The 143,089-nt window shown below is 41.8% G+C and overlaps 9 protein-coding genes and 2 long non-coding RNA genes across 23 annotated transcripts in view; 4 read left to right on the top strand and 7 right to left on the bottom strand.

The window, feature by feature from the left end:
* LOC119490313 overlaps positions 1 to 1,443 on the top strand; it is an 8,771-nt gene extending 7,328 nt beyond the window's left edge. For all 5 annotated transcript variants that reach the window (XR_005207372.1, XR_005207373.1, XR_005207374.1 and 2 more), the window contains exon 4: positions 851 to 1,443. This is a non-coding gene — a long non-coding RNA (uncharacterized LOC119490313). The remainder of the gene's footprint in view (positions 1 to 850) is intronic.
* Positions 1,300 to 3,188, bottom strand: LOC119490295 (adenosine receptor A1-like). Its single transcript, XM_037773593.1, has 3 exons — positions 2,698 to 3,188; positions 2,119 to 2,591; positions 1,300 to 1,992 (listed from the first exon to the last, which is right to left on the bottom strand). The coding sequence occupies exons 1-3, from the start codon at positions 3,033 to 3,035 to the stop codon at positions 1,781 to 1,783; spliced, it is 1,023 nt and encodes a 340-aa protein (XP_037629521.1). The 5' UTR covers positions 3,036 to 3,188; the 3' UTR covers positions 1,300 to 1,780.
* Positions 3,189 to 4,891: 1,703 nt separating this feature from the next.
* Positions 4,892 to 10,021, bottom strand: LOC119490300 (transcription factor Spi-B). 2 transcript variants are annotated; one of them, XM_037773602.1, is made up of 6 exons: positions 7,708 to 10,020; positions 7,512 to 7,540; positions 6,539 to 6,746; positions 6,337 to 6,455; positions 6,054 to 6,201; positions 4,892 to 5,883 (listed from the first exon to the last, which is right to left on the bottom strand). In XM_037773602.1, exons 2-6 carry the CDS (start codon positions 7,530 to 7,532, stop codon positions 5,576 to 5,578), a joined length of 804 nt encoding a protein of 267 aa, XP_037629530.1. In that variant the 5' UTR covers positions 7,533 to 7,540; positions 7,708 to 10,020; the 3' UTR covers positions 4,892 to 5,575. The 2 variants fall into 2 exon arrangements, with proteins under 2 accessions (XP_037629530.1, XP_037629532.1); XM_037773604.1 differs by having other exon boundaries at positions 7,512 to 10,021.
* Positions 10,022 to 22,771: 12,750 nt separating this feature from the next.
* Positions 22,772 to 30,350, bottom strand: LOC119490314. Its single transcript, XR_005207375.1, has 3 exons — positions 30,229 to 30,350; positions 23,405 to 23,578; positions 22,772 to 23,022 (listed from the first exon to the last, which is right to left on the bottom strand). It is a non-coding gene; the product is annotated as an uncharacterized LOC119490314 (long non-coding RNA).
* Positions 27,556 to 69,501, top strand: LOC119490274 (leucine-rich repeat-containing G-protein coupled receptor 6). Its single transcript, XM_037773557.1, has 18 exons — positions 27,556 to 28,826; positions 42,345 to 42,416; positions 48,470 to 48,541; positions 51,017 to 51,088; positions 56,207 to 56,422; positions 56,602 to 56,673; positions 59,126 to 59,194; positions 59,657 to 59,728; positions 59,872 to 59,943; positions 60,322 to 60,390; positions 60,726 to 60,797; positions 61,078 to 61,143; positions 61,253 to 61,324; positions 62,307 to 62,378; positions 62,950 to 63,075; positions 65,270 to 65,424; positions 66,992 to 67,072; positions 67,191 to 69,501. The coding sequence occupies exons 1-18, from the start codon at positions 28,606 to 28,608 to the stop codon at positions 68,435 to 68,437; spliced, it is 2,898 nt and encodes a 965-aa protein (XP_037629485.1). The 5' UTR covers positions 27,556 to 28,605; the 3' UTR covers positions 68,438 to 69,501.
* Positions 69,502 to 69,584: 83 nt separating this feature from the next.
* Positions 69,585 to 74,006, bottom strand: ube2t (ubiquitin-conjugating enzyme E2T (putative)). 3 transcript variants are annotated; one of them, XM_037773614.1, is made up of 7 exons: positions 73,822 to 74,006; positions 72,234 to 72,343; positions 72,064 to 72,133; positions 71,865 to 71,970; positions 71,662 to 71,760; positions 70,217 to 70,300; positions 69,585 to 69,889 (listed from the first exon to the last, which is right to left on the bottom strand). In XM_037773614.1, exons 2-7 carry the CDS (start codon positions 72,340 to 72,342, stop codon positions 69,773 to 69,775), a joined length of 585 nt encoding a protein of 194 aa, XP_037629542.1. In that variant the 5' UTR covers position 72,343; positions 73,822 to 74,006; the 3' UTR covers positions 69,585 to 69,772. The 3 variants fall into 3 exon arrangements, with proteins under 3 accessions (XP_037629542.1, XP_037629543.1, XP_037629541.1); XM_037773615.1 differs by having other exon boundaries at positions 72,234 to 72,346; positions 73,826 to 74,006; XM_037773613.1 differs by having other exon boundaries at positions 73,826 to 74,003.
* A 2,162-nt stretch (positions 74,007 to 76,168) lies between these two features.
* zgc:194242 (uncharacterized protein LOC100005854 homolog) lies at positions 76,169 to 79,367 on the bottom strand. Of its 3 annotated transcripts, none has more exons than XM_037773609.1 (4): positions 79,162 to 79,367; positions 77,715 to 77,971; positions 77,323 to 77,503; positions 76,169 to 76,495 (listed from the first exon to the last, which is right to left on the bottom strand). In XM_037773609.1, the coding sequence occupies exons 2-4, from the start codon at positions 77,967 to 77,969 to the stop codon at positions 76,299 to 76,301; spliced, it is 633 nt and encodes a 210-aa protein (XP_037629537.1). In that variant the 5' UTR covers positions 77,970 to 77,971; positions 79,162 to 79,367; the 3' UTR covers positions 76,169 to 76,298. The 3 variants fall into 3 exon arrangements, with proteins under 3 accessions (XP_037629537.1, XP_037629538.1, XP_037629536.1); XM_037773610.1 differs by lacking the exon at positions 79,162 to 79,367 and adding an exon at positions 78,964 to 78,988; XM_037773608.1 differs by lacking the exon at positions 79,162 to 79,367 and adding an exon at positions 78,949 to 78,976.
* A 214-nt stretch (positions 79,368 to 79,581) lies between these two features.
* Positions 79,582 to 87,186, top strand: etv7 (ETS variant transcription factor 7). The gene is made up of 9 exons (XM_037773585.1): positions 79,582 to 79,828; positions 80,086 to 80,218; positions 80,997 to 81,161; positions 81,251 to 81,424; positions 83,220 to 83,345; positions 83,455 to 83,598; positions 84,457 to 84,599; positions 84,745 to 84,845; positions 86,448 to 87,186. Exons 1-9 carry the CDS (start codon positions 79,796 to 79,798, stop codon positions 86,617 to 86,619), a joined length of 1,191 nt encoding a protein of 396 aa, XP_037629513.1. The 5' UTR covers positions 79,582 to 79,795; the 3' UTR covers positions 86,620 to 87,186.
* Positions 87,187 to 87,900: 714 nt separating this feature from the next.
* Positions 87,901 to 94,773, top strand: LOC119490286 (patatin-like phospholipase domain-containing protein 1). The gene is made up of 9 exons (XM_037773580.1): positions 87,901 to 88,237; positions 88,320 to 88,552; positions 90,087 to 90,152; positions 90,230 to 90,442; positions 91,450 to 91,510; positions 91,749 to 91,973; positions 92,080 to 92,197; positions 93,598 to 93,720; positions 93,902 to 94,773. The coding sequence occupies exons 1-9, from the start codon at positions 88,030 to 88,032 to the stop codon at positions 93,981 to 93,983; spliced, it is 1,329 nt and encodes a 442-aa protein (XP_037629508.1). The 5' UTR covers positions 87,901 to 88,029; the 3' UTR covers positions 93,984 to 94,773.
* A 14,130-nt stretch (positions 94,774 to 108,903) lies between these two features.
* On the bottom strand, positions 108,904 to 119,799 carry LOC119490280 (potassium voltage-gated channel subfamily A member 10). 2 transcript variants are annotated; one of them, XM_037773569.1, is made up of 2 exons: positions 119,293 to 119,799; positions 108,904 to 111,452 (listed from the first exon to the last, which is right to left on the bottom strand). In XM_037773569.1, exon 2 carries the CDS (start codon positions 111,265 to 111,267, stop codon positions 109,537 to 109,539), a length of 1,731 nt encoding a protein of 576 aa, XP_037629497.1. In that variant the 5' UTR covers positions 111,268 to 111,452; positions 119,293 to 119,799; the 3' UTR covers positions 108,904 to 109,536. The 2 variants fall into 2 exon arrangements, with proteins under 2 accessions (XP_037629497.1, XP_037629498.1); XM_037773570.1 differs by lacking the exon at positions 119,293 to 119,799 and adding an exon at positions 118,986 to 119,261.
* Positions 119,800 to 137,260: 17,461 nt separating this feature from the next.
* kcna2b (potassium voltage-gated channel, shaker-related subfamily, member 2b) lies at positions 137,261 to 142,364 on the bottom strand. 3 transcript variants are annotated; one of them, XM_037773577.1, is made up of 3 exons: positions 141,995 to 142,364; positions 141,045 to 141,175; positions 137,261 to 140,245 (listed from the first exon to the last, which is right to left on the bottom strand). In XM_037773577.1, the coding sequence occupies exon 3, from the start codon at positions 140,126 to 140,128 to the stop codon at positions 138,626 to 138,628; it is 1,503 nt and encodes a 500-aa protein (XP_037629505.1). In that variant the 5' UTR covers positions 140,129 to 140,245; positions 141,045 to 141,175; positions 141,995 to 142,364; the 3' UTR covers positions 137,261 to 138,625. The 3 variants fall into 3 exon arrangements, with proteins under 3 accessions (XP_037629505.1, XP_037629504.1, XP_037629506.1); XM_037773576.1 differs by having other exon boundaries at positions 141,045 to 142,364; XM_037773578.1 differs by lacking the exon at positions 141,045 to 141,175.
* Positions 142,365 to 143,089: the final 725 nt, after the last annotated feature.

Here is a 143,089-nt window from a genome sequence, read left to right as displayed (position 1 = left end):
CTCTTTCTTCCTCGCGAGGCAGACAAAACCCCGAAAGGTAGACCTTATAGTGTTTTTAAGCAGACCTAAAATGGCCGATGTGCGAGACGCCATTTTGTGCTTCCTCGTTGTGTTTTGGGGGGCAGAATCCCAGCCTTGTATTCAATCAGAGGCAGCTGGTGGAAGCCATATTTGCAGGCATCTGTGTGTGTACCTCCGTCTGAGAAGCAGCAGCCAGCCTACACAGGGATAGCCCGCTGGAATGAGCTCAGTTTTTGGCAAAAACGGAAACGAATTCCTGGCACAGAGTCGAGCAGCTCCTTTTTTTTTTCTCTCTCTCTCTCTCTCTCTCTTTTCGATCACATGCCAGAGAAGCCAGTGAGTTGTTTGTTGGGCTTTCACACATTAGTGCTCTCACTTTCCGATGTCTGCTTACCGTTAAATTATTTGTCTTTGATTTATTTTAATGGAGCGGATTTCTTAAAAGACATTCAGCTCCGCATCGAAAAGAAAGAAAGAAGCTGGGTTGATCGATGAGGATGTGCCAATATGCAAAATCTTATTTTGTTAAGAAGTGATAGACGATTCTCCAAATGTTGTCCGTTTTAAGGCTTGTTGTTATGACGCAGTTTTTCAGCCACAAGTCGTGATTTTTGAACCATTTCCATGAACAAAAACAAAAAGATAAAACTGAAGATACGATTACACTCCTTTGTGCTGGGATTTGAACACATCAGTCGAAAATGTAAACGTAAATATACACTTAAAAAATGACAGTCCTACCCTATTTTGCATGTATTTAACAGAGAAATAGTCATAAATAGTTAATTAAGATAACCCTCTCTGTGTTTTTTTCTTTGTACCATTGCAGGACAGTTACCTTTGTGGATCTTTGAAGCGGAAGCAACATGGATGCTGTCCTTGGGGCTGAGGTAGTAGATTGAATAGTTGTGGGGTTGTGTAACCTCTTTTTGAGATAACTATACAATCTACTGTCTTTCCCAAGGAGACAGCCAGGTCAGCCACTCGCCGACTGTCACCTCCAGATGGGCGAACATGCCGTCCAATCAAAACGCACGCTTGCAAGCAGCAATCAACACAATGCACTATGTCGAGCATTGTTTTTTTGTTTGTTGCTAGAGCAGGTTAATTAGGTCTACCAGGACGTGAAGGTGTGGTGTGTCTGATTTGGGTTCTGTCAGGGTGAGGTAGTAGGTTGTATAGTTTGGTGGACGGGATTGCACCCTGCTCAGGTGATAACTATACAGTCTATTGCCTTCCTTGAGGAGCTCACTGAACACTCATCAATGCTCAACACACTCTCATGATGGTATCACGTTTATTTGTAGATTTCAGAAAGAAAGGAGCGAGTAGATATGTGCTGCAAAAAGGAAAGGGATGAATTGACTGAAATGACAAAAAATATGTACATCTCAATAAAGTCATATGTGCCTCAAAAACTCAGTGAATGAGATCTTGAAATTGTTTTGTTTGTCACCTACTGCAACTTTGATGGTTTCATGGTTTGTGTACAACAGCAGCTAGTGAGTTCGTTAGTCGACAGCACCCTCCGGTGGAGATTCGGGAGATAGCTGTGACTTAAATAAAGTTTGCAGATAAAGGTGTAGGTGGATTAAGTTTCATTCAAACGAAACACTGCGCACAAATTCGCTCACTGGATTCTTGTATTTCCTCAGTTGGTGTTATGTGTAATAAATGATTGTTGGATGCAGTAATTGTCAGATTTTCTTGTGTGAGTGAGTGAAAAACCTCCTGACACATGCTGGATTTAAAATGACTGTTAAGGCGTGGTCATCCCTCCTGATCCACACGTCTCTGTGTGATTGGCTCGGCTGCCTTTTATCGATCGGCGAGCTCGCTTGTCCCCATGGCAACAGTTCAGCCTCACGATGAAGCGCCTCCATATTTGACTGTAGGCCTGTTGGATCTTTGGGATGCGACAAGCGTAGACCACAGGGTTGACTGCCGAGTTGGCATGAGACAGCAGAATACCTGGGGGAAAAAAATGGATTTGTTACTGCTGGTAAGTAGTTATCTGTAAATATGTGATATTTAAAGCCTCTGGGGGAGCTTTTTCAAACAAATCTTGCAGACTGCGAGTACAAGACTGTCACCTGCCTGTATAGAGCGTCCCCCGTGTGACAGCTTGAGGACCGTGAAACAGCAACAGACAGTTCATCAGGTGCAGAGGAATCCAGCAGCTGGCAAACAAAATGAGAACCAGAGCCAGGGAGCAGGCCAGCCTCTTCTCCCTGAGCAGAGAGGCCTGGGCCTGGGGACAGCTCTCCTTCAGACGGCCCTGCAGGCTCCAGAAGATTCGAGTGTAGAGGAGGGTCATGACCAGCAGGGGTGCCATGACACAGCCCAGGAAGTTGAAGTAAACCATGAAGGGGAGGGAGATAACTGAGAGGAAGGTGCAGGGCGGAGAGATGAAGGAAGAGGAGGAGGATGTATTGGTGGAATCAGATGATAGAGAGGAGGAGGTGTGGTTGCGCCAGCCAAACAGAGGGGTGAACCCCAGCAGGCAGGAAAGAGTCCAACACACAGACACGGCAATACATGTACGCCTCTGTGTGGCCAGGGCTTTGTATCTGACAATGAGGGATAAAACAAAAAGAGGGGGATTATTTCTACAAATCAACAAGCAAGTATCCATATAGGTTTTCTAGCAGTGTTTCAGAGTGCGTATAATCTCACCTGAGCGGTGTGTGTAACCGGAGGTATCTATCCACGGCGATAGCAAGCAGTGACAGCACAGACGCCTGAGTCAGCACGAGCACGACACAGCTGAGAAGTAGGCAGAGGTCAGGGGTCACGCTCACCCAGCCGTCCAACAGTACAGCCAGGGGCACGGCGGCCACGCCCACCAGGAAGTCAGCCACAGCCAGGGAGACGAGGAAGCAGAAGGTGGGCTCTCGGAGGGAATCCCGGATACCAATACACACCGCACACACCACCAACACATTGCCAAGGCAACAGGCCACAGCGATAAGCACTTCTAGTACTGTGTAGGCCACCCAACTCCAATCAGCCATCACTGAAGATGGAGACCAGGGAGGACAGAGAAACTGTTAAGTGTCCTTGAAGGCTGTGGACAGGTGGGATGAATTCCACAGGAAAGTTAAATCCAACATAATCCTATGGTTGTTGTTCAGATAGCGTGTTCCTTCCTGCTTTCAGCTCTCGGCTTCAAATGACCAGAATTACATTGAGCAGATGCTTTTTATACGCAAACATGCATGCGCCTCTGTGTGTGCACACACAACAACAGGCGAGGAGTGCACTCCATGGAGACGCCATCTGTATTTCATCAGTGAGTGAAAATCCTCTGATAAATGTGCTTCAGTAGCCATAAAAGGAGAGGACCTCCGAATGAACCATGTCACGTTTTTCACACAACAGGTGTGTACTCTGATCTTTTACGATGTACGTCGAAGTAGTAATACTACAATATAGAAATACTGAACTACAAGTAAAGCAAAATGTATTTAAAATATCAAAGTTTCCAGTTTCAGATTGTCATGTTTTGATATGTGTTATATTATTAAATAAACTGCGTTTTAATGTAACTGTTTGATCAGTCTGAACTACTCTATATTTTCTAATCTTCCTGGGGTCTACACCACGTAAAAGCAATAAGTACATAAAAACACATTAAGATACAAATACAAACACAATCCAATCCAACGATCCAATCCTAGCTGACATTGGGCGAAGGCGGGGTACACCCTGGACAGGTCGCCAGACTATCACAGGGCTGACACATAGAGACAGATAACCATTCACGCTCACATTCACACCTACGGGCAATTTAGAGTCAACAATTAACCTAACCTGCATGTCTTTGGACTGTAGAGGAAACCGGAGACCCCGGAGGAAACCCACGCTAACAAGAGGAGAACATGCAAACTCCACACAGACGGGCCCCAAGCCGGCCTCGAACCTGCAACCCTCTTACTGTGAGGCGTAGAAATAACTAATTACAAGTAAAACTTACAAATAGGACACCTGAGATAGCATAGTGATGGGGCAGTTTGATCGATCACAATGCATCACATTTTAAAAGTTGATCATATGTTTTATATGTAAAATCTAAATCTGAAAAGTAACCAAAGCTGTTAAATAAATGTATCGGAGTAAAAGGTAAAGAACAAGTAAGTACAGTACTAGTATTAGTAATTAGGTACTTTTCAGCAATCATGACTGTAAATATGTCAGAACAAGTACTTGAACAAAAGAAATCTGCTCTGCAGTAGCTACAGTCTATCCTGCATGACAGATGTGTGTTGAATATTAAGTCATTTCCCCCCCTGTCACCTGGTTTTTAGCATGCGTGTGTGGCTGAATCATTTGACTATGAAATTTTAATTGCTCTACTTTGTCAACTTCAAAGAAAGTGACATCTCTAATGTGTGTCTGTGTGTCCTGCTACTCTGTAGGGCTTTTCACGCTATTGCACTTCGCCCCAGGCTAACTGAGCTGTAAGCTTGGGGCTAAGAAAGCATGTTCCGACCAACGGACGTTTAACCCAGGGATAGTAGAAGTGCAGTGTGAATCGTATAGCCCTGGGCTTAGGTTAACCCTGAGTTAATAATGGGTGTGTGAAAAGGGGTTAAATTATCCCAGGGTCAACTCTTAGCTCAGGGTTGGGCTGAGAGCTGAACATGTAAAAAAGCCAGTGTGTCAGGGGACTTTGTAGATGTTACTGATTAACTGGTCTGTTATTAAAGCCGCTATTTCAACGCATGCTTACTTTGCATACAGTTTTGGCTACGGGTGTGTGTTTGTGTTTTATAAGGGCATCTGTGTTTGCTTGGCTGATGTGCACCACATAGTAGTAGCCTACGTCTTTGTTCAGATAGATAGATAGATAGACAAAATGTATCAGGTGTTCTGAAAATATTTTAATTTATTTCATCTTGACACAAACAGATCATGTTTACACAATTTTTGCTAACAAGTCTATAAAGTGATCTTATATCTGCTGAATATCTGCAATACAGAATCACGAAAAAAAACAGAAAAACACACTTTTTTATTTTAAGAACGATTTAAGTTCTACTTATAAAGTAGATATTAAGTGATAACCTTTTAGATTTACATTATTTTTAATGCCAGTCTCACCTACAGTGGTTCATCTTCTGGCTTCTCAAATACTCAGTACTCATTTGTTTCTACATGCCATAGAATTAGAATGAACAGAAAGGACATTGAAGAGGTTCCGCACACTTTCAAAAATGCTTTTTTGAGCTGTAATATGACTGTACTGTGATGAAACACACCAATGCTGGTGTTAATATTGACATTACTTATCAAATTTAGAAAAATTGGCATTTCATGGGTTGGAAAAAAACGCCATCTATTGTTTTAAATCAGCCCTGAACCTTTCAAGGCCAATGCTGATATAGAGTCGACCAATTGGGACTTATCTATGTCATGAAATTTTTATTTCAAAATAATGTTAACGCCCTCCAATCAGAGCAGTGGCTTGAGTTACTCTTTAATGGTACAACCCTCTGAATATCCATTGTGCTTAGTCTATTTCTATGCTTATATACACTCTCCATAATGCCTCCTACACTGTATTAGAGTTTCCTTGTAGGCCTCTCAGCGTCTTCTCATCGAACCTGTAGGTGAGCTTCCGCTTCACCTTCTTTATCTCGCCTGTGCTTCTGTAGTTCCTCAGCGCCCGCGCCATCTTCTGGTAGGTCATGGTCTTGCGGTTACCTTTTCGCCGGCCCCACAGCTGCGCCAGGCGCTCCTTGTTTTGGGAGGAGAACTGGAACGTGCCAGCCGAGGACTGGACCCACCAGATGCAGCTCCGCATCGATGGAGTCTGGAGCATCTCGAACAGGAACTGGAACAAACGCTCCTTCCTCTTTCCTGTTTAGGAGAAAGGGGATGTAAATACAAATATGAGGTGACAATGACTCATACATGATGCGTGTGAATAAGCAACCCAACAGAGGGCTTTACGCTAAATGTTTGGTGTGTAGATATGTTGACGTTTTGAGAGTTTTAGTGCTCATGTGGGGATGGATTTGTGTGTATACCTGAAAGTGGGACAAGAGGCAGGGGGTTTCTGTCCGTCCTGTCTCCCCTGTCAGACGATGGTGACGGGGAATCTCGGTATTCCTGGTACTGGGAGCTGCTGGACAGCGAGTCTGAGTCAATGCATGCCGGTGCCATGTAGGTGTACGCCTGAAAACATATTAATAATTCACAAATGTAACCATTCTCATATATCATGACTAGAGTCAATCAAAAAGTCTAATTTCTCACATTTAGCTATGAAAAAACTTGAATTTACTAAAAGGCTGAGGTCCTTGAACTCACCCATTGGTTGTCATGGGGACTAAGCCAGGCTGGAGGCAGGGCTTGCTCTTCATATTCCTCGTTAGGCGTGTGAGAGCCGAGGTGCCATTGATACGGATGCTGACCTGACCAGCTATTTTCTACGGAGAAAACATACAGTCAGATAAAAAGATACAGAAATACACAAGAGACACCTCCATCATCACGTCATCATCACACTAACCTATGATCCTGGTGCCCTGGTGGGAGTGTGTTTGCTGCCCCATGGTGGTCGGAGGTGAAGCGGGCATGTGTGCAGGCTGAACCTCCAGCGAGTGCTCCTGCAGGTACTCCTCGATGACCTCCAGGTCAACCTCGGGGCAGGAGGAGGGAGCCACTCTGCTCCAGGCCCCCCGACCTCCGCTCAGCCTGATCTCAGCCACATAAGCCATCTGACGGGAAACACAGCAGAACAGAGGCGTTCAGAAATAATACACACTTTTACGTGAGAGAGTTTGTCGAGTGATGCTGACGGAGAGAAAACACTTTGCATGACGGGTGGCATTTATCTCACATCAGTCGTAGCCTGAGGTGTTGTTATATTACCACACCTGCTGTTTTCTTTTGTTTCCATGAAAGCCCATTGTTGTGATGCACTTTTGTGCATCACACAGTGAATAATTTTACTCTGAGATCTGAAGATCGGGGATGCACTCATTCATCAATTTTAAATGAGCTGTGACTCATCCATTTTCTACTCGACATTCAGTGATCATTCTTGTATTATTATCATTTTTTTTTCTCCATCTAGCATAGATTTGTCAAAACAAATGACAAATGACAAAATGACACACGCTAATGACATTCACATGCAGCAGTGAATTGTGTAGTTCACCTGAGCTGTGTGTTTGTTGTGTTGGAAATGAGCCAGGCAACAACACTGTGACCGTGTGTATTTTAGTTTGACTGGCAAATTTATGCAAGTTTTTGTGCTTTCACCAGCACAGGTAACAGTGATGTGTGGCTGATAGTAGCTGCCATTCTTACAAATAACCTTTTACGCTCAACCAACCCACATCAGTTAACAAGATATTTTAGAGCACACTATTACAGAAACATACATTTATGTAAAATATAAATTATTTATCTTTGGCATTCATGGGCTAACTTAAAAAACAGAACACACACTAATTAAAATAAAATAAAATCAGCCTCACCGTTTCCATTCCTGCCAGCATACTTTACTCTGGAAAGAGAAAACACACATGTGAGACAGAATCAAAATTGAAGTGAGAAGTGAAAGCAGCAGTCACACATACTTCTCTAACATATCTGACCAGACAGTCATATGACAGCAAAAGACAAATAGATCAAGTCTGAATGAATGAGCACAACAATGGGGACTATCTTTACCTAGTTGAGGCAGAGAGGTGTGTGCTCCTGCGTCTGGTACGGCAAAGTTAGTAGTATCCTCAGGCGGTAGAGGGTGGAGACATGAGAATCCGAATGCTTCACCTGTGTGATGCTCCACCTGGACGTCACCTCTCTTATATTCTTTGCACACTTTTGGCCAAGCCCCTTTGGCGTGTAGAGTGTTGATAGAGTGGGAGTGGTTTACAAAATAAAAAGTTTTTTTTTCCCTTGCAGATTGTTTGGCGATGCTTGATATTCAGTGAGTGGTTTTAGCTTGTGAAGTTTTACTTCATGGAATTAAAATTTGTGGTGCATCTGTGGTCATTCTGCGGTTGTTCTTATCATTCTATTCACAACAGAGGTACCACGAAAGATAATATATGTTTGGCTTTGCAGAAAGGCTGAACAATGACGTGATAATTGAATCTGGGAGGTGGGGATGATCAGCAGAGAGGGAAGTCAATGAGATTATAGGACAAATGTACGTATGTTCTGAAGAAAGATGGATGTAACATCTGTGATGTATACTGAAAAACTCCACACACTTCCTCATATATTTGCATTACAATCTATTGTAAAGTACAACGTATTTACCCATACATACACCACACATGGGAAATGTTTATGAGGGTAGCCAGTTGACAGTACTCTCAAGCTTTTTTTCAATTTTAAGTTAAAGTATTTGAGTCTAAATGTATTTATGTTGACTGAACCCTATTAAATAAATGTCCACAAGACTAAATGAGGATCATGTTTGCAACAAGGTGGTAACAATTTACTTTAACCCCCCATATTTATAATCTATAAGCACTATATGAACTTCTTTATAGTGGGTAGAGCGGGTCGTCCTTTAACCTCAAGGTTGGTGGTTTGATCCCCAGCTCCTACTGTCTGCATGTCGAAGTGTCCTTGAGCGAGACAGTGAACTGCAAGTTGCTCCCCGGGCGCTTCACAGCAGCCCACTGCTCCTAAATGCTCAGGAGGGGTTAAATGCAGAGGTCAAATTTCAAGTACAGTATGTACCTGCATGTACAGACGAATACAATAAAGTTCATTATCTGTTTATATAACATCATCCAGTTGTGAATGCTTCACAGAAGGAGTTAATGACAACAACATTGTTAACACAACCTGATATCTGCTTACAGCTTCATTACAGTGTGTTATAAACCATTTATGAAACATTCATATGCTGATTTTGATTGCTAAATATGGGGGTTAAACTAAAGTGTTACCCTTAAGCCTCCTGCATCAGTAAGTGGTAACATTTTTCTGGCTATAATGGCATGCTCATTCATCATCAACTCTGCTCAGCACGCCATAGCCAAATACTCATCTGACTCATAGATCATCCAAAACCATTCTCCAAATAATATATCTAGAATATTGCTTTGGAGAATGGTTTAACTAACTGATTAGTTACTGAGTAAAAGTCAGATACGGAAACTAATTTCTGTGAACATTACTGCAACTCTGACATGTACCGGTACTATTTTTTAAAATGAACTTGCTAAGGCTTGTGCAGAAAAGTGACGATATCCTGAATGAACCATTGAGGGGAAGCAAACAGCCACAGGAATTGCATCACACCCATGTTAGGAACACAAAATGCCATTCATAGTTCATCGAGCATGTTCCTTTTTGTTTTTGCTACGTGTCTAATTCGTTCAGACGTGGATTCCAGTATACACTACTGACGCTGCAACATCTTTTTTTCACAGGGTCTGTGTCGCAGAGGGATTTCCCTAAAACATTCTGGGTCTGAGACATACGCCAACTATAACACAACACACCCGATAGACGCAAAGAGCCTGCTGTACAAACAGAGGCACCTGAGGACAACCTCACGTACAGTATAACAACCAACATATGCTGGGGGTTTTGAGTTAAATGAGACATCAATTCAGTTCCTCAGTGCTCAAAGTAAGGATGGTGATGCAATCATAAAAATATGACTGGATTGGAATCAAAGCCCCGAGGCGAAGCTTTGGCAGAATTTATTTCCATTGAACCGCCACACCTTTCAGTTTCCTGTACACTGGTCCAAAGACATGTAAATCATGTCAACTGCAAACTCTAATTGTTCATTGGTATGTCAGGTGCTCTCTGTATCAATGTGTTAACCCTTTGATGGACTCGTGTCACGTTTAAGGTGTTTCTTTTGCAATGCATGCTGGGTTGAAGCATGTAAATGTTGACCGATATATATTTAATCTCAAGAAATAAAACAAAACAGCAATGAAAAGTTAAAAAAATATCTTTGACACAGGTATTTATGGCCTGATAAGCCGTGTCATAATAAATCCAAATGCAGCGCCGCTAGCCTGCGACCTCCTTGGACTGATGATATATATATGACACGTATGTCATGGGTGAGGCAGCAGGTATTCACCCCCTGTGTTTTATTCCTGGGTTATCATCTCAACATGATAAAAACTCAAACTGTGCTTACAGGAACGGCTCAGTAACTTTATGACTTGTCAAGTTTTGTGGAGAAATTCATCACAGTGAAATATTACCACAGGTAGGGGACACTGTAAACCTATCAGAGTACACAAAGAAATGACATCGGGTCATGGAAGGTCAATATGGCAAAGTTTATCAGAACTTACTTGGTTGGTTTCCAGACTTTGGGAAGTCTGGAAAGGATAAGAAGACTTTAGGAATTATATTTTCCCAAAAAAAACACTTAAATATTACATTTCTTTTAGGGCTGTCAAAGTTAACGTGATAATAACGCGTTTGTTTTAATGCCACTAATTTCTTTAACGCATTAATGCAACTTGTGATTTTTAAGGTTGTAGTGGGCTCAGTTTTAAAGTTAGTATATTGGCATCATATGAAACTAGGAAACTTAAGGAATCTATTGGTACCAACCATGTCATACTAGCTTGTCACGAAGGAGGGTAAATAACATTTTGGCAAGGAAAAACTGTCATGGCCATTTTCAAAGGGGTCCCTTGATATCTGACCTCAAGATATGTGAATGAAAATGGGTTATATAGGTAACTAAGAGTCTCCCCTTTACAGACATGCCCACTTTATGATAATCACATACAGTTTTGGGCAAGTCATAGTCAAGTCAGCACACTGACAAACTGACAGCTGTTGTTGCCTGTTGGGCTGCAGTTAGCTACGTTATGATTTGAGCATATTTTTTATGCTAAATGCAGTAGCTGTGAGGGTTTCTGGACAATATTTGTCATTGTTTTTTGTTGTTAATTAATTTCCAATATGGGCTGCACAGTGGTGCATCCAGCCCCCCCGCGACCCTGAATAGAATAAATGGTTACAGATAGTGAATGAATGAAGTACAGTATATACATACATTTACATGAAGCAAGCATATTTGCCCAATCCCAGGTTGATAAGAGTATTAAACATTTGACAAATCTCCCTTTAAGGTACATTTTGAACAGATAAAAATGTGCCGATTAATTTGCAATTAATTGTGATTAACTATGGACAATCATGCGATTAATCGTGATTAAATATTTTAATCGACTGACAGCCCTAACTTCTTTCTTTATGGTTCTGGACTGTACCTATAAAAATTGTGTACACATACACATGTACATGTGCATGTATCAATCATACATGCTTTTTTGTAAAACTCTCAGAAAATTGATTGAAACAGGGCAGCAGCTGAGCCAATAGTGCCAGTGATTTCCCACCAGTGACAGGTTGACCATCTGGAATATTGCAGTCTTTATGAACCTCTCTCTCTCTCTCTCTCTCTCTCTCTCTCTCTCTCACACACACACACTCATGCATAAACTGCCATGCACTGTTAAATATTACTGTTCTTCTTGTATGCACATAGCACAGCTTTGTTTACAAGGTGCATGTTTGCTCATGTGCAGGTACAAACAATTAGAACCCACTGTACACAAATATTTTGATTCTGGTGTGACTGATAAATCCGATCATGTATTGATTCTTTTACAGTAGTTGTTTGTCTATGAGATTTTACAGTGCCGAGGCAGTCGGGAAACCTGTTCAACAAGTTGGAGAAATAGCTTCCTCGAAAGATCGGGAGTGTTTCCCGTACCTGAAGCTCGTGATGTCATCCGCCCTTTTTAACCCTCAGGATGCTAACTGTATATGTAAAACAGATGAAAGCACATCCATAAGTCACAAATCAAACTGCAGAGTAGGCCATAATCTTTATGATGTGGTAAGACATCTGATGTTTGCATAGACTGCAAAAGTTATGAATATAATTCCCATCAAGCTAGATATAACCACCCTACACCCACAATACGCATCATAATTGTCTTTTATTACCCTTCACTGTCAGTGACGCAAACACAACATTCATTACAGATTTTTTTGGTATGAAATTGATATCATCCCAAATACATGGTTGTAGGTGTAACTTGTTGTGACATGCAGGTATGTACACAAAATACAAGCCAATACTTTTGTCATTCAATAACTTGCCTGCGAAGCTTGGGCAACATTTTTAGCAACTTTTATGCTTGTCAAAACATCTTTTATTTTGAAATTTGTATGTCTTTGTCTTGACCATATTATAGCAAAATAATATCAGTGCTTATAACAATACAAGTCCAATCCAGTATATCAAAACCATCATCGTCAACCGCTACACTTCTGTGATGACACCGCTGGTCAAGACGGCGTTATCAGCTCTAACTGCCGTGTGAGGGCAGTGCAAAGCAGCGTCCGTGAGCTAGCCAGTGGGGCACGCTCGCATGCACAAACATGCACTAAAAGCACGCACAGCCGGCTCGGCTATGTCAACAAAGCACAGAGAAGCTCGGATTAAAACATACACAGAGGGAGAGCAACTTCATCCTCTGCTCAGGTAGACATTACTCCACTATATCTTTACATAGCAAATAGTTGTCTGCTGCTTTATTAATGCTCTGAATATCGTATAGAGCAGCTTTTTAACTTGTGAGCTATGACACTCACCTATACAAGGCCTGTTATGCTCGGGCATTTTGTCTACAATTCTGGATTGAAGACTTGCCATGGCTAAATTTAGGTATGAAGCTAAAACACATATGTTTACATTAAGATTACAAATAAGTGAGATTAGGTGAGGATTTGTGTGGTTAAAGGAATCGTTTGATATTTTGGAGAATATGCTTATTTGCTTTCGATCGACAGCATGTGTGATGTGATGATAGCAGTGTGGGAGGGCATCGCATTTGCATCCATAACAATGCATAGAGGTAATAATACGGTGGCAGCAGTGGTTGTAGTGGAAGTCAGAGGCAGAAGTTACCAATAAACAAAGATAGGCAACTTCCCAAAGTTTTATCCCCAGTATCAGTATACTATAATAGTAGTTACAGTAACACTTTGTAGGAGTGGTGGTGTTAGTAGTAGAAATAGACGTTGCAGTATAGTGACAGTAGTAGTTGAAGGAGCCGCAGTTGACATTATTTGCAGTCAAATCATAAAGACACTTCTCAAGAGCTTTATATAAAGACTTGATAAACGTGTTCGGAAAAACCCTGAGCGCTGAGTGAAAAGGGCGACGGTTAGGATTTCTATAACTCAGCTTGCACCTGGAGGACTTAGACAAGGTGATAAGACCAGAGAGACATTGGACCCTTGCAGTCAGAAACACACAGCGTGAGGCAGGTAAAACCTGAGAACTGTCGCTTTATTAGGACTCGTGGGTACTGCCCTTATCTGATTTGTGTTTCTGGAAATGCATTAAAAGTGTTGTCAATCATGTTTCTTTTAAGAATGAGCGGGGAAATCCGGGCTAAAAATAAGAGTTTGCATCTAAAAATAAAGTCAGGCTTCTGAAGGAATTTAGTCTTTAGTAATTTGATTTCAAGAAATGTGCAGCCATGGGCAAAACAAAAGACATAAGATCACTTCCTTTCTTTCATACATGAAGCACTACTACTATCATTGGAGTGACATAACAACCACTGCATAGTACATATTACATTATTTCAGTATATTCATCTCTTGACAGAAATCAGATTGCATTATCGGACTGCGATTGTCTACAGGCCATAAAGAAGTGACCACTGTCATTCTGTGGCAAATACTGTCAATTTGAATGACATATTTCTTATGTTACTGAGCCTGTGTGTGAGGTGTGTGTGTGTATTTGAGAGATTTGATGGCCTGTCTGTCTGTATTGCGTCTGAGTCCCTTGTGATGTTTAACGGTCACAGAATGGCAGGTGAATTGGAAAACTGACTTGTGAATGCACATATAAACCCACACACATACAAACACTGTTGACCATTAGTGAAGCATTTAAGGTTTGTACAGGGCTTATCAACACGGTCATCGGTTCCTGATGAGTAAGGGGCCATGTGTGTGTGTGTTTGTGTGTGTGTGTGTCCAGGTGTAGTGGGTTTACAGTTATAGCCAAACCCCCTAGATTAGTGAACGTACGCAAATCACCTGTACACATGCGGGTTACTGGGAATTCCCCTCACGCCTAGAGAAAAAGGCGTGAACGTTTGTGTGTGTGTGTGTGTGTGTGTGTGTGTGTGTGTGCAAGTTTGTGTGTCAAGTGTTTTTTTGTTTTTTTTTTATATTTCCCATTCAGATTAAAAAGCACACCCTGCTTTATGGTCTATTTGACTCTAAATGGGACCATAGTTTACTAAATTAACATCATGCTGTATTGAAGAAGACGTGAAACTAGCGATTAAGACCATAAACTCATTTTTACAATGTTTACTGAGGTAATAAATCAATTTTCTCATAGACCTCTATACAATCAGATATATACTGTATATATATATTGCAACCAGAGGAGTCACCCCCTGCTGGAAAATAGAAAGAATGCAAGCTCAAGGCACTTCCGCATTGGCTTCACTTTTCAGACCCGCAGGTTGCCCATTGAGCTCACACCAAGATGCAAAAACTTTAAAAGCACTTTCACCAAAAATGGTGCAAGTTTGAGGAGTGATGTACATAATTTGTCGACATGACCAAAAGGTGCAGCTACTGATAGTTTTAAGAGTCGGTAGAGAACATATATAAGGAGGCAGTTTGTGTAATATGACCTTATAAAGAAGAGATAAAGCCATAATCCCCCACAAACAAACACCAACATGTACTCCATACGGTTGAACAACTGAACTGAGCAATATGTTGAATATTCAGCAGCCAACACTGCACACATTTTTGATTGAATAGTATTAAATTTAGGGGCATGACTTCAAAGGTAATTTCTTTATTACATGTTATGTATTTGTACTGACGGTAGGCCTGATGAAGATTTTAATGATTTGTGATGAGCAACAGTTTTTGAAAATCAGTTTGATGTTTACACGCATGGGCAGGGCCCCAGTGGAGGCCAGGTGAGTCAGGTGAACGATCTGGCAGGTGAGGAGGCAGTTGGACATGGCGTGGCACCGGCATACGTACCGTGTATCAGAAACACTAGTAAGTATGCAAAACCTGAGGTTGACCCCCCAACATCACACCTCGCTATCGCTCTCACAGACTTCTGTCGCTTTCTTTTTCTGCATTTTCCCGCTGTCGTGCTCTTCTTTGAACTCAATGCCAAAATGTTTTTTTTTTACTGATTTAATATTTTTGGTTCCGAGTTGTAATTTTCTCATTTTTTATACCATTACCTAAGTGTTATATTTGTTATGCATTTGCAAGTTGCAATTTATTTATTTTTTAATTTGCAATACTTTCTACAGCTTATTTTTCAAAATGTATTTAACTAATCTTAAAAAAACTGCAGTGTGCACATAAATACATGTCATTTATGTTTACTAGCAGTGCAGCGGTCAAGTGGTCCCAGTTAAGGAGGATAATATACATCCCTCATATGGGAATGCTGGAGATAAGGAATGGGATTGGGAACTGGTGGGAATTTGCATTCCCACGGATTGTTTTTGTCCTCCAGTAGGCAGTCCTACAATCTGCGGTCTCAATAAACAGTCATAAAGGACACAGACACAGACACGCATACAAACCTACCGTCCTTATCGGAATAACACATAAACTCGAGTGCGAAGACTGTACATAAATCATCTGTTTTCACAGCGAGATAAGCACCAGACAAAGAGAGCCAGAGCCGAGAGAGTGAAATTTAATTTGAGCTCCGAGGATAAAATAAAACATCTCCATGAGATTTTTCCATCTTGCTCCCAAACAGTACAAAAAAATTGCCTGAGGGTCTTTAATGAGCTATTTTGAAATCAGTCCCTGTTGCACAGAGGAAAGCCCACACACGCCACACTCAGGGAAGCCATGCATATTTGTCTGTGAGCACAACTTGACCAAATCATAGTGTATTCTCCTGCTGAAGGCCCACACCTCCACTCCACAGCTGTTAGCATGAAGGGAGGGTAGATGAAAACAATAGCTGTCTTTTCTATCAACCTCCCACATCTGAACTCGTCACCTCAATAGCAACAAACTCACACGTAACATCTGTCTGTTGTCCCGATTTACGTTGTATATGATGAATCTTTCAGAGGGTGATAGTGCTTGATCTTGTTATGATGCTAACGTTACAGAACTGTTTGCCACCCTTTGCTGTAGTAAATTATACCTAATACTGTAACAAGACAAAAGAATACCATGGTCTGCTGTTGGTTTCACTACTGTAATGCATGATAGCCTTGATAGAGAAACAGGCATGGAATAAAAAACAAAAACTATTGTGCAGTTACACATGAAATCTGATTGATCTTGAATTTAAAGGTCCTATATTATAAAAAAGTGAGATTTTCATGTTTTTTTATTATAAAGCAGGCTTAAGTCCCTATATAAATACTGTAAAAGTATCGAAACACTCAATCCACAGGGAAATACACACAGCCCGTATTAAAAAACTCTGCATTTGAAACAAGCTGTCAGGATTTCTGTCCATTTATGATGTCACAAATATACAATATTTAGACCCTTGACCCAATTTTAAACATAAACATTCTAAATGTTTCCCAGTTTATTCCTGGTTGCAGTGAATGTGAATGTCATCAGCTGACAGGAAGTACACATGGACCCAAGCTGTTGCCTAGTAACGCAATTCTGTTGCAATTCTGTTGCAATTCTGTTGCAATTCCGTCAAAATGCTCTAAAACGGAGCGTTTCAGACAGAGGGTAAATACAGGCATATTCAGGCTGACAGCATGAGGAAAATAAAGCTTTTTTTTTAACATTACAGCATGTAAACATGTTCTAGTAGAAACACAAAATACAAGTATGAACCTGAAAATGAGCATGATATGGGACCTTTAAAGGTTCACAGAGCCTCCACACGCTTCTCAACATGGAGACGGCTGAGCCGGCAGCTAGCAGCTAACGATGCTAAAAGCATGAACAGTGAAAACAACAGCAACAGTGCTGACAGAGCTAACGTGTCAGCATCCTAACATGCTCACAGTGATAATGCTAACATATTAATGTTTAGCAGGTACTGTATAATGTTTACCATGTTCACCATCTTAGTGCAAAGTGTTGCATGCTAATTAGCATTAAACCCAACGTGCAGCTGAGGCTGATGAGAATGTCATAAACCAAAGTATTGGCCAAATTATAATTTTGACTTGATGATGGTGCTAAATAAGAAAAATTAAGGGGATTGCAATTCATCCTGTGGAGAGCATGAAATGTATAGCCTACCAAATGTCGTTAAAATCCATCAAATAGTTGTCAAGACATTGCACTCAAACCCCAAATTTGAACCTCATGGTGGCACTAGAGAAAAAGTCAGGGGATCATTAAAGTCAGTAAGATTCATGCTCTGGGTGCCATGAATGTATATACAAAATGTTATGGCAATTCATTTAATAATTGTTGAGATATTACTGTCTGAACCAAAGTGGTGGACCGCTGGCATGCTTAAGAAATCAAGTCGTAGCCTACAATCACATGGAGGAATTCAACTGATTCCCAAGGGAAATAAATTGTTTTATGCAAAGGGAATCAATCCAAACTATCATCCTACGATCAATAACTCTTTTACCCGTGGCATCTAAAAGAACTCCTCCTATCATAAAGCTACAATACCTTTAAAAGAGCACTAAAACAGAGTCACGCAAGTAACGTGTTATTGTGCAATTAAAGTCAAGTTGAGTTGCAATTGTCAACAGTGTTTTATGTCCACATCTCTGCTGTATGCTGGCCTCAGGAGAAGAAAAGCATAAAATAAATCTCACGAAACAATATTCAGAAAGGGACAGAGAAATTCCAAAATTGACATTTCAATGCACTTCAGAGTTTTTATCTGATTGATGTTGAATGCTAGGAAACTACATCTAGTTGGGTTTTTTTCTTCTGTGATTTCTGCACCTTTAGGAGTGTCCGACAGAGTCAGGACAACAGTGTCAACATGCGTGTATACTGCACTTTATGGTTAACCTGACTGCTATAGAAGGGTTTGTGATATTATTATGGCAGAGGGGGTAGAGGCTTCCTCTTTCCACATAAGACAACGTCATTGTCTGGGCGACTATTGTATATTCATCACTTCTGCTTTGCTGAAATCCTCAAAGGCCAGAGTGTGGTCAGCCGAATGAATGACAGTAACAGTTTGTGTTGCGTTCCTGTGGTTTGAGTCCTTGTGCTGAAAGTGCAGGAAAAGAATCATAGTTTTAAAACTAGAAGAGTAACTACAGTGCTTATGAAAAGTATCAACCCCCCCTTAGTCTTCCTTATGTTTTATTGTTTTACAACACTGAATCACAGTGGATGTAATGTTATTTAATGTATGATTATTGATTAGGATGAAAAACTCAATGTCGAAGAGAATTCTTTTATCAGCAAGTTTTTATGCAAAGTATGCTTGAAGCTCGACTGTCACAATTTCACAACACCATGTAACCTGATAGACTGGAACTTGGAAAGGGGCTCTCCGGCTGCACAATAGACTATATCAACTTCTGTCTACAATGCTTCCGAAGGAAAGACCCTGATCACACGGCACATTAAAATGCCTCCTCAGCAGAAAGAGACTCAGGCCACAGATGAACACGGACTAAAGGAAATAGAGAGAAAAGGCACAATCTTTGTGAAGAAGGCGTGGACTCTGATGTGTTGCAATAGGCAGTTGATAGAAGAAGTGGATATGAAGACCAGCTCTCTCTATTGTCTAACTTGTCATGGTGGTAAATATTTTTGTTTTACAATACAGTATATACACTGAAGTTATGTATTTTTTCACATAAATACATCAACATTTTTGATGAAGATCCCTCAATTTCTTAAAGAATTGTGACCAAGATATGTAGCCTATGTATGAGTGGTTTGAAAAATACACTTGTGAGTTATTTTTGTTGAACAAACTATGTAAACGTGACACAGTTCCAAACTTTTATTTGGTACTTCTGTACTGCAACGTCATTTTAAGGTAATTATTGTTCAGGCTCTAATTAGTACTGATTTACTGTAAATTAGGCTGACAGTCTAACAATAACGTGTACCTAACAATAGATCTAATCTGAGTGGAACGAGAACTAGTCATACAGTTTCCACGTCATTGTTTAGAGCTCACTATTAATAGTGAACTTTAATTAGTTGTGATTTATCTACGACTACAGTGGAGTCAGTGCAGCCAGAACCACATGGAGTTCAACGCTCTGAAGACAGTGGAGATGGCAGTGGACTTCAGGAGAAACTCAGCCCCGCTCCCCCCCATCATCCTGCGCGGCTCCCCAGTTAACACGGTGGAGTCGTTCCGTTTCCTGGGCACGACCATCGCCCAGGACCTCAAGTGGGAGCTAAACATCAGCTCCCTCACCAGTAAGGCCCAGCAGAGGATGTACTTCCTGCGGCAGCTGAAAAAATTCAACCTGCCACAGACCATGATGGTGCACTTCTACTCGGCCATCATCGAGTCCATCCTCACCTCCTCCATCACCGTCTGGTTCGCTGCTGCCACCGCCAGGGACAAGGCCAGGCTGCAGCGGGTCATCCGTGCTGCAGAGAAGGCGATCGGCTGCAATCTTCCCTCCCTCCAGGACCTGTACACATCCAGGACCTTAAGGAGGGCATGGGAAGATTGTGGCCGACCCCTCCCATCCCGGACACCATCTATTTCAGACTCTGCCATCTGGCAGGAGGTTAAGGTCCATCAGGACCAAAACCTCACGCCACAAAAACAGTTTTTTCCCCATGGCAGTGGGGCTCTCCAACAGCCCCTCCGCCCCCCTGTGACTGTCTCTCCCTCACACACACACTACCCCCCCCCCTTCAACAGTACATTTATTTGCAAACATTCATAAAGAGCACTAATCTCAGCTTCTGCCATTGTATATCTAAAACGCAAATGGGAGTTTTAGTTTATGAATAATGTTGCAGACTGTGAGGCCAGAGGGTTGTCGCCATCAGCTGGTTGTCCAGCTCTTGACCTGCTGCTGTTCTGACTTTTGGCTGCAGATGGCGCCATTTCATCATCTAACTCAAAGGTCTACGCTTAGAGCCCATAAAGAGCAGTTCCTACAAAATAATGGTATGATTTAATAAGATTATTATAATCATGCTTTCATTGATGATATGTTTCATTCTTCCCATGGGTGCCTAATTTCTGTTTTTATAGCTGCAATCTGTCAGCTGCTGCTATGCACTTGGGTCTAGTGTGAACCCTACAATAATACGGCTCCTCTCTTCATCTCTCACTACATTGTGTTGAGTCTCCTGCCGGTCCTATCTGGGTTCTGCATGAATGGGACTCTATGGAGGCAGTCCAATACTTTCAGTCACTGTTAACATTCCACATCAGTCTCCTTCCACACTGACAACGGCTGATACCATCAAGCAGAACTGGGCACGACGGCACAAACATTCATCACTCACACACACATGCACGCACAAGTGAGTGCACACGAACACACATCCAAACATGAACTCACACACACACATACAGAGGCACGATTGCTTTGCCACGGTGATTTATTTCCAGATCAATCAGCTTTTTATAGATAGTATTTACAGGTGTTAACAGTCACACAGACAAACACCTACAAACTCACTCACAAACACACCCTCTGATTGCAGCGCCACTGGCGTCTCTCAGAATAGCATCAAACGGAGTGGAGTGTCTCTCATTTGGCAGCGTACAGGTGCAGACCTGTCTGCTGCAGTCAGCCTATTTCATCATATTAATCCTCGTATATCACACTGTCACCGCAGAGAAAACAAGCAGAGTGGAGATCAAAACACAAGAAAGCTTTGTCTTATGACAGAGACATCTTAATGTAAGGGGAAAGTGTTTGTGTGTCGCACATTTAAAGTTAACTACCCTCTTAAGATCATTTTTTGGGGATATTTAGCCAACAAGGGCATGTTTACATAGTACACTCTGGATTGAATCAATTATTTATCTTCATACACAGATATATTGTTTGATGTGTTTTCATGGTATGATACTATCTTGGTGCACAGTATTATCTTAATAATAAATGAAATAAGATGAAACTCTTTCAATAATGTCGAAACATACTGAAGGTGTGTTCTCCTATGCTGCTTTTGGCCGTGAAATAAGTTATGTTAATACTTTACTTTCTCCACCTGAATGTATCTGCTCCAGCGTGTGAGGGGCTCCCTCTTATGTCTATTGTTAGTTATTGCACCAATGAGAGTAAAAAATTGAAGCATCAATATAACATATTGTATTTCACTGAGATGTTTAGTTATATTGTTATTGTCGCAATTCTTTAGTGGCATATTTATTTACTTTTTTTGATCGACTTTTTTCTGTGTCAGAAGGTGATGCTACTAATACTGCTTCTATTTTACACCCGTATAATACTGATATCATGTGTTATGCAAATATTTTCATATTAAACTATTACAAATATAAAACTATGTTGGAATAAAAATACTCGTTTGAGCTGTCAGAATTTAATAATATATTCATTGTTGTGTCTTGCGTATACAATTGTGTGAAAAGTCTCTTAAAAGCTACTCAACTCTGAGACCGTTGACAGTTTTTATTAGCCATGCTATCGATGTGGCTCTATGGATGGCAACGTCTATCGGTCAGTCGGCTGATGGAAATATCTCAAAAGCTATTGGATTGATTACCATGACATTTTGTAAAAACATTCATGGTCCCCAGAGGATAAATCCTGCTGACTTTGGTGATCCCCTGACTTTTTTCTCTAGCACCGTCATGAGGTTCAAATTTATGGTTTTTGAGTGAAATGTCATGTCAACTATTGGATGGACTGTCATCACATGTGGTACACATTTATGTTCTCTAGCACCATCCTCAGGTCAAAATGTTAAATTGTCCAACACTTTGGTTTATGACCAAATTCCTGCAGGTGCTCAATACAGAATTCAAAGCATATCTATTGCCTCCACACGGCTCTCAACATGGAGACGGCAGATAATGGTGCAAACAACGGAAACAATGCTGACAGAGCCAACAGTGTTTACCTGAGGGGGAACCGTAGGGATGGTGCTATGCTTCCGTGCCACCGCGGGTCGACAGTAACTGTCATATGAGCGCAGTGCAGAGCCACGGCCATTAGCTGGCCGCTTACATGCACAAAAAGGCACAAGCGGCCGGCCCGGCTATGTCAACAAAGCACAGAGAAGCTCGGATTACAACACACACGGAGGGAGAGTGACTTCATTCTCTGTTCAGGTAGACATTACTCCTCTATACCTTTACATTGCAAATAGTTGTGTGCTGCTCTATTAATGCTCTGAATCCTGTATATAGAACCTTTAAACCTTGAGTTTATCTGGATTATTATAAAGGAAATAATGCTGCTGACATGCTTATGAAATCTTGATAAAATGCAACAGTTGTAGTGTATAACCAAATTACTGAGTTTTTTTTTTTTTTACTAATTTAATTTGAAATAATGCATCAAAATACAAATGCTGTTTCAATAACAGTCCTGGACGTGAGACACAAACCTCCGTTCCTCCAGATGAGGTGAAGCGCTCTTAGTCAGTGATGGATTGCTTTGCTGAACTCCATGACTAACCACATCTCCCCCGGGCTTACTATTGTCCCACACAAACTACAAACACACAGAAAAAAATACCTCCACCCGTTTTGCCCACTCGCCAACACCACCCAGCCCCAGCCCCTCCTCTCCACCCACACTGCCCCACCCTTGCATCCTCATCCCCTTACCTCATCCCCCTTCCGCCGCTGCTCCCTTTCTTTCATTCATTTCTTTTCCTTTGTACTGTGAGATGCAGAGAGGAAGAGAGAGGGACGGGGGGGGAGGGATGGAGGGATGGAGGGAAGGAGAGGGACCTTTTGTTGGCTTTCAGGTGGTTTCACATGAAAAGCCAGAGTACACACCTAGGCTGCCGCCACTGACGAGTCACGGCGTCTCACTTGCTTCCGCTTAGTATACCTGAGTTGGCCTTCAATTGCCTCTGCACAAATACAGACAGGCACATTTGTGATTGTGAGCACATGCATCTACACATGCAAGTGTGCACAAATAGACACACACTTGTGTTGATTTTTATAATCTGTCTTAGATTTGGAGAGGTACTGGAAGGTGTTGGATGTGCAGGGGTAGGGTGGGGAAGTGGTTTTGTGAGGGGGTGTGGCAGGGGATGTGGGTGAGGAGGTGAGGTGGGATGGAGTGTGTGTGTTGGGGGGGTTGTGGGGGGGGTTGATTGCACGGCTACTTTCTCTGTTCTCTCCTTGAATGGACTCTTCTTGCTGCAAGGAGCTCAGGTAGCCCTATGTGTGTGTGTGTGTGTGTTTGTGTGTGTGTGTGTGTGTGTGTGTGTGTGTGTGTTTTCTTACCAGGTAGACCACGGTGAGTGCTCTAAAGTTAGTGTCAGGTGTCAGGTAGCTACTTGTCTTTGTGTCTTCAAGGCTGCCGTTGCTTGGATAGTGTTTACAGCCCAGAGATGGAGGGAGGGAGGGAGGATGGGGGGAGGAGAAGGGAGGAAGCTTCTGGCTTTGATCTGATGCAGACTGTTTGAAAGCGTGTGTGTGAGCGAGGGAGTGGGTGTGAGAAAGAAGGAGAGAGAGAGAGAGAGGGAGAATATGAGCGCACGCATAGTTTTTCAGCGGCATGTGCAAATGTCTGCACACATGCTAACAACTGTGTGTGTGTGTGTGTGTGTGTGTTTGAGCCATTATTCAACCCAGGGCCGGACCAAGCCTTTCTGGAGCCCTGAGAAGAATTTGATTAGACCCCGCATATCTAAACAATGTGTGATATGAACATTATTGATTGACACACAGTGCTCATTGATCTAAGAGCGCTTTCACAAGCAATAGTTAATTTGGCTAGTCCGAATCAGAGTGAAAGTGATACTTTTGGTTCGTTTTCTACTTAGTCTGGTTCGGATTTATCTTTTTCATCTCGAGTGCTGCTACTTCTATGTAGAAAATCGCAGACTTTTAAATATTGCTGTCAAAGTTTTATCACTTTGAGTCAACACTGATCTGCTGTGCGCACGAATCCCTTCTCCTCCAGTTTGTCTCGAGCGACTTTATAAATGTGACTATTTTTTTGTTGACTTTATTGCGCATATTCTGTGTGTTCTCTTCGGCTCAGATGTCAAGCAAACATCGGACTTTTGCAGAATTCCAGGTCAGTTCTCTCCCACTCATGTTAACCTGTCGTTTACGTGTGTCCATCTCAAGACCACCGCTCGGAAGCGGTCTTGGTTAGATTGTTTTGGTCCGCACCGGAGTACAATTACTGCATCACAACCGCCGAAACGAACCGCACCAGGAGTTGAACCGCACCGGTTTGAGTTGATTTTTGATTAAAACGGACTAAATGTGATGCTGAAAGAATCACTAAAGTGCAATGCACACATCATGGAATGTCACGTCATTCACTTTTTTCACCTTACACACTATCAGGCAAACTTGTAGATGCTATTTTTATGTCTCTGTGTGAAGTTAGAAAGCATACTGAATGCTAGCCTAGCTGAGTTAAAATTACTGATGCTAAGGGATCAGTAGCAGCTCTGCTCACAAATACACTGCCACTGCTGGGGTTCTTTAATACTAAATTGTTTCCACATATACATAAAAATGTATGTATTAGCCCTGTGTCTTAGAATACGCGTCTGGATTCCTACAAACTGCTTTATAAAACAAATTTTTTAAATGTTCTAATTGTGAGATTGGAAGCATTTCTATTGCCTCTCAACGGCTCTCAACATGGCGACGGCAAGCCTCGGCTCACAGCTAACGCTGCTAACAGCACTAAACAGTGCAAACAATGGCGAAAGTGCTGACAGAGATAACAGTGTTAATCCTAAAGGGGGACCGGAGGGTGGGCGCTACGCTTCCATGACGACGCCGTTGGTCAGGATGGCGTTATCAGCTGCAACCGCCTTATGAGAGCAGTGCAAAGCAGCGGCCGTGAGCTAGCCAGTGGGGCACGCTAACATGCACGAACATGCACTAAAAGCAGGCACAGCCGGCTCGGCTATGTCAACAAAGCACAGAGAAGCTCTGATTACAACACACACATAGAGGGAGAGCGACTTCATTCTCTGCTCAGGTTGACACTACTCTGCTATATCTCTACATAGCAAATAGTTGTTTACAACTATAATAACGCTCTGGATGTTAAATTTAGCACATTTAAAGACTCTTTTCACCTCTTTGTTTGAAAATGAAGTGAAATCAGGTGCTGTAGTGTTAGACCGATACGAGAAGTCGCCCGTAGGAGCAAACTGGATCACTCTGACTCACATTTAACCTTTCACACATCCATCAGAACCGTCAGAACAGGTGCAATATGAACAAATACGTGACTGGCTTTTCTAACAGTAAGCAGCGCCATGTGTGGTTTTCTGCATATTTGAGACTGCAGGGAAGAAGGATAAGAAATGAGAAGAAGATAGAGAGACCAATAAGAGAGAGAGAGAGAGAGACAGGCAGCAGACCAGACATGCAGCTTTTTACAGTATACGTGTGTTTTAGGGCTCCCCTAGGGCCAGACAATTAAAGAGCATTTAAAAAGATGACAGAGCTCGGCGCGCAAGAGGGGGAAAGGGTGGAGGGAGCCCAGGGAGTGGAAGAGTTTGCAGGTGTATGAAGAGCATGTGCATGTTTTTGTATATGTGCCCGTGGGAATGTACGTGGGTGTACTGTAAGATCACGCAAGGTGCTAAAGAGTCTGTACATCTTGCACAAAGAAACATATACCATAAAACATCGGTTGAATCACGCAACATTTTGAAACCGACAATAGACAGAGAGAGCAACAACGCACATTCCACTACAAAGAGGGAGAAAAGAGAGCAGAGAGAGAGAGGGAGAGACTCTGTGAAGAACAGCTCTGAAAGAGTTTTTGTGGGGACATAACAAAGGCCCCTCAGAAAACACAGTGGCATAGGAATGTTAATTAATTAATGAGAAACTATTCAGCCTACAGAGAATGGTGGAGAAAGAAAGACAGAAGAGAGAGACGGACAGACCAGCCCGAGGGGTAGACAAACTCAAACTGGCTGCAAAGACATTTATATATATATTTATATTTATAGCATAGTGTGCACTGATTCTAGGCCCAGTGTCTATGCAATTTTCAAGGCTTGTTTATGGGAATTTGCACGTCATAAATTCACATGTTTCATCTTTGTTCTTTGTTCTGTCTATTGAAAGCCTCGGTTCCTCAAGGCTCAACGTTCCAGGAACTAAGAGAACAACCTTGTTTTCTACATTGACAACCATGCATTTTTGAGTTAATCCAGCGGGGTTTGAAAAGATTTCATGAGCCGCAGCGGTTGTCAGATTTTATCAACTCATGGAAGACCATATAATCCCTGTCGTAAAACACGGCAATCATCAAAACTTGAGTTATGAGGTGTAATTTAACGCTATAACCCCATTAAGGATTTCCACTAAATTTCTCAAATGCATCTGAATCATCAATCGGCGCAGTGTTTTTGTTGTAGTATTCTCTTTTATTGGGCAAATGAATTATCTCCCCTCCCTATACTGCAGCTTTGGGACATGCCGCTGGGAGAATCGAACAAAAGGATGGAATAAAGTAGGCTCTGCTTTGAATTGCAAGCCAGTTTTTCTTTCTTTGATTTGTTATAATTATAGAATGCATTCAATAGGCGGTTGTGCAACATCCTGTGCTTAAAGGTGCACAGCATGTAAAGCTTAAAGTTGTGTAACATATGAAGCAGAGAGTCTAATCTTATGGCGTTCTTGTCCGGCTGTATGTCAGCCCAGTCGCACAGCGGTTTGTGAAATAGTCACGAAATTGAATGTATTGATTCGTGTACATAGACACAAATTTAATTTTTTTTTTGTGATAGTCAGCACGAAATCAGTTTGTATGTAATCCACGTAATTGTGAAACATGAAGTGAGAAGAGCAGCGAACACCGCGTAGGGAGGAGTAGGGTAGAAGAGTGGGTCAAAAAACACAGGACTTTCGCCCAGGACACCGGCGTTCGTGTCCCGTGTGAAACCGGAAGTCAAAGTTGATTTAGTTGCCACGTAACGTCTGTACAGCACTTCCAGAGTAATTTTAACCCAAACCACAATCGTTTTCTAAAGCTAACTAAGTAGCTTTTGTCACGGAACTTCCGTACTGAAGTGACGGCACTTCCAAGTCAATCTATTCCTAAACCTAACTAAGTAGTTTTATTTTGACAACACCCGAGTGGAAATTGACGTGCGTCAAATGTTGTTGTGCAGAGCGTCACAATTTTTTTTTTATCTATGTACACAAATCAAATAGATTCAATTTCGTGACTATTTCACGAACTGCCGTGAGATTGTGTAGTGTATATAGCCCTCCTCAGTGTATCGGGGAAAGCACAGACCTAAATTTTAATATAAAATCTATGCCGGCAAGAATTATGTGTTGTAATAAAAGAAAGGGAGGTCGGGTGAGATTATTTTCAAGAATCTGTGGAAAAACTGCACCGACTGTGAAATACAGATAGGCTTTAGCCCCGAGGCAGCTGACACTTCTTCACAAATCCACACTCTTCTCTCTGTAGACCGGAGTGTGTGTGTGTGTATGTGAAATGGATATGCGAGCTCCTTTGCGCCGGTCACTCATAATCTGTTATTTTCTATGGGTGTCCCATGTGCGTGTGTGCATGCAAGCGCGTGCACGTGTGCGATCGCGACATTCCAGCAGGCGGAAACCTGAGAAGGTGTGACTTACGAGACACTGGATTTGGCTCTTTCTGGGGGACTGAGGGGTGCTGAAGTGTCAGAATTCCAATTTCCTCCAAACAGTCACTCCCAGTCACACACTCTGACCCTCTGCATCTCTCTCACACACAGCCAAACACACTCTTTCATCCTCTCTCTCTTAATTCAGCTATAAACACTCTCTCTCATTATCTTGTCTCCCACCACTGTACCTCCTCCTCTTTTCCATTCCTCAAATTAAACACACACTCTTCTTTTTCTTCACATTGAGCTTCCAGGCAAAAGTAAAACAAGGGGGAAAAGGAAGAGAGGGAGAAAGAGAGGGAAGAGTTTTGAGAATTGCGGGCCCCTCCTACTTTCCGGAGATGCTCCAGCCCATCCCTAAATTGTGGGCCAATGAGGGTGGCTCATTCACAACTCATGCGCTCCTTCTACAATAGGTAAGGAGAGAGAGACAGAGAGAGCAAGAGATATATACAAGGAGTGAGAGAGAGAGGGAGAGAGAGAGAGAGAGAGAGAGAGAGGGAGAAAGAGGGACTAAGCTTGGGGGAGAAAGACGGTGAGAAAGGAGAGGGCAGAGTGAGAGGCAAGAGGGGCAAGAAGCTAGAACAAAGTTAACCCCTGGGGATGAAGTGGTGACTGAGAGAGAAATAGAGAGATGCTGAGATTGAGCTTGTGACAGGGACAGATTTACAGTGTGGACAACCTGCACAGGAGGAAAAGACAGTTAAACAGAGCCAGGAGGACTATTTGGAAAAGAAAGCTTGATCAAAGCTGCCTCTTCAAATACCAAGAGAGGACGAAGACAGAAATCTCTACAGGTGTAGTTGCAGGACAGGTGGACAGTCAGACATGCTGCCCTTGCTTCTGTTTCTCTGCGTGGCCGGAGGAGTTTGGGGGTCCGCCCCCGGAGTGTGGGGGTACGGACGGATCCAGGACAGACAGGGGCCGGCGGCACCGCTGTGCCCGTCTCCGTGCCAGTGCGAAGAAGACGGGATCTTCGTCATGGTGGACTGCTCGGAGTTGGGACTATCGTCTGTGCCGGCCAACCTCAGCCCTCTCACCACTTATTTGTGAGTACCACATGTTACTGTTATAACACTTCCTGGGTGTGTTATCTTTCACTTTAACTTTCCACCTCCAGGCCTTTCACTTTGTCCTAACCCCAATCATCCTTTCCTTGTGTTTCCATTTTTGTATCTCACCCCTAAGTCATTCTCCTTGATCCCCAACTTCCCCTTCTCATTCATCATGATTTTAGTGCCAATTTGTTTCCTATGCAAAATAAAAGCGTGCCCGCCAATCGGGAGTCCCGACTGCAACTTTTGATCATTCATTTGTAATTGAAAAAAAAAAAAAGCTAGTCAAGCTGGGATACCTCTTTTAAAAATAGTCACTTAGATGTGTGACCATGAGGAAACAGCAGCAGAATCCGCACGTACATAAAAACGGACAGGGCCAAGAGGGAACATGTGTGTGTTGGTGTGTGTTGACCACTATGGCAAAATTACTGGACCACTTCTTTCAGGATCAGGTTTCTGAGCACCAACTGGAGACCCAGCGTGAGAGTGTGTGCATGTGTGTGCCTTTGTGCACATGTATGCAGAGTGTGTTTGTGTGTCTGTGTGCAAGCTGACACAAGCATGTGTTTGTGTGTGTGTGTATGTGAAAGAGGAAGTGTTTGAACACAGATGTCAGTTGTATGTCACTAATCTGTATCTCACGGCTGTTTGATACCAAAACTAAAAAAAAATAATTGAATTCTCTATTTTCTTTTTACTTTCTTTCACTCCTTTGACTGATTTTTTTGAATTAGGATTTGTGAGTATGTGTTCAGAAGTGCCACACACTGTAAATACAATAAGAAACACGATTTTTATCAACAGTTTTTGCATTAATAAGCTGCAGGAATTAAGCCCACTTCACCCACAACAGAGATTTTTACAAGCAATAAGAGAATCTTTAGACTTATATCATGTAAAAGACAGCAGATCTGAGCGGTTTCTTACGCCACCCTGCTGTGGCTTAAAGCCAGATCTTTCAAATTGCTTCACTGCGTAAAAAGCCTCTGAGGACAGATTAGAGACACTTTGTGATAACTGATATTGAAGTGATAGAAGTCAAATCCAGGAAACAGGGTGTGATAGAGCAGTTGCTCACTAGGGGCTCTACAAGTATTACATGAGTGGAGGGACAGAGTTTAGAGGGGAGGGGAGGAAAAGATCAACAGTTTATGTAGCAAACGTCTCTAAAAGAGACACATATAAGACTGCTTGAGTGATGCCCGGCTCTTCGGCTGTCATGGGAGCCCGCGACGGCCAGATTTCACTGCGTTCGTTTGAGAGTTAAAACACATGTAGAGTTTATGGAGGTGAAATACAGCCTCTTACTCCATCCAGGAATCACTCTACCTATGAGAACATCAGATGGTTGGCCCAACACTGGGGCATGTCACACAGTTAAGCCAGCACATACACACACGAGAAGGGATGAATCTGAGACGGAGAGTGTTGTTGAGCCTCTCAGTCTTCCTCTAAAAAAACAAAAAAACAGTGATGACCCGAGACTCCCTCTGTGAAAGTCTACACTGCACACACACACATATATACACACACAAACATTCTCATTCCCTACAAACACAAGAGTAATTGCTCATTTCCCCTCGTTACCTAACAGTGGAACTGGACCAATTAGTGAGTTTGAGGGCTGATTTAGAATAAGATAAATAAACTCAGAGACCAACCGCACATGCCCACACACACAGTGACACACATACATATACACATTATACTGCAGAGGGGAGAAGAAGAAGGAGCAGCAGGAGAGATGCCGCAACATATTAAGATAAGAGAATCATAGATTTCTCTTATGGCTCACTGATAAAAATCATCAAACACAAACAAAACAACCTCCCCTTCCTATCCCTGCCCACATGCTCACACACACACACACACAACTCAGAAGAACTCAGCACGGCAGGCTACAGTTTCTCATTTCGTCCTGGAGTATAAAAGGTTACAACAGCGGAGAGCCGGTCCAAACCCCACCAGGATCTTTCGAACTGTCCAGCACGCCCCGCTGCGCTGCAGAGGCTGGATTAGCCTCCCGGCACATACTGTAGGCTGCCGAGGTCACAGGGATTTGCTTGGGAACAGTCCACATTACAAACCACATCCACACAACGCTGTGAAAGTATATGACATCATTCACCCGTGTCATCGGAGAGCTCTTCAAAGTGAGCACAACTGTTCATGCTATAGTGGCCGAGAGGGCAATCCAGGCTATGCATGATTCACTCTTACTTTCTAGTGTTTTTTTTGCACATTTGGACGACCCCACTGCACTGCTATAGGCCGATACATAATGGAATACTAATCAAGCTATTGTATTACAACACTGAGGCCAATACAGGTTGACTCTGCAAAGGAATTTAACTATTCGGAGGCGATAGGTGCCCCGAGCAACCCCCGAGCAGCAGCAGAGTGGGTAGAGATTTATGACAAAAATCGTTTCCGTGGGCAACACATGAAATGAGCTGTCATGTGAGACGCTTTGAAAGACCTTCTCTTTGATATCAGATTAGAGAGGAAAGACAGTGCCCAAGGGCCTGTGTCTGTGCAAGTGTGTGTTGACTTTGAGAACGCTGCGTACAGTATGTACATCGGGGATCGCTGCTGTTTTATGTGTAGCTGCAAGCGAGGGAACTTGTCATAAGATGTGTCTTCAAGTGACACAATAAATACCCGTCTGTCACGAATGTTAGCCCCTTGATAGACGTAGGCTATACATCAAATATTCAATCATGTTGGGAAATCATTGACATGTCGATGATGTACTGTACATAGGCTGTTGCTAAGGTTGTCAGGTGCTTGTGTTCAAACATCTCGCACTTCCTTCAGTGGTCATCATCGTGTCTGTGTAAGAGGAAAAGAGTGTGTGTGTCCGCGGCTGGTCTGTGACTGTAGTTGAGCAGCGATTAGGTGATGCTTTGTGGTAGCGGTGAGTGCGGCGAACTTCTAACGGTGTTTTGGCTGAGGCCAGGAAACCACAGCTAGCGCATTACCAGACAGAGGGAAACCAAGGAGTGTGTGTGTGCGTGCGTGTGCGAAGACCACCCAGACTGCTGAGGTTTTTTTATTTTTATTTTCTAGCAAGTGGAGTGGTGAAGCAAAGAGTGTAAGAAAAATTGGAGAGAGGGAAGATGAAGAAAAAGGAGTGACGAGGGAGGAAGGTGAGGATTAGAAATTGGTGAAGATTTGGAAAACACACACACACTGTGCATACACATGCGGTTGACAACATCCTGCCCCTGTGTGGTGGCCGTGACTGTGCCAGTCGTGTGCGTGTCATTTAGCCATTATGTTGCTGGAATGATTCCTATCACGAGCGACCGGGGGTCACACTGTAAACATCGTGTCTGAGAGAGAGAGAGAGAGAGAGAGAGAGAGAGAGAGAATGTAAGGGATGAAGGGGGAGGAGGATTTGAGAGGAAAAATGAATAAGAGAATTGCAGAGAAAAGACAACAGTGTGTGTGTGTGTGTGTGTACTATCATTGGAGGGTTCTCTATACAGCAGCTATCAGCTCCAGCATCAGTGTCCTGGCTCCAGACGTCTATGGCAGCCCCCCGCCTCAACTACGCTGCCCTCCCTCTCTTTCTTTCTTTCTCTCTATCTATCCTTCCTCCCCCCCACCTATTCTCCTTTCCTCACCTGCTTCCTCTGGCCTTTAGATAGAACAATCCATACATGTGCTTGTGTATGCGTGTGTGTGTGTCTTCAAAGCAGGTGTTGAAGCTGCTCATGTAGCACTAAGTGTAAGATCACCGATGTGCAATGTGCCTCTTATAAAATCTAAATGAATGCGTATAGCTCAGGGCAGCGGATAAAAGTGAAGGGTGTGTACCCAAGCCAAATGGTAAATGTTTTCAAGGTGTGTGTGTGTATGTGTGTGTGTGTGTGTGTGTGTTGGGGGAGGAGGTGCTTTGGCTACAAGCCAACTAACTAGCAGCTGTGATCAGAGTTGGGGAAGAGAGTTACAGGCATTCTACAGAGGGAGAAAACAGTTGACATACTGTATGTCATCTGCTTAAAAGTTGCATTTTCTGCACATTTTTCCTCTCCTTACTCCTTTGTTTCCTTCCTGCAATTTTGAAGTGTTTGCCTCACAGTGGTCAATTCCTCATCTCTCCCCGGAGGCCCAGTGGTGAACACCAGCAGAAAAAAGCCACTTCGGCCTGCTACTAAAGTGATATTCATGTGTGTTTATGTGTTTAGGTGTTGGAGAGAAGGGATAGGCAGTTAGCGTTGGATAGTGCAGCGGTTTGTGGTTTCCTGAGAGCAACCTGGGAGGCTTTTAAATGTCGCTCAGGGACAGACGGCAGGTAGGCAGGTAGAGGACGACAATGGAAACAATGACAATTCCCTTGGGAGCGGCGGGCAGAGAAGACACAGAGGCCATAGTGTGCTCTGCCGCTCCATATCCTGTCCTTTAGAAAACAGGAGAAAGCAATCACGACACAAGATCTTAAAGGGAACTAGGGTGGAGGAGGAGGTGGAGATCAGGAAAGTAAAGTGGAGAATGTGGAGTGCATATGCCTGCATGTGGACCGAACATAACTGTGGTTGGTATTTGGTGGGGTCAGACCTGTGCCAATCGACTGAATATGTAAATCTGTATGTTTCGTGTGATGGCTGCGTGACGCAAGTATGACACGGGGCCGAGGAATGTGCTCCGTGTGGTTGAGGGGTGAAGGGCCGCTTCTGACTGAGAGGATTCAGAAAGCCTGCGTGGCCCAGATTCCTATTCAGCCCCTTTCCAACCCTGGGAATCCATGGGAATGTTTGTGTGTGTGAGTGTGTGTGCATGAATCTGTGCAAGTGCACTAGCCCTCTCGTTTCCAACTACAGAGAAGGCATTGTCTAATCCTGGGCCAGGCCACGACAAATGTCCCGAACTGCTCGAGTGCGTGCATATAAACATGTGCATCCACGACCTGTGACTTTATGAGCTGTCATTTCTGTCAGTGTACGTGCCGTAGGTTGGATAACACATACTTGAGACAAAATCAATTTTCAAATGTTTGTCTTAAAAGGAGCAGATTGGTTTATACCAAATTTAGGATTTGATGTCTCCACACATCCAAAAGTTGTTTTGGTTTCTGGATGCAAGAAGACAGAATTTACTGCAGTTTGCTGCAAACTAGATTCTCTATTGATGTTGTTGCTTATCGAATTTTAGATCCCAAAGAGAAACCCAATCAGTGCAAAAATGATTAATCAATAAACTGAATATCTTTGAGTTGTGAACAAAACAAGACATTTGAAGACGCCACCTTGGGCTTTGGGAAACATCAATATTTCCCCCCATTTTCTGGCATTTTATAGACCAAACAACTAATCGATTAATCGAGAAAACTAATCGTTAATAAAAGTAAAGGGTAAAATGACAAAGTTAGTGAGCTCTAGACATAAAGGAGAATGTTTACACAAGTTTTGATAGCAGTGTGTGTAGGACATTGCTCTCTGAGTTCCCCCTGTACCTCAACATGGGTCTGTCTGTCTCTGTCTGCCTATCTGTGTGATCGCTGGCCAGGCCTGCCGACTAAAGTGGCTCATGTGGGGCTGGCAGTGTGTGCAGGTGATGACTAGTAAGAGCTAATGATACTTAATGCCCTTTCCAACAATGTACACACACACACACACATGCACGTATACCCACAAGACCCCCATGTGCACATTACACAAACACGTTGCACAAGCATGGATGTATGTACACACTCACATGCACATACTGACTTAATGATGGTTAATGCCCTATCCAATCCCCCTGCACAGCATCAAAGCATCCCACAGAGCAGCGCTGATACAGCGATGCTCGCAGGGATTAGGTCGGGAGAATGGACCACTGGGACGGGAGTTAGCTAAAGGGAACAAAGAAGCAATCACAGACACACTTAAATGTCGCACACGTGCACACACACGGCTCAGGGCACACACATACTGTACATAGCAACTGCACAGGAATGCCCAGAGAGTGGAGGAGTGGATGTATAAAACAGAAGGTGGAGAGATGAATGAAGTAGGGAGAGAAAGAGATGATGACTCTTCAGGATTTAGTTAGGTGAACTGCTCTGAATGCAGAAACAGCAGTCAGGTCAATAGTATAATTCTTGCTAAGACCGGGCTTCACAGGTGTATTTTCCATCTGCCGTAAAGGGAGGCTGGAGGGAATTCTGCCGCTGCAGAGCCTCTGCAACTGCAGCCAGACGTGCTCGCGTCTCTATTACATGTCTGAGAAGGAGCAAAAGAGGAAATCTGGACTTTTTACATGCATGGCGAGAGGCCAAACTAAATCTCTTTAAACCAACAGCAGCCACATGTCCTCATCGGTATGGGGTACGATTTCATCAAGTGCTGATCTAAGTTCAGGTCGAGATGTTATCCGCGGGTACTGTTAAATATACGGAGCAGATGAGCTGATCATAGATCTGTGAGTGCGGCAGTAAAAGGAGGAGCGAGCCAGGAGTGGATTTGAGCGGTCTTCTAACTAGATCCAGTGTCCTCCTGTTTCTGCCATTCAACCAAATGAAGTCATAATAGAGCCTGACACTAATACTCATCGGGTTTCATTCACTGTTGTATCCACCGCTGAGAATCTGCCTCGAATTGGCGTGCCGGAAAAGACACCTCTGTAAAGAGATACCTTTTCAGGATGTGTGGAAAAGTGGTGAAATTTGTAACCCCTTTTCCACACATCTTTGCCATCATTTCAACAGATTTCTTGCGGCGAGCGGTTGTCTTATACGCTCATGAAACGTTTCCTTCATGTGGCATAAACTGTCAGCTTCGATTCGGGGAAGAAACAAAATACGCAGACCGGCACATGTCATGTAACAAACATATATGAAAGCCAGGCAAAATATTCACGCCAAAACAACAGATTAGTGGACTATGGGGCGGGGCTACGAATGCCTTTCTGCCTTCCAAAGCTAGGTCCTACCCACAACAGCTGCCTGTCAGTCCTGTCCACATGTTGGAGGCAGTTGCATGTTGTGTAGTGCCGACTGTTCCAACACTTCCTGTTCCATTACTGAAGTGCTTGACCTTTCACCCCACCGCCCCCCTCTGTCTCATGACAGGGTGTGTGTGTGTGTGTGGGAGGACAGGGAGCGGACATAGAGTGTGTACGTGCACGTGTGTATGTGCGGTATACCAGGGTATGAATAAGTCCCAGAGGGCATGAATATGTTTCCCATGACATGGCCTCAGACTAAACAGCCGCTCTCTCCACCCAGACATCCGCCTGTCATTCTCCCCAAAACCGCAGCGAGCGGAAAAGAGCACAAAACATGGGAACACAAAAACACAGACGCATCTCCCCTTTTTCTGTCTCGTTATCTCCTCTTTTTCTCCTCCCTCCCTCCCCTTTCTCTGTCTGTTCCTCTGCTCTTTTGTAGCCCGAGTCCTCCCCGTGGCCCTCCTTGTCCAGGTGAAAGACTTCTCCTCGCCCTCTCCCTCGCTCTTTGTGCGAATGAGAGAAAGAGAGAATAAGAGAGGGAAAGATAAAGAGAGAGTGCCTTCGGACACAAAGGGCAGTGTACCCCTCCCAGGAAGTCTGGGAGAGAGAGAGAGAGAGAGAGAGAGAGAGAGAGAGAGAGAGAGAAAAAAACACACACATCTTTAGAGGAAGGAGGAGGGGAGGACAGCATTGTGCCCTCCTTCCTGACTCTTTGTGTGTGCGTGTGCATGCCTGTGAGTGTGTGTGTGCAAGCTCATGTGTGACCACGAGAGAAACTGAATGCCAAAGCAGTCAGTCTATTCAGATAGAAAACACACTTAGACCTCACCCTCACACATTCACACACACACACACACACACTAATGCACACAACCATTTAGGCCCTCTTTAAGGCGGCGCCCAAGCATTGACTACCAGTGGCATTGTGCGGAATAAAAAGATCCTCTTTCATCGTGGCCTTAACTGTTTCAAAGCACTAAGCGGAGAGGATCAGACTGGCTGAATCCGACTGAAGACATTACTGTCATAGTTACTGTAAAAAAAAAAAAGAGACAGCCAAGGTGTGGCTCCTGCACCGCTCATGCAGAACTCCTGCCTTCAGGGCAAGGCTCTCTCTGGTTGTTGATTTCCACTAAAGATCTATTACTCTAATGTTCCTCAAGGGTAAGCCGCCTTCAAAGGTGCAGAGCTTACTGCCATTATGTGCTGTTTGTTTGGTGAGAGTCTCCACCTGAGCGAGTGAGAAAGGGATTGGCAGCGAGGCAAGAAGAAAGAGACGGGGAGCAAAGGGAGGAAGTGAGAGGGAAGACCTCGGGGTATGGATCTTGAAGTGAAGTGATTCTGTGTGAGAGTCATGAAAAACATCCTTCTCAAGGGCAAACGATGCAAGCCCGTTTGTTTACATGCTTTTGCTGCATTTGTTATGCGCCGTACCTGCATGTGATTTTATGCTTGAGCAACATGCCAGAAACTTTTTCCATACTCTTTCCTTTAACTTTTTAGACAATGGAAATTCTCCCCCCTCCACGAACGGCTTTGTCCGACTGACACATTTCACCTTTCATGATAGAAACAGACACCTGACTGACTGCTGATCGCATCTGTCCTGTTTCTGAGGGCACATTCAGCCACCAGGGTGGTCCGTCATCCAGCCCACAAAAGCCACCCGGAGCCTGGAGTGTGTACGAGTGCCTGTGGATGTGTGTGTGTGTGTGTGTGTCTCTGAACATAAACAGGGCTGTTTTTTTCGTATGATGTGGTCATGTTGTTTTGAGCTAAATCAACCAACTCTTGTCAGAAATGCTTCCAGTTTGAAATTGGCTACAACGGAGCTAGGGGCACATTCACACCCACCCACACCCACCCACACACACCGCCTTTGATCACACAGCCGATAACATACTTCAGTAGTTCTGTTGACGGCGAAAAAGGGAAATATGATAAATCACATTATTGTAACTACCGGACTGTGTAACCCCATGCTCCAGTTGAAATCTGAAACAGAGATGGGGAGAGAGTGTGAGCCATAGAGTGGCATAAGAGAGAGATAGAGAGAGAGAGAGAGAGAGGGAGAGAAAAGGGCCAAGGCTGATGAATGGAAATGTACCTCTGTTTCTTCATGCTTCCGTTCCCCCCTTAAGACAAGCTCCCTGCCTTGGTTACTCTATCAATCACAGCATAAAGCAGTCAAATATCCAGCGCTTTACCTTTCTTCCCATGCCAAACCTTCCTCTCTTACATTCACATGCACACAAGCGTACACACACTTTGGAGAGGAAAGAATAAACGATCTATCAGAGCACATTGTGTATCTGCAAATCACGGAACGACGGAGGGAATAGGAATGGAAAAAAATCTCCTCCAATTTGCCGCAATATTAGCCACAATTTTCACACACGCTACTGTGTTTAAACACACAAAAATTACATGCAGGCACATGAAAATGTAATTCCTCTCCGGGGAAACAGAAAGAGATCACTGGGGGCTTTGTCAGTCATTCTGCGGGCTCGGAGCGGAGCGGAGGGGTGGGGGGGGGGGATAAAAAGAACAGTTAAGAGGCACATTTGGGAGTGTGTTTGTTGAGGGATGAGCATGGGTCTCCATGTCTGCATCCTCCGCTCCCTAATGCTGCTCGGGAGTCTTTAGTTCGTCATTCAGCGGCAGACGGAGATCTGAGGGGAGGAGATGGCCTCTGTCTGGTTGAGAGATGTGTTGTCCTGCGAGGCTGCTTTCTTGACGCCGTGATGGCCAAGATAGGGCAGGACGCTTCCCTACTGAATACTCACATGAAAAATAAAGAAAAGAAACCACATGGACTTCCATTCTGTCACACACACACACACACACACACAGACAGCAATCTGTTTCCATGCCCCGGCAGTTCATGTATGATGTGGTGAAAGCGCGACCAGGGACTGTACCCACCACATCTGCAGGCTAACTGGAAAACAATAGGGGTGTGAAAATGAGCGACAGACATCTTACCACACACACCGCAGTCACCTCAGAATGGAAAAAATATTGCACACACATACCTGCACTCAAGTCTCTCACACACACACACACACATTAGAGTTGCCTAATAAAATGGGGACACAGAAAACCCTCCAATTCTAATTGTGAAATGCTGCGGAGCCTGCAAAAATCCTTAAGCGCTCTCTTTTTTCTCATTTCTTTTCGCGGCCGTTTATTTGCGCTGAAAATATCTGCACGTCACAGCGCCAGCCGACACAATGCACATGTGGTAGTCATCAATCATAATTATCATGGTTTAAAAAAGCCACAGCTGTTATTTGATTTTAAAAACAAGCCATAGCGCAGCGCCTTCCAACGATACGTCAAGTTGTCAGCGGAGGCCTTGGCCTGCGCAGCAGAAAATGTCTCTCTCTCTCTCCGGCTTCCCAATGAGCTTGTTGGAGAGCACAGCAGAGAGCTGAGCTGCATTCAACCTTTTTCCCCATGACTCACCACTGTGTGTCTTTATTTTTAAACATTTTCTCTCTCTCCGTTGCTGCGTGTTTATTCTGTCTGAGTGAGGCCGCTGTTATGGACTTCACACAACGTTTGTTTATGGCTTATTTAATCAGGACCAGATAATGGAGAGTTGTCTCCATTCCGTGGGCGCATCCCCAGAAGCTGGGTGATGTGTGTGTGTGTTGCTATGCTTAAATGATCCCCCCAGGATGATCCAATAAATACCTTTCTCAGAAGAATATTAGTTCACTGAGACAATGAATAGAATTTAAGGTGTGTATTGTTCCCATGAGGTGATGGTGTGCTTCCTGTGTTATTACGTGATGTCACCCAGTCTTGATTATGTCAACTGGTTTGCCGTTACTGCTGGCTGTGTCATCTCCATGGCAACTTTGTTATCACTTCTATTTACCCCTGACTTTAATCAGGCAGTAGTGCACAACACTTGTTGCATTTATTACCAAATTACTGCCTGTAGCCTGAACAGATTGAGCCCAAAAAATGGGAAAACATGACGTCTATTATTCACATGACATCACCGCAGTGCCTTTGTTGAGAGGGAGCCCTGAGGTCAGCAACGGTGTTAGGAAAAATGATTTATTACGAATTATTCTACTCGTTGCGTATCAATAAAAGTACAGTAATTAGTTAGGCTACATTACATTTTGAGGAGTTGTTGTGCACTTAAAAGGACGTTTCAAATGTGTCTTTCATTTGTAAGCGATATTTTCAATAGAAACTAATAAGATGATGAAGATTTTATGGACACATAATGAGGCTCCCTGTGGAGTCTTTATTGTAAACAAACACGGCTACATCAAATGTTTCACACCAAACAGCAATGTGCGTATCCTCAAAAGCCCTCTGCCTCAACATTTGCAAAGCCTTTACTGAATGTTTGTACACCTGCATCAAATACTCTGGCTTGCACTCTCGTTCTTCTCCTCTTTTATTGGCCCATTGCTACCTTTTATAGTGCATTACCACCAGCAGCTGTCAATATGGATTAGCACTCTCGGCAGCATAAAGTAAAAATGTGTATAATGCCACTCCTGTGCTTGTGGTGGCCTCTCAGAACACAAGATGCAGACAACACAGGGACATTAGTTGTCTCTCTTTCCAAACACAGGGACATGCTCATCAAATCATCAAATCATCAATCTACTGTGTATGTGATGGTGAGTAGCAGTAACGTTATGGCTGTGAATGTAGCAGTGCGTTGTGTGTAAGTTACAGTTTGTTGGTGATTACATTCTACAGCTACTCAAGACCCAAACCACGTTCCTGTGTCTTGTTTGCTACCTGCTGGTCAAAGTGAAGGGGGTTAGCTCCGAAGTAATCAACAACTTCAGCTCAGGCTCACTTAAAGTGGCCTGACCTTTAAGGTGGACCAGCTATTCTCATCTTAATGACAAGCCGCTCACCAGCATTGGCCAGCAACCAGACCTCCAACAACAGAAGGTCTATTTTTATGCTTTTTATTAAAAAAAAACCCAGAATGTTTTTCATTTAAATGTCTGCAAGAGCCCAGAAATATCAACCCTGAATTGGATCTAATTGAAATCGTAGAGTGGTAGACTTTGCGATATCGGCAAATATGGCATTGGTCTCCAAAGAATCTATATAATATAATATCGTGATCATATTTACACCCCTACCATTTCGTTCAGTTACAGACAAAAGCAATGTCATTAGAGAGAATCAACCATTTTCCCCTCAACGCTGATCGAAAGCGTCCATTCTGCCTATGTATCCCTGAGTGACACCCTGAACCCCTCTCTCTGCAGTCAGACCTCCCAGGTGGGGGCATGTGTAACAGGAAATTCCCATGCAGGGAAACAAACATACCAAAAATTATGCTTTCACAAGGAAAATATTCAATGTCAGCAGAGGCTGTAAAAAGTTTACATACTGCAATTATCTGACCTACAAAGTCTCATAGCGGAAGGACACGTTGCAAGCTCATCACATGGTGGGAAGAACACAGCTCTTCCTCACCCAAAGTGACAGTGGGAGTCCACATCCTGACCGCCTGATGTTAAATATTATCCTTGACAGGCTCCCAAACTGTTGGCATACTGAATTTGTCACAACTGCTAAATGAGGCTACTCAACATACCCAGATTGGTTAACCATGCAGTGTTTTTTTCCAAGCTGAATACAGATCATGCCTGCCTGCGGATAGATTCATCCAGCCCCCCCGTCAGCTTGGCTCTCTTGACAAACAAACAGCCAGCGTGTCAAAACTCCCAACTGCAAAGGGCTTCTGAGAGCACAGTTTACACTTGCTAGCCCGGTGGTCTGGCTTTATGAGCAATGGTTAGTGTCATACACACACGCACACATACAAGCCTCTCGCTCCTGAAGACTCATGCAAGACCCCAAGGGCGGTGAAAGCAAAGAAGGGGTGACGTAGCACCTTCTTGCTTTCATTGTGTTTATCAAAGAGATGACCTTACATGACTGGGGCCACAAGGTTATGTATGTTTTCTACCAGAGGCTGACACCTAAGTTGTCCTCATACTATCCCAAGTGTTTAAAAAAAAGTAGGTTCCGTGTGTGTGTGTGTGCATGCATGTATTCGAGCATCCTGCGCCTCTCCCTCTTTGACCGCAACGCAGCTGCGTCAACACTCGCCCCCCAACACACCCTCTCGCGTCAGAGTGTGTGTCAGAGAAATGGAGTGCGTCTACGTTACAGCCAGGAACAAAAGGGGGTTAGGAGGTGGTCTCCTGAGAAACCTGAGGAGGAAAAAAAAAAAGAAGAGATAGATATGGAGGGAGACTGAGGGGTCAGATCTGAGAGAAGGTAGAGTGAGACATCTGGAAAAGAGAAAGAGTCACTGGGACGAGGAGGAAATTACAGCTGCCCAACAATGATTCATTGGGGAAAATTTCTCCTCTACATCTCCCTCTCCTCCCTCAACCTCTCTACCTAACCCTCTAACCTCTCTCTGCGCACCACTCCCCACTCTCTGTGATTGCTCGCCATGTGAAAACTTGTAATTTTTACACGCCCTGAGCACTTTCAATGTACGCCTTGATAAGGCGTACATTGATTGATACTTTGATACTGATGCTCCCCCTTTTCTCTCTCTAGGGATCTGAGCATGAACAACATCAGTGAGATCCAGCCCAGAGCCTTCCACCGACTGCACCTGTTGTCAGAGCTGTGAGTACAAAATCAATTAATAAAACTCCATCATTACAACTCACACACGACGAGAAACAGCCATTCCCCCGCGAGCCGCCGATACGCACAGTGATGGGGATTGATGACTCTGGCCCGCCTCTGATCTCGCCTACCAAGAAACTGCCTGCAGCAATACACCAGTAGATCCTGGGATGGCTGCACAAAGGAGGGGGGCAAATAGAACCCGATACTCACTCAGAGAGTGAATATATGGTCTTTAAAGTGTTTAGAGAGCAGGTTCTGTGCTCAGCATCCAAGCCGCTTGACTTTGTTTCAGCTGGACAGCTCAGCAGGAGCAGCACACACGTAGACACAAGCCTCGAGCCAAGACAAACAACACATTATAGGAGAATTTCAGGACAGAATTGGGGAAAATGAAAAGAGCAAAGACTTATGTTTTTCTTAGCGACGGTTAGGTATCATTAGAAATGTTTTGATATCGGTGCCAACACATTAAATGAGTTTAATGCCGAAACAGAGATGATTCCTTATACTTTTCTTGGCTGGTAACAAATTAAACAATATGTTAAAATAAAAAAACATTCCTTGACTTCTATACTCAGTGCTACAGGCACAATTAAGGTATTGGTTTCACTCTCTGATGAAAGCACACACGCCGTAACAAAACTTTTTGCACATTTTTTTCGGTCGACTGGGCCGGGATCTGATTTGACCACTCAGCAGAACTCTGCTAAGTCTCGGTTTGACAAAAGGCTGCCTACAGACATGCCCTGAGGGTGTGAATGTGTGTGTGTGTCAGCCTTCACCTGACTTCTGAAGCCTGCAGTGTGTGTGTGTGTGTGTGTCTGCATGGGGTGTTTGAACAGTCCGCTGTTTTCTTTGCTAATTCTTGCAGGTGCAGCCTGTGAGGCGTGAGCTAATGATGGTGAACGTAGTAAAAGGTTAGCCGGATGAAGCGTTCAAGAGCAGAACGAAGCCGAGCAATGAAGTTATGTGACACCTTGCAATTCGAGAATTTAAATTCAAGTCTTCAAGTGTGATTTATTGCTATGTATTGAATTGCTGATCTCAACTTTTTGCCGTCGTAAAAAAAATGGAAAGGTCAAATATTGCTGATGGCATAATAATCAGAACCACACAGCGCAGAGTGATGCTGAACATCGATGCTGACATTTGCCTGCATTGGGGGAGAAAGAGGGATGGGGGGTTGGGGATCTTTGGATGCGGCTCCATCTGCAGTGTTTGTCCAGAGACAATCCTCCCACTGTTTTACAGCCCCGTTGATCTTGCTTCCTCTGTATCGCTCTCTTGTTCTGACACTTTATGGAGACGTTCTGCTGCTTTGTAACTCTTCCAAGGAGGATGTTCCCTGCCCTAAAGCCAAACTTTTGTAGCCTGCTGACCATTTCTGGAAACATGCTGAGACGATGATGATGTTCCAAGGCAGAGGGGAGAGAAGCACATTTTCTGACATCCACTCCCCTCTAGGAGGTTTAGCGAGATGAAGCGAAGCGGGGTTATGGTAAACACATTATAATTATAACAAGTTATAGCGCTTAGAAAAACAAACCGAGGCGCTAAACACAAACACGGTCGGGTTTGTGAGCGAGAGCGTTTGATGTGGGTCCACAGCACTTGTTGGTAGCGCCGGGAGAGGCGAGGGCCAGGCGTGTTGTGACTGGTCGTGATAAATTGTTTGATGTTGGGCTCTACCCTCCCTCACTCTATCTACCTCCTTTCCAATTCATTTCTACAGCCCCCCATCTCCATTTGACTGCAGGCTATTGCAAGCTGCAGTCACTGCTTTTGATAGCTTTTCTCCTTTTTGGCCCTCTCCACGTTCTTACAAAACCAAAACAGAAAGAACTCCAGCTTTCATCCTGTTTTACACTTTGGGGAGGAGAAGGAATAAAATCTTATGAGCCACGTACAGACGGCGTCCCTCTGAAGCACCGCTCATAAACAGTATCATGCTGGCTCTTATCTCCCTCCGCCCCAGCTCTCACCTCTACAGTATCAAAGTGCGCGCAGCTAATCCCTTTGAATTGAGGTGATTAAATTAATTCACAAAGCACGCACTTTGATTCCTCGCAGCATTGATATTGATAATAAGAGGTGTAATCGTCCCTCCCTCCAGCCCTTTTCTCTACCCATAACTCCTAACGTCTAAATCTTATTCTATTGATCTCTGACACCTTTCAGACGCCTCTAATTGAGCTGTAATTTCACGCTTTGATCAGCGAATCTGCTCTTAATTCCAACGCGCAAAACCGGCACGCAACTGTCAGTCAGACGGTGCACGAAGAGAGGCGGCTGAGAGGCAGACTGCATGTCTATGGATTAATGAGAGGGCAGCAATGCCCTATATTCAGGTACACACTCTGAGATGGGTTACTCATCTACCTGACATATCAAAGACATCCCCCTCGCTTCAAATGTTCTGCTCTAATATCAAACATGAGGTCTATTAGGGATCTAATTGCAACTTGGAGCTATCAGAGAGTGTTTTAGGGGAAGCTGTCGCCCTTCCAGAAAACCACTTCCGAAGGCGTCCACCTATCATCAGTATCAAAGTCCACGCTGCTCGTACCTCCGGTGATCACATTTCAATCTACCTTTTTCCTCTGGCTACTGTCATAATCAGCCGTCTGGGTTGAATGTCTCACGCTCATCTTATCATTATCTGTAGTCACCTCCTAAATACAGAGGTGAAATCAACCCTTTCTAAGTGGCCTGACAGAAAAAACAATCTAACTGGATTTTTTTTTTTTTTTTAAACCCTCGATCACTCTGGGCTGTGCCTCTTTTGATGCACAGTATCACCAGTTTTAGTGCAAGTGCGTCTAATATGGTGCTATCAGCTCATGACTGAGACTCCGGGATATCCACCCAGCCCTGTGAGAGGTGCTATCACACAAATGAAATCCAAATGTGAGAGGAGAGAAGCGGCGAGCGGAGGCCAGCGCAGCCCTGCTTTGTCTTCCTCCTGGTGATAAGATTGTCTGCCGATAGGCCGGGAGTATAACGTAGGTGAGGGTTTAAATTATTGGCTGACGCTGATCCTCCAGGTGCACCACACAGCTGGGACTATCTAGGTCAATTAAAACTTTTCCTTTTAGTGTTGCCAACAGTGTTTTTTTGTGTGCTTGTCTCTTTCTCTTCCACATACAGACACACACACACACTGTTTTCCACACGTCTATATTTTACTCCAGTAATTTCAGAGGTTAACGCCAGGTTAAGTGGTTGACCCTCAGGCTGGACCTCTGAACAGAAGGAGGGATAACGTTTCTATTGATGGACCACGGGTGAAAAAGGTCATATATGTACTTTCAGACACACCCACACACACGCCAGCCTCTCTCCGATAAGCCCTGTTTTAACCTCGCTGCCTTCTTTCATCATCGACTCCTATCAGCCGTCCTGGTCACGCTGCCGCTATGGTGTCCTATCACTACCTGAGATAGTATCCCAAAATATGATGCTGTCTCTGCCGTCTAGGCCTTTTATTCTGTCTTTTTGTTTGTTATTTTGAGGCAATAGGACTTGGTGATGCGTAGGATAATCAGCCCTCTCTGATCAGCTCAGATAGCAGGGGTGGCCTCACCTTTGTTACCACCTCGAGTTGTTCCGATACCGATACCAGTATCAGAAATGCGTCCGATAGAGCCCAAAATTCGGGATTGGTTTTCGGTGAGTACGCCAGTCTATGCACCAAAAGATAGTAATCATATCACATCCACACATGGTCAGTAAAAGCTATTAAATAATAATAATAACAACTATATATATTTTTTTTATTACGCTGACGTCAGATCAGTAATCGGTATTGGCCAACATCTCTATTACCACCCCTCCCACTTCTCTCCCATGCCTTTGAACTACACTCTGTTATTTTATCTATGAATCACGTCATAAAGCTGAATTATGCTGAGGTGGAATTTTTATCAACTCAGTCCAAGGGGCCAAGAAAAATCCTAACCATCCCCAAATCAAATTAAAAGAAAAAACTGAGTTGGAGCTACGTTTTGACAAGAGCAAGGCGCCTTTCATTAGGATGAGATTGATGTGGAACGACTAGGAGGCTAAGTGCGGAACAGTCACGATCATTTACACACACGTACACACATAAATACACACACTGATATCATGGAAACAGTTGGTCAATGGCAACTGCCGGTGTTCTGTTGATGTCTATCAAGAACGCCTGAACATTTCTTTCCTTCTTCAATATCCATCTTCACTTTCGACATAATTATCCATTTGACAAATGAAGTCGGCAAAAAAAAAAAAGCATGATTCCATTCTAATGCTGTTTTGGCTCCAATGGTGCGGCTAATAGAGACAGGCTGGTTGGCAGTAGGACATGCACATCATACCATGGCCTTAACTACAATGTTTGTTTTCTAAAACTCTAAATTACCGGCCCTCCTCGTCCCCCCCCCACTGAAAAGACATTTATTTTTCTTCGGTGCTACCTATATCTTTTTTCCCGTCCAATGCGTCTGTAACTAATCACTGTGTTTGAACAGGAACCAAAAGAAGGCACTTAAGGGGTCTTTGCAGAAATGGGCTTAGATCTATTTCACTGGTGTCAGGACCTCAGCGAGGCCTATTGAAACAGTTACCTCTGGAAAAGTAGCTATTGAAACGGTCCCCGGTGACCAGCTTGTGCAATAGCGGAAACTGAAATGGTATTGAAGTAGCAGACTGCTGAGGGACTACAAATGGGCAGTATACGGGTTTCTTTATGAGTTAAAATCAGATCCGACTGCAAAATTATCTTGAAATAAGAATGAATATTGGAATTTGTAAGAGCTGCAGTCACCGCGGATCAACTCTGTGTCTTCCGTGTCTGCGAAATCTATGTCGAGACCATCGTGTGACGCAGTCAAAGTCTGTTTGAATGAGTTTTGACTGTGGTTTGAGAGGCATGACTAAATGGCACCACAATAGCCTGGATAACCATCAGCCCATTTTTGTATTCTAGTATGCCGATGTGGGTGTGCATCTACGTGTATGTGCGCTGATGTTGATAAATAGGAGCTCTACGAGAGTTCTAAACTGGGCTGAGTGTGAGACTTGGCAGGCGCGGGTGGGGTTGTGCGGTTTGCCACTGCACAGTAATAAGACCGAGACATGTTGACATGAGTATCAGATGTCAGAGGGAGTTTGCTGGGAGCTCTCCTCCATTACCATCTGGATGATAGCGGCTTGGAAAGGCAGGCGGAGCGCTTTTATCAATATTTCAATATCCTGCCACTGATGGAACAACTCTAGGCTGCTTAGCATAAAGTCTGAAATGTCAGGCAAATGTCACCTGCAGAGCAACGGTGTGAGCAGCGGGAGGATGCCAATGAGTAACTTTTAACTTGTGTGTGTGTGTGTGTTTAATAAAAGTGGGTGGTCTCGAGCTGTGAGGACCAAATATGTGTTTAAACTGCGCTTCCAGCTCGTGACCTTGAGACTTAACTCTGTTGGACTGAATGTTATTTATTTGGACATCTTATACACACTCACAAATGACCATTAGGTGCCGTGTTTGATAAACAAACTGATTGGATTGCTTGTGTGAATGTGTGTGGTTTCTCTCCCTCGCTGTCCTCAAGGCCCCCTCAGAACGGGCCCAATTTACCTCAAGGACATGGAAAATAGCACACGCATGCACACACATATGCGCACATGTGTGCATATACACCTTACTATATACACACACATAAACACATTCATACACGCACAAGCAAATATACTTCTCAGGCTGCACTTGTTGACCCAGTCTCTGTCTCATTCAGTTCAGTCTTTACTCACTCATCAGAGCTCCCAGGATTGGTTAAGGTTTCAGGGTGTGCTTTGGGCCAATAGCAACCACATTGAAGGGAATCGAATATTGTTATTTGCATACTGCCCCAGCAGTAACCCCAGAGCAGGAACTCGACGGATGAAGTCATCCAGCTCAATCCAAGAAAACGTAGAATAAAGCAAAAGGCAAAACTTCTCTTATGAGACTTGTAAATGTGCTTATATTTCATTTTTCACTTTTTATATTTTGTTTTTCCGTGTTTCTCTCCTAGGCGTATCTCAGGGAACCAGCTGAGGTATATCTCAGGCCACGCTCTCCAGGGTCTCCACAACCTCAAAGTTCTGTAAGTAAACTCCTCCACCCTCTCCCTCCCTATCGCACTCTTTGTGGTTCGGTCCTCATCCCAGGTGGGTTGTTCCATTCTAGCGTCCTGGGGAGGATACAGTTGTGCTCCCGCCTTGAATAAAACACACCGGCCACGCATCATTAAATGTAGTTAAAGTTTATGGGCTGGTTCCTTCATTCTCAAACAAGCGCTGTTTCAGTTGCAAGCATGCACACACACACACATATACACACACACACACACACACACACAGGTGTACTGCAGGGACCTCCCAGTCACACCACCCACCGAGATTACAGCAAGTGACAAAAAAAAAATCACTTAAAAACGTGATTCAAAGCTGTTTTCTCAACACCCCATTTCTCATAGTGTGTTCGTAGCCTTATGATCCATGGCCACCAACTGTTAGCGCTGCAGTGAAGTATTAAATCACACAAAAAAGTGCAGAGCAGCCATAAAAACCGGGGCATTTTCTGACTTGTGACCGCGGCATCTAATGAGTTGCTGCCATATTTCTACTGGGTGCGAGACAAGGGTATTAAGGAGGTTTTCATGAGCCTTGGCAACCGACTCGATTCCTCTTAGACCCTCGCTGAGAAAAGGTTTGAGGAGCCCTGCCACAGAATATAAACTTAGCTAAAGAATTGTGGTTTGTAATTTGAGGGAATCTGGGGGATTACCAGGCGCACAAGTTGATCTTCTTTCCCCCGTTGTGTTGTGAAACTCACCGAGACAGAGTGAGTGAACCAGCCATGAATCCTGGGCTATTATGTCATTACTGCAGAAGGACACACATATCCTGGATTGGTACACGTCTGCAAGCATTCATGCTTCACACTATAACACCCGAGCAAACTTTGGACGGTCTCTTTGACCTCAGAGCAGCTGAGCTGTTGGTTTCCTTCCTCAATATATTAGTTAAAGTCAGGCCGTGTCAAAACACAAATGGACCGCTGACCTTGTGTAGGGTAACCGCAGGCTGACTCTCTCTCACACACACACACACTCACACAGAGAAGGTTATGAACCCAGAGTGGAGTACAGCGAAGCTCCCCGTAGGGAATTCTTTAAAACAGGAAAAGACTCAATTTGATGTATTTATCATGGCATCATCGTCCCCGTGGAAACATTCCCCTGATCCTCTCAAAACCTGAGCAGCATTGTTTCTACATTAAAGCGATCGCTGTATCTTACACAGGAAATACACTACACTATGAAAGCATGCGACAAATTGAGCTATGCAAATAAATATATTGCAAAATATGCCCCCTTACATCTTGAAACACCGAGGATAGACTCTAACTTACAGTATAACTAAATAAATGAATAGATAATAAATAATTCAGATTAAAAATCGTCTCGTACTTTGCAAAAGAGGCTTCAAGGTTATTTCATACTTACGAAGAAAAGATACTAGATTGTTATACGTCGGGATGTCACGAGAACCGATGACTTCATCGATGCCAAAATTCTGAAAATGTGGTGATACTCATTTTTCTAAGGATCAGGGCTGAAGACTAACGGCATCCCGTCGTCCCGGGACGATGGGAAATTTCCCTGATAATGCTACATTGTGAAAAACAAATCCGTGTTGAAATCGGAAAGCTGTTTACAGCCGGCAGGCAGCACAGTCCTGCCTGGCTAAATGATGGAGCTAACCGCTAACATACTGAGGATGTACATTATGATGCATTCAAGCTATATTCAGTAAAAATAGGCGAAGGTAAATTACAACACTATCATTATGTGTTCTTGTAAAATTTAGTTTTTGGCGAGACAATTGAGGCGGATCATCAGGGATTAATAATATATATGTATATGCAAACAGTAATAAAGGAGTGAATGGGATATATTGTTTTGTTTTTGTTTTTTACCGTGGTATCAAATTGGTGGTGGTATCGAGAATTGTGGAATTTCACTGGCATTGGTATAATGTCTGCTCTCTTGAAATCTATAGATGTACAATAATAACTTTACTGTAAGCTAACAGTTGTGACGCAACAGGCCGTACACATTACATAGACCTACAAACACTGCCTATTGAGGCACCATGATGCCACAATAAAAGCATAACGCCGTTGCCGTGAGCAACACACTGGAGACTATACGCCTCGTGCGCTAACGTCAGACGACTGGTCACGATAAAAAACTTAAAAGAAAGAAAGACAGAGAAAGCGAGGGAGGGAGAGGAAAGAGAGAGGGATATTGTTTGCTCCCCACTTCCTCCTCGCTTTTTTGCTCCATTATTCTGAGAATGACATCAGCAGCCCACCCAAGGAGTTTCTCTTTCTCTTTTCTTTTCTACCCTTCATTCTCTGCTTCTCTTCAAGCTTTCACTGGCCCTTTCCTTCTTGTGTCAGATTTCCCTCACGATGGAATTATTTGTTCTGCTTGATGTGCGCTCACGCACGCCACGTACACTCCATCACGTACGTAGACCTATTACCTACAACTGAGTAATCTGTCTTTCAGGATGCTGCAAAACAACCAGCTGGAGAGACTTCCTGATGATGCTCCATGGGACCTACCCAACCTACTGTCACTGTGAGTCTCTCTCTCTCTCTTACACACACACACACACACCCACACACACACACACACACTAATCATGCTGCTCTCTACCTCATCTAGCAGGGAATGAAACATCCCCTGGCCACCCACCACCACACATCTCAGCTCTAACCGCAGAGCAGGTATAGAGTACCGCTGACATATTACAGACCGATAGTTCTGCACTGCACTGCCTGACGGTAGGAGTCACAGCCTGACTGTGTCAGTGCAGTTCATGGTAGCATCTGGAAGCCATGAGGGAAACAGCAGACACTGCAGGCCAGGGAGAGCATCTCCAATGAGCTGTGAAACAACCCCATTTTCCATCAGTTCCCCCTCTCTTCCTCCTCCGCTCCTCTACGCCGTTCTTCTCCCACCACCCACACCGCTATCCCCCTGGCTAATGAGAGTGTTTGGTGGCATAATTGTCTCATCTGTGGGGTCAGTGTATGTATGTGTGTGTGTGTGTGTGTGTGAATGTTTGGGCGGATGCATGTGGACCACCTCATCTGTAATTCCTCACCCCTACCCCGTCTCTCCCGACTTCGTACCGCACACATACTCCACATCCCTGCTTTCCAAATTAATAATTCTTTGTAAATACCCATAAAGCCTTTTCCTTCATCACACAGACACACACACACTGAAATCGCTGGAGTTGTAACACAGGAGGGGTGTGCACATGTAACTCCTCTACCACCTACAACGTTCCCCTGTCTGGTATTAAGCAGGCCTGCTCTCCCTCAACACAGTCACCAATCCGGCACTCACACACTCACACATAAGGCCTGCTGCAATTATTACATTCACGATTATTTGAGCTGACCGCGACCATTTTTCATAATCGTTAGATTCCACAATTAAAGCCAATGTTTTACAAATGTGGCAGCCAATAGAAAGCTTGGTAACAGCTGGGTAAATAAAGTGTCTACCTGCATGAGCACTAAGGTTCCAATGTCAGGGAAAAAAAAAACATGGAAACAAAGTGCTGTTGGGCAGGTTCTTCTCTTCCAGCTCATATTAGACTGTATTTGTTGCTGTCGGATGATGACAAAGAGGTGCCGATAACGGCTCTCTTGATTTATAGCCGGGAGTCTCCCCTATGGGTGCAGCAGTGTGTTTGACAGCTCTGGAGTTATTGTTGGAGATGTCGCTTCCATCCAGCTTTTCTAATAAGATAATTCACTTTACAATGTTTGGATGGAAACATGGTGTTGGTCATTTAAAGCTGCAGTCGGTAACATTAATAAAAATAACTTTTAGTCATATTTGAAAAACATGGTGAAAATATGGTATGGTAAATCAGGTTCCTCTGCCTTCTTTTAGTGCGCCTCATGGCATTTGCAACATATCACCGGATTGGAAGGAAAACAGCCAATCGGAGCCGAGGATTCATCCATACAGCTGTCAATCACTGCTTGTGAAACTTAAAAACTCCAATCAAACGGTCAAACTAGGCAGCGCTGATCAAATTTGAATCAATATTCTGTTACTGTAATGCCTATTTCTCGCCTGAAATGTTTTCAGAAACATATTTTAGTGCAGTGTTTGTACTGTACTGTTGAGAAAGTTTGTGACCTGGACGACGTGTTGAAAACAGTCGAGCCAAAACCAAGCACCGCCCACCAGCCGGAGCAAACTTTCTCATTTTACAGCTAAACGGTACACTATAAGATGTTTCTGAAAACATTTGAATCGAGAAATAGGCATTACAATAACAGAATATTGATTCATATTTGATCAGTTTAACAGTTTGAATGGAGTTTGAGCTTCGCGAGCAGTGACTGACAGCTGCGTCGGGCGAATCCTCGGCTCTGACTGGTTGTTTTTAATTGGGCACAGTGGAGTTTTGCAAATGCCATAATAATCACTGAAAGGAGGCAGAGGAACCTGATTTTTCCACAGATTATCTGTCTCATGAACTACTGTCAAATATGATAAAAAGTTACCGTCCGTAGCTTTAAGAAATCGCTACGTACGAGCGGTCGAGCAAGAGTGACGGCGGATGTGTTCAGAGCAGACAGGTGTTGGGGATCGGAGCAGAGAAGAAATTAACAGTAAAGTTGTCTGGTAGTAATAGGTAAATGAACAGCGTTGGTTTCAGTTTGTATATGAATAAATGCGGCAGCTTCTCAAGACCCAAGAAATCTACATTATTAACTGTCTTGAACCACGTTTTCGTTATGTCGGCCTACACAACAGTTTAAAAACACACTATTTAAAATAAATCGGTGCAGCAGAGCGAGACAATAATCAGTATTTCAGAAAACTATTTGGAGAGTGATTGACACATCATTTTGATGAGCAGACATTGAAATTAAGAACATGGAATTAGGTCTGGTTGCAAGTCCAAACACAGCAGCACTGCTGTGTGGCATAAAACGAACAGAAAAAGACAATTAAATCCTTAATCGTAATTATTTGTAAGACAAATGATCGTCAACTAAACGTCAAGCCATGCCATGATGGTGACAGGCCTACCTACAGGCGGTCACTATGGCTCAGGCTGTCCCTGTGTGAGTCTAACTTCGTGATGATGGTTCTCTCTGTTTTCAGTCCGTGTGTATGTGTGTGCACAAGCGTCCGTGTGTGTGTGTGTGTGGTCTCTCAATTTCTTCACACAGATATGCTCTCAAGTAATGAAACACACACACACACACACATACTGCCAGTGTATAGAGACGCACCTTGTCATTACAGTAATGATAAGCCCACGGAGAAAGATTACTGGAAAGGCTTTGGAGAGTGAAGCTTGTCGGCGCCTCTCGCTTGACATAAAATACGCCAAGTGAAAAGAAAGAGAGACAGTACATGGGTTTTAAATTGGTATAAATGTATAAAGGAGTCTTTCATCTCAAATAAATCAATGTTAATCTCGGACAACAATCCTTTTGCCAGCAGCGAACTGAAGCTGAGTCAAGAAATTTGTCTCACCTTTTGAAACAATAATTATAACACACAGTGCTGTTGTTTAGCTCTGTGCCATCATGAAGAAAAGACAGTGTTAAGCAGGTTAAGCAGCGTAATCACCACTGATGAGTTCTACAAGCCCCATTAATCAACATGTTTTTATAGATTATGACTTGATGGCAGTGAAACGTGCTCCTTCAAGTTGCTCGTTGTATAAAATGTTGGCCATCTGGAGAATTGAACTGGGAGGCAGATCTCCTGGATCATTTAAGAGGACTTTCTCTTTCTGTCTCTATTTCTCTCTCCCGTAATCGTGCCTCAGACTTTGATGTGATGGACAGGAAATAGTTGCTGCTTTATTGGCTTCTGTGGAACATTCCTGGTTCTGTCTGGACCTTCTGGAGACCTGGCAGGTCCACCCAGAGGAGCAATTATTATTTTGCCCTGGAGAACAAACCAGAAAGTTGAAGGGTCTTCCGTAGCTTTCATCCCGCGATTTGGGTCAGGGACAAACAATGTCCACAGTTGGAAGTGCACAGGATGCACAAGGATGATGTTTAGCACCAAAGAAAATGTGCGCTCAGGAAGTAGACGAGATGAAAATTTCTTGAAGCTGTTTGTGAGCGTGCGCGTGCACACATTCGTGTGTATTTACATGCTGGAGGGTGTTTCCCTATGCGCCTGTGTGTGAGCATCTGCCAGTGTATACAGTTGCCTCTCCTGATGGAAAATTTCCCTGGGGAGAAAAAGCCCAGAGTTCAGAGTTCAAGTTCAGATTTCACTTTGATGATGCTGTTTGTTTGGCGAAGCCTCCGAGGGGCGAGGAGCCTGAGGAGGAGCCGTAGCGCCAGAATCAAAGAACCACAGTGGAAGATTGATAAGGGAGGATGTTTGAAAGACGAACAAGAGTTAAGGAGTGAGACGCAAAAAGAGGTTTCGCGGCGGCTGGGAGTGCATCAATGAAGATGTAAGAAACAAAATGTGAGCGTGAGAGAGGGGCCGGAGGGAGGAGAAGGAGATTAATGAATGAGTGTGAAGGGCCAAAGAAAGAAGAATAGCAAGAGGAAGTGGTCTCAGCCTGTCAACTCTGCCCTGAGGGGATCATTCATCACTATGGACAGCGTGTATGCATGTGTGTGCATTTACGTGGGGGTGGGGGGTGTGTGTGTGTGTCACAGTCCACACTCGTTGCCTGTGGGTTGAGGACACCGAGGGTGAGAGGGGACAAAGGTTTGTTAGGGTTAAAGAGATGAAAGTGTGAGAGCATTAATGTGTGTGTGTCCGGTGTTGTGTTCGTGTATGAGTCAAAGACTGATGGCGACAATGGAAAGAGTGAAGGAGGGAAGAACAGCTGAAGATGCGGCTTTAACTGTTCCTCCCTCTTTCCGTCTTTCCCCTTTTCCAGGCTATTTGAGGGAAGTCGGCTTTACACAGCATAAATAAAATGAAGCAGAATAAAACAGGCCCGTCGCAACCATTCCTACATGTTTTCATCTGCGTTTTCCTCATCTCACATTTCATACATGTCCGTGCTGGACGCGGCTTATTTTGCATTGGAATAAATCATAATGATGAGGCTACTCGTTGCCTGTGGGGTTGAGGACACCGAAGGAGAAAGGGGACAAAGGTTTGTTAGGTTTGAAGAGATGAAAGTGTGAGAGCATAAATGTGTGTGTGTATCTGATGTTTGTGTATTAGTGGAGGAAATGCCAAAAACTGATGGCGACAATGGAAAGAGCGAAGGAGGGAGGAACAGCCCGAGATCCGTCTTTAACTGTTCCTCCCTCCTTTCGTCTTTCCTTTTTTTTCCAGGCATTTAAGCGAAGTCGGCTTTACACAGCATAAATAAAATAAGGTAGAATAAAAAAAAACAAAACAGTCCCATCACAACTGTTCTTACATGTTTGCATCTGCGTTTTTTCTCATCTCACATTTCATACATGTCTGTGCTGGACGCGGCTTATTTAGCATGGGAATAAATCATAATGAGAAGCTTCTAAGACGCTGCAGCGAAGATGAAAGAAGGAGAATAATAGATGCGTAATTCTCATAATAACCTTCCTGTAAGCCAAAGTGTTTCATTGCCACGACACACAACCACTAATGCACGCGCAAGCACGGATACGCGTGCACATAAGCAAACACGCTGTGCGCTTAAACTCGGTGATTATCTCGCTAAGCTCAGTTCCTCTCACCCTGCAGGCGTCTGGATGCTAACCTGTTGTCTGAGGTTCCGGCTGGGGCCTTCAGAGGGGTTCGCTCGCTGAGACACCTGTGGTTGGACGACAACTCCCTAACGGAGATCCCGGTGGCGGCCCTGGACTCTCTGCCCTCCCTTCAGGCCATGACGCTGGCCCTCAACCAGATCACACACATCCCAGATTATGCGTTCACCAACCTCTCCGCCCTTGTCGTACTGTAAGTGACATCTTGATTTGTTTACTTTAAAAAACTCTCCTGAGTCGGGGGTTTCTCAGCTTACCAGAGAAGTGATTTGTTCCGTTGACTTAGAGAACAGGGCGGTGATTGCATGTGTGGAAACGTTTTTGAGAAAGCAATTTCTGATTTGATGAAAAATATTTGTGGCCTTTGTCCAGGCATCTCCATAACAACCAGATCCAGAGCATGGGCGCGAGATGTTTTGAAGGTTTACACAGTCTGGAGACACTGTGAGTATCACACATACACACACATAATCACAGACACACACATGCATGCATGCACACAAGCTTTTTTGGATAGAGGTCATTGGAAGTTAAACCCCAAGACATTTTCATTATCTCACACACACTCACATGCACGCACGCACGCTGAAGTGATTTCATTTCATAGGCCCAAATGAGTACCTCCTCTGTTTCCCCAAAACACCGACGGCGGCTTCGTGATGACAAAGTATCCGCAAGTATCAACATTAATTCTGTCTGGTCGTCTTTCCCACAATCACATTGCCTCAGAATAACTCAAAGATACTCCCTGAAATATAACCTCATAAAAGCTCATATAACCAAGAGCCATCAATTAACTCACATTCTGTGTCTGACTACAGCCTTATTTCTTTTTGTGGAACACCTGAAATTAATGTGTTTTTATAAATCTTACGTACCAAATGTGCCAAAGAATAATGAAGTGTAGCGCTAAATCATAATGATTAATGTGCTGGTAATTTCAGCAGGTGCTTGAACGTTTCTCAAAAACCACAACCAGCGAATGAACGACAGGAATGCGAAGATGAAAAGTCCCTCTTTGATTAGCTTGAAGTAACATCAACAGATTCCTCTATGTTTTTGTAAAAAATAATTGCCGAGGTCAACTATGGCTCAGCGTGGCTACAGGAGAGTTGTTTGAGCGTACGTGCCGTAGCTTCGATAACTAGATCCTAACCGCACGCCAATATGGAAACCGCAGGAAACTGACAGCCTTATGAAAGAGGTGAAGAAAAGAAAGCGAGAGAAATGGAGACGGTGCAATTCTGTCTCCTGCAAAAAATTCACGGTGGTCTGATGAAAACACAAGTTTCTGGCACGCTGCTTAACAACCTGTTGAAGTGTAAAAAAATTATGCGTTGCTTTTTATGAGCATGTGTGTGGGCACGTGCGTGTGTGTGTGTGTGTGTGTGCGCACATAAGCAAGTACTTCTGCTTGTGCACTCACAAGCGTATGGCCAGCCTAACACTCAACTTAAAAGCCATTATCCATGCTGGGAAATGTGAGGGGAACGGGGTGTAAGTCAGGGGGAGCCATGCTTAAGGGGATGAAGGGGGAAACTAGAGAATGAGAAAAAGAGGGATGGAGCTCTCCGGACCAGAATAGTGTGTGTTAAAGTGTTTGGGCCGTCAGCGGCGAGGAGAGACGGATGATTCAGCGGGATAAGATGACAGGTGTCATTGACGTGGGGATTGCGCTGGTATGAGGGGTTAATCTCTCACAGCGGCCTCGCTTATGAGAAATACGAGAGACCATCTGCATCAACCCTCCCCAACCCCTAGTGTGTATTATAAAATCATTACTACGAGGAGCCGTCCAGGGGACTGCTGGAAAACATAACTGCATATGCAAACAAGACAAGAGCAGCAGACACAGACAGACAAACATTTCACAACATCCACTGATACTTGGGGGGGAAAACACCACATGCATATCTAGAAATACTTCATCACAGGCATTTACTTGAAAAGAATAAAAACAAATCCAGTTGACTGTGACTTAGTGCTTTTAGATAATCTTTGACCTGGATGGCTGAGAATTTTCAAAGACAGCATGCAGACACATGCCTTAATATGGCTATAAGGACATACTATCAGTGGTGGACGAAGCACTCAGATTCTTTACTTAAGGAAACAATACCACACTGTAAAAATACTGTTACAAGTCCTACAGTCAATATTCTACTTCAGTAAAAGTACTAAAGTATTAGCAGCAAAATGTACTTAAAGTAGCAAAAGTAAAATTCCTGAATGATGTGGGTCTTTAATATATAGCAATGCATCGTATTAAATAAGTTGATCATGTATTGTTTATAAAATCAAAGTAACTACAGCTGTAAAATAAATGTAGTGAAGTAAAAAGTGCAATATTTCCCTCTAAGATGTAGTGGAATAGAAGTAGCATAAAATGGAAATAGTTAAGTACAAGTACCTCAAAATTGTACTTAAGTACCTGAGTAAATGTACTTTCCGACGCTGCTTACTATATATGCACAAACATGCACACTACAGACTTTTCCCATGCACACAAGCACATCTACAGAACTACAATACAATAAAAGCCCTTTTCCTGCCACCTGCGTATGAGCGGTGTCAACTATACTGTAGCAGCGGTTGTTTTGATACAGCGTTTCCTTGGAAACTAATCAGAGACAGACCTAAATAGTCAGGTCAGAGCGGCAAAGGTCAAAGGTCAAATCCAGACTTCACACTCTACAGCTGTCAGCCTCTCAAGAGTGGAGAGGAAACGGCTGCGCATGCATATGCAATCAGGCACACTTTCTCACACGCTCTGAAATACAGAATATCATATATGTGTACGGTTAAATCATGATTGCAGAGAAATAAAAAACCTCCATCAAGACTTTTTCAATATGCTATTGAATCATGATTGTTTATGTTACCGTCTCTCTCTCAGGGATTTGAACTACAATGATCTGCAGGAGTTCCCTGTGGCCATCAGGACACTGAGCAAGCTTCAGGAACTGTGAGTAAACACACACACACACACACACACACACACACACACACACAAAACACACCTGCCTGACATGACTATCATGGTTGCGTTATCCCGAGTAATCCCGTTAAGTGATTTTAATGTGGCACTCGGATACAATCTCTCTCGCCCTAAGCAGGTGCTGGCTACACACCCACGCACCCGCTGGCCGGCACGCACACACACACACACTCACACAAACAAACCATGTTTTCCCTCAGCTTCAGCAGATGTTCGGCGGCGTGCACATATGCGACACAGATACAGCGTATGTGTTGCGTGTTTCCATCTCATTTATCCAAAAATGTTTTTCAGCTGTGCACTGGCAGGTGCAACATTAGGACATACGCCTCTCGCTCCCTCCAAACACACACACACACACACATATGCACAAAATCAGAAACATATTGATAAACTGTCTGACTAACAGTATGTTTTTTATATTTGCAGGGGCTTCCATAACAACAATATCAAAGCCATCCCTGAGAGGGCCTTCGTGGGAAACCCTCAGCTCCAAACCATGTGAGCTTAATGCTTAATGTGCACATACTGTATTAGATAAACACATAATTGCTATTTCATGTCAACATCATGCAACTCATTCCCAAACACAAATTAATCAGCATATGTCCAAATCAATTTTTGTCTCTCTTTCTTCCTTGCAGTCATTTCTATGAAAACCCCATCCAGTTTGTGGGAAAGTCTGCTTTCCAGTTCTTACCTAAGCTGCACACACTGTGAGTATATGCGGTCAGTAGGAACCATTCCAGTGAGTTAGCCCAAACACTGTTTAAATCATCCCTCTGTCCCTAGCAGTGAGAGTTGAGTGGACATGTGTAATGGCCTACTGAATGATGTTGTGTTAGCGTATTGCTGTGTGCTCTGCGCTGATGTGGTAAGAGAGAGTGTGTTGTAAGAACATGTTGAATGGTGTGACTTATGACATCTTGTGAGACAGCCAAAACAGCGCTGTGTTGATGTTGGAGGAAAAGTTTGATGGCTGAAATGAGCTGTTAGACAAGGTCTGTGTGTGTGTGTGTGTGTGACTGTGTGTGTGTGTGTGTGTGTGTGAGAGAGAGAGAGTTTTCTGACAATTTTCTCCCTGTTTGCTGCAGTTCCCTTAACGGGGCAACCCAGATTCAAGAGTTTCCCGATCTGAAAGGAACCACCAGCCTGGAAATTTTGTGAGTGTCTCCTTTATCTCCCCCCCACACACACGCATAGTATTACTTCATCTAGTGGGGCTTCACCACATACAACAGCAAAGAATGTGACAGAGGTGCAAACATGGGAGTCCAAATGCATGAGAGAAAAAGAGTGGAGGAGAGAGATAAGGATGAGAATATGTGTGTTTTAGGATTTAAGAAAAGGGAGGGGTAAGCTAGTTATGCCAGCCAGAGGCAGGTTTGGCGAACCTACACAGCTCTCTGTCTGACCAAGTTAGACTCACGGGACTGGGGGATCCTTTCGCTTGCCTGCACTCCAACAATGATCAGAGGATTCTCCTTTTTCTCTGTAGGACGCTGACTCGGGCCGGTCTCTCGGCTCTCCCTCTGGATCTATGTGAGCAGCTGCCTCGCCTCAGAGTGCTGTGAGTACACACACAACCACACACACAGGGGGGTTGGGGAGTGTGAGGTACATAAACCTATACACACAACCCAACTGTGGAGAGTTGTGCCACCAAGCAATCATTTGTATAATTACTGTGCTATGAAATCCAATCACCCCCCTTGCCCCGGCCGTGCTCACAGAGCCGACTGTTCACTCAAATAATCCTGTCACCCGCATCATTTCCCACGCTATAAATCCACAGCTGGTCACTGTGTTTATGTGTGCTTTGTGTGTGTGTGCTTTGTGTATTGTTGTAGGGAGCTGTCTTATAACCAGATTGAGGATCTGCCCAGCTTTTACCACTGCTCTGCACTGCAAGAGATGTGAGTTCAACACCCAACACACATACACACACATATGCATCAAAAAGCAACATTTTCATCTGTTTCCCCGCACATTTAACATCGTTCTCGTGTATTTTTTCCTCAACAGAGGGCTACAGCATAACCAAATCAGGAGGATAGAGTCAGGCACCTTCCATCAGCTCTCGTCTCTAAGAGCACTGTAAGTCATCCTTTGTTGTAACTGTTCATTTTCTCCCAAATGTCACACATTCATCGTCTAGATCAGTGTTTCCCAACCTTGGTGTCAGGACCCCACCAAGGGGTCGCAAGATATATCTGAGGTTTCATCAGATGCAGGGCTCAACAATAAGGCTTGCCCGCTTGCCCAGGGCAAAAGTAAAACGCCATTTCGGGCTAGTAAATCTAGCAACTCACTTGCCCGTGAAAAAAGAATTAAACACATTGTTTTTTCCAGAGCTGATGATGGAAGTAGCTAAGGAGTGAGACATCTCGCTTCTTTCTTTCATTTCTCATCTCCGTTGAAAGTTGCACATGCACAGTAACAATCGGGCACTCACGAGAAAATGAAGCCGGCTAAAGTTTATGAGCTGAAACACAAGTGAGCATTACAGTTATCCTGGAAACAGGACTTTAGTTTGGTGGCGTTAGAGGATGTGGGCAAAACTCCAGATTCATTTACTTAAATAAAAATTAAACATGACAATTAACTTAAGTCTTTGTTGTTATTTGATAACCGCTAATAAATAAAACTATTTGTATAGGGGCAAGTAAAAATTGACTTTGGGTAAGTAGATTCTGATCCACTAGCCCGATCGGGCAAGTGAAAAAAAACATGAATGTTGAAGGAGAGACGAAAAACAAAACATGATTCTTCTATGCAAATTTTTCCTCTGAGCTTTTTTCTTGGAAAGTACTTGATAGTTTTACCTCTAAAAAATATCTAAATTAAACAATCTGTGGAGGGTAAATCACTTATAGTTTGATGAGATGTCACAAGTAGACACTGGTTCATTTGAAGGGGTCATAAGCCAAAAAGGTTGGGAAGCATGGGTTAAGATCAAACTATGTAGACTTATGACCAATTACTGACATCTAGTGGTGATCAAGATACAACATTCAGTGTGTAATTACAATTCCTCTCAGTCCATTTCCCTTCACTTTGACTCATTTTTTTCTGTCAGTGATCTCAGCTGGAATATGATCGAGTGGATCCACCTGGATGCCTTTGCCTCGCTTCACTCTCTGATCAAACTGTGAGTAAACACAGACACATTTCGTTCACTAAGACTCTTCTTCTCCCTTTCATCTGGTCCTTCTGCAGTGTCACTCTTCTCCACCTAGAAGGCATGCCGAAATGTGTGCATCTTTAATTAAAGTTAAGCCGTACGTCAGAGCCATCGCCTTGTACAAACACTCCACACTTGACTGTGTGCGCCACAGAGTAGGTGTTATCTTTGGCTGCGTGTACAGAGAACACTGATGTGCATTTATTGTTTGAAAAAAAAAAAAAAAGCCCTCTGTGTGGCCAGGAGAGTCATCTCAGGTCATGCCAACACAAACTGCGTCATTGTGTGAAGACTGGTTGAAGTATGCGTAGCTAAACAAGCAGATACACTACATCTGACAGGAAGTGTTATCTAGAGGGAATCTGATAGAGCCTTATCTGAACAGTTTAAAATATCTATGAGACAAGGCCTTTCTGTTACCAAGGATGACCCTCGGCAATATGTGAAATGAAAACACACTTTGTAAACACTTGTAAAGACTTGGCCTGATCTGACACCCACCCTCCACTGTTTCTTTCTCCATGTCTTTCTATCTCAGGGACCTGACTGAGAACCGTCTCAGCTCAGTACCTGTTGCAGGTTTGGGGGGTCTCACCCATCTCAAGCTGAGGGGCAACACAGAGTTATATGAGGCCTTCAGTCCTGATTACTTCCCCCGTATGAGGTAACGCACACACAATCATGCATCTTTTTAGGGCTGCTTTTTAAGTTAACGCCATAATAAAGCATTAACGCAAATTTGTTTTAACGCCACTAATTTCTTTAACGCAACACACACAACTTGCAATTTGTAGGTTGTAGCGGGCTGATTTTTAAACCTAGTGAAGGTACTGGTATCATATGAAATTAGAAAACCTAAGAAATCCATTACTACCAAACATGTCATACTAGCTTGTCGGGAAGGAGGCTAAATAATGCTCCAAACTTACGCAATCTTTTTGCGAGGAAAATTGACATGGCCATTTTCAAAGGGGTCCCTTGACCTCTGACCTCAAGATATGTGAATGAAAATGGGTTCTATGGGTACCCACGAGTCTCCCCTTTACAGACATGCCCACTTTATGATAATCACATGCAGTCAAGTCATAGTCAAGTCAGCACACTGACACACTGACAGCTGTTGGGCTTGAGTTTGCCATGTTATGATTTGAGCATATTTTCTTTATGCTAAATACAGTACCTGTGAGGGTTTCTGGACAATATTTGTCATTGTTTTGTGTTGTTAATTGATTTCCATTAATAAATATATACATACATTTGCATAAAGAAAGTATATTTGCCCAGTCTCATGTTGATAAGAGTATTAAATATTTACAAATAATGAACAGATAGAAAATGTGTATTTAATTTGCGATTAATCGCGATTAAGTATTGTAATTGATTGATAGCCTTATCAAAAACACTATCATTTTTTAATTAATAGTAAACATGCAAAGATTAACTCAGTCAATACTTTATTTCATGTGCAAAGATATACACCATCTCAGTGTATGTGCCTTCTCAAAGTAGTTCTATGATGTTGGATGTTACAGGGACTGTGATAAATGCAAATATAAATCCCACTGTTCTGAATGCATAAATAATAAAAAAAAAAATGTAATCAGATTTTATGCATTTGGCGGTGTGTTCTTAACACTATCAGAGTTTTCCTAAAATTAGATTTTAAAAAATCACAATATATCGCCATGCTTACAGTATCGCAATATATTGAATCGTGACCCCTATCATGATATGTATCGTATCGCCAAATTCTTGCCAATGCACAGCCCTATTATTAGCATCTTCAATTTACCTAAAGCAGCAAAGGTTGGCAATAAACTAATTACACCGTATCCCTGCAAGCCACTCCTGACCTGAACTTCAACAACAAGGAAGCATTTGTCAGCAGCAAGTTAATTCTTGTTACAAAGAGCCCTGAAGGCCTGGAAGGGAGCCATAACAATAGACAGTGAGTTTCACAGATATAGAAGATGGCAGGTGATCAAGTGGCAATGTCAGCATTACTGTAGAACATCGTCCAACTACTGAACTCCTGGCAGAAAGCCATTTCAAAAGCACTGTACATGTCTGCAGACAACCGTCCACAACAAAGTCAGCTGATCCAGACCTCAGAAAATGTTTTCACATGAACTCAGGAACAGATTCCTAAGCACTTGAGGTTGCTTTGAAATGTTAATGTGAATATATAATATTGTATTGTAAAAGCTAAGCTAGTAATGCTCAAGCTCACATTAAAATGAACATCATGCAAGTCTTAAAGGGGACCTATTATGTTTTTTCTCTTTCCTTTATATCGTTTTTTTGTGTAGTTTTGTGCATGCAAAACGTCTGCAAAGTTACAAAGTCCACGCCAAAGGGAGTTACTCTCCCCCCACAGAAACACTGCTCCTGAACTGCCTGAAACGCCTTGCTTGAAGTCCTGCCTTTTCTTCTGTAAAGTAGTGATGTCATGATGTCAAGTAACACATTTGCATAACGGGTAGTTTGGCACACCCTCAAACAAAGCTGGTTAGAGCGGAGCTGGAGCGGAGTCCAAAGAGATTGTTTTTTGTTGACCAATCACAACAGAGTGGGTCACCTGACCAATCAGTGCAGACTGGGCTTTTCGGGAGGGGGGGTGCAGGTGCTCAAACAGAGCGTTTCAGACAAAGAAAAGAGGTGCTGCAGCACAGCCGGTGTGAGAAAAGTAAAGCCTTTTATGAACATTGAAGTATGTAAACATGCTCTAGTAGAAACCCACGATACAAGTGCACCTGAAAATGAGCATAATGGGTCCCCTTTAAGGGCTTTGTTACCCTTTCTTTGTGACGTAGTTTTTCCTGGTCTATTGTAAATACTGTTCCATTTGTTTGTTACAGGGTAATAGAGATGCCGTATGCCTACCAGTGCTGTGTGTATGGACCCTGTGATAGCTACAAGCCCGTGGGCCAGTGGGACACAGAGCAGAGCAACACTGACGAGGACCTACACAAGAGGACCGTGGCCATGTACCCCATCCACGCCGACACACACTGTAAGAAGGCAACAACTTTACGAAATCTGTGCAAGCATATAACACACATGGTGCACACCCGGGACGCGGGGTAAAGTAATAGACAGAAATCTGAGCCCCATATGTGTGCGCTCATTGCCGAATTATTGACACAAGCCCACTTGAAACATGTCAGAGCCTCGCTGAAACCACAGCTACCTGGCAGCTGACACACACACTTAAACTCGAGCGTTGACCCTGCCACGCATTCCTGCGGCAGGCATAAAATATAAACAGCAATAAACCAAAATTAAAGTTGAAATTAAAACCATTAAACCTACACCATTAAAGCCGAAAATAAACAATTGCTGGGTGTACTAAAAGATACAATAACAATAGATGATTAAACCATGACATATTGCTGATTAAAATTTATTCGCCTGTAATTGTTGGAATAACAGTCATGATGATCTAATTTCATGCAAGTGGCAATTATCTTCCTTTATTGCACCAACCCCCTGAAGCCAATGCCACACACAACCTGACATGCATATAATGTATACAAGGGTTATAATAGTTTTGAATTTTCAATTAGTTTTTGATTTATTTTTGTTATCTGGAATAGTTAAGGTTAGGATAGGTCGTCGGGCAGAGTTTTTGCAGATCTCAGATCAGATTTTGCAGTTTGTCGGCTCCCTTCTAGACACGACCGTGCGCAGCTGCGTGACACATGAATATGGGGGACAGGGCAGGGTGCAGAGCCTGTGGCGCATTTTGTTATATTTTCGGTTTTCTATGACAGCTCCCTTTCATCTATGGATCTATTTATCACATTGTTTGGAATTGAAATGACACAAGTGGTCGTTAAAACATGTAACTTTAATATATAACACAAAGCTTAAACAAACAAACTAACCGATCGAGGCAGTGGTAGAACAGCAACCTTTTCGAGATAATTTTAGTTTACTTTTAGTTAGTTTTCACAGTACGTTTGCTAGTTTTAGTTTAGTTTCAGTTTTTCGGAATGGATTATTTTTAGTTTTTATATATTTAGTTTTACAGTAGTTTTAGTTTGTTTTTGTTAGGGCCAGGTGTAATGTCTTAGAAGTATGTATTTATACATACAAAATACATGGTTGAGAACTCTGTAGGAATGGCTATAATGTTTAATCTTCGCGCTACTTTAGTGAAACAATTGCGGCACATAGCACCATCTCCTGGAAGGTCAAGTCTGTTTAATTTCTGTGGTTCAATGTCACAAGAGTTGACGGAAATTCATGCTCTCTTCCCCCCCCCCCCCATAGTGATATATTATAGCTAAAAAACTAAAACTGAAATTAATTTAGATAGACGTTTATTTTCTTTATATATATATATTATAAAAAAAATTCCACCAAGTAACAGACGTCTCTTTCCCAATGTAAGTCTATGGGAAAATGTTTTTTTGGGCCCAATGGCATCACGTGACGGACACGGACGTTGTAATTCCACTGTTTGGCAACTACGAAAATTTGCTTCAATGCCCGGCGCTCTCCCTGGTGCTATATACATGCTGAATAAGCTGTCATAAAACCTTACACAAGCTAACCCTGACAATGCTTTATTCCAGATGACCCTGACCTGGAGGAGTTCCAACTGGAAATAGAGGAGTCCAAACTACAGACTAGTGTCCAATGCACACCCACTCCAGGTAACGGATATTACACCTTCAAGCTGTTATCAACTGGCTTGCAGAGTGTTTTTGTCACACCTACAGAGGCATGAATTCACAGTTTATCAAGAGCTGATGACGATGTGTGTGTCTGCAGGTCCTTTCCGTCCCTGTGACTCCCTGTTGGGCAGCTGGCTGGTTCGTGTGGGCTTGTGGTCCATCTCCTTGGTGTCCCTTCTGGGGAACTCCCTCCTGCTCCTCTCCCTCTTCGGCTCACCCGGCTATCTGTCGCCGCTCCGCTTCACCGTGGCCTGCATGGGTGCTTCCAACCTGCTGACGGGCGTGTGCACGTGCACCCTGGCCCTCGTGGACGCTCTAACCCTGGGAGAGTTTGGCCACCACGGCGCCCGCTGGGAGGGTGGTCCCGGTTGTCAGGCGACGGGATGGGTCTGGGTGTTTGCGTCTGAAGCGAGCGTGTTGCTGCTGACTCTGGCGGCTGTGCAGTGTGGCGTGAGCGTGACATGTGCCCGTGCCTATGGGAAGTCTCCGTCGCTTGGGAGTGTGCGAACATGTGCACTTTTCTGCCTCACTCTCTCCCTCTCCCTTGCTTCTCTCCCACTGGTAGGAGTTGGGGAGTACGGGTCCTCGCCGTTCTGCCTTCCCTCGCCCCTGCCACCCCCATCCTCTCGACTACCATCCTCCCTGGGCTTTCCCTTGGCGCTCATTATGATGAACACCCTGTGCTTGCTCATAGTCACCGGCTCATACATCCGCCTGTACTGGGAGTTACTCAGGGGAGAGTGTGAGGGCCTGTGGGACTGCGCTATGATCAAACATGTCGCCTGGCTAATATTCACCAATGGCCTCCTCTATGTACCAGTAGCTTTTCTCTCCCTCTGCTCCCTCCTGGGTCTCCTCTCACTGGGCGAGGAGGTGCTAAAGTCAGTTCTCCTGCTTCTCCAGCCCCTGCCTGCCTGCCTGAACCCCCTCCTCTTCCTCCTTTTCACACGAGACCACTCCCAGTTCTTCTTCTGGCCTCACCCCAAAGCGCGTCCACAGCTACGCCGGGACCGCACGCTGGACTCGCTGGTTTCCGTGGAGACGGAGAAGAGCTCCTGCTCCGATTCGTCGACACTTGCTGATGCAGACGCCCTTTACAGTGGGGGGTCCTGTCTCCAACCCCGACTGGATCCAATCAGGTTTTCCCACTGCTCCTCTACGTCCTCTGTTCCTCTCATCCCCTGCCAGATACCCACTCCCACAGCCAGAGATAGAGACAGGGCGACGGAAGGAGGGAGCCTGAACGACGATGAATGTCTGAAGAGTTTGGATCAGGATGTGATTCATAACACTTGCCCTCTGTATCACTCGACCATGACTCCCTCTTTCACCTCTCACCCATGAGCCTCCAGGCTAGCTGTCTGAATAGCTGGGACACTATGGACACTGAAGGGCCATCATCGAACAGAAGACCCGCTCTGGGTTATCAATCCTCGAGCACCTCAGAATGAGTCCACACAGAGACTGTAGAGCACTCTAGAGACGTCTATGAGAACGAACACAACAAAGTGCCTCTGAAAATGGAGAGTGCAACTAAAAGTTCCCTTCACAGTAAAGACTATTAAAGGAAACATCACAATACTACATGTCTGTTCAAATAAAGGACAATATCAGACACTACCCAGTGGACTGCGTCAGTCATGGACTCGCATGACGAAAAGAAAGCTCAAGTAAAAGCTATATGGAAAATCTAAGCATCAGACAAATCAATGGTTTAGCCAGGGGGGCGTTAAGGTAGAACCAGTAGAAAAGTGTACATTTTTATACTGAAATGTGATCATGAGACATGCAGCTTAGAGGTTACAGATTGTTTGGTTATATTTTAAGTGGAGTTATGTTTTTTTGTTTTTTTTAAATATACGTTATATTGCTAAGGTCTGTTTCAAAGAAAGGGAATCATTAGACACACCGGGACATCTTTTTTTTTTACCAGAGTAAGCTAACATTTTTCACTCACAGAAATGTTATTGTCAGATATATTTCTTTGCAAACTGTGTAATAGCTGTTTATGAGAATGTTATTCTTTATGTGGCAGCAAAATGCAACAGGAAACAGATCGCACGGTTTCATATGGTTTACATGTCTCAGTTATGCAAATCTGCCCAACAGGAGGCAGGCAGTTATTCAGACTCAATGGGATGTAGCTATCTTTCTGCAGACATTAGAGTATAGGCTAGCAATATGTACATACAATGTAACTACCTCTGAACTAGCATGGTATTGACTCACTACAGCCTTATGATGTTTGTCTCCCTTTTTTTATATGATAAACAGCAAATATGTAATTTTATATATTAAGAAATAAATCCTTAGTTTGTAAAAAAAAAAAACTTGCTATTTAGGATGTACATACTTTGTATACAACTGGTAAGCATATGTTTGAATAAAATTATTATCTTCATACTGTATATACCATTAACCACTCCGCTTATGCTACGACTATGAAACGCACCTCCACACCACACAAGAAGTCTGCAATACATTCAATTAGTTGGATCAATTAATGTTCAAAATAAACTTTAATTATCACAACATAAACATAAAAATGATACATATAAATATATGGGTATTTATGGATTAAGAAGAGGAATAGAAAAGTAGGTATTAGCACTAAATCAAAATGTTTAAATCATACTTTCTATGCATATCGGCTCTGGAGAAGAACAAGAAAGATCGAAACTACACGCAGCTTTTCTTAGCTGACTTGTCCGCGTCCTGTTGTGCACCGAAAGCCTCTCTTTTGCGGGATGAAGCTTTCTGATCTGGAATATTTTCTTTGTCGCCCTCCACAACACCCTGAATAAAGACAAATACAAACTATTTTAGACAGCATTTCCCTAATATGCTCCTCACATTTCAACATACATCCAATAGTCTGAATCACAAGTGAATATTAAGTTAGTTGACTACTTCTATTGAGGGACCACAGCACCACCTTGTGGGCAAAATATACCCCTACACAGAGCTAATACAATGACAGACAGTACAGTGCTGTGGAGCTAGTGACAATAATCATGCCACACACTAAGAATAATGGAGCCTACCCGAGGTTAGTACAAAATGAAATCAAAAAGGTTTTATGAACAACAGTAAATATGTTACAACTGCTTTACAGAGACTTACCGTGTTTTTCTGAACAGCATGTTCTTGTGTCCACTTCCTGGCCTTCTCCGTGAACAGCTGTTTGTTGTATTTGAACTCTGATGACTGCATTAAAAAAATGTAAACGTCTCTTTACATGTGTACGGCGGAGATACACGATTGATCACAGTATCACAATTCAAATGCCGTCTACAGCAATTCTAAGACTGCAAGAGGCTGTATTTTTTTGACAAGAGGTAAAGGTGTTTCAGACTGATATCTAAAGTTTTCTTTTGGCAATTAGCAAAACCTCTGGCCTGTAATAAAACCGCATACTGGAATGAGTATTTAATTCTTTTCCAGGTGCAAATTGTGATATTGCAATCGCGATATGATTTGTGATATTAAAGGGAATGATAATTTTTACATCATTATTCTCATTTTCATTGAAATTTTTTTTTTAAATGATTATGGTGTGATTTTTGCGGGGATCTGTGCCAGAGACTTTATTTAAGAAGTGGATGTAGTCACCGTGACGTCACCCATTGGTTTGTGGACTGCCGTTTTGAAGCTTAAAGTTCGGCATTTTGGCCGTCGCCAGCTTGGTTTTTAGCAACCAGAAGTGACCCGAGAGGGTGGAGCTAAGTACAACTGAATGCTGAATAAGACATTTTAAGGCGACCACTTAACTTAAAACACACTGTAAATGGGTTAAAGTTGTAAGACGAAAACATGGACAACTCCCAGACTGGACAACGCTGTGGTAGTGACCTGTCAAAGCATCCCCTGCTTTATGGTCTATTTGACTCTAAATGGGACCATAATTTACTAAATGAACATCATGCTGTATTGAAGAAGACTTGAAACTAGTGATTGAGACCATAAACTCATGTTTACAAAGTTTACAAAGTTTACTAAGGTAATAAATCAAGTGAGAAGTAGGGCCATTTTCTCATAGACTTCTATACAATCAGACTTCTTTTTGCAACCAGAGGAGTCGCCCCCTGCTGGCTGTTAGAAAGAATGCAAGTTTAAGACACTTGTTCATTGGCTTCACTTTTCAGACCCCGGAGGTAGCCCACTAATCTGTACCAAACAAAGATGTTTTCTTAAGTCTGTAGAATATGACGTGTAGGCCAGGACATCTCTGCAGCATCACAATATCTAATTTAAAATGGTATTTTGACACACATATAGCCTTCAACAAATATTGTGCCTCTTGCGATTTAAAAATTGGAGTAGGTCATATTACGATTGATTTATTACAATTTCTAGTAACTGTGCAGCCCTAGTTATTCAGTTCTCAGCCATTCTAATGTGTAAAAAAACATTTTGCAAAAGCTCTATTGTCACATATCCATATTTGTATTAGAATATTCACAAAAAAAACAAACAAATAAAACTACCACAGTGTGATTGTGAGTAAAAGTTATGCTACTCTAGCAGATAGTATGATACTTGTGAATGCAAGATTATGTGTGACTCACTATATCAGCCATGAGTGGGTCATCTGGATTGGGCTCAGCCATGAGCAGCTGAATGGAGGTGAGGACTGTAGAGATGTTTAAGGATGGCTTCCAGGCACCCTGAAAAATAAAATAAAAAAATAAGAACAATTTGACAGCAGACAAACAAAACCAGAAGATGGATGTGAATCAGAAATAACTTTATTTTTTGTTGGTAATCCAACCTTTGGTGGGAGTTTGAGGGCATCATGGCAGATGCGTCCTGAATTGTCAATGTTTGGGTGGTAGATGGGGGTCAAGAACCGCATTTTGGGAGGCTCGAATGGGTACCTACGAGAGGAAAACAGCAGGTCAGTCCAACTAGACTGCAGTACGTGTTTATAAAAGGGGAGAGAGAACATATAAAGCTTTGAGAAAATGCACCTCTCTGGGACCTTGATCTCCAAGGAGAAGAGTCCACCTTCATATGGGGTCTCTGTTCCACCCACTATCTCTGTAAACCAGAGGAAGAACAAAAGCATACATGATCAAGTAGTAAACAAATATTAGATTGTCATATATGTCACATGTGGTATAATGCTGAGAATACTTACGTGCCCGGAGGTCGTCTATCTGTTCCTCGGTCTGCCAGCATGTTATCCCGGGAGGTGGCTCGGTGCTCAGCATCTGAAGTTCGCGCTTCAAACGGGAAGCCTTCTGCATTCTGCTGAGCGGAGAATGGAGTGAACGGGAACAAGTCTTGATTAACTTACAGTTTTTTCTCATTCGCTTTGGCACAATTCTCAAATGAGAATTATGTTTTTTTTCAAAGCAAATAGTTCAAATCTCTGAACAATTAGTTTATTTCTCATTCATTCAAGTAAATTGCATGTGGGACTATCATTGATGCTACACTGAACTTTGAAGCAAATTGTGAAGATGTGTGCAAGAAGGGGCACCAGCGCCTGTTCTGCTTAAGGAAGCTGACCTACTTCCACATTGGAAAAACCATGACGACTTTATTATATCATGCTTTTATTGAGTCTGTTTTATCCTTTTCAATAGTGTCATGGTTTGGTAATATGCCTCTGAAGGACAGAAATAGACTGAGTCAGATTGTTAAATGGTCCAGTCGGCTGATTGGTGAGTCACAGCTGAGCTTAGAGTCCCTGTATACCAGGCAGTTACAGCGGATAGCCAGCTACATCTCATCCTCTGTCTGGTGAGGTCCAGCTTCTCCCATCTGGTTGGAGGTTTAGGGTCCCAAGGTGTAGAACAAAGCGCTTACAGGAACAGCTTTGTTCCTTTGTTCATTTAAATAAGTCCTAGCAGCTTTTGCACATATTTATGGGAAGTTTATCCCTTTTTCTCATTTTATTGTGTCTTTTTTGTCCAGTGTTTTTTTTATATTGTTCTTGTGGCCTTCCTTTTGCTGAATCCTGATCCCAGTAAGCCTTTGAGTACTCTTTGTCATGTTTTTGGTATGTCTGTCTCTTGTCTGTGCTCTACCTTATTGTCAATACGGATGCCATTCTCTATTTTTGCTGCAAAACAAATCTACCTGTGGGTACAAATAAAGTCACCTGAACTTGAACCTGAACATGTCTTGCTGATCAAAATTGATGAGTTGATTCTCAGTAAACAGTCTTTCATCATTTGAGCCATCACATGCAAAATGATCCATTCAATTATCAAAATCTGTCAGACAGACACACATATAGTCTATATTTCATAAATATCTATGACATGTTTACGTGCTGTGAGGAGGTACAAGTTGTTGTTGTTTTTTTGGCATGGATGTCATTTTGTGGCAATTTTTCTCTTCACTGTATTCACTTTACATGAAAGGTCAAAGGTGAATTTTCTATTTATCATACATGTAACACATTGCTGCTACACAAATACATGTATTGCATGCATACAAATGTGCATATCTCTTATCTTTGTACTACAGTACTGATATTTCCCAGTCAACTTTGAACTACTCATATGAACGCAACACAAACAAAGTGGTGATATTTATATATTCATTTATACCAGGAAAAACGCTTTATAGTTTAGTGTATCATATCATATCATCAAGTTAACACCTAACGTTAGCTATCTATGTTGTTATGAGTTAACGTTTTAGTCTTAGTGAGTCTAATAACCACACCATAGTCAAAATAACATGTTATTTACTCGATATTGAATCAAAATCACTTACTTTTCTCCCGCTTTAACAGCTGTCGTCCACTTTACAACCGCTTTTGTAGTTCAGCTTCACTTTTTCACCTCAGAGAGGAGAGGTCTGTTTTGGATTTCCCTCTTCCTCCTCTTCCTTTTCTTCGTGTGTTGATTGGCGGTAGGCAAACCAGCTTAGAGGTGCATTACCACCACCTGCTGGACTTCAAGCGTTTATACAGGAAAATAAATAAATACAAATTAGGTTATTTTAGCTAAATCAGTTTTTTTTTTTTTTTTTTTTAAACTTGATAATATCACAACATATTGTACCTGCTGTTTTACCCAAGAGACCTGACAATGAAAAATCATGGTGTTTTCCCCCTCAGTGTTACCTGAAGAAGGTGATTTCTCTTGATTAGGGTCCCAACAAAACCAAATGTGGGACAAAGAGTATGTTTGTGTGGGACAATTTGGGACAATGTGGGACAATGTGGGACACGTTACCAATGTTGAGAGGTAGTCTACGATTTTGATATAATCTCTATCTAACTTAAAGGTCCCATATTATGCTCATTTCCAGTTTCATACTTGTATGTTGTGTTTCTACTAGAACATGTTTACATGCTGTAATGTTAAAAAAAACAACTTTATTTTCCTCATATTGTCAGCCTGAATATGCCTGTATTTACCCTCTGTCTGAAACGCTCCGTTTTAGCGCATTTTGACAGAATTGCAACAGAATTGCGTTGCTAGGCAACAGTTTGGGTCCATGTGTACTTCCTGTCAGCTGATGACATGCACATTCACTGCAACCAGGAAATAAACTGGGACGCATTTAGAATGTTTACGTTTAAAATGTGTCAAGGGTCTAAATATTGTATATTCGTGACATCACGAATGGGCAGAAATCCTGACAGCTTGTTTCAAATGCAGAGTTTCTGAATATGGGCTGTGTGTATTTCCCTGTGGATTGAGTGTTTCCATACTTTCACAGTATTTATATAGGACTTAAGCCTGATTTATAATAAAAAAATCTCATTTTCTTATAATATGGGACCTTTAAATAATAAACATTTCTATTCTGCCCCTCATCTTTTAACATCTCTATGCTTTGCCAGACTGCATCCATAGATCGGCACATCTCTTTTTGAACCGCACGTTTCTTGTGAGACTCACATGAACTGTGTTGCTTCGTGTTGTATTCCCCCTGTGTGAAATTGAAAAATAACTGGCAATTTAAAAAAAAAAAAAAACTCTGAGAATCGCCTTCCACCGGCTTATAAATACTTATACAGTAAGTAGTTTCACAGTCTTTGTTGTAGCTGCTCTTCCTTTTCTGACTCGCAATTTTTCCCCTTTAAGCATAGCGTAGCAAAGACGGTAAAATGTTAACCTGCACTTGACTCACATTCGCAGTTTGAGCCCCGTGATGACGACCTTCCCTGATTTCTTCACAGCCATTGGATAAAACCAGATTTTAGAAAAGCGTCTGTCCTGCAGTGGTTTGACATCTGAAAACTAGAGCCAATGAAAATGAGGGACATTGTCTCAATATGTGGGACGTGGGACAGGGGATAAAAATGCTGCGCAGTCCCTCGTAAAGTGGGACACCTGGTCACCCTACTACAACGAAGTAGTACATGTTGGACTGTTTCTGGTTGGCTACAGTGTGTGTGTATATTCCGGTTGGCTGCTTGCATATTTGTATGGTTGAGACCTTTATGACCTCAGATGAATGATGATATTTTCTTCCTTTTGTTTCCAGTGTCCTCCAAGCACCAACATGTCTTTGTACGTTATATAGACGTCTTCCAGTTTCATCACCATCCTGCCATACTGATGCCTTATGTCCTAATAAATGTCTTGGATTCAGCTTTTTCCATAATGGAACTTGCAGGTCTGCATGTTTTTTTTCCCCACTTATACTTTATTTAGAAAGTTCAGGAATTCCCTGTCTTTGTCTTCTTTGTTTTTTATTGGCGGCTGACATCCAAAATGTTTCATTACTGTTTCAACTACTTGATTTAAACTAAAATCTCCACTTACTAAATAAAATAAAAAAAACTCCATCCCATCCATTTCCCACTCTGCTATAAATTATCTATTTCCCAGGTTTTGGAAAGAGCCTAAAAGCTTCTCTCAACTGCTGCTGCACACCCTCTCCAGAAACTCCCACAACACCCAGAAATCTCTGTTACTAAAAATGAATTACGATTGCCAAAAGAGACAAAAACTTCTTCTTCTTAACTTCTTAAAGGTGAGAGCATGTTTGCCACCTACCGTTGAATTGCCTGTTATGGCAAAAGCTGATATTCTTCTAATGTGTGAGAGGGGTCTGATTTAATATTACCAGCTAGAGACTCAAGGATTTGTCAGTAGAGAAAAATTTCTAATCATGTCTTTGTTTATTATTCAAAAAGTAACTTGAAAAACAAATGTAATCATGCAAAACCTGCTGATCACAAAAGCGGGTAGACGACACACAATCTCTCACTTGCAGTTGGATTTCAATCTCATTTTGAGGCAGTGGCATAGATAGCCTGAACAGTAAGGTGTTTGTGCCGTCTGTCTTCCATTCTGACATCAGTGAAGCCAGAGTCTCTCAGAGCTGTCATGTAGGACTCCGGGCGCCAGTTCCCGTCTGGAATCACTCCCTTTGCTGCGATAGCAGCAACAGATGGTAGCCTCAGCGTGGTCACCATCACACCTCCTGGGTGGGTTCAAGAGAGGAAAAAAAGAATGACGATGATGCAGAGAAGCTAGGGCTGCACAATTAATCAAATGTTTATTGCGATCACAATTTTGGCTACCCAAAATTAAATGAACATGATCGACTGCAATATTGAAGTTTAAAATGCGTGTTCCCCTCATAGAAAACTCTACTGCAAATCAAATCAAATCAAGCGCTTCCTAAACTAACAGCAAGCCACCAGCTGGTGATCCGAGATGTTTTGGCTTCACTTTTGGGTACAGATATTATCTATACAACAAATGTGATTAAATTAAGAGCATAAAATTGATTATCTAGCTCTTATTGTTGCTAATTTTGCTCTCAACTTTAAAATGCAGCTAACAAATGAGTAGGGTGAATATTCCTGTATTTTTTCATGTTGCAATATAGGGCAGAAAAAAATTATGCAATGCCAGTTTTTTCCAACATTTGTACATTAACAGGGATGTAGCTCAGCATGGAAGTGAAAACTGTGCTCTGTTTATTTTAATGTGAAAGTGCAATAAAATCAGCAGTGATTCATGGAGAGACCTTCGTCTGGTCAGCTAACATTACTGCCAAGCAGGTGAAATATAGAGTGATATTGTGGTTTTAGCTGACGTGTGTCGTCTCACTGTTTTGAGCGATGCTCGTTCATGTCTATGTAGAGCGAGCACAAGCGCGAGTCCGACGTTGACTTTTGTTGACTTAACGGCCACAGGTGTCGCTGTTAACAAGCATTTCTGATTCTTACAAACGGTCCCTTTAAGGCAGTAAATCACCAGACAATCTGAGACAGGTTTTACAGTTAGAACATCATGTCCTACCTGGTTTCATTACGCGGTGTATCTCTGTGGCTCCATTCTTGAGGTCAGGCCAAAAGTAGTAGCAGTTACAATGAAAGACTCTATCCACAATGCTGTCTGCCAGAGGCATCGCTGCTACATCACAGTGGTGTAGGGTCACTTTCCCACTGGCCACAAGGTCCTTCAATCGCTCACTTGCCATCTGTAAGAAAAGAAAAAGAGAAATATTGTACTATTCCAAAAGTGAGTAATGTCCCCCCTAGTGTTCCTTGCAGAGAGGCTTACAGTTCATAAAGAAGTTTGTTAATGTGTCTTTGTTCTTTTAAGACACTCTTTTTGTAACAAACTTCAGGACACGCATGTGATAAATAATTTAAATACTTTATGCCGCTCTGTCAGTGTTCATACTTCACCTGATGCATGTATGCTGAGTAATCCACCCCTATCAGGTGACCCGTGGGCTCTGTGAGCAGTTTGGCTGCTGACTGCAGACCCAGACCCGGGCCATGACCCAGCTCCAGCACGGTGTCCGCAGGTTGTATCCCACACAGCTGCACAGCACTCTCCTCAAGAATGCGGTTGTGCACTTTGAGGAACTTACTGATCAGCCACCCCGCCAACGATTGTGTCGGTTGGCCCAACTGTTTCCCCACTTTTTCAAGCCACATCACTGGAGAAATATGACAGAGAAGACATGTTTTATATACAGGTGGCTACAAAACTGTTTCAAAGATTTACAATCACAAAAGGCAATGCAAATCATTGTAACTATTGCCAGTAATCCCATGTTTTATAAATCAAGTCTATAAGCACTGGTCTTCTATTAGTGTGGGGATCATAAGGGTTAAAATGCATTAAATTAATAGCATCTTGATATAAATTACATTAATTAAATGTCAGTGCCACTATGTTTTTATCATTATTATTATTATTTTTGTTTTATTATATTTGTTATTATTTTGGACATAATGAACTTCATGCAACACTTGTACAACCTCACCTTTTCCCAAATAAACAAACATAACTGAACTGCAGAAACATATATTTTCTGCTGAGGCTGAAGCAGAGGCTGAAGCAGGAAAAGCCAACACTAGGATCAGCATTGATTCATGAAGAGACCTTCGTCTGGTCAGCTAACATTACTGCCAAGCAGGTGAAATATAGAGTGATATTGTGGTTTTAGCTGACGTGTGTCGCCTCACTGTTTTTTTTTTTTTTTTAAAGTTATTTTTTTGGGGGCATTTTCCATTTTTATGACAGGACAGTGGATAGAGTCTTGAAAGGGGGGAGAGAGTGGATGCGGAAAGGGCCACAGGCCGGATTCGAACCCGGGCCGCCGCGGTCAGGACCAAGCCTTAATACATGGACGCCCACTCTACCAACTGAGCTAACCCAGGCGCCCCGCCTCACTGTTTTGATGGATGTTCGCTTACATTCAGGTAGCGCGTGCACACGCGCGAGCAGCAGGATGCTGACTTTCGTTGACTTAACAGCCACAGGTGTCGCTGTTACAACCAATTTCTGATTCTTACAAACAGTCCCTTTAAGTTGTCATCCTCATCACAACTTCTAAACATTCTTTCATCGTTTGGGCCATTACATGCAAAACAATCCATGCAATTATCAAAATCTGTCAGACATACATACATGTATATTCCATACATGTCTATGATGAGGAGGTGCAATTTGTGGTTTTTGAACTGAAAAATTGAACTGAAGAAATTGAGAAAAACTGTAATAAAAACACATCAGGCTAATAGTAAAACTATTTTTTTCTGCATGATGAGTACTTAAATATAAATGTTTAAATTCTTTTATTTAAGTATGGTTTTGAATACTTTTTCTACCACTGCCTCTTACCTGTAGTGTGTCGCTCAGCAGCGTGCTCTTCCTGCAGACTCAACAGCTGTTATGGCTGGTCTTCTTCCTGTAATAAGTCACTAGGAGGAGGAGGAAGAGGCGGAGGAGGAGCTCGAGGACTATTTCTGCTTTATAGAGCACGCACTGCTCTGTCCTGTTTAGTTTTCAATCACTCACTCTCTGCAACTTTTTATTTATTTAACACAGGAATTACTCTTTCAGATATTTTACTGCGCTATAACAGTTTCCCCCCATTCCTCATTTATATAACATGTAATTCATGCAGCGCTCCCATAATAAACGTGCTGCTGGAAGGCGCTCTTACAAAAGCGCAGTCAAATGTTGGAAATGTCCTCCGCAGTTTGCTTCCTCCAATCAGACTATTGTGCGCACCCCACCTCCCCTCCCTCCTCTGCAAGGATTATGTTTCTTTCGTTTTCATTTCCCGGAAGGGACGAAGTGGAGTTTTATTTCTTCGAAATGTATATTCTTCCTTCATTTGCTATGGAGTTTGGAGAGGTTTGACATGCAGTGCAGGCTGGTTCATATATTGGACGGGTTATATGTGTGCTTACAAGGAAATCATCCATTCTGTTCTTACAGTATACAGTCGAACATATAAAGGATTATTTCCATGGAGAACATTTCCTCGTCACCTTTGGTCAAGGTAAGTGAAGGTCACAGTTGAGCAAAACAGTGTGTTTAAAAAAAAAAAAAAAAGCAAACATGCAGCCTAACAACTTTTTATTTTATTATTTTTTATTTTAGATTGAGAGCTTTCTATTTTATTCTTTTGCCAAGCTTCTGAAAATGTTACCTTGAGGTGAAAGGTTTTAAAACCACTCTGTGTTGTTGTTTTCTGTACTGCCACTATTATAACAGGTGTGTACTTATTATGGGCATGTGTGTGTGGATGTTTTGCAGCAAGAAAACAGTCCTCCATCCATAATGCATGGAGCCACCACTCCTCCTAGTGTGCATCAACTCTCCATTAACCAGCTTCCCATGGTCAGTCCTCCCACACAGGAAGACCTGTGGCATCTACCTGGACAGCTGCGTGAGTCAAACTCTCAGATACCTGGAAGACTTCATCATTAACATGCAGCTATAGGGTGACCAGATCCTAACAAAACAAATGTGGGACAAAGAGTATGTTTGTGTGGGACAATGTGGGACAATGTGGGACACTAACTTAAATAATAAGCATTTCTATTCTGCCCCTTATCTTGTAACATCTTTATGCTTTGCCAGAATGCATCCATAGATCAGCACATCTCTTTCTGAGCCATTGTGAGACTCACAAAAACTGTGTCGCTTCATGTCGAAAAACTCTTGAGGATCGCCTTCCACCGGCTTCTAAATAATTATAAGTAGTTTCAAAATATTTGTTGTAGTTGCTCTTCCTTTTCTTTGTGGTAGTTTGCATCATATTCCGCCTAAATCTACATAGCTTGTTACTTTGCAGTGACTCACAATTTTCCCCGTTGGGCATAGCAAGACAGTGAAATGTTAACCTGCACTTGACGTGTGCGCAGCTTGACAGCAAATACAGCCCCGGGATGACAGCCTTCCTTGCTTTCTTCACAGCCATTGGATAGAAGCCAGATTTTTAGAAAAGTCTGTCCTGCAGTGGTTTGACTTTTGAAAACTAGAGCCGTTGAAAATGTTGGACATCGTCTCAACATGTGGGACGTGGGACAGGGGATAAAAATGCTTAGCAGTCCCTTGTAAAGTGGGACACCTGGTCACCCTACATGCAGCAAAGTAGACGCAGCAGCTTCTACGAAAGCACAAATGCCCCCCTGTAACAGTGTGTTTTTGTATCTGTTTTCCAGGAATAAACCCATCTCTGTGGGACAAGGAGGACGTCGGCCACTGGCTCCACTGGGCTCAGAGGGAGTACTCGCTGCGCCGGCCGGAAAAGGGTCGCTTTGAGATGAACGGTCGAGCCCTGTGCCTGCTCACCAAGGAGGACTTCAGACGCCGCTGCCCCAGCTCAGGTAAGAATCAGTGTGCATGCACAAAGAGAGTGTGCTGACTGGTTTTACGGCTTTGTCTTCATACGCGACCCCCTTCTTAATTTCTGCAGGTGATGTTCTGTATGAGATCCTACAGTGTGTGAAACAGCAAAGGGGTGTTGTCTGTGACCCCCCAAATTCGTCTCCCTCCCTGGCAACTGGACCCATCCAGAACCAAGTCATCTGCCAGATACCTGCTCAGAGCGCCCAAGAGCCTCCGCCTCCCGCAGTCAATGACGCCCAAGGTCAGCGACCTAATTTTTATACATACAGTATAGCCTACAGAATCAGTTCTCAATAGCTCTCAATATACTCAAACACAGCAGCGCAGCAAACACATTAACAGGACAATAGAGATACAGCTAAACAAATATAATCAAACTTAAAGGTGCTCAATACGGAATTCAGAGCATATCTAGTGCCTCCACACGGCTCTCAACATGGAGACGTTTGACCCGGCGGCTAGCAGCTAACGGAGCTAACACCGCAAACAAGAAAGGATAAATTGAGGAATATGGCTCGTTTACACGATTTGATTAAAGAGGACCTATTATGCTTATTTTCAGGTGCATACTTCTATTTTGGGTTTCTACTAGAACATGTTTACATGTTTTAATCTTCAAAAAAGGCTTTACTTTTCTCATACCGGCTGTGCTGCAGCACCTCTTTTCACCCTCTGTCTGAAACGCTCTGTTTGAGCTCCTGCACCCTCCCGAAAAGCCCAGTCTGCTCTGATTGGTCAGGTGGCCCACTCTGTTGTGATTGGTCAACCGAACCAAACTCTTTGGACTCCGCTTCAGCTCTGCTTTAACTACCTTTGTTAAGGGCGTGCCAAACTAGACGCTACGCAGGTATTATGAAAATGTGTTACTTAGTGACATCAACATGTTATGGAAGAAAAGGCGGGACTTCATCCAAGGCATTTTAGGCAGTTCAGGAGCAGTGATTCTGTTTGGGAGAGTAACTCCCTTTGGCGTGGACTTTGGGCTTTGTAACTTCGCAGACTTTTTATATGAACAAAAAATGATATAACATACTAAAGGAAAGTGAAAAAGCACAAAAGCATAATAGGTCCTCTTTAAGTTCTACTTCATGCTTGGGTTGAGACGGCAAGATTCTGCTGTTATTGAGCACAGATGATATTGTGATATAAGTAGTTCAAATTGCATGGGGCTGTACAGAAGGAAGAATGAGTCTGACAGACGCTTTATTGTACACACACAGACACACACACAGCTGACCATTTGTGTTTGTGGCGTATCAAACGAAACTTGTTTATCCTGGTTATTTAGTGCGATTACTTCCTCATCAGCATGTGCAAACACATCTTGCAGGAGAAACTCATTCCCTCTCTAGTTTTACTGTACTTGTGGGGACATCTGGCTGCTTCTTATTCCCAAACTCTAAAGTTTAACTCCGACTAATTCATGCCTACCCTCAACCCATTTGACTTGTATAAGGGTTGACGATAGGCATGTATTGATCGGGGTGGAGAAGTAACCACAATGTCAAATGACTCTGTACATGTCTCACAACATTATATGCTGTTACAGTAGGTAGTTTAATAAACTGCAATGTATCATACATTATGTGCTCTGTTTTGCATGAACATTTATTTGCAGCTGCACACATCAGATAAATGTGGAGGACTAAAAAGCACTATATTTTTGTTTGTACTAGCACCTCAAAACTGTGTATGAGTACAGGTCTTGAGTAAATTTCCTTGACACTTCTGGTTAGGACATTTTACCCTTTACAAATGAGAAGTACAAATGCACATACTCACTTTGACACTTTGTCTCTACCATAAAAAAGGTGCTTTCCATTATAAGAAGTAGGACGTGTGCATGTAGGTGTGTCGTTGTTAATGATCTTAAAACTCCAGAGTCCAAAACAATGAATTTGTCCTACATACTGTATGTTGTGAAATTTGTGTTGTACATTGCATTTGCCTTTGGTAAACCCATTAATGTTTAAGCAGTTGTGAAATTACTTTTGCTTTCAGTTTAGCTCTTAGTTCCTCATATTTCTCTCTCACAGTTTCCCTCACCACTGCAGCGTCGGCAGCTACTGTAACCGCTGTGACCAGCCAGACGGAGCGCGTGTCACCCCCCAGAGATCGTCCCCTGATCTTTTACTCTGAACCTGCTCCACTCACACATACTAGTGGGTTTAACAAACGACAATATCAGAAATACAGTACCCTGCAATTGTAATTATTTGCTGTGATGTCTGATTTGGTGCCCATCTCTTTGTCTCCCTCTCTCTCTCTTAGATGGATCAACAGCTGTCTTTACGTTGCTCCCCAACCAAGTTCAGTATCCTCCCCAAACAGAGAGAGTCATCCCGGAGCCGCTCAACCTGTCCAGTCGAGGGAAGCCAAGGAGCCCCCTGCACAAAGCCAACGGCCGCATCCCAGGTACGTTCATTTACAGTGGTGGAAAGTAGCTAAGTACATTGACTCAAGTACTGTACTTAAGTACAATTTTGAGACAAATATTCTACTTTTTAATCACATTTATCTGATACGTTTAGTTAATTTACAGATTCAGATTATTAAAACAAAATATAATCAACTAATAATAAATAATGATGTATGTATTTTAGATTAAACTACCCAGTAGTATATGAAGCTCCACCTTTACCAGCTGCTATATTACAGAGATGAACACATTAATGCATCAATAATTATAATTCAATAATATAATATATATTATTTTGCATAATGAGTGCTTTTACTTTTGGTACTTTAAGTATATTTAGATGCAAATAATTTTGTACTTTTACTTAAGTAAGATTTTGCTACTTTTACTGAAGTAAAAGATCTGAGTACTTTTTCCACCACTATTCATTTCAACAATTGTATTGCAGTATTCACTTGGAAAATAAAACTGCACTAAGCAACTTTTGACCACTACGGGGCAGAAAAACTCTTCGACACAAGTCTCACACACTATCCCAACATCTGCATGAATGAGGTGCTCTCCCTGGCAAACTAGAGAGTCCTTTATTTTGCTGCAATGTTGTTCCTCCACATTTTCGATTCAGCTTTCTTCTATGTCAGTCTGGTTTTGACCAGAGTCATTTTATTCTCTTGTAATATCAAAAGTATCGCTTAAAGGAGCTCTTAAGAGTGACAAACTTACAGATGCATGCATGCTGAGATATGAACAAGGCTTTGGAGTTGTATTTGGCTACTTAATAGAGCTTTAAATACCATTAAATGAAGACAGTAATATAAGTTTTGGTGTCTTATTGGTGTTTTGATCATGCCCAGATTGCAGACTGCTGTGGGACTACGTGTATCAGCTGCTGTGTGACGATCGTTACCAAGAATACATCCGATGGGAGGACAAGGACACCCTGGTGTTCAGGGTGGTCGACCCCAACGGACTGGCGCGTCTCTGGGGAAACCACAAGGTGAGCACCCAGGTCTGTGTGTTTCATCTTACAGGGAAAATGAACACACAGGTGGAGAGACGAAACAGCAAAAACAGGGAACATGGGAGCAGAGTGAATGTTGTAACACAGGCCCTTGATGATGATGCCTGATCTCTTTTTACAGAACCGTGACAATATGACCTATGAGAAAATGTCCCGGGCTTTGCGGCACTACTACAAGCTCAACATCATCAAAAAGGAGCGAGGACAAAAACTCCTCTTCAGGTCTCTGTCGTTCTCATTCTCCTCCTGTCTTTTCCCACAACAACACACACATTTACAGCTCATCCTCATTCACAGGGCGTCAAATAACGGTGCTTTGTCACGGCTGTCAGCGTTAGATACCGCCGCACAAGGCACCCTTTAGAGCCAGTATGAGACGCACCGGGCGTTCCATTAACTATAATGTGAACCCATCCGCGGCAACAGTAAGCACTCAGAGAAAGTGCGCCGGGAGTGTGGTGACGTAGTGTAAAGCAGTGGTTCCTTTTTTGTGTCACGGAACGCCATTTGATAAGATTGTGCTTCAGGGACCTCCATCTGAAAAGATTTTGGTTGTTAGATATTATTAAGACTAGAATTCTTTAGTTGTGAACTACAGTTGAAGAGATGGATAACCATGGAGGACATCAGGCTCACTTCTGTAGTAAATTAAATAGTGAATATAAACTATTCCTTATTTTTCTGGGGACCCCCTGGAACTCTCTGAAGACCCCTGGGGGTCACTGGACCCCTGATTGAGAACCACTAGTTTAAAGAGCGATGACACACACAGGGCGGGCGGGATGGATGGTGTATTTTTCCAACAACAAAAGGCATTCATCCAGGACCCGTATGTTAAAGGGACTGTTTGTAACTTTCAGAAAGGGTCAACGAAAGTCAGCGTCTGGCTCGCGCTTGCTCGCTCTAAATAGACATGAACGACCATCGCTCAAAACAGTGAGGCGACACACGTCAGCTAAAACACAATATCACTCTATATTTCACCTGCTTGGCAGTAATATAAGCTGACCAGACGAAAGTCTCTCCATGAATCATTGCTGATCCTAGTGTTGGCTTTTCCTGCTTCAGCCTCCCGCCGCGGCCAGAGGGAGACACCGGCACCCGGTCGGAGACGATAACATTTCTCGCTGCGGAGCCCCGTCACTTCACAAGACACGAAAAACCTCTGTTGGTCTGGAGGAGCTGCAGCAGTTATTTCTGCACAAACGTCCACTGTACATTCACTAGATATTCTCAGAGCTACGAAGTCTTCTGCAGTGTGTAGTGAGAGCGCATGCACGTGAGGTGGAGCGAGCTGAGTGAAGGCAAGCAGGCAGGCAGAGGAGCAGAGTACAGCAGAGACTCCGGCCCTGGAGACCAAAGCTACGGTCTCCCCTGTGTACTCCGACTGCCGCCAATACTGTTTTGCAAGACGGGCTTCACTAGATATAACTTTGCGGTTTTGGTGCTCCCGTGTAGTTTGTCTTGGAGTCTTGTCTGAACAGCGTAGCCACACGCGAGCGCGCATATGTGAGCGCGCATGGGACACCGACCCGGGTGATTTATACGTGTAAGAAGTTACAAACAGTCCCTTTAAGTTTCACTTCTACATTAAAATCAGCTGTTCGTTTGTGTCCTGTGTTTACGACGTTCAGTTTCACCTTACAAACATAGTAGTTTTAAGCTCAACCGTGTAGTTTTTTCCTAAACCTAACTAAGTGGTTTTGTTGCCTAAACCTAAAGTGACACCAAGGGGCGTGACAAAGCGTCAGTACAGTTTGTGACGAGTTGAGATGAGAATGTGTTGGCATTTATTGTTATCGTCTTTTCTCTGCCTCCCCTCAGGTTTCTGAAACTCCCACAGGGAGGCAAGAAGCCGCAGATTGACCCTGCCGAGTCCCCGGAACACATTCCGCCTCAGGGCTGGGACGTCCCAGACAGCAGTCCTACACATGAGTTCAGTGAAGACCTTTTTGAGATTTCCCCTGATCGTGTCTCTCCACAGCATCCTCCATAGGCAACAAAACATTGTATTGTACTACAGGTCCTAAATACGTGTACAGTACAACAGCACAAATATTACAGAATAGAATGGAGATGTGTGTTCAGAAAATAACCCATGTATGTGCATAATTGAACAATATGCACTTTTAAGTGTATTTTTTAGGAGTTTTGATATTGCTTTTCATTTAGCTGTGAATCAATATGTACCACTGTGATCACAAGGAACACTAAGGGACGAGGAAAACTGTTAAAGAAATCACATCAATATTCAAACAGCCAAATGATCTTCATAACTTAGATTTCTCAGGCTTGCTCAACATAACCGCAATGCAAAAGATGCACTTATTTTCATACGCTATATAGGTCTTGCAGCTAAGTGGTGGAAATGACTATGAAGGCAGTGTGTTAATATAAAAATGGATTGTGTTGCAGGTTAAATGCCAGTTTGTACAGTTTATTTTACAAATTGTTTGCTTTGTCAACCTCGAGATGAGGTATTTGTTAAGTTTCAAATGTGGAATAGCCTATAGGTTAATTGTCAATGTCTGTCCTGCTTAAAATACATGCATTTTGTGTTGCATATTTTGTATGACCTGGTTACTGTTAGGCTACTCCTGAAGTTGTCCAGGAAGGTACAAACACACACACACATATATATATAAATATATATATATATATATATCTCATTTGGTCACAAACTTTCTCATTTTACAGCTAAACAGTACACTACAAGATGTTTCTGAAAACATTTGAAGCGTGAAATAGTTATTGCAGTAACATAACATTGATTAATATTTGATCAGCGTTGACCATTTGATCGGAGTTTGTGAGTGATTGACAGCTGCTCATAGACGGCAAGGCTCCAGCTCGGCTCTGATTGGATGTTTTCCTCCAGTTTGTGAAATCTTTTCAGATTAGCTGTCTCATGCACTACTGTCAGGATATAGTGACTATTTTATAAAAATATTTTTTTTTAATCATATTTGCTCCAACTTACCTCCTTCAGTTTTAATATATATAAATATCTATGTTTCAGTAAAAAAAACAAAGTAGGAAAATTACCTACAAGAGTCATATGGAAATATTTATTTATGTTTGTTTCCAAAGATGTTTATTTAGTAATATCCCATGGAAACCAGACATCCTGTTTGTGCTTTTTTTAACTTGAAAAGGACAAAAAGTCATTGAGAGAGTTATATGTTATATCACATGGGCATGACCAATATGGTATGTCTAATTGAGATGGGTCTAAAAACACTGATTGTGAAACCGTCACCCATTTCCCACTGGATAACTCATCTCAGCCTGCTTTCACTCGGTCTACTTTCAAAGAGGGAAAGGATTTCTTTTTGCCACAGCACTAATGCTTTTCACTGTCTACGATTTATAACATTTTAGTTGATCATTCAAAGCCTTTAGAAAAATGGCTCCGGGAGTTTCCAGTTGTCATTATCGTGAAGTTCCTCCTTCCATCTCCTTCTCTGGATCCGGATTCATGGCCACATATCAGATAGGGGTTGCCCAGTGCTTCCTAAATTCTGCACCCTGGATTCTGCACTCGGCACCTTGTGTCCTGGGTGCATCTGCGGGGTCTCTAGTAGCAGCTGCTGTCGTCTGTGAAATGAGCCTGCGTAAGTGACTTTATCTTTTCTCAATCTACTTCTGTTGCATGTGGTCGCTGTTTTCTTACTCAAAGTCTTCTATATTTTACAGTTACTATTCGGGATGAGATGCTGTATTTTGCCAAACAGATGAAGGCGTTTCCACTCGGACCTCTTAACCCCAAGGTCAAATTTTTCCACTGGTTAGAGTGTATTTTACACAAACATCTTCCTTCTGATGCTCACAAACTGGCCACTGGGCGTCTTTCTGTGTCTATGACGCGCCTGAGTGATGCCAAGCATATTGTGACGTCCAAGTTCCAGTCCAAAGAGGATGTAGTGCAGGTGAGTTGGCACTACAGATTCACACCCAAATGATTTTTAAGGGGAGACACCTGGTCAGGTGAAAAGGGTAGAAATTACCAATTTTAACCAATAGATAGGCATCATGAAACTTCCCCAGTTGATTACTTACATTAAGGAAAATGTTTTTTGTATTACAAGTTTTCTCAAATTTTGATGTTTAAATATGCAAATGAGGCATTATCTTATGACATATGTTCTAATTTGCACTCATTTCCAGACATATCATATATATATGTTGACATATAAGAGTCAAAGGTTTTTAGAGAGGGGAATTTGGATATCTCTTTTTCTAACTCCATAATTCAGAACAAAACTGTCAAGAGCAATAAAACAAAAGTAAATTTTCGTTTTTTGTTTTTTTTTTAAATAAAATGCTGTATAAATCAGGCTATGAATGATACATAACCCCTATGTGAAAACCTTCAGAATATAGATAGAAATTAAACTGGAAATTTTGGTGTATGTAAGTGCTACTAAAGTGGAGATTTCTGGCTCAGGGTGAGAAAAAAAAAGAAACCAATTTTGAGAAAGCGGTCTAAGATTTTGTAAAATTCCATACAATTTACAACAGGTGAATAGGGTAAAACAAAAAAATATATCATCATGAAACTTCCCCAGTTTTTTGTATTACAAGTTTTCTTAAATTTTGTTTAAATATGTAAATGAGGCATTATCTTATGAAATATGCACTATCTTTCATACATTTCCAGAACAGAAATCTGAACATTAGATAAAACCAGGTTAAAAATGATTGTTTCATTATATTGATATATAAGAGTCAAAGGTTTTTACAGAGGGGATTCTGGATATCTCTTTTTCTCACTCGATAACTCAGAAAAAACTGTCAAGAGCCATAAAAAAAAGATTCTCCATGTTATTAGGAATAAAACGTATAAATCAGGCTTTGAATGATACAGTATATGAACTCACACCCTTCTGTAAAAACCATCAGAATATAGATAGGAATGAAACTGGAAAGTTTTGTGTATGTAAGTCATACTGAAGTGGAGATTTCTGGCTCAGAGTATGAGAAAAAAATATTTTGAGAAAATAGCCTTTAAAGATATGGATTGTAAAATTACATACATTTTGAAGAAACTAGTGAATACGGTAAAAAAAAACCCAAAAAAACTCTAATAGATATCACCATGAAACTTCCCCAGTTGATTACTTACATTAAGACAATTATTTTTTGTATTACAAATTTCTGAAATTGTATGTTTAAATATGTAAATGAGGCATTATCTAATGCCAACTTTTGGTGAATTTAGGAGAAATCTACAAACACAAATAGACAAAGTGTTGTGAAATAAAACCTAAATGTATATTTTGGAACACATGTTAAGGAAGCAAAATAGCCCAAAATCTAAAAATTGACCAGCACAATGAAAACACTGTTTTTGCCTGGGTTGTCTCCCCTTAAGGAACCTGAGCAGCTTTGAAGCAAAAAAGAAAAACACTTACAAAAGAATACTTGTAATTATTACCATTTCTATTCCCATGCTGTCCGCAGGCTTTGCTTTGCAGCTGCTTTGTGCCCGTGTACTGCGGTATGCTGCCTCCAACCTTCAAAGGAGAAGTGAGTATTTCATTCACAAACTCACTTCGAGCACATTGTTTGGTCTGTATCATAATGTGTGTAATCTCATTTCACAGTACTATGTGGACGGGGGTTTCAGCAGCATGCAGCCAATGCCGCCCGTGCCCTACAGTCAAACCTTGACGGTGTCTCCGTTCTCTGGAGAGACAGACATCTGTCCCGCTGACACACCTTGCACGTGGGACATGGTGGTGAGCGGCAGCACCTTGAAGGTCAACAAGGCTAACAGCTTCAGGATCTTTAATGCTCTCTACCCCATGGCTTTAGACGTAAGACCCATCACTTAACATCTTTTAGAAATGTGGAACAACAAATTAAAGATGTCTTTTATAATAGTGTGGACTCAATTGAACACTATCTAGGAAATCAGATCTTTTGAAGATAATCTCATACTGCTCTACATAATGACACTATATATAATAACCCACAAACATATCCGTCAACCTAAATGTGTAAGTGGGTCTAGATCAGGGGTCAGCAACCTTTACTATCAAAAGAGCCCTTTTAGGCAAAAAAAAAAAAAAAGAAATCTGCCTGGAGCCGCAAAACATTTGGGCATTGTGATGAAGGTAACAGTTTATAGTCTAAGTATATAGTATATAAGTCTAATGCAGTGAGGGCCAAAGTGCAAATGTACTACTACGAAATGTAACTTAACGAGAAAGAAAAGTAGTAATATTACGAGAATAAAGTCTTAAGTTAACGAGAAAAAAAGTTGTAATATTACGAGAATAAAGTCATAAATACTAGAAAAAAAGTCGTAATATTACGAGAATAAAGTCATAACTTAATGAGAAAAAAGTCGTAATATTACAAGAATATAGTCATAACTTAACGAAAAAAAAAAGTTGTAATATTGCGAGAATAAAGTCATAACTTTACGTGAAAAAAATTAAAATAACACGTAAAATTACTACTTTATAATATTATGACTTTATTCTCATAATACTAAAACTTCTTTTCTCTTAAATCTTTGACTTTATTTTCATGATATTACGACTTTATTCTCGAAATCGCAGATTTTTTTTTTTTTTCTCAATGTGTCCCTAATACTCCGTCGTAACATAGACCTACAACAATGATACATAAAAATGAAAATGTAAACAAAAAACAGTTATTCATTTCCATTTTTAAAAATCCACAGGGAGCCCCTGGCTGACCCCTGGTCTAGAGGATGACCCTTTTCTACATACATGTTGATGAATCACTTAACACTGTGAAATATACTCTCTAAAAGGATCATTCTATAATATCTATTTTTATTTGTGCACTTTAGACTCTGGAACAGGCCTACCACAGTGGCTATAAGGACGCCATTCATTTCCTTGTGAGCAATGGTGAGTCAACTGTATTTGCGGGGAAAAACCTGCAGACATGGGTTTAAAGTCTAGAAAGCTCACATTGTTGTGTCCAGGAATAAGTTTGCCTGTCTACTGCATTATAACTGGGACATATCCGTGCCTTGAGCCAACTCTAACCACCTGATTCCCTGGAGGCCCCATCTGCGTTATAGATACTGTACATTTTTGTTAACTCAATCTTTATTTCTCTTTCACGTCTTTCCCTCGTTTGCAGATCTTGCCCCATATTTGATGATACACAAAGAGCCAGGGCCACTTAACTGTAGCGAAACTAAAACACGGATGAATCTGGAGATCGTCACGGAGGAAGAGAAGGAGGTGAAGGTGGAAAAGGAGGCCGCTACGCTGACATCTTTCAGACGCATACAGACATGCAGCTCTACGGACCATGACTCGACGGGAATTAAAGAACCTCCTCCTTTTGACACAGTAAAGAATGGTATGACATTTAGTACATCAGCCGTCACTCAAATCTGTAAATTACAGTAACAAGAGCAAAACATTCACGTTGTTATGCTAAGCCTTTGTGAACATGTGTGTTTCAGTTCTGCTGGGCAACGTGGTGACTTATCTGAGCATGTTTGCACTCCCTGCGAGGATCTTATCCCACCTGCTCCTACCGCTCACGCTGTCGTTTTACGCACTACTCCAGAGCAGGGAGAGGTAATAAATACACAGCAGCCTACATGACATGGACAAGAATGTAACAGCCATTGAGGACAATGAGGTTTTGTGCTCAGAAAACTTTCATGTCTACTTTTTGTAACACAAAAATGCAACGGAAGGAACAATCTTTGTTCTCTCAGATTTAAAGGAACAGTTTAACATATTGGGAATTATGCTTTTAGTTTGCTTTTTAGACGAGCGTTTGAAGAGAAGATTGACAGGCCTATGACTCACGCTGTTAAACATAGGGCCGATTAGTTGAACTGGGCTCTTTTTATTCTTTAAAAAAACAAAAAAAGAGATATAACTTGTTTATTAGTGAGATTTAGAGATGCTGGAAGGTCAATTTTGTCACCTTCAGACAGAAACAGGCTAGCTGTTTCCAGTCTTTAGCATAGACTGTATATAAGAAGTGGACGTAGTCACCGTGACATCACCCACTGGTTTATGGACTGCCGTTTTGAAGCCTCGAGTTCGGCATTTTGGCCGTCGCCATCTTGGTCTTTTGCAACCACCAGAAGTGACACGAGGGGGTGGAGTTAAGTGCAACCGAACACTGAATAAGACATTTTTTGATCCCTTTTCAATTGCGCCATGAATCACACATATGATGTTTGTCAATTTAAAAGATAATTTTACAAGTCAAGAAAGTGGCAGTATAACTGTTGAAGTATAAGACTGTGAAAATACGTAATTAGAAAGACTAAACACCCAAAAGTCGCATATTGACGTCTCTCTTGTTGAAGCTACGATGCCTGTGTGTTTCATACTGGGATGTACTCACATGAGCAACAGGTCTCGCTCGTTCTTTTGCTTCCCGGCTGATAAAAAGACCAGGAGTCGCTGGATAAAACACATCAGGTAAGATAACGTTTCATTTGTGCATGGAACATAGCTAAGTTAATTGGCTAGCTAGTGTTGGTGACGTATATTGTGTGAGATGAGAGATGTAGTTCACTGAGCAGTTTCACACAAAACTAAGTGATACTACGAAATTACATACTACGTACTATGAAACTACAAACTGAGACTTTCTTGACTTGCAAAATTATCTTTTAAATGATCATGTGTGATTCATACCACTATTGAAATGGTATCAAAAATTATGCGTCTCTTCTTTGCAGCAAGCAAATAAGCATATTTCCCAATATCTTGACCTTGGTTTAAGAAGGATCTAGGGGGATCCATGCATTTAAACTGACTAATTCAACCCACATCATCGGCTACTTAACCCTGTAGATTCACGTTGGCATTGTGTAGGTCATGGTTATGTTATGGTTATTATTATGATTTGGTTATGTCCTTATACATAGAAACCAACATCAATTTAGCCATTAGAAATGCATCGTTATCTCTTGGTGTGCCGTATTTCAGTGAGTCTTATCTCTCTCCTCCAGACTGCCGTTGTTTTTCAGCCAGGCGCCTGAGTGGCTGTTCTGGGCTTGGCATGGCCTGAGACATTTTACATTATTCTTTTACAATGTATGTGTCTGTACGCTTAAAAAGAACATACATGACAGGTAAGACTGCTTCCTTAATTGAATTATTATTCTGGGAACTGTGTTTTATGCTTTCTGAATTACTCCTTACTTAGAAATGTTTGAGATCAGTAGTTGTTACTGATATTTTCTTTGCAACATCTCATTTCATGTCTGACCCGACCTGATTGGATTAAACTCGACCTGATTCATCTCGTTTTAGGTTTATGCCCACCATCCTGCTGTTGCAGTGGCTGATCACATTACCACATGAGGCTCCACTGAGGTACGCTTTGAGAGGATGAGATGATGTCAGGCTTGGGAGTCTACAGAGATGATTCATCATTCCACCACGGTATTGGAAGAAAACAAAATTAGAGAACATTTACAGAGAGAGCCACTGACTTGTTTTTTTAGTTCGCCAAGCAGAGATGTAAACACTGTATTCTTTGTATAGCTGGTCACATGTATCTTGTAAAGTTAAGCCTTTAGAGTGCCATTGAAGAGAGCAATGAAAAGTCTTGAAGGTTGAGTTTAGTTTTATGTAAAGAGCGCTTTATTTTTTCTAAGCTGATTCTATTATCTCATATGTATCAGGAGTGAAGACCTCCACTAAGGCCTAGTTGTATAATTTTACAGTCAACATTGTGCTGGATTTGTGGTAGAATAGTTGCAGTGCATGAAGCTAACCAAATACACGTCAAATTAAATTAAGTATGTATGACACTGTATAGTTATATATCATATTATATGACAGAATGAGCATAACTAATGTTTAATCTGATGGTAACATGGGGTGAAAAGTCATGAATGTGTAAATATTGCGTCATCAGGAGATATGCTTGTTTGGAAATTAAATAAAATACATGTACATAACATCCTTGGTGGAGGTACAACTGCTGGCTTAGTTTATGTTATGCTGTACAACTACAGGATTGTAATCTTTTAAATCTTCTAATGAACAGAATAATCAACTTTGCATAATCTCTAAGTGTATTACAGTCTACAATGATTTCTGCTCCCAACTGAAATACTCACGGCTGACGCAAGAATGGATGGAAGTGGTTTAATCAGCTGATTTCGTGAAAGATTATTCATTTAACCCTCCTGTTGTCTTCGGGTCAAATTGACCCGAAGACAACAGGAGGGATAAATCCACAGAAATTCAACATTAGGTCATGAAAAATTAACAAAAGTATGCTCATATTATTAATAATAGCCAGACAAGAAAACATTATTGTCAAATAATAGCCTTGTTCATTATCATCAGTTGGCCTGTTTAACCCTCCTGTTGTCTTCGGGTCAATTTGACCCGAAGACAACAGGAGGGCTATACTAATATGTTATCTAAAGTTTTAGTGTAACATCCCGGACAAAAGGCTGCTTTATCTGGAGTGTTCCTAATTTCAATTCCTCATGAGAGGTGACAAGAAGTCCTGTGATGTGCGGTTTAAACAATGCGCCCTTTCTCCCCTTGTCCCCTTGAGAGTAAACATGCACTACTACGGTTCATTGATTTGATATTGAGCCTTAGCGGCCTCTGGAATGTCCTCCTTCTAGTGGCTACAGGAAAATCTGTGAATGTTGGGCGTCACTATGACACGTTTGATGTTGTGGGAGCGGAAATCATTGACTTCCTTTATCTCCATTGTAACCGAGATCAAAGTTTGCAATCATGTAGACTGCAAATGAATAAATGGAGATTTGCTTATTTGTCTTGTACTATGTATTTTTATGGTTGTAAGCTATGCGTTGCTGTTAGCTTTTACTGCAACAACTCATTCTGGACAAAAACACATGGGTTGATTCTGATATTGGCATGATGGAGAGTCAAACATCTGACCACGTTCATATCAGGCTATGGCATCATCAGATTAAATTAATGTTTATTTATTTTGGTTACTCATTTTGTTGCTGTATTAACTTTTTATTTAGTAGTTCTTTATTTTAAAATAGGGAGTGGCTGGATTTATTTTGCTATAAATATAATATTTAGAGATATTGGCACACTCCCTTATTTAAATTGTTTCCCAATTGCAGTGATTGAACTGATGTTTTAATGAAAAAAACACTATGACTTCCTGATTTCCTGGCATTAACTGTTTGGACATCTGAAATGCCATTTCAGGAAATACCCACAAGGTGGAGCATTGAGTACAGGGGTGGAGCACAGTGCAGCCGGGCTGACTAGAAATTTAACAAGTGCTGTGATATCAAAAAAACTCTACCATCTCCTGGCCAAACCAGGCCTGGAGAGTACACATCAAACATAAAAAACAACTACCTTTTAGATGAAAAACTATGTGAAATATTGAGATTTTTTATGTACTAATTTGAGGAGATTATTTCCAAGACTAGAAATTCCGCCTCAGTTTGAATCTGTTATTAGTTGAAGGCTTTATTAGCTGAAATATGAGAGTGACTGCAAATGTATTGTAGGTCTATTTAAACAACTGTTTGCAAATACAATAGTAGATCTGTTGATCACAATTTTAAAAGTATTTTTTGGGCATTTTCAGGCCTTTACTACAGACAGTACAGAGATGACAGAAACAGGTCCCCAGACAGGCTTAAACCAGGGACATTGCAGTTCATGATAGGTGTCTTAACCCTTAAACTACACCACATACACTGAACCCTTGATCCGCTAATCCACCTTTCGCACTCCTGCCTGAATTGCAACATGTGTTCACAGTCACAGAGCCGGAAAAGACCATTTGATATCTGTGCCCCGTGTCCTTTTCATACAGATGGCCCGCTACCTGCAGAGAGATCCTCTTATATAATGAGTGTGTGGATGGATCATACGGATAACACACACACACACACACACACACACGCACGCACGCACACACACACACACACACACACACACACACACACACACACACACACACACACACACACACACACACACACAGACACACACACATCTGCTGCTGTCCTACACCAGCCACTGATCCAGCCAGTCTGCCGGAAACCAGCTGGCTTTGTAGAGACAGAGAGGAGACAGCAGGGTGAAACATGTATGTGTTCATACATTCAGGATATGCAGTAAAAGATTCTGTTAATTAAAAAGATCATTAATCTCCTCTCCCCTCCTCCTGGACTATCAAGGGCCATAAAAAATTGATTTGAGGAAATGAATGACATGGCTAAAATTAGAGCCCACTCTGCTCCCTGATGATACCTCTAATAGGACATGACCATTTCACTAATCCGCCAGGCAACAAGGTGAACAGAATGTATTTAGGTGATGTGGCGGCCCATGAGCAAACAGACATTTTGTCATAATTTTTGATTCTGATAAAAAAGGTATGGGTTGCTCTTTGTAATGGAGAGCAGAGAGAGACTTTTTTTTACTGATAGAGTGTCACTGCTTCACTGCTCCTGATCAATAGAGATGGAGCAACGAGGACAAAAGAGGATGACCTTTGAAATGATGAAGAGGGGTTGTGACCTTTACCGTCTGACATACAGAATCTCTGTCTGACTCGGTCTTGCTCTTTTTTTTTTTGTTAAAAGGACCAGTGTGTAACATTTTGGGGTGATCTTTTGGCAGAAATGGAATTTAATATTAATAAGTATGTTTTCTTTAGTGTATAATCAACCTGAAAATAAGAATTGTGTTTTCCTTACCTTAGAATGAGCCATTTATATCTACATAAGGAGGGGGTCCTCTTCACAGAGCTGGCCGCCGTGTGTAGCCCAGAACGGACAAACCAAACACTGTTAACTTTTCCTGCTTGGGCCGGAGTCGATAACGTAACTCGCTCCGGAGTTAACCCCCGTCATTCCACTTAGCCGCTGGTAAACAAGACACGGGAAACCTCTGTTGGTCTTGAGGAGCTGCAGCATTTATTTCTGCACAAACTGCAACTTCCACTTCACTTGATATTCTCAAAGCTAAACTAACTCTCTCTCTTGCTTCACCACTCACTTCCCACATACACACACACTGGCTCTGCTATTCTCCAAATGACCTACACTACTCTCACAAAAACTATCTCTAGAGAGGGCCCATAGTGTTTTCACGTCAGCCACCGTAGTTGTCCTACACGCTTGGCACACAGGAGAGATTGTAATCTGTAACCTCCACTAGATGTTGCCGGATCTTACACACTGGACCTTTAAAACACACTCACACATAAATCAATAGACCATCAAGCAAAAGCTTATGTCTGACTAGTTCAACATGAGTGAGAGACTTGAGAAAGTATAATATGTGTGCATGTATGCAAGCTGGTTTACACTTGAGAGGGTTTAAGGTATTAGAGCTATGCTCTCACACTGTATAAACCCTTACTTATGGTATTAGCTCAGTTTGTGCGTGTTTGCATATGTGCATTACTGAATGTCTAAGTGTGTCAGTGTGTGTGTGTGTTTGTGTGGTATTCGTCACAGTGAGTTACTCTAGTATGTTTTCTCCATCGTCTGACTGCTGTAGTAAAGCCTTTTAACTCTCAGGATCACATATTCTCAACTCACACATAAAAACTCAGTCCACTGTCCTTTCTCTTCAGATCACATGCACATAATAAACGTAATAGTAGTGCCACAATCACCGCACAGTATGCCTGCAAGTTTCACTAAAATTCCTCTTGAAATAACATCATTTTATATCAGTATCATATATAGATAGATAGATAGATAGATAGGATAAATTCCTTTATTAGTCCGACGGTGGGGAAATTTGCAGTGTACAGCAGCAAATGGGATAGTGCAAAAACATTTTTTTAAACTAAAATTCATTTGTTTCACTGAAATGTCTTTACTATTACCATGACATGATGAATCCCACTGACTTTGGTGAACTTTTCCTCTAGCACCACCAGCTGGTAATTTTTTTTATTTGTCTTTAATGTAGAAATACCTATAAAACTGATGGCAAGTTCTAGAAAATTCTCTTAAGATGCCCATGTGACCAACTATCACTCTGAGTTTGTTTGTCTGTCCTGAAGATAGGTAATCTGTCGGATCTGGAGGGATAAATTTAGATTAATTCTTTCCACTCAATCAACAGACCTAAACAGATGTTGCCAGGTTTCACTAGGGAGCACAACTTGTGCCTGTTTTAATGAATGAGTGTATGTGTGTGTGTGTGTGTGTGTGTGTGTGTGTGTGTGTGTGTGTGTGTGTGTCCCCCGTGTATCTCTTATATAGCAGGACTGTGATCCAACTGAGTAATAAACAGCAACAGATTGACAGTTTTCTGTTTCTAATCCTTTCCTCCTCCTCCTCCTCCTCTTTCGTCTTACAAATTTAGAGTTGATTAGATGAAAAAATACTGTCTTGATGATGACGCCCGGCACTAAGGAACATCTATTCCTTGTAAATCAGACTGACACCCCTCCATTTGTCTTAATTCTGACTGGATCGTGCATGTGAGCGTGCCCCACTGGCTAGCTCCCGGCCGCCACTCTGCACTGCTCTTATATGGCGGTTACAGCTGGTAACGCTGTCCTGACCGATGCCGCCTTTGCGGAAGTGTAGCAGCCACCCTCTGGTTCAAACTCCTGATGTGAAAATCACGTCCCCTGATTAAAAAAAGACTGCAACTAATCTTTAAGAAAAAGGGGGACCATGTGAGTTGTGTGTGTTTGAAGGAAAAACTTCAAAGACATACTCTCCTAAAAAATTAGGAGGGGCTAATGCACATTAACCAGAGGCAGGAGAGAAGCCTGGAGAGTTGCAGGAAAAGAGACTTAGCTTAACTTTTGGAGGTCCAACAAAGACAAGAAAGTCCACAGCCACATCCGAGCAGGTCAAAGAGGTAGTCATCCAAACCCGCTCCAGGGATCAGTACACTTCCAGCAGCACATTGTTGCCCAAAGAAGTCCAGGAAATCCAGCTAGTTTTGGAAACAACTGCCACTCCATTTACTTTTATATCACGTCAAGTTTTTCTTCAACTTTTAGTTATCTCCTTCTTTAGCCACTCTCATTCCCCTTTCTGTTCTCCTCCATGCTGTCGTTGTTAGTTTTTCCCCCCTTAACCCAGCTCACAGGTGTGTCTGATTTATCTCCACACCTTCCTTTCCTGTCAAGGTTGAAAAGGGCTATTCTGTACTATTTCCCCCCCTTTCTGCTTTTCATCCTTTTAGTTAGGAAGTTTCCTATAGAGTGTGCCACAGTCTAATGCCCATAGGTTCAGGATTAAAGGTCTATATGAAGATTTTTTTACCTGTATTGTCAAAATCATATGTTTTGATTTTTTGTGCAATTATATCAACATGCTATTGGCGATACCCCCCGATCATATCTGCCAATTATATTTTGTGTGAGTTTTTCTATAAAGAAAAAAAACCAGTAAAAAAAAGTTTTTACGAAAAAACAATCATACATTATTGCAACATTAAAAAACTAGTTTTATAATTAATGACGAGGATGGCGAAGATTAATCATCTCCTGCCTGCTATATTTGAGTCAGACGTTACCACTTTAATGAATCCCATGACTGGCTGCAATGAAACACGGTTTTGTTCTGAGCTGGTCTCACAAGATGATAATTTAATCAACACTGGTGTGTTATTGTCTCATGACAGGCAGATAAAGCAAGTGCACAAGGAAAATGCCCAGTTGAGACGATTGTATGACTGCTTGTTTTTATGTTTTTTTTTAAATAAGGGTACATTCAATAAGTGTGACGATCCAGAACGTTCTGCTGACACAAGTACTTACTTACACAATTAAACGCATTCATACCCAGTTGTTCGACTCAGATGCTCCAGTGGAGCATTTGTAGGTTAAAGGGATAGTTCGGATTTTTTGAAGTGGGGCTGTATGAGGTACTTGTTCAGAGTCAGTGTATTACCTATGGTAGATGACGGTCAGCACACCCCCAGTTTGGCGAAGGAAGCAGGAGTACTGGCAGAGAAGCTAAGCAATGTACTGCTGTGGACGGGGGCAGCAGCAAAACATACTGTTGCCATCTAAAAGAAAGGATCGCCTAAACAAATCTGTATTAGTTTAAGTATACGCTATATATTTTCACCGGTTTACCTTGCTGTCAGATAGAAGCTGTTATATCCGTCTATGCTCTCTTCAAAGCCACCAGACTCCTTTGACAAAAACAGTTTGTTACTGTTACAAGTTACTGGGCTACCGATGCCTCGATTGGTTAGTTAGTGTTATTGTGTGACTTTGGTGTATCCGAACTAACCCTTTAAAACACCAAAGTCACAACATCTGCGGTAGACCAGCAACTCCCATGTTCTGCGAGGTAAAAATACTGTTTTTGTCAAAGGAGAGCATAGATAACAGCTTCAGTTCCTTGTCGAAAAGGGCTGTCTGACAGCACGGTAAAGAGGTCAAAATGTTCTAAATATAGCGTACACTTAAACTGATGTGGATTATTTTAGGCAGGCCTTTTTTTAGGTTGCTAAAATACGTTTTGCTGCCGCCCCCGTCCACAGCGATACATTGCTTTGCTTCCGTGCCGCTACTCCTGTCTGCTTCTCCAAACAGGGAGCGTGCCGACCATCATCTGCTGTAGGTAATACACTGGATAAGTAACTCATACAATCCCACTTCAAAAAATCTGAACTATCCCTTTAAGGGCCTTGGTTGGAAAACATCTCAGTAGTGGCAGTGTGAGAGAGGGGAAGCACTGCACTTACACTTTCCACCCCCGCATATTGATCCTGCTGGTGTGGGAATTGACTTTGTGACCTTTCAGTCACAAGCCATTCTATTTAAAAACTTTGACAACAGTCACCAATGCTGTGCTTGAGACACTAGTGAGTGACACAATCTTCATGATAATCCTCTATTCAATGTACCTCTACAGTATTAAGCAGGCTCTGATTTTTTCAATAAGTTGGAATGAACACACCAGATATTTTTTTTATATATTTTTGTAGACATTTGGCTTTCCTTTCATTTAATACAGTCAATTGCCAATATTAGAATAAGACAGTAATAATATGTTCCTGTTCCGCTTGTTTTAACTACTGTAAATACCTTTGGCTCCCCTTGACTAAATGCATTAACACTGCATTTACTTTAGCTTTCCCATCCTTCACTGTATCACTTGCTCATCCAAGCAGTCATTGTGACCAAAGTCGTGAATATAATCACAATTATAACAATAAGGCAAGACAAGCCAACTTATTGTTATGGCAACGCTGACAAATTTCAATTTGAATGTTCAAGCCATAAAATGTGCATCCGTGCTACTTTTTGCTCAAGCCCAAACAAAACCTTTTTAGATTACAAATCCAAGTTTGAGTTTTGTTCACTGGGCAATTCAAATCTGGGTCTTTCCTGTACTTTATGTGTGCACGCTATGACAGTGGGCTATTATCGCCAGACGCAGTTAATTATGGATGAAGACACACACGTTGCACTACACTCAGGGGAGGGAGGCCCCTAGCTTAAACAGAAATAAACTGTGTGCCAGTTCTTTCCTCCGTGTCACACAAACTCTCTCCATCCTATGCGTCTGTCTGTCTGTCTTCTCTCTTGCTCCCCATATCTCTCACTCCGGCGTGGAACTTTCCATCAAAGCATCTCGTTAATGATGGAGCACTCTCATGCATCTTTAAGCACTTGACAGGGATCTTCCACTGCACAGTTTCAGCCCACACACTAACTCACACAGATATACACTTTTGTTGGAAAAAGTCAACAATGCAGTTTAGTTTGTTTGAATAATAAAAGGGAAAACTTGCAATAAAGAAAATGTACTTCATCTAAACTAGGTATGAGGACCAAGAGAGGAATCCTCTTTGGACCAAATCTGTGTTTATGTAAGTCCAAAATGTGTGAAAGTGTATATTATTCCATGTGTGCGTTGGTTTATGTGTGTGTGGGCCTTTGGAAGCCCAAACTGTTTAATCGTATGTTGCCCCAGCAGATTAACTTCAAACACTGCATGCACAAGATAACCCTCCTGCTGTCACCTACACAAACAGGATCATAGATGTTTGGGCAAAAAAAATGCCTGGAATCTTCCTGGACCAAAATGTTTGCACCTGCACCAGTGTATGACCCATATTACTCCTGTTGCTGTCAATCTCATTACATGTTTAAATTCCAGGGGGAGTGCTGTATGCGTATATATCACAGCGGAGGATATACTGTAGTTGATGTGTGGTCCCCTTGAAGTTAACAGATCCAAAAAATGAAGTTAAATGCAGTCTATGTTGCCTACAACGTCTCAAAACAAACAAGATAAAAGACTGATTATACATTAAAGATCATTATATCTTTATAAAATGTAACATAATGCAATTTTAATTTAAAATATTTGTATTAATGTATAATTTCAGATATAATAATATACTGCATATTATGCGTAATTTACTTATACAACAAATACGGAAAGTAATCTGGAAGTATCTATTATTGAGTTTGGGTAATCCCTTGGATTACATTACTGATTACAATTTTGATGAGGTGTCTAGTGACTGTAATGGAATACAATTTTAGTGACCTATACCCAACCTAAAACCGCACAGTGCCACAAGAATATGGGACACACACACCCACACACATTGTGGATAAATCACCAGATTACTAGGATTAATATCAAAAGCTGTTGTTAGTCCTCTGTGATATGATGTGATATCTGGATTTAACATTTCTGCTGCCAATGTCAAATGAGTTTGAATCCATGGAAATGATGAGGTTCAACAGTGTTTCTACAGCTGTTCGAAACCTGGACCATCATCGCAGACAACGATCCTCTCGTGGGTGTACTTTGACTTTTTAGTTTGGTTCATGTCCCATCAGCTAACATGGAAGGGGCGGGATTTATGACCTATACTGCAGCCAGCCACCAGGGGGCGATCAAGATGTTTTGGTTTCACTTTTGGGGAGCCGTCATGTCTTCCATATTTATATAGCCGACAGTCTATGGTGTTAACCTGAGGGGAAGCCGGAGGGTGGGTGCTACACTCCGGCGACGACGCCTTGGGTCGGGAGACGGCGTTATCAGTGGTAACTGCCTTATGAGTGCAGTGCAGAGCGGCGGCTATTTGCTAGCCAGTTGGACACACACAATGGGACATGCACTAAAATGCACAGGCAACTGGACAAGCTACATAAACAAAGCACAGAAAAGCTTGTATTACAACACACACAGAGGGAGAGCGACTTCATTCTCTGCTCAGGTAGACATTACTCCACTATATCTTTAAATAGCAAATAGTTGTTTGATGCTATATTAATGCTCTGATTGTCGTATAGAGAACCTTTAAATAGCATCACGGCACTCTTGTTTCTTCCTAATTTAATCCGATTCATAGACCTTTTTCAAAAGCACAGGTGGAACTAATAACATTTACGATGGCTCCAGTCCAGCAATTATTGCAATACAATGCAGCCATTAGGCTACCGTAATAAGGCTATTAGTTACAGCTGTGTTTGACTTCTCATCATGTCGGTTTGGGAAGCACTGAGTTAGAGCGGGTACAATCCTTACGCCGTTAACTGTGACAAATAAAATTACACAAAAACAACATTACACTTTGACAAGTATCTTCAATATACAAACACTCTCCATTCTCCATGCTGGCTGGCGTATAATGTCTTCATTAACAAACTTTTGTTTCTGCAGCATGTTGTCTACTTGAAGGGGAGTCTCTGGGAGTGATGAAACATCCTGACAAAAAGATAAATATAATGTTGAGTGAACAGAGTGTTTGTAGGTTCAAATGTTAAATAAGTTCCTTCAGGGAAAAAGCTTTTGAACACACAGATTTATGTGTGTGTGTAAGAGATCTATTTCAATTGTAACCTATTTCCGCACTTGCTTGTAACCTATATGCGGCTGACAGTCCATTACCAGAGACCAGGTAACGTGTGAAACCCCGCAGTCGTCTCCTCCCAAGTGTCATTCATCCCTCCTTTCTCTCTTTTCATTGCCAGCTCTGTTTTCAGTCTTTGACCTTCGATGTCCCTTATTTCCGACGGACATGTGGTAATAATCTGTGTCATACACTCATCCATAGTTTAAAGTGTAGTTTAGGTTTTCCTGGAGGAAATGCAACAATACAGCAGTTGAAAAACAATTTTGGGGAATGAGAGTTGCAACATAAAACTCTTCTGCTCCCTTCAGCAGCACTCTGAGAGTCTGAAATGTTGGAAACACTGTGGTTGTGTTATTGTTCACAACCCTGCATAATAACACAACAGTTGCGATGTGACACAGAATAAAATTCAGCTCTAAAGTTGCCTGTGAGTACATCTTAATCTGCATTGCTAATTAGATTTTTCTTGCAAATCAAAAGTTGTTACTTTAAAGTACTGCTTAATTTTAATCTACTGCATGAACATGGAGAACATTCTGGGGAATGTGACCACATTCAGGTCTAGGTTTAGGTTAATCATGTGTATATTTATATTTACTGTATGAGTATGTTATTCAGCCACTAATGTCTTATACATACAGTACACAGATCTGCACTGTCAAATGTGGTGTTTCTACAAAAAATATGAAGGGTTTCATACAAATTGATATAAAAATGCTTCCTGAAATTATCTATGGAAATGAAGTCCCTTGCATCATTTGTTATTATGAATTGTCTTCTATCAGTTGGGTGACATACAGTAGATTTTCCCTTCATTTAAAAGCCTTTCCTCACCAACAGAACTAGAATGAATGAATGAATACCGTCTTATTCGTTCCCTATTCCCTGAATACTGCGCCACAAACATATTTTGCACTTTGCCCACCAGCTACCTACTATGAATATGCATAACACAATTTTCATTTTTGTTTGGTATTAATTATTTTACACCATAAGGAGTCTGTTGCTTTTCACACTGTATCACACTTGAAGGAAGAAAATGCTTATTTTAGGATCCCGTTTGTGACTGCAAGATATTGTTTTAAGAAGTATAAGTATTTACTGAATCCATGCGTTTATCTGAAGAGTCTTTGTGGGCCTGAGACGAGGTGTTGAGGTGAGTCCAGAGAGCAGGGTATCGGGTGAAGCTAACTGGCATTAATGGCTAGAGGACTACTCCATGTCAACCAGAGACTGGCATCCTATTGTTGTTTGGATGACTTCCCGTGATACAGTCGCTGCACTGCCACACACGCCTTGCCTTGTTGATGTGACCTCTATCCGTGCGTGTGTGTGTGTGTGTGTGTGTGTGTACTAACATTACAGTGAAAGCAGAGACAGGTTACTGAAAGCAATGACGAAGCCTTCCCTGAAGGGGAACACCGATAGAGATAAGGAGAAAATACAAGAACGCTAACTCCCTCTATCTCTCTTCCTCTGTCTGTCTGTCTGTCTGTCTGTCTGTCACACACACACTTTTCTATAAACACGTCAGTGCACAACATGAGAAGACATGATTTAAAATACCAGAGTATATTGCATACATTACAGTAAACTGTATACTGAAATGTTATCATACATACAAATACAAATACAGTGTTATGGTCTTGTTGGTGTGATAAACTCGCAGCCATGACGGTAAAGGACAGTCTGCCTCTGAACTCTTTGCACAAACAAAGGACAGACTATATCATAAAAATATATCATCATCACCATGAAGCTGATCTTCAAACACACAGAAAACACATACACATAATCTTTGACCATATCTGAGGGCTTGGAGGCAAAGTGGTGTAAGTGCCATTTTGGGCGAATATGAGTATTATTATATATCAAATGAAAGCTGTCAGCGAGATCTTTTCTGTGTGTAATGATGACCCATATGTTGTAATTAAAAGAAAACGAAAAGGCGTAACAGTAAAAGTGGGGTTTTGGTCTGCGGTAAAAGGGCGTAAGCTTACTTGCACCTTTTTGACCTAACCAAGCATCATGGGTAGAGCATGCTAAAAACACTTGGGCTTGGAGCAAAGGGGCGTAAGTGCAAATTTTGATCATACTTGAATCAGCTGCTGTTGCCATGTATAATATTTGATTTTTTTTGTGTCATCAGATTAAGCTACTTACTATAATACTATAAAAGCTATATTGCTACCGTTTCAGTTGAAAAATATTTATGAAATACTACAAAAATGGCAAAAGAAAGAGATACACCTTTTTGGCACAATGCAGAATATGGATGTATGTGAGAAACCAATTCTAAACCACATCTATTTTGTTCAAAGGTGCGAAATTCAAAATTCAGAGCATTAATATAGCAGCAAAAAAGTATTTGCTATGTAAAGATATAGTGGAGTAATGTCTACCTGAGCAGAGAATGAAGTCTCCCTCTATGTGTTGTAATCAGAGCTTCTCTGTGCTTTGTTTACATACATAGCAGGGCCGCCGCACTTGCATTTCAGTGCGTGTGAGTCTCGTGCTCCACTGGCTCTGCACTGCGCGCATACGGCGGTTAGCACTTATAACACCGTCTTGCCCCAAGGTGTAATTGCGGGAGCGTAGCACCCACCCTCCAGCTCTCCCCAGGTTAACACTCTTAGCTCTGTCTTCACTGTTGCCGCTGTTTGCGTTGTTAGCACCGTTAGCTGCTAGCCACCAGCTCAGCCATCTCCAATGTTGAGATCCGTGTGGAGGCAATAGATTTGCTCTGAATTCCCTATGGAGCACCTTTAAAATGTATCAACTACACTTCAATCAACACTGATAAAAAAGATAAGAATGAATATCTTAATCTTCAAGTATTGCTCAGCAACTTTCACCAAGGCTTGTAAAATTCTACGCCACAAGGGACGTATCAAATCAGCTGATACTGATTTTTCTGTTAAAAGGTTTTATAAACCTCTATGAACACAAACTACTTAATAGGGCTGTCAACTGATTAAAATATTTAATCGCGATTAATTGCATGATTATCCATAGTTAATCATGATTAATCGCACATTTTTTATCTGTTCAAAATGTACCTTTAAGGGAGATTTGTCCAGTATTTAATACTCTTGTCAACATGGGAGTGGGCAAATATGCTTGCTATGTTATAAAAGAAATATTCATAAAACGAACCACCAGAAAATTACACTGATACAGCATAACTTAAAATAAGACAGATCATGGGACATTGTGGCCTGTGATGTCGTAACAGTTCCCTTTATTCATCAATTATCTTTGGCTTCTTCCTTCTCTTTCTTTTGTCAGTGTTTCTGATCATGGTGTCACTGAAAGGTCTACTTCCTCAATGTGTTTTCCACTGATTGACAAAAATTATGACGCTTATAAGGATAGTATCTACCTCATAAACAGATAGGATCCACTATACTTTAGATATGTTGAATTGTATTTCAGGTCTTTGTTGGACAGTATTGTGGAAAATAGCTCTCACAAACAAATGTTAGAATGGAGGTTACAACGTCTACATTTTCAACCAAGCTGAAATCAAAAATACTGAGCATATATGCATGATAAACACAGGTTTTACAGTAAGATTATGTATGGCGAAGTCAACAGTATCCCAACATTACATAATTTAAGGCACTCCATTATAATACATAGTGTGGAGTCAGTTCGACTGCTAACAATAGTGGAGGATTCTTACCCACGCTACTCATCAAAGAGGATGAATAAATACATACAGTTTTAAATTAATAAATACAGCAGGGCTATAATCTAGAAACTATACACAAGTTACTCATTCAAGACACTTACAGAAAAATTGTGTTTTTTTGTAAGTATGTTATTTTATACAACCTTCGTCTTATTTGTGAAAGATTGGTCATCAGTTGGATCAGTTATGATTTTGCACAGTTATCAGCAGACTGCGGCACACAACATACATTTTGAAGATGGAAAAAGCCATTAACCAAATTGTCCAATATAAATGTCTGTTCCGGTATAACATGACCTGTTGCGCACATTCCCTTAACATATGAATCATCATAAAATCAGATGATGTGTCAGCTATTCCAGCAGCAGAAAGGTCATTCCTATTAGCTGAAACAAACCACCTCTGCAATACAGTTAACAGTCACAATCATATGAACATTTTGGGTTGTGACATTTAATATTTCTCTTTACATTTTGTTAAATCTGTTTGGTTTAAACCTGACTAAAACCAATGTTTTAAGAACACACAGTTTTAAGGCCTTTACACACTGGGGGTGTGACAAATAATCGACACGAAAATGCGAAATACTCGCCTACGAATATTATACATCCAGGGCTTTTATTGTGAAAGGTAAGAATGGAAGGAGTGGATCTGGTCTGCGCTGCCTTTGTCAATATTGAAAGGTGTAATAAAGTTTGCTGTCTTGGTTCGGACAAAGGAGCCTCTGTATTGTTGTTTCATAAATATAACCACAACTCAACCCGTTTTGCAAAACTTGTTCCGACAAAATTACTTAGTTTTTTGCTGCGTAATATTCGCGTCCTGTGTGAAAGTACTATGATAAAAACTATAGTTAGAAAAATATATTGACATGCAAATTAATTGCACGAAAAAAACGACGTCGGTGTGTATCAGCCTTTAAAGTTGTGTCAAGAGTCATTGTGTCCACAAATATCAACAGTGAAGCTGGTGTGCAAAATGCTATTATAGGATTAATGGCCAGGACAATTAAAATAAGACCAAAATTATATAAAGAAAATCCTTTAAACATACATACTGCTGAATTATGACAGTGACAGATTTCTTTATGTTTCTATGAAACTAAAAGAAGAGTGCTAAACTTGAAATATGTTGATATACAATCATTGACATGAACATAGGTGAATTCTTCAGCTTGTCTGTTATTTTCAAAGTGTCATTTTCATATTAGACACAAAAGAGGTAAGTACAGTAAATCCTGTATATCCATATAAAACGTTTTCACTGTAGGTACAAATATTTTATCTCATTGATCCCATTAGACCATTTTTTTCAAGGGAAATCATTAATTTCCTCCATATTCTCCTCTTCTTTGATATTTCTTTCCTACTTTGTGGCAAAGTCTGTCCTTCTAAATTGTATTCTCGTACAGTTATTTCCCTTTGTCAGTCTGCCAGATGCCATTGGCTTTATTGAGCGAGGTGTCGCTACCCTGTTTGGTACTTGTCTCAGTCTTCATGGCTTGCTCAACTCCATTAGCCAAGGGCACCTTGTCCTCTGCTTCCGTCTCTCTGTGATAGAAGTAGTTGAAGTTGGAAACAATGACGGGAACAGGCAAAGCAATGGTCAGCACACCTGCGATGGCACACAAGGTGCCCACCATTTTACCCCCCATCGTGATGGGACACATGTCCCCGTAGCCTACAGTGGTCATGGTAACCACAGCCCACCAGAAGCCATCGGGTATGCTGACAAACTGTGTGTTAGGCTCGTCTACCTCTGCAAAGTAGATAGCACTGGAGAATAGGATGACTCCGATGAAGAGGAAGAAGATGAGCAAGCCAAGCTCGCGCATGCTGGCCTTCAGAGTCTGTCCCAGGATCTGCAGCCCCTTGGAGTGACGCGAGAGCTTGAAAATACGAAACACCCTGACCAGACGGATGATACGCAGGATGGCCAAAGACATGTTCTGTCCTGAGTTCTCTTGTGGCGTCGAGACCATTTCTGTAACCACGGTTACAAAATAAGGGATGATGGATATGATGTCAATTATGTTCATGAGGTTGTGGAAAAATTCCTTTTTGCTAGGGCAGACCATAAACCTCACACACAGCTCAAAGAAGAACCAGGCGATGCAGGCAGTCTCGATGATGAAGAAGGGGTCTGAGAAAGTTGTGGGCTTCGTACCAGCTGGGGCCTCAGAACTGTGAGATCTAGATTGGTTGAAAGGCTGCACCGCTGTGGGCACAATTGAATCGTGGTCATCTCTGAATTCTGGCAGCGTTTCCATGCAGAAAATAATGATGGATATGACAATAACAAAAACAGACACAAGTGCTACACCTCGGGCCGCATTTGAGCTCTCTGGGTACTCAAACAGCAGCCAGAATTGCCGGTACACATCGTTATTAGGTAGAGGGATGTCAACGTCCTTTATGAATCCTTCATCTTCTCTGAACTGCTCCATGGCCTCACTTCCGAGCTCATAGAACACAATTTCGTCTGCAAACACATCCAGGGGAACGTTAGCCGGACGTCTGATCTTACCGCCTGACTGGTAGTAATACAAGATGCCGTCAAAGCTGGGTCGGTTCCGATCAAAGAAGTACTCGTTCCTCATTGGATCAAAGTAGTCCATCCTCTTCATAGGATCTCCCAGAAGCGTCTCAGGAAACTGGTCCAAGGTTTTGAGCTGCGTCTCAAACCGAAGACCGGCGATGTTGATGATGACCTTCTGGTCTCCGTCGTCCAGCCCTCGTTTATCTACAAACAGGTCCTCGCAGCACTCCTTAGCGAGCCGGCTGAAGATCGTCTCACTCTCCTTAGTGCCCTCACTGTTTAGCAGCAGTTTCCAGTTGGAGATCATGCTGGCGCAGCTACTGCGCCCTCGTCTGCTTGGACTTGGCATGGTTGGGGATTGGGGTACTCCCAGTGTTTGTGTTTGTGGAATGGGCGAAGATGAGGTGGATTCCCAAATGCAGGAGGGCACGGGCGTACAGGAAAACTGAGAGGCTCGCATAAGGTAGTTGCTGCTCGGGCTGCCGTGCTCTGGGGGCATGTCCATCGTGAGAGCCGTGGTCTCATCGGCGTAGGTGTCCACCTCATCCTCAAAGCTGCCGTCAAGATCATCCAGACTCCCAAAGTCTACCAGGGCCACCTCCATGGCTGTTCAGCCAGCGCAAAGCCTTGGGACCCCAGGATAAGACAATCACACACACTCAGATGGACAGATGGGAGGATCAGTCACCAGAACCAGCAGCAGAGTACCAGCGCATCCAGTCTTCAGCAACACACTTACACTCAAAGGAAAAATTGAAGGCGCCCTCTGTTTTTTATTCCCTCCAATCCCTGTAGAGTGAGAGACAGAGAAAGAAAGAGTCAGTATGTTTAAAGGTTTGTTCTGTGTTAATTGTCATCAGGTGACAAGAATATGACGTTCGGAAAGCACATGTTCTATCATGACTCCTTGTTTCTTAGATACCCATCTCTCTGGAAACCAGCAGAGAGAGAGAAAGACCAGTGAGAGATACAGAAATGAGGGAACAAAGAGGAGGAAGAGGGTGAGGCAGCTCGAAGACGGAAGAAAGAAAGATTATAAAGATTTTAATCTATTTGAAAGAACTCCTTTGCTACTTCTTTCCACAGTTATGGAAAGATAGTGTTATTGTGGAGGCACTGCGATGAGTCATGTAACTGTGAAAAAGGAAATCAACAAATCTAAAACAAAACAGTAACTAATGGAGGGCTTATTTACACATTAAATAATCTTTTTTGTCAAATTCTTGGCATAAACTTGTGATATTTTCTGCACAAATGATGAAACAAGCTCTTTCAACTCCTAATCTACTGTAAATACACAATATTCCCACACACGTTATTTCTCTTTCTCATACATGAACATAATCACAAACATAACACCTTCTCAAGGGTAAGGGAGTCAAGGTAGGTGACTTGAAATGACCCCAATGCAGACTTTAGAATGAGAGACCAGTGCAGGGTATCTGGGGCCGTGCATACATTAGTGCATAATTTACTGGCTGTACAGTGATAGCATGGGCCAAGACTCCTCAGGACACCTGGGTTCACATTTAAACTGCACCGTTCTTCTAGAAATCCACTCTGCTCCTGTTGTGCCATGTGTGTCTGCATTCAGATTTACCAGTTTAAAGATTATGTGCATTTGTCTGAATGAGCATCTTTGTGTGCAGTGTGCTTATATACGTGTATGTATATGTGTGCAGATGTTTAATTAAAGACTCCAGAGATGAGTCACCATCTAAAACCAGTGCCAATGATAGCAATCCTACTGGGAGAGAGAGAGAGAGAGAAGGGCCGGCTGAGTGAATAAGGAGCGTGACATGAAAATTGTTGGGAAGACGGATGTGGGTGGAAGGACTGGGGCGGGATGAGGACAGAATGCAAGAGAAGGAAAGGAAAGTGACAATGAGAGAGAATGGGAGTTGATAGGTGGGTGGATGGATGGACAGGATGATGAGAGAGCAGCCCTGACAAGGCGAGAGGGGCGGCTTATCAACCAGATGGCGATGAGGGGTAAAAGACACAAAAGCTGTGATGGACTGTGCACGCAGGAAGAAGGCTAATTCAAACAGGTAGAGATGTTTAATGAGAATAAACAGAATCGGTTAGAGTGTAGGATAGCACTTATGATAAAATGATGAAATTAAAAAAAGTAGGGCTGTAATTTGATTAAAATGTTTAATCGCACATTTTTAATCTGTTAAAAATTTGCCTTAAAGGAAGATTTGTCGAATATTTAATACTCTTATCAACATGGGAGTGGGCAAATATTCTTGCTTTATGTAAATGTATGTATATATTCATTATTGGAAATCAATTAACAACACAAAACAATGACTATATTGACTAATATTGTCCAGAAACCCTCACAGGCACTGCATTTAGCATAAAAAATATGCTCTCAAGCCCAACAGTCATCAACAGCTGTCAGTGTGTCAGTGTGCTGACTTGACTATGACTTGCCCCAAAAGCATGTCTGTGAAGGGGAGACTCGTGGGTACCCATAGAACCCATTGTCATTCATGTATCTTGAGGTCAGAGGTCAAGGGACCCCTTTGAAACTGGCCATAACAGTTTTTCCTCGCCAAAATTTAGCCTAAGTTTGGAGCATCTTTTACGCTATGATACCATCATATATCATCTTCAATTGCTATAAAACTGAGCCTGATACAACCTAAAAATCGCAAGTTGTGTTAATGAAAGAAATTAGTGGCATTAAAACAAAATTGCGTTAATGCGTTATTGTGTTAACTTTGACAGCCCTAAAAAAAACTTAAAATGATAAATGATAAATCAAATCAAACCCTCTTCTCCTCTTAAACCACATGACCAGAACAACGTCATTTGACCCTTTGAGCAACCAAGAACCTCTCATGATCCTAAAATAGAAGCCACAGAAGAAGACACTCTTGGATCAATACTTGGAAATTAGCCAATGATATTGCTCTGCTCAACCAATTCCTGATGTGTTTCCAATAACTCAATATGCCGTTAATGTTTAATTTTTCTTAATGTAAGAGAAAGAACTGCCAACCCTTAAGCGTCGGTCTCGGAAAGTAATGGAAAGACGTACGATCGCTCTGACTCTCTCCAAAAAAGACAAATGGTTTCCAAAACAGATCAAGATGGTTGCACTCATTCACCTTTAATTACAGTTGTGACACAGATGTGCTGTTGAGAAGGGTATGTTTAAGTTATGATTCTGCTTTCTCTTAAAAAAAAACAGAGCGAAATCTGACTCAAGACATGTGAAATGTGATCTCTGGGTTTTGAATTTGAATTTCGAAAGCTGCAATGCCAAGCTGCTCCATGCACTCTTTCTGTTAAAGGAAGAAACAAGGTAATGGAAACCTCAGTACAAGCTGCCCAAACAACCTGATAGACAGAATAACAAATAAGCAGCACACAGCTTACCTTCCTTAGCAAGAAGTCTACAGACCACGTGTGTATGATATGCTGTAAAAAGCAAAAACAAGAGAGAAGGAGAAAACGGGTCCTCCACGAGTTCTGCTACGGCTGCAGCTTTGTGCTACCTCCTCAATTGACATCAGAATGAGTAATCCATCACAGACTACATAGGGTAACCTTATGCTGGAGTAGAAACAAGAGCTGTGGCAGAGGCCACATGCGCGCACACACATGAACACATGCAAACAAGCACACACACAAGTCACAGAGAAACAAAGAAAAGCAGCAGAAAGAAATCTGTCAATATTGCGTGATTGATATTTTTTGTATGCAAGTGTGTGTGTGTGTGTGTGTGTGTGTTTTTGTGGCCATTTGTGCCATATGCTACGCTATCTCTCAGAGATCTGGGTGATGTGCTCAAGGCCTTCTAGTCTGGAACGGTGCGATTAGATCCTCAGATCTCTCTCCATGCTTGACTTACTCACCCTGCACACACACAGAGGCCATATCCATATCTGACTTATTCACAGTTTCACAATAAATAATTAACATTTAACAACTCCGTTAACATGTTCAACACGGCTGGGAGGAAGGAATGACGAGAGGGTGACACGGGCAGGAGGAATCAAAGCTGCCATCCTCACCCCACACAGCTTTCGAACCTTTCACTTTCAACGATATTATCACCTCCTTTTTCTTACTCTTTCTTTAACTAGAAGCTCCTTCTAAACTGTACACCTTGTGAACATACATTTTCCATGAAGTTCAGTCTAATATCTGCCATCAGAGCAGGAAAAAAAGAGGAATTTAATCTCTTAAGGACCCCACTCCCAGACGACGTAAATGATCTTGTGTCAAATTCACACAACACTCGACACTTAGACGCACCCGACCATACCTCCCTGTCCTCACGCTGTAAAACCTATTTGTACACACAGGCATGTGAAGAAGCTGCCACTCCACTCTCATAACTCCTAGAGCATGTGTGAACAACTACTGCGGAGACAGCCTTGTCAACGCTGTCTAATCAACACGTCTCGTTCCGTTTCCAATGACATTTGTGGAACTGTGATAATAATTTAATCCTGTTTTATGCCGCTTCGATCTGTTAATTAAAAGTACTCATGCAAGGATATGCTTTTCAGTCTCAGGAAGTGTCATTAGGAGCACAGTGAAACCTTTATCTCTTTCTGTGGGACTTTCTTAGTGTTTTTCCCGTCGTACTCTCTTAAAATCATTGTATTATATTGTGACTCTCAATTTTTGACTCTACACCTTTGACCAGCATGTGTCACATACCTGCAAATGATCAAGCAAACAAAAGACAAAATTACAGAAAAACAATGTAATCAATATGGGCTTGATAATAAATTAATCCAGATGTTGTGCATCGATAGACAAGCACATGATAAACTTTTTCTACAGGAAAACAGGTACATTTGTTAATTAATTACAGGATTCATATTGGCAAAAGAAATACTCTTGCTTAATGAATAGGCTATGTAGATAAAGTGGATGGAAGCTTAAACACCCAAACACAACTGTAATGAGATTGAAATTGATATGCATTTTAACATTACATAACCACAATCAAATGTTATGATGAACTTCCATTTGATTAATGACAACATTAAAACAAAAGAAAAGAAAAACGCAGGTTGTCTGAGGTTCAGTGCTGAAGCTTTTGAATGATTTAACACGTTAGTTGATGGCTTACAACTCAAAAGAATAAATAAATGCATGAAAAATGTATAAATAACGAAGAGATATTTAAGATATAAGTGTATATGACATATAAATTATATCATATACTACAATACAGTGTTTCCCGTGACCCAATTCACCATAGGCCTTATCTTTAAATCGTGAGAATAGCGAATTTGTGCGTAAATGAACGTTCCTTACTATTTTTACTGCCATTTCCACATCACTTTATATTATCTTGAATGGGTAAACCAGCCATTTCGAAGAGATAAATCACAAGAACTTTGTTTTATGCATGTGTTGAAAACATATACACATGTTAAATACTCTATAAATGAGACCAAATAAATACATTTAGTCAGAGTTAACAGTTTTTTTCATCATCAGTAAAACAAAGAAATGTATGAATGTATGCTAGCCTTTCATATTAGATTGAATTTTATAAGTAGGCTTCAATTATCAGAAGACTCCGACATTCAGGCTCCCTCATGTGGCTCGAATGTGTACTCCAGATATAAATGTTAAATTTGACCCAGTCTTTGCGAAAGACTGCTACAATATATTCACATATGCATGGAAAAAAGACTCTGCCAGACACTAGCAGCTGTGCTCTGCAGCAGTGAGGACAAAAATGCTTCTGAGGAGGCCGTGTGACCTTGACTTGTTTAAACACAGCGTAAAACAGAGGTGTCACATGGGGCCCATGCCAACCCATGGTGGTCCGACTATTCTCACCATGCTATTAATACACGGGGAGTCATAGTGGGAGCAACGCATGAGATAACATCTCTTGCTACATGCGCACACAAATACTGTTCATAGTTGGTAGTAAAAAATACATGTGGGACAATGTGGGAATGTGTATCAGAAATATGCTGAGCTGAGCTACTATGCATTTTATGTTAAGCTGACCGCTGTGACTTTACCACATGTGTAAACATGAACAGATGTTCAGGCAGATCTAGCTTAACTGCAATCCTCTGCTATAGCTGGTCGGAAAGAGATGCATGTTTATGTCCAATTGTTGACTGAGGAGGTACGAGACTTCAGACCTTTTAAAGCATAAAAAGTTTAAGAGCCACAGGGGTCAAGCCTGATACAAACACAGTCTATAACAGCCATTATGTCTCCCAAATCTTCAGCTCTGACATTAGCGGGCAACTTTTTTGTTGTTATGGGTTTTCACGTGTGTTTCTGTCTTTGTGCGCATATGTATGTATGTGTATCCAAAGTAATTCCACTCAGGCTTGAGGCTTCATTAAAGCTTCAAGTGATCTTTTGCTTGCTGCTGATTCTGGTTAATATCCTACATTTTAATCTAAATGGACCTCGTTATCTGCTTTTGTCATCAGCCTTCAGTCACCTGATAACAGACAATTGCCACATCCAGGTTCAGTTCTTCAATTTTCTACTGTCACTGTTATGACTCTAATCCCTGTTATTTATCCTTTCTGATCTCTAATATACATTAATATGTACGACACTGCACTGATACACAGAGCCGGAATAATGGATAGATTACACTAGGCAGACTGTATTTTTCGGGCCCCTCTACATGCACATTTTGACATTCGATATCAACTTTTTTGATATTTGATATTAAAATGTGCATGTAGGGGGCGCTAGGTGGACTGGTTTTCTTTTATAGCAGGTGTTAATGAATTTTGATGCAGCTGTGTCTAAGTGCGGTAGCGACCTGTCAATCACAAGGTAGCCACGCCCTAAAGCATCCCCTGCTTTATGGTCTATTTGACTCTAAATGGGACCTTAATTTACAAAATGAACATCATGCTGTATTGAAGAACACTTGAAACTAGCGACTGAAACTCATGTTTACAATGTTTACTGAGGTAATAAATAAAGTGAGAAGTAGGGTCATTTTCTCATAGACTTCTACACAAATAGACTTCTTTTTGCAACCAGACGAGTCGCCCCCTGCTGGCTGTTTGAAAGAATGCAAGTTTAAGGCACTTCCCCATTGGCTTCACTTTTCTGACCCCAGAGTTGCCCGATAGTTTACATATAAGTCAGTCCAATGTCTTCATATAGCCTATATATGTTACATTTTTATTCCATAATTTTTTTATGTACATTAATTATTATTCTAATTAACTAACATATATTTTAAAATATTTCCATTATGTAGGCAGTTGATGTTCTTTACCCCTCTGTCTGGTACCCCTAGTGGCAAGGAGGCCCTCGGCATGTGCGTAGATACAGCTCTGCTGATATATATGAATACTACGCTAAACTATATACTATATAAACTATATGCTATGCAAAACTATATACTATATAAACTACATACTATGCTGTTAAACTATGATGCCATTTTGCTCAAAACGTCCACTGATGAAGCGGTTTTAATTTTACACTCCGCCTGCTTAATAAATAATAAATAACCTAAAATTATCTCCTTTTCACTTTCCTCATCACAAATTGAAGTCCAAATTCTAACACACTTTACTGTTCATTATCACAAGAATAAATCCACACTGTGCCAGATGTTGCCGCTGAGCCCAGTCGGTGATTCTGTTAAGTGCGCTCACACAAGTGTAAAAGCATCATGGTTTTTTCTTCTGTGTAAAGAACTATACCGCAGGAGGCGTTCTCACTTCGAGGTAAAGTAAATACAGTATGGTTGACATTGTATGTTGGACCTTTTGTTATGTCGCTGTGATGTGGTGGCGGGGTCTCTGGCTGTATGAGGTCATTGGTTGGTAGAGTTGGTATTTTTGGACCAGAGTTTTGACCCTATTAAACAGATTAATGTGGGCTGGGTAGCTCAGTGCTATAAGCCGAGGGATCTCTTCTGTCAGATCAACACAGATACTAGCGAGCCATCACAGATACAGAACACACACCCACACACACCCACACACACACACACATAGGGCTGCCCGCGTCACATATTTTTACCTCTATCTCCATATTTCTATATCTATCAGACAGAACATACAGAGCAAAACATTCACTTTTAACATTTTACAACTGATATGGCTTCAGAATCTATGTGTAGAACCTAAAGTGTATTTAAGGGGCTGATCACACCGAGATGCGTCAAATATGAGAAAGAGAGATTTTTCCCTTAATCACATATGATCACCCTGTAACACCACGCATGTATAAAGAGAACTAGATATACAGCATTGGAGGTGAGGCCCTGTTCCTATGGAAGTTGCTCAGTGGCGCATGAAGCAAAAAGAGTTTGACTTCCAAGTATAAAATCACCTGGATCATCTGGCGCTCTTCCACATCCATTGGGCCCATAGAGCAGGCGCAGTATTGTTTCCTTTAACTCCGCCTCCCAGCCCTCGCTCCAGCTGCTGTCTGGGTCTGGGTCTGTTTTTGAAGCGGCCGCGCCTGAAGTGACATGTCTTGGTGTGATCAGCCCCTAAGGTATGCTTATTCCACCGATTTAGCATTACACTCATATTATCACAGTTGAGGAATAGCAGGTTTGGACCCAGGCGCAGAGAACTCTGTCGAGGTGGCAGCAGGTGGTGATTTGATGATGATTAATGATGAATAAACTTACAGAGTGCAGTCCAAAAACAGGCAGGCAACAGAGGCAAATCCCAAAACAGACCAGTAACACTGAAACACTGGGAAACAAACTTTCTTCAACAGGCTGGACTACGACAAACTGTCACGAGGAGAGGGCAGCACAAAGACTATACACAATGGACTAATTAACTAATGAAAAACAGGTGTGGCAAAAACAGGCGGGAAAACCTACAAAGACAGGAAGTAAAACCAAACATGACACATGAGGAGTGAACTTTCAAAATAAAACAGGAAACAGACTATGAAAAAATCCCAGGACCATGACACCTATGACACTGTCAGACTCAAAATGGATAAAGAAAACAGGATCCTACCCGATATATCGTCTCTTTTAATCCACACATTCTACTTCCTTGTCAAACCCTGGCAACTCCCCACGATGCAACTCAACCGCTGAGAGTTGAGTTGGAGATTCGGGTGTGTTGTGCAAGTAGCAATTGTCATGCAGATTAATTTGAGATGCAGCTCAGCACTGTGTGTCAAGTTGTTGTAGTCCTAAATCTGTAATAAATATTAATGAATTAATGAATTTAAATTGATTGTGAAAGTATATAATGATTTACAACATTTTGATTGACGTATATGATGTCCATTACCATGCTCTATTATGCCTCAAAAGTTGTTGCAGAAATCTTTTGGTTGATACCTTTTGTTAGATTTGACAGATTTGACAGATTTGGTACTAAATTTAACCATTTTTTTACCAATGGAGAATTGATAAAAAATGATCAATAATCCCTCCAAAATACCACATTAATACACCAAGACCTTGGAAAACACAATAGAAAAAGCCATGACAAACTTGGGACATTTGGAGATTTCTTCCAGAATTGCATTTTTTGGCGATTGGATGGCGAGCAGGAAACTGCTCAGAAACCCCCTTATTGTCAATCTACGAAAGCCATACATCCTCTGAATGCTCTAGGTCTCTAGTTTGTGGCTGTAACGTTTCATGAGGCTGTGATTATCCAAGAGGTCACAACAAGTCATTTTATACAGTGAGGTCAAGTTTCAAAAATGGTCTCACTACAATGACATGGCTACTATGGGAACTCACATCATCACACATGAATACAATTGGGCTCATTGGATTCACAAAAGTCTCAGATTTACAATGATACCCAATTTATGTAATTCAAGACCCCAGTATGCAGAAATATTCAGATACACCATTTTAGAATAGGCGAAAATATATTTATACTGCATGCAAAAAACTGCATGGTTTTTGTCCAAAACTGCATGTGATTATCATAAAGTGGGCATGTCTGTAAAGGGGAGACTTGTGGGTACCCATAGAACCCATTTTCAGTCACATAACTTCAGGTCAGAGGTCAAGAGACCCCTTTGAAAATGACCATGACAAATTTTCCTCGCCAAAATTTAGCCCAACTTTGGAGCGTTATTTAGCCTCCTTCCCGACAAGCTAGCATGACATATTTTCTAGTTTCATATGATATCTGTATCTTCACTCTAGACTCTAAAACCGAACCTGCCAGAGCCTTTGAATACCAGTAAAGTCGGTCGGGATCGCCCACAATCCAACGGGTCTCAAAGGGTTAAAAGAGCTAAAAATAGATGCGAAATGGACTCTCAATGATCTTCAGTGTGTGGCAGTTATATGAGGGGACACTATACTGTGTGCTTGTACTGTATGAGTGTGACTATGTGTGTATATGTGAGTGTGTGTGTGGCCTGCTATATTGAACTTCTGATGACCAAGCTACAATGACACTCTTTGACTGGCGGGTCATCCTTAGAGACAAGTGAGCCCAGATGAAACACTCACACCAACACACACAATTACACGCACAGAAATCACGAGTTCTACAGCAAAGGCTACACTGTGTATGAAAACCATGTCCAGCAATGCTGAATACATTACACATACACTCATGTGTTCACGCTATTAAATATGAATAAGTGCATATTGAAGTAGACCGAAGCAATGTTTGCTATTTGTGGATGATGACTGTGAGAGTACTATTGGTTACTGTAACCTTAATTGTAGTATAATTAATCTTGTTTTACCTGGATTATTTACTTTACTCATTCATGTTGTTAAGCTATGAAATACATGTTGGTATATTATATACTTTTAGAATACAGTATATGGAAATTATTTTAAATAATCATTTTGGACTGCAGGGTTAAACTGTTACATTATCACTCCAGTAGTTATTTCATTATAACTTATTTTTGTAAATGCGAAACATTAAACTTGCCTGTTTAGAGCCCCTTTGCTTCGGGGTAATTTTATTTCCTGATGCTGTTTCTCGGGGACAGTTGTGAGTATAAATGTGAGTGTGATATGAACACCAAGAGCTGCGTTGCCATTGATTGCAGACGATTATTCCAAACTCAGGGAGTAGAAGTTAAAACTGTTCACCAATACATCATGTTGGATGGCACATGCACATCACACTGAATTACAGTAAAGAGAGCTGAAATTTTATTTCTTGACAAAATGCTAGAAAACATCTAAATATTATTTTGCCCATATGTCGGTCTGGGGCAGATTTATGGTCGACGTGCCGTCTCCGCGAGGCATTCGGAAGAGGTAAGCTGCTGATGCTGACATGGGTGTGTCTGCCGGCTCCAGGCCAAGTCCCAGTGCACAGCAGCTGGGACCAAAATCCTCCTTTGGCCTTTTGACAAGACACACACACACACACACTAACCCGGCACACACAAACAGCATGATCACGAGCACTGTACAGCCAAAATCCCTTCCTAATTAATGAAACACTTCCTGTGGAGCATCCAAAAATAGAACATATATGCCTACTTTAGACAAAACTAGAGGCTACAGGCTAACCAGCAGGTGCAGACTACGGTCATCCATTCAATCAGAGTAATTAATCAACAGATTAGAAGGCCATGAACTTGCATTGCAAAACAAATCCTAACCCACCTGGAACAAAGCTTGGGACTATCCCCCAAATATTGCATTATAGCCTATATTTCAGATCTACAGTACCAGACTCTCAATCAGCAGAGGTTAACAAAAACACCTAATAGTGCTGTTTGACGGAAGCAGACAGATAGCTTATACTGCCTAATGCTCTGGTTTCTCAAAAATACATATTATGTCTGAGGTATGAAGCCATTTACTGAATATAATCTCTATAAAGAGATTCTGCACCAAGAGAAACTTCTTTCACTATAAAGAGATTCTGCATTCCCGTTTGCAACTGGACAAGATTTTGGCATCGGAAGCGTTCTGGTTTCCGTTTGTAGTCCGAGTAGTATTGACCAATCACGTTCAAGAAGGCTTTGGTTGAATGCAGTTAAACCGTCCGTGTGGAGAGCAAAAGAGACAGAACGCATTTGCCGAAATAGAAACTCAGAACCCACCGGCTATCGTCTGACGATGATTTTGCTTTTTATTGGTTTGAAATTAGCTTGTAAACTGTCTACTTGTGAAAAAATCCGGTCGTACGCGTCGTCTCTCAACTCCAACTCCAGTCTCGCATCTCAAGTTGCTAATCGGATTGTAAACTATGAGCAGCGCACGGAAGAGGAAGTCTTGGCCCGGATATCCTCTGGTTACACCAGAACCCGAGATATATAGCCCCTTGCCCCCAGAGGCTTATCGTCGTCAGACCGATAGCCGATGGGTTCCAACATTGCTGGCACAGATATTTGATGTGCCATCATGGGTCTGTCTGTATTTAGGATGAAACTGTTAAACGCACCCACCACACATGCAGAAACCTAGCCAGAAGCCAAGCATTATCAAAGCATAGCTGTGCATAAACAACACCTACCAACAACTCTTTCCTCATGATAAAGACAGGATCAAATTATTAGCACATCAAGTCATACACTGAAAAGTAGGATCCCATTACTACATTAGTCTTCAGAGCCTTTAAGAAGTTGATTTGTCATAGCGAGCGATCTGCCTATCAAGATATTGACTCTCATAATTCTTGAAACAAGGCTAACTGAACAGGGAACAAGTGTTGTTATCTCGAACTCCATGTGAATCAGTCACTCCTGTTCCACCAGCAAAATGTTGTGCTGTGTTTTCAACCTACCTTCCTCACACATCTCTTCTCAAGCGTTCATATAAACATCTCTTCGCGTTACTTAACATCTTCATTGAACTCTTCATGAACTCTGTCTATCATCATGTAGTAACAGGTTATTTGCCAAAAGGTTAAATAACACCATTTTGTTTTACCTCAAAAGCAATGAAACACACACCCACGCTCTCATCCCTCCCACCGTCTACCCAACCCACCCTGGTGTTCCTCCTCCACAGTGGGGATTAAGTTGGTGTCATTCACAGAAATATGATGCTATTTTTTTTTTAGAAGCCTTTTTTGTGCCAGATTCAGACTAGGAAAAATATGGCCATCTGGTCTGACTCTCTCTTACATATCACTAATCTCAGGTGGCGTACAAACACATGTCCACGACATCCAGACATACACACACACACACACACAGATGCCAAAATACACCATGCATATTTAGTGAATATCCTACCATATCACACATACTGCACTACTTTTGATCCCTTTTGTCTCCCTCAGTAACAATTTACTAACCTGTACAGCGTGTGGACGGACTCATAGCAGAGAGTCTATTTATGTACCAGTTTATGAGAATGTAACTGGTGTTAAAATGAGACAATAGGGGGTAAATTATGGCTTTCGGTTGGTGATCATCACAAGGTAAGAAATGATTGCAAAAATAGACCAAACATTATTTTTTATTCACTCTTTCTGTATTTAAAGACGCTTTTCACCAGGTCTCAACACCAAGAGAAACTTCCTTCACTATAAAAGATTTCTTATTCTTTTAAACAAAACTTTTGCTCCACCTTGTGTGTTACATCGACGGGTGTTAATGGATCACATCATGTTTGAGTTTTTGTGTGCGTGCCATGGGTGGAGGATGGAGGGTCAGTGGAGTTTTGAGGGGTTCATGGAGAACAATGAGGGAGTGAATGATGAGATGCTCACTTCAGAAAGTTTGCCTGCAGATGGATCACAGTTTGAACTTTAATCAAAATAGGGTATATGTGTGGAGATGGCTGCATGCAACCCTGCACCAGACAGAGGTAAATACAACATTACATCAAATCTTAAGGCAAACTATGGTTGCATTATTCCATTGAGGCATCTACAGTATATTTCAGTGTTTTCGACATATACACAGGAGCAGAAAAAATCAAGCTGAGGTGCTGGCTTTCCTCAATCCGGAAAAGAGGAAAACTAATGCAACATCACAGATGCTGTAAAAAAAAAAGTCCTGAAGTAATGTGAGCTCAGCACAAATACAAGCTGGGATTAAGCCAATGATGGACATAATACAAAAAAAAGATGAGGGATATCTTTAGAGAGTGAAGGCTTAAATAAGGATGGTGAATAACTCTAAATTCAGTGTAATGTGGACATAAGTTGAAAAAATATTCATCCTTCCTGACAAAATGTCCATTATGAAGCTCAAAATTCATATTTTCAAATCAGTTACACAGACAACCTTAAAACCCCTGGTGAATAGGCTCAAAAACTTTCAAACAAATGTGTTATCAAATGTATAGTACCTTGTTCATGTTTTATATGACACAACTTTTGTCTGTAACACAGTTGACAAAAATAATGAATCAAATGTTTATTTTCATTAAAATATTTAAAAAGTTATTAAAGCTTAAGCTTGGCGATTTATGAATTTAGCACATTTATATTATAGTATATTATGGTAAATTATTTATCAAAAAAGAAAACTGATTTCCTCACTTTTTGGTTGACATGAAATGTACCCCTAATTATAGAATGACTCACATATCATATTAAGAAGAAGAAAGGATTTGTCCAGATGGAAGAATTAGCATTGACATAAAGAATAAGCCATATTCTGTTTTGTATAGCCTAAATGTTAATTTTTCATTTTTCCAATTTCTTTAGAAACAAATCCAGCTGTGATTTCTCTGTTGTTCCGGCTGCAAACAGGAGCGCCTCTCGTGCAGCGCGACTGTGCAACAGCTGGTTGAATTTAAACGGCTGGATCACACAGGAACCTGAACTGTAGCACATGTTGCAACAGACTCTTGGAGGAGGAGAGGGAAGCGGCCTACCTTCAGTGAGATCCTACAAACTTCTTCTAGTTGTTGTTGGTGAGAGTTGTGCGCTCCGGGCCGTGCCGGGCCGTGCCGGACGCATGGTTAGTGCGCATTAGTGCGCACCGGATCGACTGACCACAACGCGCGTCCTGCAGCCACCTCCGGGCTCAGCGCACAGACAGCAGGCACCGCCAAGGAGCCCCGGCCAATCACCTTGAGGCCAGATGTGACAGTGATATAACAACAGCATGATTATCTTTAATTTGGCTAATTCCCCGCTTGCAAAATCCCCTCTTTTTTTTTTCTTCGTCCTCCAAAGCAAAGCTGTGTTGCTTTATCTCGAGGGGAAGAGAGAGAGAGAGGGAGAGAGAGAGAGAGAGAGAGAGAGGAAAAGAGGAGGAACAGAGGAACAGGAAGTGCAGTAGTGAGAGAGAGCGGGAGAGAGAGAGAGAGAGAGAGAGAGAGAGAGAGAGAGAGGAGAAGAGAGAGAGAGAGAGAGAGAGAGAGAGAGAGGAAAAGAGAGAGAGAGAGAGAGAGAGAGAGAGGAAAAGAGAGAGAGAGAGAGAGAGAGAGAGAGAGAGGAAAAGAGAGAGAGAGAGAGAGAGAGAGAGAGAGAGAGAGAGAGAGAGAGACTAAGGGGATTTAAAAAAGGCTTGTTTCCTAACCTCTGCCAGGCTGCCCCCTTATGCTCTCTTGACCACCATCAGTCATGATAACCTTCTCTTCACATTTCTAATCTCAATACTGAAGGATGAAACTAATTCTAATTTTTGTCAAATCAAAATGTCTATGAATTATAACTTTGCAATTTTTTGTTCACTTATGATGCCCCACTCCCCAACACCTGTAAATTGTGACTTTAATATGTAAAATCAGTGGAGTTCCCCTTTAAAAGACTTTATACACACTTGATGTGAAGCGGCAGTATGTGACGACCCTTACTAAAAAGAAGATTATTCAAATGTTCTATTAGTATACTACTTTTAAACTTAAAAAAGAGGGTATAATTTCAGTTTACTTTGTATGTACTTATCACAGATATACTTAACAAAAGTATACATACTTGGCTCATACTGACAAGTATAAAGAACAGTTTAAGTATGCTTGGCTTATACTGACAAGTAGACAGAAAAGTCTAAGTATACTTGGCTTATAGGCCTACTTGTACTTAATCTTTTGATCGAGATATACTTAAGAAAAGTATAATTAAGTGTTCTTGCCTTATATGCAGAAAGGTATACTTGGCTTGTAGTTGTGCTTATGTTTTGATAGAGTAGCCTATTAAAGTGTGTGAGCTGGGATGAGAACATGTTGACTGTACAGAACGAGGATTGTGGGTTTTGTCTCCCATCACTTACACTGAAACTGCTTTAAAAAGAGACTTTTTCACAGCCAGTAAGGACAGGGGGAACAATTACAGCGACCAGTAACTCTTTCAATGTTCATATGTGCATATTGTTTTAAGATTCAAGACTTGAAAAATTGTTAACCTATCCTTTAATGCATTCCATATAGACATTTAATTTTTTTTTGCAATTCCACCTGCACCACTTTATCTCTTGCATAGCCATTGAGTATCTATTTCATATGGGCCGTGCAGGTCAAAGGGGTAAACAACGCCCAATGGCTGAATACGATTCACCGCATTGCTTACTGTCATATTAATCTCCTCCCATCATCACTGTTTAAATGGATGTGTCTGGTACAGATGCTTCCACCGGCTGACCCCTGGACCTGCCTGCAGCCTCAGGCTGGGGAGGGGACGCCACTGTCTGGCTCCTGTCTGACTGAGCATGGATTGGTACACAGTCACATGTGGAGTGGAGTGCACACAGTATGGATAGGCTTCCCTCTGCAGGCTTCTGGTGGCACTGCACTTTGTTTACTCTTCAGGTCTTATAGTTCTTAAATTTAAGTTTTGATTTTGTTTGTATTTATTTGTAAATGTGACTAGACTAAAGTCAGTTTCAAGGATGCACTAGTCCCAAGAAAAACTTGTTGAAACACTGGTTGATTATGATGTATCCCATCTAGGGCTGCAACTAATGATTATTTTCACTGTCGATTAATCTGTTGATTATTTTCTTGATTAATCGATTGGTTGTTTAGTCAATAAAATGTTGGTGAAAAATGTCGGTCAGTGTTTCCCAAAGCCCAAGATGATGTCCTCAAATGTCTTGTTTTGTCCACAACTAAAAGACATTCATAGAGGAGTAAAGAAACCAGGAAATATTCACATTTAAGAAGCTGGAATCAGAGAATTATGACAAATTATTATACACTTTGTTATATATTAAGATTATCAAGATAGTTGGCAAGTAATTTAATAGTTGACAGCTAATCAATTAATAATTGCAGCTCTAATCTCATTTAAAATGGTCCAGAGCAATTAGTCCCGATGCTCCTTTAAACAATGAAACAGTTTCCCCTATCGGCATATCGAATCATTGGTGTAAATCTGCAGACTGCAGTGCATCGCCAGAGATCAGTTATGTAACAAATTTATCAAATCTGAAATGAAGAGAGCAGGTTCCATATTTATTTTTCTATTGTTGCCACTGCTCAATGAGCATCAACTATGTGTTAATGTTTTCTTACAGTTTAGTCACAAGTACAGTTAACTTTTAAATCCATAAATATTTGGAATGCACCCTCAAATTGATTTAGCTCCATCCTGCAAATGACATGCGTTGTTGATTTTTCAAGTCCCTTATTTATAGATCAGACATACACTGTTAGCTTTACAGGCTTGTGACGACCCGGAGGTCGTATGAAAATTGATTTCTGTATTTTGTGCCAGGGTTTCCCCTAGGCCGGGTCGTAACAGTCTACACGGCCACACAACAGGATCATTCTGCCTGTTAATGTGCATTTCCACCGTATAAATTCATATTCATGAGCAGCGCTGTCTTCTTCCATGAAGCCTCGACTGCGTGTCTCAACAGGCCTGGTCTATTGCTCTTTTCTCACTCACTCACAATTCTGTTTTTTTTTTAAATATTCTTCCCAAAGCTGTTACTGCCAACACCCTGTTTCTGCTCTGTTTTCCCATCTGAGTCACAAAAATAGGCCAAAGAGAGTAGGCAAGGACTAAACGGAAAGAGAAAGGAAAGAGAAAGGATCTGTTAAATTGGGTTTGCAGGTTTTTCTTTGGTACTTTGTGACAGATTTGCTTTATTTATTTATTGTCAGGAGAATAAAAAGGCTACTTATTCATCATATTTTGCCTTTATGATATCTTTATTGAGCTTCATCCTTGATTGGATACGTTTCACCTTCCTCTCCCCTGTTTGGTGCTGATAACTGAGGAGTGATGAAGCAGGTGGGAGGTGTAATGTCTGAGTTACTCTCCAGCCATATCACAGATTTTCTCACTAAGGAAGGATACTAGAATGCTAAATTTAAATGACAAAGAGCTATATTATTCTGTGGGTTGGGTGTTTGAACACAGGGGACCAGACAAATGGAGGGAGAGTAAATGAACCCTTGACATTGAGATACAATTACTAAAGTTAAGTAACCATCCACTGCTAATTCTCTCCAATCACCAACCCATTATGTAATCCGCTCCTGATGCATGCTTGATCAATACACTAAGAGGCATGAGGAACAAAAACAAATAGCTGAATATTGTGCATGTGTCCAGTGGGCCAGTGTGACCACATCTGCAAATATGTGTTTTACAGCGTTCTTGCAGGTAAGAAGAAAGAGGAGTAAGAACACACCTGAGAAAGACAGACAATGCCTAAAGGGACCAAAGAGCGAGGGAGAAACAGAAAAGAAAAACGGAGACCAGGAAGGATTGTAGAACGTGGTTTTTGACTTTGAATTATTTATGCGGGTGGGATATTTTAAGCCCCCCATATCATGTCTGTGAGTGATGAGTCAGTTGAGGTACAGAGAGGAGAGGAAGTGGGTATCATTTGCCTGTTTCCTCACTGTGGTGACTATTATTGCACTTAGCCACACACACACACACACACCCACACACACTAGTGGTGTGTCCTGTTAATGGCTTTTGACAGTCCTGCTTTCTGTCGCAGAGCTGCTGACATCTTTTTTGTAATAAAGCAAGAAAGGTACAACTGAAACTACTGTCTTTTTTAAAAAAAATACGTGTCATTCATTTTCTTTAGTATTTATTTCACTTAATTTCTTTATTTACGAGACAAAAACTCATGGAATTAAATAAAAAAATAAGAAAATAAATAAATGAATAAATTGTTTTATAGATATTCATCTTAGACAGATTTTTACTTAATGCAAACAATTGTTTAGTGCAGTTTGACACAGACATTTAAAATGTGAAACAATTGGTTAGCTTATCCTCAAGACTTGAGAAGTAGAAGAAGTAAAAATGATTTGGGTTTATTTAGTTAAAAAAGAATCTGACACACATTATGTCATTAAGGTGTAAAGCATGCTGCACAGCTCAGCATTAATGCACATAGAGAGTAAAGGATCCAAGTTTAGCATACAGACATTTGCATGGCTGCTCATGGACACTAGGGGGAAGATGGGAGAACAGTAAGGAATGAATTAAGGAGGAGTATGTTTATGCCTGATTTACTAGGTGAAATCATGTGGTCCATAAAGACAAAAAACTTTGCAGGAGGCCCTTCATTCTCTGTCCACTCAGCCAGTACAAATCCACACCATCTGTTCTTAGGTTTAACTCAGTTGAAATGTCTCAAAACTAGAGTTTTTATAAAAGAAATCCTGATGTATCCTGATGCATGCGTGTTCTTACTGTGATGCAAGTTCACCGCTTGCACAAGGTTCAGTTTTAGCTGCTAAAATCAAATATAAATAAATAATAAAATAAATAAATAAATAAATATGTCATTAAATGTAGCAAAAAAAAAATGCAGCCATTAACTAATTGATAAAATGTATTTATTTATCTTTGTATTAATTCCCTTATTTATTCACTCTTCTGTTAAATTTTCCCTTTTGTTTATTTATGCATTTATTTTTATTACTTTTAAAATGTATTTATTTATATTTGCATTTATTTTTCATTTATTTATTTTTTCATTTATTCTTTATTTATTTTATATTGTTTTGTATTATATCATACATATTATGTATGTATTTATTAATGTATTTATGTATTTATTTATTTCTGCACAATTTTCCCTTTGCATATCAGCCCTTATTTTTTCCCCAAACTTATTTATTTCTATATTCTTTTCTTTATACATTTCTTTACACATTTCTGTTGACATTTCTTTATGCATTTCTGCCTCACATTTAATGACATATTCATTATTTATTCATTGATTTTTGATTTTGGCAGGTACCGTCCTTCATACGGTTTCACCTCTTCAAGTCATTTATGAAAGCAGCAGGGTCAGCAGACGTCATGCTGTTCATCAGTCTAGACACACACTGAGTTTTACCTTTAATTTTCTATTTAAAAGATATGCTCTTTGCTCACTGTTTGAATTGATACCCTTCAGCTCAGTGGATGTGTTTGTCCTTCATACTCTGATACCCACTCTTAGGTAAAAGAGAGGATTTTTCTTCTGCAGCCTGCAACCAAGCTGGTTGTTTCAAGTTTAACTGATTATGCAGCACTGTTTATGCTAAAAAGGGAGCATAGTGTATTCCTTAACTCCTTTATTTTATCATGCATAGTCTGTTTCTCTTAAGGTCACTGCTGTGCTTGCTACAGTAGGCTTTGCTATGCAGATTAGCTTGTTATGCCTCTCAACTCTCAACACGTTACTCTGTGCCTTGTGTTTGTTTTGCTTCCACATGCTTTATTTTGTTGCCTGGCTGGCTGAGATTAAGAGAGATGGAGTATAGTAAAGAAACAGCAGAAAAATATATAATATTTCCTTTCTGTTAAGAGGGAAGGCCTCCTTCTCCATATATGTCATATGGATCTATTTATGAAACCTATACTGGACTGAATGCAAACTGCAAAAATAAGATAACTTAAAGGATATAAATACTGTATATTTTCTATAACAAATATCTTGAAACCCCTCGCTCTATTTTATTTGGTTTATGTGAACATCTTGAAATAATATGAGGGATGTCACCTTAAACACAGCTCTTAAACTGTAAATTAAAAGCTATTCCATACTATAAACACATCTTATTAGCACAATAATACTGAAGACCCTTGCCGTACTGTGTTTGGCTGTAAGTAAAGGTATATGATGGAGCGCAGCCTGCAGAATGTGGGCTAAATCCATAAATCAATTCAGCTCATTAAACACACTGACAGGCTGAAACTCCCCAGTGGCGTCCTTCTTTTCTCATTCATACATCCACCTAAAGTCTGACCCCGCTCCCGCTCCACCCCCTCGATTATGCACTCCCTATTTCAACCATGCATCATCCCTACATCTGATGGATAAAACTACCGATCCAACAACAAAACAATCTTGGCCCTCCACACTAATAATGACTATAAATTACACAATATACACAGTGCTCTGGCTGTTTAACTATTTAAAGCAAGACAGGGGTATTCCCTATAAGCAGGAGGGAAACCTGCTGTGTCTGCTATTAATAGATGAGGGGGGCTTCCACCGTTGGGAGAGCAAAAGGGATTCCCCTCCTCCACACACATACATAAATGTACAGATGGGCATGCAGGTTTCCCCGCTGGAACGTAGTGTGCTATAAAGAAAGCTCAGGTTGACAGGCCATTAACTGGGCTGTATTAGATTATAAATCAGCTCATACTGCAAAGGGAAAATATTCCCTCAAATGACATGCAAGCGCAAGTGCATTTGTGTCCATCAAAATGACAGGCCATAGGAGAGAAACTGGGCAGGAATGCAATATTGGTAATATATTAATTTTGTTATTTCATCCTGGCCACTTTAAATCATTAAATAAAAGTGCAAGTCAGGACGAAAGCAGGGAACAACCTCACATACATTGTATGACAGGGATAACCCACAGATGTATGATATAGTTGCAATACTGTCTGTCTGGCTGGCTTAAAGAGAACTTGAGCTTCTGTTTAATACATAGATAATCAAACAGCAAGGAGTAGATCAATACCCATCAGTTGTCTGGAAAGATGCCTGGCTACTGTCCTTAGCTGACATACCGGAACCGAGGCCAACTGAGGTGGCCCGGAGGGAGCATTACACTCCTGCTAATATACGTCTGAGAGGAAAATCAGATCACCCACATGTGCATTACTTTGGTGCTTAGCGCTGATGGTGGAGAGGCAGAGATGGAGAGAGATGAACACAAGGGAAAGTGTGTGGGAAAGGAAATATGAAAGGGGCAAATAATACACAGGGAAAGCAAGATCAAACTCAAAAGACAAAGATAGGAGACACAAACATTTCCAGGTGACAGGGAAGTGTTAGACTCTACGTTGAAATGACACTGATACACAGAATGTTTGTACTGGTCCCACTCTACATTGAACCGGGAGTCAAGAGTGTTTTGCTCTCCTCTCTCTTCCTCACTTTCCCCCTTGCTGGTTTTATAAATAGACGCTTTCTCACAGCATAAGATTCACTTAAGGAGAGAAGCAGGGCACAAAAGCACTGAGGAGGCGAGGGTCGATAGTCGATTTAGATCTGTAATGGACATGAGAGCGGCCACTCCAGTGATGCTTTCATCAAGTTATATTGTATATGGAACATTTCGGTTTTATTTATCTCTATAAGAGCACCAAAGTAGAATTGGATAGGTTACAAACTGTATGCTTCAGTGACTTGATGTTTTAACACAGGGCCTACAGTAAGTTGTTGGATTTCATGTAAACAGTTAGTGATACAGAGTTTGAGGAATCATTTTCTGCACAATTCTGTGCATTCTGGATAAACAGAGTACATTGCTGTGGTGAAACATAATAGATCAAATCAGCTGATTTGGGCTAATATATCATAATGAGACAAACTGATCTGAATCCACTATTGGAATTGCAAATCGATTTGTCTTTTTGCCTACATCTTCACAAAAGGTCCTTTACATCAGGGGTTCTCTACATATTTTCCTTGAAGCCCCCTACTTGTATCTAAGAAAAGCTGCTGCTAGACTGCCCCACGTTGCATGCCTCCCTTTGTGTGTACCCAGAAGAGCAAACAGTTTTTTGACAGCAGTGAAAATGTTGTTTTTGAAAGGCTAAACGCCAACAAATATGGATCGGAGCAGAATATTTCCGTAGATAAAAAACACGTTGTGACTTTTTGGAAATGATTACAGCCATCTTTTTCAATAATTTAGATTTTACAACGCTCTGGAGTTATTGGAAATATTTCAACCACTAGAGTCGGAAGCAATGCTATGCACTGGAATCTCATTCAACAAATAGTATAATACTAATAATATTAGTGTAGCTTGATCTTTATCTGCAACTGTGCAGAAATACCAGGTTTCAACAGAATGTGGCCTACTAAGTAGCAAAAAATATATCTTTTTAAATAGTTTTGTATACAGACTTTTGTATAAATTATCCAGTAAGTGTGTTATTATGCACCCTGTGATCTTTGACGACCCCTTAAGGTTAGGAACCAATGCTTTACATCCCATTAGAAAGACACAACAGTAGCTTGAGTTTATCATAAAGATGTTATTATTGATATCATCATGAAGACCATTAGTATTCATAATAGGTTCATAATTTACAATTATTTTGAATGATGAACGTATCTCTCTACCAATATTCTCTATGAATCAGTTTATATTCACTGGAAGTCCTCATGAAGGGCATGGCAAGCGTTCAGGTCCGTTTGTATGTAACGATAGATGCTTCTTGGTTCAGTCTTTCTCCTTACAATGGTAGAAAAAAAACACACTTTATACAGATAGCTGAGTAGATATTGCAAAAGCTAAAGATAGCTAGTGAAGAAGCTGAGGGTGATCTAAATCTCATAAACACATACAGTATTTGTGGCAAATAGTTAAAGAAGGTAAGAGGACGTGGTGGTCTTGGGGTAAATATGTATTAAGACAGTACAGACAGAATCTATATTACCAAGGCCTGCATGTGTATTTCAGTCAAACCTCAGCCCCTGCACTGTAGGAGGCTCAAAGGTCAGCCAACAATAACATTCAAATAGAAAAACATAGTGAAAACAACAGTTCATTTACACAGTGTCTGATGACACAAATAAGTTAAAGTTCTCATAGAAATTATATTCCCTTTTCGATTCGTTCATATACGACCACCCTTAGTCCCTAGAGCATGTTAAACCTAAGAGATAATTCACTTACTATACAACTTTAGTTTCTTGGATTAACTCAGCAAGCATACACTTTGATTCCCTGCTACACAGGAATCTGTACATGGCAGAAGCTCGTTTTAAAGCTGAAGCTTTAGGCATTTTAAGACATCATCGAAAGCAGCTGTAACTCTTAGATACATTGTTTACATGGCTACGTGTGTTCGCCACCAGCGGCGGGTTTAAGACCGTTCACTTTGTGGCCTTGAAGTTCGATATAGGTGTCTGTCCTGACGGCGGACGTGACCGTCACAGGCAGTGCGTGTACACCGGCTGTGTGTGTAAAATTGTCCGGCATGTGTGTGTCAAGCGTCCTTTTGTCTTTGTATTCCTTGGTTCACATGATCCTGATGTCCTGTCGGTTTCTCCGAGAGAGTGTTTTTGTCTTGACAGAGTGTCACTTCGATAGTGTGCTTGTTGGTAACAAGAGTGGAAACGACAGGAGTCCAGACGAAGCTTTCAAGTCACATAAAGTCACATAGGTGTTCCGGTACACAAGAACAGTTTAGAAAAATACAAGTACACATCAGATTAAACAGCAAAAGAGGGTGTGGGCAGTGTTTTATCTTACTTTCATTATCACATTTCCCTTCCCAACCTTTCCTCTCTTTCTTTCCTTCTATTCCCTTCAGCAATTGGCTGCTTATCTCATAAGTCAACACAAGCTCATAGATCTCATCTCTAGTGAGTGTGGCAGGACATTCCTTTCTTTGTTTAATATACTGTACTATATGCATGTGTTGAACATACAGTATACACAGGCTGTAAACAGTGTGTTAGGATGGAATAGAATATACAGAGCACCGGACCTGGAGTCAAGAAGAGCAGTATTTCAGATGACTGCTACCACGTTTTCTCTTAAGAGCTACACACTCAGCTTCTGTGCATCTAAAAGCTCTCTTTGTCTCTCTCTCATTCACATACACACACACACACACACACACACACAGATGCAGAGACAAGACTACACACTGAGCGTGATGGACCTATATATCAGAGATAAGCGCACTCAAGACAGTCCCTTGGAGCATTATGATACACTTGGCTGGGCAAAAAGTCTGACTGACTGAATCCGTGCATCCACTGGGCTGGCAGCAGATAGTAGCTGTTGTTGTGCTTTCACTATGAGACACAGTTACTGGGTTGTGACTGCAGTTGACTACAAAGACTTGAAAGCTGAAGCGAGCGGGACGATGTCTGAAGGGTGGATCATGTGTTTAGCTATCCCTGTTCTGTTTCCTCTCATGTTTAACCTGCTGTTACTTTGGTTAACAAAACGGACACACAACCCTCTCTGGGTAAATACATCACATGGTTTGCGCCTCGTTATTTCAGATAGCAATGGCAAGAAGATGCATATGCAAAGCATGACACACACTTCTAAAGCAAGACACTTGTCTTTCATACGGTATTGCACATAGCGGCAGTAGAGATATAGGAATATATTGATGCCTATTTGCTTTTTAAGTATTATTCATACTAATTCATGCTATGATGGATACTTCAAAGGACATGCAGCACTACAATAGCAGAATAGCATCTGTTTGAGCTGATGGAGGACACGTAGCTTCGATCCTGCATTATGCCGATGGAATGATTGTTCAAACTGCACAAATATCAAAAAGAAAAACAAATACTGAGAACAAAATTAATCTCTTTTACAAGATACAGTATGCCAGGTGGAAGCACATTTGTCTTCGGTGATCTAATAACTGAACTAGCAACACTTTGAACTTGTTCCAGAGGCAGGCAAAGTTTACTCATTTTTATCAATTGTTAGAGGAGAAATATATGGGAAAGAGGACATGACATGCTGAAATTATTTATCAAATTGATTTGGTAAGAGCAGTCAGTTTTACCTGTATTGCTAATGAGCTTCTGGATATTATAAACAAGCTTAGACTTTAACACTGACATTTACATGAGCAATGCCAGGTTTGCATTATTCAGTCTTGCTGGATGACAAAAGATGGACCTTAAAGGTGTCATGGATACATTTTAGTTGAGCATTGAGCTCTTTCTTTGGTTGTTGGCTTTTAGAAAAAAATGTCATTTTAAACTTTTAAAGTTAATACTGTAAAAAGCCTTATACATAAAACAAGATAACTGCCATAAACCTTGAACTTGGTTGAAATTTGCTTCTGACCATAGACTGTATATATAGATGGACGACACAAGATTTTCACGTAATTTGGAGGCCAAGGTCCCGCCAATACAACGGTCCGAGCCAATCACAAGCTGAGCATTACATTAGCACCACAGTAGCTGTTTAGCTAGAAAGACACAACAACTACCCATAATATCTCTATAACTACATTCATGTCAATTGACACATGTTCTATTACGTAGACTCGTGATGGTTATGGAAAGTTAAAGTTACATCTCCTCTCTCGTACAATTCCCGAGCCTCCGGCTCTGCGACTACTTCACTCAGAGCAGCTGTCAATCACAGCTGTCAATCATGACATGTCACCCCCTTTTTATAGCATCAAATAACTAATTAAAACCAAACTTATCCAGAAAATGAACACTTGAACATACATCACTGTGATAAGAACTACCTAAAATGACAGATACCAAATTTGGGAAAAATGTATTTGATGTGTACTTTGATTTTTAAGTTTGGTCCATGTCCCATCCACTAACATGGAGGGGGCGGGATTTATGACATATACTGCAGCCAGCCACTAAAGGGCAATCGAGATGTTTTGGCTTCATTTTTGGGGAGCTGTCACGTCGTCCAACTTTATATACAGTCTATGCTTCTGACAAAAACAACAAACTAAAACCTTACCCTAGTTTCCTCCTTAATCTCATTTGATCTATTTCTACAAAGATGGAATGCTATGAAGTCAAGAACAGCAACATTCATGCTGGGCAGTGGTGTCAAACTGATCACTCCTCACTGTACGTCTATTACGGCGGACCAGGGTGGCGGCTAAAGAGACACTTAAAGGTAAGAGGATGGAGATATAGGCACTCACTCAGAACGCTGCAGAGAAAATATTCACTATCTTTCTACATCTTAACCAACCAAAATGTAGGTGAGAAGCACACATTCATCATATTACTAAAAAAGCATACATTACAACAAATCAAACGAACACACATCAATAAATAAACATTCACTCTGTTTGGTGAGACATTTCTTCTGTCCACCCGCTAGCTTCCATTGGCTGCAAACAAAAAAGGCAGAGTCTTGGCGAGAGTGTACATACTGTAAATCCACTTCAGCTTCATCGAAGAAAAATGGCAGGAAAAAGAAGGTGTGCTATTGTGGTCCAGAATTACAGCATCTGTTGGTCTCTACAGAAGCCACTAGCTCCTACTAAACAATATCTAGGTAGGGCCCAGGGAGGAATGCTAGTGCACTCAGGCTTCTCTGACAGAGAAAGCAACAAATGACCATTTGGCCAAAAGCGTATTAGTATCGCTCTCTCTCTCGCGCTCTCGCTCTTTATTGTGCACTTCAGTTTTCCCCTGACAGAACAGCTGCGATCTTGGTGATTTTGTTTTTCTCTGAGTCAGGACCTTGGCAGTTAGAGCAGCAGATTAAAGTTGCTCATGAATTGCTGATAAAATGGCCTGTTTTTGATCACAAGTTAAGTTACATTTAAAAATAAATGTTACGCTGATCTAAATTGTTGCTGTCGTGCATCTTCTCCCAGCGGCAGTTTGAGCAAGAAGGTAGAAACTAGTGGTCCCTTTACGTTGTTAATATTGGTTATTACTGGTTAGGCTACTATTTGGCTACTGTTGCGAACAGGATGACTACTGTCACATAGGTAAGACTAACTCCATGCAGACACTGACAATGTCCTAAATAAGACGGGTGGCAATTCTATGATATGCGCCGATAGGTCCATAGGATGTGGGAGAACATGAGGTCCTCTCGACTGACCCTTTCTCCAACCCACTCTGCTCTGGACTCCCATTCTGGGCGCCATATGTTGGTCAATACATGGAGTCACACCTTCATCATCCCGTTACAGACCCCAGCTGAAGTTAACCATCTACAGTAGCTCACGTTATACATCTGTACGCATCTTAGTGATGTTGACATAATTAGTGTTGGACAGGGTGCAGTTTCCTGTTTTCATGCCCTCTGGTCTGAAGTCCTCCGTGCTGTGATTCACAGCCTCCTGGATCTCCACATAGTCAGATTTACTGAGAGTGGACCCACTGCCGCTCCGACCGTTCTTCTTAAGATCGTCAGCCGAGCTGACTTTAGGCACACTCGTGATATTCAGATACTGTGCCTGCTCCTCGCCCTCCGTCTCTCTGTGGTAGAAGTAGTTGAAGTTTGACACGATGACGGGTACGGGCAGGGCAATAGTCAGCACGCCGGCGATGGCGCAGAGAGACCCCACAATCTTTCCTCCAATGGTTGTCGGGACCATGTCTCCGTAGCCCACGGTGGTCATGGAAACCACGGCCCACCAAAAGGCCTCAGGGATACTGCTGAACTGGGAATGTGGCTCGTCTGCTTCCGCGAAGTAGACGGCGCTGGAGAAGAGGATCACGCCGATGAACAGGAAGAAGATGAGGAGGCCCAGCTCACGCATACTGGCCTTCAGAGTCTGGCCCAAGATCTGGAGCCCCTTGGAGTGACGCGAGAGTTTAAAGATACGAAACACCCTGACTAGACGGATGACTCGGAGAATAGCCAGAGACATAGCCTGCTGGCCTGCCTGGCCGTCCTCTGGCCTCTCTGCCAGCTCTGTACCCAGAGTGATGAAGTAGGGGATGATCGCCACAATATCAATGATGTTCATGATGTTGCCAAAAAATCCAGCTTTACTGGGACAGGCAAAGAATCTGACTAGAAACTCAAAGGAGAACCAGATGATACAGAGGGTCTCCACAATGAAGAAAGGGTCTTTAAAATAGGCCGAGCTGTCATAGGTATACGTGGCGTTGGACATGGCCGGGAATGGATAATTGTACATCTCCTCATCATCGTTTCGGAAAACTGGCAATGTCTCCAGGCAGAAGCTGACAATAGAGATAAGAATCACCATGACAGAGATGATGGCGATGATGCGTGCAGGACCTGAGCTCTCTGGATATTCAAACAGCAGCCACACTTGTCTCTGAAACTCATTCTCCGGCAAAGGCCGCTCCTCTTCCTTTATGAAACCTTCATCCTCCCTGAAGATCTCCATAGCTTCCTCACCCAATTCATAAAACCGGATCTCCTCAGAAAAAATGTCCAGCGTCACGTTAACAGGCCGACGCAGCCTCCCTCCCGATTGGTAGTAATACAGAATAGCGTCAAAACTCGGCCGATTCCGGTCAAAAAAGTACTCGTTCCGGAGAGGATCAAAATACCTCATCCTCTTCTTGGGGTCCCCCAGCAGCGTCTCTGGAAACTGGGAGAGGGTCTTGAGCTGCGTCTCAAAGCGCAAGCCCGAGATGTTGATGACGACCCTCTCGCAGCACTCGTGATCCAGCTCCGGGTCATACTGGTCGTGAGGCTGACCCGGATGTGCTGCGGCTTCGTCCGCAGGGTCGCTCGTAGCAACCGTCATGCTGGAGGAGGATGGGACCTGCAGGTTTCAGACGGGGTGGGGCCACGTCGGGCCGCAAGGAGATAAAGGCTCCACACGCTTGTGGGTTCAGGTACAGGCCGATCTGCCTGCGAAGAGCTACAGGACGGGACAGAAAGCAGAGAATGATTGCAATATTAATGTGATAACCATGTTGTGTTTTGACGAGCAATGAGAAAGAAAACCCAATATATATATATATATAAAATAAATTGATTTATTAATTAAGATTTGGGGCATGCATATTCGACTACGTGTATCCACTGGTTTATATTTCTGAACCATTCGTTTTGTCGACATCTTTCACCAATTAAAATTGTCAGTTATTCCCAGAAATGCTGTGTTATTTCAAGACCTTCCTGCAAACAGGCAAGAGAAGGGCAGCTGAAAATAACAAGCAGGATGGTGGTGGGGGGGACCACTTGAGCGCATTGGCTCCATCGTGTCTATGTGTATTAGGTTATGAGTTCTCCCTCATATGAGCACAGTGCTGGATCAATATGACAGCCAGTAATACTGTATCAGCTCTCACAGGGTGCCATTACAACCAACCAATCTGATTAGATGCTGAGTGCTCCCATACAATCTTGGGAGATGAATTTCCTCTCTCTGTATGTGTGACGTGACCAACACCCCCCAAAGCCGAGAAAAACTTCATCAAGTTACAAATCCAATCAATCAATCAGTCATATTTATGCAAATTTGTTTTGTTTGTTGACATGGCCCAATGCTTGCGGAGCTGTTTGAACTATAACTTCATAGGGCCACTGCACACCATGTATGAAGATGTATAGTTTTGGATACTGGACCTATTTCAGGCCACACTAGGTTCCACTTTAAAGACACAGCCAAAGATGTGTAATTTAAAGCAACAATATGTAAATAAAAAATGGCCTACCTATATGTGCACTGGCGCTTGTAAGGCTTGTTTACAGTGTGTCCTCTGGTTTGTAGTGCGTAACGGGGCCCAGAAGCAGAAGTGTCCGGTCAAAAGTCAGCCCGAAGCAGCTCCTCTCTGCCAGCCAAACTCTGCAGCGACGCGGGAGTGGAAGAGGGGAACAATTGGCATGAGGATGCAGGAGTTACGTCCCTCGCCTCAGTGACCAGCAGACACATGCTGTGATGCAGCTATGGCTACAGGTTGAAGCTGGTGGGATGGGTGGGGGGATGATGTTGTGGTGGTGGGAATAAAGTGAGCAAATCTTTAAATGCTTGGCATCAGCCAAATATGACGCCTCGCCGCCTGCAACAACAGCAGAAGGTAATCCTCTGATATCTGCAGAGACTTATTATTGGGTGAAGGGAGGTTGCGTGAGGCGTTGCTGTCAGTATTTCTAGAATCGGTGGCACCCACATACTTCAGCAGATTTCATAAAGCAAAATCACCTGTTTGATCTCCAAACAGAAGGTTGTTGTTTTTTTTTTTTTGCATCTAGCCCTTTAACTCTTTTTTCCTGATGGGGAATATCCATATGAATTCACCAATGATGCACATTAGTGACACATGGAGGCTTATTATGTTCACAAGCCATTCCATGGAATAACGCAGTCCTCTGAGGGCGTTATAGTCTTACAGGTGAAATACTAATCAAATCGGAGACCAAAGCAGCCAGCAGGTTCATGCACTGGGATGTTCAAACATTAAAATGACATTAAGTGTTACAGTTGATTGGCAAAAAGCGCGAGTGAGTTAGTTTGTGGAGTGGCAGGTGCCAGCCAGACATGCTCATTTGCAGCCACCTCCTGTGTGTGTGGATCATGGACAGCCACAATAGACTCCATGCACTAAACAAAGCAGCATATATGTCGGACTATATATTTCAGATAATGGCATGCAGGAGAATTCACCCTCTTGGTGCGCAGACGCATGTATTTTTATCCAGTTTTGTCTCCTCTTAAAAAGGTGCCGTGGGGTCGTGAGTCCAGTCCTTCATAGCGCTCCTTCTTCTTCCCTCATTTGAACCAATCTGTCCAGCAGGATGTGTCATCTCATCACGACCGACTGTTTTGGAGCTGCCGTCTCTTCCCATGTCTCTCATATTTCACCATAATTCGCCATAGCGGAGATGCGTGGGCTGCAGTCGGGCATCGCAGCGCATACTAAGAGCTTCTTGCGCGCCTCGCCCCATCTCTCTGTCTCTCTCTCTCTCTGTCTCTGCTGTCTCTCTCTCTCTCTCTGTCTCTTTCTCTGTCTCCTCTGAGCTCCCTCCTTCACCGACACTCCTGTCCTCACTGCTGCTCCACATTAAAGGGGAAGCATCGCCCACCACAGGGTGGTAACGGGTTTTAGGCACCACATAGCAAACATTTGGTAACCCAAAGATAGAAAGAAGAAAAGGGATAAAAAAGAATAGACACAATATCATGTTTTCTTTAATGACTGTCAGGAAAAAAATAGAAAAAAGAAAGACATCCTCTGAACTGCAATGAGGGCAATACATTGAGCCCTTGAACCTGTGCGTATCTGTGATCAGTGTTTTTGGGAACAGAACACCAAAGTCCCTGCTTGAACTATTCTAGTAACCCAGATGAGTCATTTTTACTATCATTGTCTTATATCTTACGGTTTGAGCGCTTGACTGGGTGCACAGGTGTGAATGGCTGCTGGCAGTGCCTCAGTGTCTGTGTAATCTACAGTATATGTGTGCATATTTGTCTGTGTGCTTTGTTACATTGGTTTGCAGAAATATAACAGTTTTTACTCAAACATTATGATGGTAGGAACCCACAAGCTGACCTCTGACACAATATCATGTTTTCTTTGATGACTGTCAGGAAAAAAATAGAAAAAGAAAGACATCCACTGAACTGCAATGAGGGCAATAAATTGAGGGAGCAGCTGCAGAACCTGTGGATATCTTTGATCAGTATTTTTGGAACAGAACACCAAAGTCCCTGCCTGAACTATTCTAGTAACCCAAATGAGTCATTTTACTATCATTG

The sequence above is a fragment of the Sebastes umbrosus genome, chromosome 6 (assembly GCF_015220745.1).
Source record: "Sebastes umbrosus isolate fSebUmb1 chromosome 6, fSebUmb1.pri, whole genome shotgun sequence".
Taxonomy (NCBI): Eukaryota; Metazoa; Chordata; class Actinopteri; order Perciformes; family Sebastidae; genus Sebastes; species Sebastes umbrosus.
The sequence above is the reverse complement of the archived record's forward strand: the minus strand, read 5'-3'. Positions and strand labels throughout refer to the sequence as shown.

Coding starts and splice junctions, on each gene's coding strand:
- LOC119490280 (XM_037773569.1), bottom strand. CDS start 111,267: ATGGAGGTGGCCCTGGTAGACTTTGGGAGTCTGGATGATCTTGACGGC.
- kcna2b (XM_037773576.1), bottom strand. CDS start 140,128: ATGACGGTTGCTACGAGCGACCCTGCGGACGAAGCCGCAGCACATCCG.
- LOC119490300 (XM_037773604.1), bottom strand. CDS start 7,532: ATGCTGGCAGGAATGGAAACG. Junction 6,202..6,336: donor GTCCCCATGACAACCAATGG/GTGAGTTCAAGG, acceptor ATATGTTTTCAG/GCGTACACCTACATGGCACC. Junction 5,884..6,053: donor GCCTCTTGTCCCACTTTCAG/GTATACACACAA, acceptor TCTCCTAAACAG/GAAAGAGGAAGGAGCGTTTG.
- LOC119490286 (XM_037773580.1), top strand. CDS start 88,030: ATGGCTCCGGGAGTTTCCAGTTGTCATTATCGTGAAGTTCCTCCTTCC. Junction 90,153..90,229: donor CTCCAACCTTCAAAGGAGAA/GTGAGTATTTCA, acceptor CTCATTTCACAG/TACTATGTGGACGGGGGTTT. Junction 91,974..92,079: donor TTTTGACACAGTAAAGAATG/GTATGACATTTA, acceptor TGTGTGTTTCAG/TTCTGCTGGGCAACGTGGTG.
- etv7 (XM_037773585.1), top strand. CDS start 79,796: ATGGAGAACATTTCCTCGTCACCTTTGGTCAAG. Junction 79,829..80,085: donor CCTCGTCACCTTTGGTCAAG/GTAAGTGAAGGT, acceptor GATGTTTTGCAG/CAAGAAAACAGTCCTCCATC. Junction 80,219..80,996: donor GCATCTACCTGGACAGCTGC/GTGAGTCAAACT, acceptor TCTGTTTTCCAG/GAATAAACCCATCTCTGTGG.
- ube2t (XM_037773614.1), bottom strand. CDS start 72,342: ATGCAGAAGGCTTCCCGTTTGAAGCGCGAACTTCAGATGCTGAGCACC. Junction 71,971..72,063: donor GAGATCAAGGTCCCAGAGAG/GTGCATTTTCTC, acceptor TTCCTCTCGTAG/GTACCCATTCGAGCCTCCCA. Junction 70,301..71,661: donor ACCCACTCATGGCTGATATA/GTGAGTCACACA, acceptor TTTTTAATGCAG/TCATCAGAGTTCAAATACAA.
- zgc:194242 (XM_037773608.1), bottom strand. Junction 77,504..77,714: donor ACTCAGCATACATGCATCAG/GTGAAGTATGAA, acceptor CTTTTCTTACAG/ATGGCAAGTGAGCGATTGAA. Junction 76,496..77,322: donor ACACCGCGTAATGAAACCAG/GTAGGACATGAT, acceptor GAACCCACCCAG/GAGGTGTGATGGTGACCACG.
- LOC119490295 (XM_037773593.1), bottom strand. CDS start 3,035: ATGGCTGATTGGAGTTGGGTGGCCTACACAGTACTAGAAGTGCTTATC. Junction 2,592..2,697: donor CGGTTACACACACCGCTCAG/GTGAGATTATAC, acceptor CCTCATTGTCAG/ATACAAAGCCCTGGCCACAC. Junction 1,993..2,118: donor ACGGGGGACGCTCTATACAG/GCAGGTGACAGT, acceptor TTTTTCCCCCAG/GTATTCTGCTGTCTCATGCC.
- LOC119490274 (XM_037773557.1), top strand. CDS start 28,606: ATGCTGCCCTTGCTTCTGTTTCTCTGCGTGGCCGGAGGAGTTTGGGGG. Junction 56,674..59,125: donor TTACACAGTCTGGAGACACT/GTGAGTATCACA, acceptor TCTCTCTCTCAG/GGATTTGAACTACAATGATC. Junction 60,391..60,725: donor ACCACCAGCCTGGAAATTTT/GTGAGTGTCTCC, acceptor TTTTCTCTGTAG/GACGCTGACTCGGGCCGGTC.